The following is a 144,179-nucleotide window of genomic DNA, read 5'->3' on the forward strand; positions in this document are numbered from 1 at the left end:
GTTAGTCACAACCCCTCCCCTCGCCCCACCAAGCGCATGCTCATATTTGATACTATTATGTTCAGTGTTAAAGGGTGGCCAAGGGAAGGAGTAACAAAGTCATGAATGGATTGATACTGTTATTGTGGAAGTGGGCTTTTGGTAAAAGAAAAGGTCCTTCTCCCTGTCCCTACGCTGGGTTTGCTGCTCGCCTCCTTGCCATGATATGACGTAGCAGTTGGATGGCAGAACCTGTTCTTGGACCATCTAGAGCCCTGGTTCCTATTGTTCATTAATGACCCAGCCTGCAGCATTATGTTTCGGAAGCCTAAGACTCAAGAGAGCATCTTGGTTTCAGGCTCAGAAGTAGTGCATGTGAGTGAAAATGTAAAAGGAACACAGAGCGAAGAAACAGATGGTGGTTCGGCAGGCACGTGAGAATCCCCTCCCACCTTTTGTTTTCCATCAGCGTGCTTACAACATTGCTTGTACAATAAACACAGCTATACAAGTTCTCAGTTAAGTGCAAGAGAAGATATATACTGATACTAATAAGGTCTAGGTTACAGGTCCCTTTCTGTTCAGGGTAGCTGGTGTGAGTGCCTAGCTTGCCAAGGTTCCAGGTGGAGAGAGAAAGCCGGGTGATAATCAGTAAACATTTCTGTGTCAGCATTTCCAGCAAATCACTTGTAGGGAGTTTTAGAAGAAAGGGGCCTGATTCTCCAGCACTCCTGTAATTTGTCATGATATAATTTCTCATTCTAAGTAAATATTCAGTTTCATGTCTAATTTTGTATTTGTAATTCTGCATCTTTTTCTTAACGAGGGCTCCTATAATTGGTTCAGCATCGTGTCTCACAACATCTGAAGGTGCCTTTGGTTAGGTGGGTCATGGGAACACCAGCTACGCGCGCAGTGAACTGTAAAGCTAGCACTGGTGACTAGCACTCCTGACTTTTTCTAAGACTCTCTCAATGTGCTGACAAAATGCTGCAGCAGTCAGTGCTGCCTTCTACATCCCCTGATTTCTCTGGCCTTGTGAGTGGCGTGGAAGTCTTAGTCACAAGAAAAACAGCTGGAAATACTGATTTAGAATGTCAGGGTAAGGGAGTGGAGTGAGACCATGTCCGGACACTCTTCCTTTACTCTTGCCTTCACTTGAGAGGTCTTTAGCCTCATCTAAAACCCTCGATGCAGGCAATTCATAGAAAGATTTTCCTTTTCTGAAGAACCAGTCAACTGCCTTTCCTGTTCATCTAAACATCTGGACTTTGTAGAACAAATTTAATCAAATTAGATGATAGTGAAGGAGGAAAGGAGAGAGAAAGGAACATTAGGGTGTTTTATTGGTTTTGTTTTTGACACTCCCTCCCCCCTAATTTCTTGTTGTGCTGGGTGGTGTTGGATTTAACATCAATAATGAAGGGTCTTATTAGCTTTAATATCTAGAATTGCCAGATCTTGCAGCGGAAAAGAGGTTACCAGATAAATTTGGATTTCAGATAAACATAAATAATTTTTAATATATGCATTCCCCAAATTGGAATTGACAAGTCATATTGAAGTGCCACGCATTTTCCTAGGTTGCTCTGTCATTCTTCCAATTTGCAGCAGATGAAACCAAAGGCCAGAGCCTTGGAAGAGGCACAGCTGGTACCCAAGCCCAGGGCTTTGCCTCGTAAGCAGTGTTTTTAAGTGTCCCCCATACGGTATCGTGAGATTGGGTAACTTCTCCCACACCCTTAGATAAACGAGAAATTAATTGTCCCTTACAAGAGACCTTCCCAAGCTTTCAAAACAACAAACCTTTCCCTGGGAGGGTCCCCAGGAAATTGCATCTTAAAAATTTCAACATTGCAGATAGGATTTCTGGGGAAGAAAGCAACAGGGACTCCGCTGGGGCAAACACTGAGAACTTGTGGCATTCTGAGGAAGAAATTAGAGCAGGGCTGAAAGCCTGGAACAGTTGTTTTGCTCCTGGAAAGCAACTTCCGCTGTGGTCTCAATAGCGGGAGGGAAAGGAGGCTGGGGAGTATCCGACCTTCTCACCTGGGTGTCACTCGAGCCGGAGGCCGACTCACATTTCCCGTCACCTCTGAGGCTGCTGATTTACCTTCTCCTCCCATTCTACACGCTGCAGAACTAACTGCCTGCCTAATTGCCAAAACTAATTGCTCTGACGTTCATTGTTCATCTGCTCCCGCCTCTGGCTTGAGCTTGCAGACTGGCTCCCCTGAGGGAAAGGCTAGGATAATTCTTTCCTTGGGGAGAGGGTGCTTCAGAACAAAGGAGCAGGGACTGTTTTTCCGGTGGATGGAGACTAAGGAAGCTTCTTGCTCACTACAGGAAGGACAATAGCTCTCAGCAGGGTGGGGTTGCTTCCTGAGGCAGTTACACAGTATGTAGTTCCCTGGGTGTTTCTTTCTCTCAGTTGAGAGTTTAGCGTGAGAGCTGATGGTTAAAGCACTGAGAACTGGAAAGGTTAATCATTTTCCCAAGTCATAAACCCCCGCATGTCAGGGGTGCTTTTGTGGCTTATCTTTCTCAATTCAAAGTCCAAGATTTCTATTGTTTTAGTCTGTATTTCCATGCAAACACTCATCAAAGCCCTGTTGAGTGACATCTTCTCACTTGTAGTTTGAATGGCACTCATTCATATCTACTGGGTTGTTACGGTTACCAAACCTTTTCTGTGTGTTATGTCACGCCATCTCAAAGGGGTATAAATGAATACTTCAAGTAAGGGGAGGCAAAGGAATTTAACAACTTGCCATGTGTACACCATCATGCTTATGGCTTCTGGATTCTGATTTATGGATAAACCTGTGAAACCATTTAAGTGTTGAAACTGGAGCAGCTCAAAATTAACCAAGCAGATTGCACAATATTATTATAAAGGCAGGATCCATGTGTTGTCATACCTCCATATTGCTGAGATAAATATAAACAATTACAAGACCAACTTGCAATGAACTCGAGATGAAGAATTTCTGTAGTTTCCTGCTTATCGGAAAGCCCAGTGGGTTGGAGGCGTTAGTTAGGTGAATGGCGGGGGTAGGGGGTGGGGGGTGGGGAGTGAGGGGTGGGGGGTGGGGAGGGGAGGTGCTCATGTGCCTCAGTTTCATCAGTTCTGAGTGAAGACAATTAGACTCCGTGGTCTGAAGACCCTGCCGTGCTGTGCTGTTCTCAGATGGAGCTTGCCCAGGGTAAAAGCACACAATGTCAGAGGCTCACAGTAGCCATCAGGATAGCTCCCCAGTGCCTATAAAGGAGAGTCTTATTGTTTGATGAATGCTCTTCTCCCGTTCTGGAGCAAGAATAATAAAAGCAATGACACTATTGGGTAGAATAAGCATTTCCTCATCCAGAGGAAACCTGTGGACTACACAAACAGTAACTGTTTGGAAGCTCCAAAAATAAATTGTATAAATTGGATTTTGAAGGAAAAGAAAGTTAGGCTATGGGACAAAGATAGAGGTTTAAAAGTAAAGAGGAAGAAAAAGGTTGATAATTCCAATGGCTAAAAAAAGGCTCTATTAAAGGTAATTATGTGCAGTAAGAGAGCACGGCATCAAGTGGATTTAAAAGGGAATGTCTGGGCACATTTAGAGGAGTGCGGAGTGTGGGGAGGGTATTTTTTTTCTTTTTCTGAGGGGAGAGTTGTCTTTATGAAAACCAAAGGCTTTACAATAAATATTTTTTTTTGTCACTGATTGTCTTGTTAATTCTTTTGGCTGACTTTACAAATCATTCACAACCTTTTAACTTCCAAATCATTGCACGACCAAAGCAGAGTGATAAGATGTGGATGGCGATTACCCTGGCGTCAGTAGGATAGGCATGCAGCCTACGGTGCTGGAGACTCCAGGATAGGAGGTGGTGATCAAAGGCTGGAGTATTTTTCCTGATCTGTGACCTTCAGCAAGTCAATCCCTTCTCCAGGTCTCAGTGTCTTTCTTCCTATATGAAATTATGGAGCTCAACCCATCTGAAGCCCTAGGCTACGTGTGGGTTTTGAAATTGTAAAATATGATAACAATTTCTGGTTAGAAGCTGTTAGTCATTAAGGTCAAGCCCATGAAATTTTTTCTTTAACTGCAGCAAATGAATGAAAAAAAAAAAAAGAAGATAAATAAAAAAGGAAAAGGAAAGAAACCATGTGTACTGGCTGGTTTTGTGTGCCAACTTGACACAAGCTGGAGTTATCACAGAAAAAGGAGCCTCAGTTGTGGAAATGCCTTCATGAGATCCAGCTGTAAGGCATTTTCTCAACAAGTGATCAAGGCAGGAGGACCCAGCCCATTATGGGCGGTGCTGCCCTTGGCTGGTGGTCTTGGGTTCCATAAGAAAGCAAGCTGAACAAGCCAGGAGAAGCAAGGCAGTAAGTAACATCCCTCCATGGCCTCTGCATCAGCTCCTGCTTCCTGACCTGCTTGAGTTCCAGTCCTGACTTCCTTTGGTGATGAACAGCAATGTGGAAGTGTAAGCTGAATCAACCCTTTCCTCCCCAACTTGCTTCTTGGTCATGATGTTTGCACAGGAATAGGAACCCTGACTAAGACAAATTGGTACCAGCATAGTGGGGTATTCCTGTGACAACTTGACCATGTTTTGGGGAGGACTGTGGAAGGACTTTGGAACTTTGAGCTACAAGAGCTATTGGGATGTTAAGAGTTTCTGTAGGAGCTTTGAAGATAATGTTGAGAACAGTGCAGAAAATGGAGGCCTGGCTCATGAAATTTCAGAGGGAAGATTAAAGACTCTTGTGAGGGCCATGTTATTTTGATTGTGAAGATTCTGTGGTTTTGGTTAGCGGTGGCTGAAGAATCAGCTGTGATTAACAAGAGACCAGAACTACTAAAGTGAACCTTGGAGTTACTGGGACTGTTGATGCTGGTCAGCTGGAGCTAAGAAATTAGTGGCGATTAAGAAGAGACCTGCATCACTGAGGTGAAATCTTCTGGGAAGTGTTTCTGAGAGCACAAAGACTGTGCTCCAGAGATAGCCAAGGTTGTACCTCATGCTGTGGCTGGACTTGGTAATGTGTAAGAGTCACCCAGGTGGTGCTGGTTTTGAAGGCATGAAGGGGTCATGAAGGGCAGCTGAGGCTGGGCACTGTGAGAGGCCATGGAAGGCCATTAGTGAAGGTGCACCCTCAGTTGCAATCGATGGCCCAGGACTGAAGGGGTCATGCAAAGGAGTTGAGGCCTGGCACCATGAAGAGAGCCTGTGAGAGGCTATTGGTGAAGCCTAGCTACAGCAGAAGACAGCAGCGTTTTGGAGACGCCAGTACCATGAGATGACCACCAAGAGCAGCAGCAGCAGTGGAGTACAGGCATGTGGAGCCTAGAAGACAAGGTGGGTGCTACAAAGGGCAGACCTGGAGAAGTGACCCAAGCCCTTGGAGGAGCCTAGAAGATCATGAATGGACTCAGATGCTGGACAGTTAGGTTGATTTCAATTTTGATTGTGACTGTGCCCTGATATTTTTCCCTCTTGAAGTAAGAAAGCATTTTGGTGAAGTCCATAGTTAAGAGGCTTTGAATTTTAAAAAAGACTTTGAATTTTAAAAGATATTCAATATTTTATATGGATTAAACTTTTAATATGTAAATACTATGTGATTCTTAAAGTTATTTAGATCTTGGGGATGAATAAGAAAGTAAGGGTTGAGGCTTAATAGTGATGTGTTTGTGTGTCAACTTGACACAAGCTGGAGTTATCACAGAAAAGGGAGCCTCAGTTGTGGGAATGCCTTCATGAGATCCAGCTGTAAGGCATTTTCTCAATTAGTGATCAAGGCAGGAGGACCCAGCCCATTATGGGTGGTGCTGCCCCTCGGCTGGTGGTCTTGGGTTCTATAAGAAAGCAAGCTGAGCAAGCCAGGGGAAGCAAGCCAGTAAGAAACCTCCCTCCATGGCCTCTGCATCAGCTCCTGCTTCCTGACCTGCTGGAGTTCCAGTCCTGACTTCCTTTGGTGATGAACAGCAATGTGGAAGTGTAAGCTGAATCAACCCTTTCCTCCCCAACTTGCTTCTTGGTCGTGATGTTTGTGCAGGAATAGAAACCCTGACTAAGACACCATGGCATGGCATGCCCTTAGATACAGTGGAGGAGATTTATTATAGACATATGAGAGAGCATAGCCAGAAGGAGGGACCTCTGGGAGAATCCAGAGTAGACATGACCCTGAGCTGGGCAATGGTGGGAGTTGAGAGGAAGTGTGAGGATTAGAGAGGGAAACCAGGTGCAATAGTCAAGAGGTCCAAAGGTACAGAAGGAGCAGGTAACCAAAATGTTTGTACTATATAAAGAAGAGCTGCCCAGTATTCTGGGCTGGAGAGTTCAGGGTAGGCAGCAAGGTGTGCTAGTGAGGAGGATCCTGTAGCAGGGAGGGACTGAGGGGCACAGGGAGAACCTAGCATCCAGGTTCTTTTTGATATGTTAAATAAGTACCTCAACCATTATCCTCAGGTTTGAAACCCAACACTAGGTATAGTGCAAATATCTATATTTCTGTTTGTGTTCTGGAAATTGTGGTACTAGGGCAATTCAATTTTAGACTTTCACCTGGAAGAGAAAGTGACACAACTCTTCCTCTACCTGCTTCCTGCTTTGATCTCGGTAGCAGTTAATTATTTCTCTCAGCACAGAATGCTGACCAGATAAAACCTGGCCCTCTTAGAGCAGTAGGTCATGAATATAACTGTCATTTGAAACTCGGGCTGCTTCGTGTGCAGAGGGACAAACGATTCTGCTCCCCACTCCCACCTCAGAGTCAGATGACACAGCTGCTTACAATCCAGAGGTTACAAAACCAAAATCAGGATGTTAAGAGGGCTGATTTCTTTTGAGTCCTCTCCTTTGAAACTCAAAGATCCCTGTTTCTGTCTTCTCCCTATCCCTTCATGACAAGTTCACTCTTTAGGGGTCTGCTGGTGTGCCCAAATTTTGCCTCTCTTCAAATAATATACCAGTCTTTGTAAAATAAACACTGTTGCCACCTTGCTTAAGAATTGTATTGCATGTTATTGGCTGTGTGTGTGTGTGTGTGTGTGTGTGTGTGTGTGTGTGTGTGTGTGTGTGTGTTGGGGGGAGTGGGTAGAGGGTGAGTGTGCATATCATGGCTTTTAGATGGGGACAAGAAGACAAGTCACAGGAGTCTGTTCTTTATTTGCACCACATAGTCCCAGAAATCAAACTCAGGTCATTAACTTCAGTGGCAGGGTGACTTTACCTGCGTCACCACACAAACATGTAATACTTTTTTTTTTCTTTCCTTTTTTTCCAAGTGCTCTACCACTGAGCTAAATCCCCAACCCCTCAAGTAATACTTTTAAAAAGCGATTTATTTGTTTTATGTATGTGAGTACACTGTAGCTGTCTTCAGACACACCAGGAAAGGGCATCAGATCCCATTGCAGATGGTTATGAGCCACCAGTGTAGTGGCTGGGAATTGAACTCAGGACCTCTGGAAGTTCTCAACTGCTGAGCCATCTCTCCAGCCCCTTTATATATATATTTTTTAAAGGAACTCACTTGACTCTCTAGTCGACTAAGAGTGCTACCTTAATTTTAGAAAGGCCACCTCACTAATCCTACCTCTGTTAAGTCCCTTTCTCCAAAGCTGGTTGCATTCTGAAACCCTGGAGGTCAAGGCTCTAGCATATCATTGGGAAGACACCCAATTTTATCTGTACACCATAACATGACTTACAGGAAAGAGACTTCCTATCTGTTACTCAGAATCTGAGAGCCCTCCTCTTCCTACATGCAATGGGAAGGCCGTTTGTTGCAGGCACTTTGCTAAGGCAGCAGGAAATTGCTGTAGCAAACCACTGGCGAAGCACCTGCATAATTCAGTTGTAACAGTACCTGTATTTTCTCCCGTAACATGATACAGCATGTTTAGGACGGCCACTGTCCGTCAAGCCAGAGCTTCCTCCTTAGGCTGGGCATGACACAGGGATGTGTGTCATTTGGTGGGAGACAGAAACCACCTATCAAAGGGAAACACCTGCCACAGAAGGTTCACTGAAGCCTGAGAAAATAAAGGTCAAAGACTCTGAACTGAGCTACCCCTGTTCTCCACCATTCTTCATAGGGCAGAAGGCAGCTATCAGTTCATAATGCTGTGACAGAAACTAAGAAATGCCAGGGTGGTGAGCACTGTCCTACAGAGATAATAAACCCGTAAGGAGGGCATAGGAGGAGCTGGGAGGGAGGGGAAGCTGGGGCCCATGGCTAAGAGCATAGGAAGGATTTGATATAATGGCCCAGGGCCTTGTGCCACTCTATGTGCATGGCATAAAGCCTGAATGTGTATATGTGAATATATGTTTGTGCTCTTTTGTATGTGTGTGTGTGCGTGAAGCATGTGCATCTGTGTGTGACTGGATAGAACAGGTAAGAGGAAAAGGGGTGGGAGAGAGAAAGTGTTAAAACCATGACAAGTTGCTAAGTACCTGAAATATTTAATTGTCACGAAGTGTTTTGAGGCTTTATTTACAGTCAAATTTCTCATCCTCCAGGGTCTGACACTATAGACAGCCATGAGGTTAGTTTAGTCACACAAGGGACCATTCTTAACTTGGGGACTGTTGATACAGACCCCTTTTCCAAGGCCAACGAAAGGGACTTAGTTTTAATATAATCAATTTTCTTTTGTAGTCCTATGAGTTTTGTTTTATACATTTAAAAACATTCAAAATAGGGAAGCACAGTCTTGATCATAGTGGTTCGAAATGGCAAGCCTACGCATACACCAGAAAGGTTAAACATCTCTAGATCAAAACCAGCATTTTAGTAAGGGTAAGTCGAATAGGTTAAAATGGATTATAAAGAGTGAGTCTTGTATGTAGCAAGGAAAAATGTTCTGTGCAAGTTTTGTTTCAAGAATGCAAATATTTATATGCATATTGTATACATTTATTTATATGAATATATATTTAGTCCTAAGTGCAGAACATGATAAAATGTCGGATAGTCAGTGATCTACAGGCTGCTAGACATTATGACAATGAGAAACATCCCGTGTTTTCAATGATAAATAAGGACTGTGCTGCGTCTTTTATGGTTTGGACTGGAGTAGTCTGTTCAGTGTAGCCACATTCTGGCCACCTTTCTAGAGAATGGGGACCACGGTCAGTAAAAGATGGCCGTTGTCGGTCTCTGCCTTGCTAAAACCCAAGTTAGTCTCAGTGTCTCTGAGATTCAAGTCGGTTCCTGAGGTCACCAGGCTACAGAAAGTGCTAGAATCAGAGGCCCAGTTTCCTGGGTACAGTGTCTTCCTGTTAGTGCTGCCGGAAGTAGAAGCTTTTAGGCATGGACGTCTATGCCGTAAGAAGGTACACCTTCTCAGGAAGGTGACAGCAAGGAAGCAGAGCCAAAGTGAAGCTGAGGTACGATGTAACAAGCATTCAGGCAAGGAGGAGGAGGGCCAGAGGGAAGGAGAAAAATAGCAAGTGGATGAAACAGGTAGCGGGGCCTGCTGAGCTGAGGGTGTAGGAAGAATCCATCACAGGAGGCTGTTAAGCTCCCGCAGGATTCACAGCATCGGGTATAGTGGAATGGAAGGAAAGGCAAGGAAGCCCATTCATCTGGAAAGCTCGACAGATACACATCTTAGAATGAAGCCATGCTACTACCATTAGAGTTGAACAAAGCCAGGACTCAGGCTGTTGGTGACTGGACTATGATTAACCTCCTAGTACATCCCATCCGACTCATGTTTACTTGGTTAATTTAGAAGAGGTAAGCGCCATTAGAGCAGGTTTCTTTCCCTTCTCATTTTTCCCAGTAATCCCGGCACCTTGGAGAGGCCTAAGCACACGTTTGTAGAGGAATTTAAATGGTCTGCTGGGAATTGCTATTAGAAATTCCTGGAAAGAGCTGGGGAGACAGTACAGCTGGCAAAGTACTTGCCACATAAGAACCTAATTTCCATCCCTCACACTCACATTAAAAAGCCAGGCATGATGCTGCTGCTCACTTATAATCCCCAAACTGGAGAACCAGAGACAGGTGGATTCCCATGATTCCCTGCTCAGCCAGTCTAGCAGAATCGGCAAGCCCCAAACCACCAAGAGGTGATCTGCCTCACAAAACAAGATGGATGGCTCCCGGGGAATGACAGTCTAGGTCGACCTCTGACCCTTATACAGTGGCTAACACATTCCCATATGTACATACACTGGTACACACAAGCGCTCTCTCTCTCTCTCTCTCTCTCTGGAAATTACTTAAAATAGTAGCAATATTAATAACTAAATATATGGTGCTTAATAGTTAGAAATCATTTTCATACATATTATCTCCATTAATCCTTACAGAGTTCTATCAAATATCTGCTAACTTTCTTAAAGTCAAGGATGCTGGTTCTGTGCCACTCTACGACATATGTCTATGATTTAATCAATATTCTCTAATATCAATGCTGACTTAGCACTTGGCTTGTGTTTTGCATATTGTACATTTGATATGAAAGCTCTGTATATCTAAGGAGGTGTTTCCATAGTAGGCTGTCTGTTACTGTAACAAAATGCCTGGAAGAATAGGGCACTGTCTCCTCATAAGGAGGAAGCGTGTGTGTGTGTGTGTATATATATATATATATATATATATATATATATATATATATATGCATATATATATATCCCCTGATGCCAAAATGGGGAGTCCACAGAGAACAAAGCTGTCCACATCATGGTGACCAGGAACTGAAGAGAAAGAAAAGACAATCAACATCTCACACTCTCCCTCCAGAACATGCCCCAGTGGTATGAAATTACCCACTTCTTGAAGTTCCACTGCTTTTTAAACAAGAAGGGGCATCAGACGTTATTTTAGAATCAAACTAAAGCAAAAGGTGTGTGTTCCAGTCTGGACTCTACAGAAAGCAGAGACCCTGGTAGACTTAGGAGTGTCTGTGGACACGAGGTTCACTTGTGTGAGCCATGACGGGGAATCAGTCAGACGGACACAGATGTCTACCTATCAATTTCCTGTCAGTTACAGAGAGGTAGAAGGAAGGAGATGTGAGCTAAGAATACCTGGGATTGTGATGCAAATCTAATGAGACATTAGTCAATATAGAGGGAATCCCAGAGGAAAGTTGTCTGTGACTGATTCTCCCACTAGATAGACAGCTTGGGCATAAGTACCTATGGTGAGTCTTCCAGACATCCCATGGCGTTGGTGTGAAAGCTGAGGGGGATTCCCCCTGCACTGTGACAGGTGGCAGCTAGGTGAGGTGTCTTTTTCTCTTCTTTTTGCCTTCCTTCCTTCCTTCCTTCCTTCCTTCCTTCCTTCCTTCCTTCCTCTCTCCTCCCCTCCCTCCCTCCCTTCTTCCTTTCTTCCTCCTTTGCACGCATGCGCACACTCTAACTAGAAGGCAGGTGTTCAAGGGAGCTAAAGGCTTTGGATTCCCCTGGAGCTGGGGTTGCAGGAGGTTGTAAGATTTCCAGTTTGGGTTCTAGGAACTGAACTTGGGTCCTCTGCTTACAGCATGCACTCTTAACTGTGGGACCATCACTCCAGCCCATCTAACTACACTGATTGCAGCTGAATGCCAAATTTTCTTGAAGGGAAGGGCAAGTGGCATGTTCCCACAGCAGCACAGCATGGCATAGCATCTCAAGTCATACCCCTTTCTCTACACTTTCAGCTGAAATGTGTCAGTAGGATATTGTTCTAGATGGCATCTTCTCACTTCCTAGTTTGTGAACTGAAGGTCTCATAGGGACTGAATGGCCCAGTTTGAAGATACTAGACTCCTACCAGAAGGGTTAACAGAGGACAAAGAATTACATCAGGCTGAACAATTAACCTTGAACAGGCTGGCCCAGGTCAACTGTTACAAAACCCAAATACATCACCCCATTTTTCATATCCATGGCAAAGTTGGCCGATTGATCACTACATTCTTCCTTATAAGTTGTGTAGTCTGCCTCAAAATTATTCTCAACACAGTGATCCAGACAGCCACTACCCATCTATCAATGCTGACACCTGAGATGAAACCAATTTATCATCCTAACACTAGGTAAGAGGGGCAAGTATAGGTCTTTGAGCAGGTGTGTGTGTGTGTGTGTGTGTGTGTGTGTGTGTTTGTACACGTGTGTGAGAGTGCTAGCAAAATTTTGAGCTTGCAGGAGATGTAATGAAAATAAACACTTGAATTTGTTGAAAAAAATAGAAGCTAGGTTCCTTTTTAATAAAAAAAGATTATATATCTCTTTGGAGCAGAACAATTTCCCTAGAAATAATGCTATAATAAGGATTAAACACAAAAATCAACCACTAGATTACCTAATTGTCCATACATAGCTATCAGTAAGATGCTTTAAGACCCTAAACACATAAATATTTATTGACCATAATAGACAAGAGCTTATAGGCTCAGGCTTCTAATTATGAATCCTTACGATTCAGTTATTGCTTCTTTTGTAGCTGTAGAATGCTGTCTGTTATTCCAGACTTGCCTCTAGTCCTAGAGAAATCCAGCCTCTTCCCAAGGAGCTTTCACTTAAATCTCATGAACCATTACAGAATCATGTGACTCTCCTTATTTTAAAAAATTAATGCCACTCTTATTTTATTTTCCTGTCTCTGTGGTAAGAGGCTCTTATATAGAGAATGTTAGGAATGGCTTCTGGAAAGTTAACTAGTACACAAAGGCACTTGGGACTAAAAGACAGATGTAATTATATTCTAGAGAAAAAACCACCCCCTGATACTATTTTTTAAAAACAATATTTACTTATTTAGTGTTTTCTTTTTGTGCATTGGTGTTTGGGCTGCCCTTCTATCTGGGTGGGGGTGTTCAATCCTCTGAACTGGAGTTCTAGTTCCAGTTGTGAGCCGCCTTGTGGGTGCTGGGAATTGAGCCCCAGTCAAGTAGAAAAGTGGCCATTCTTCTTCAGCAGCCCTGCGAAAACTTTTGAGCATGGATGGAAAATATTCTCTGTTCATTCTTCTGCTAATCCCTATTTTCTGATAAAAAATGAACTAAATATAAGTACATGTCTCTATGCATTTATTAGACATTGTTGGACAAGGCTAGATTCTAAAGAGAGGGTTTTTTTTACAAAAATAAATATCTATTTTGATTTTCAGTACAGCAATGTTTTAAAATCTAGTCACTGAGTGGTTTTAGGCTGAAAAATTGTTATTGTCTCACTATTCTTCATGTGGCTTACCAGAACAGTGTATCACAAACTAAAAGAGAATTTAAAAATCAAACTAATAATGTGTTCTACTTAAAATAGCAGAAGCTGAAATCTTCATCCCACACTTGACAACACTCAAAATACACAACATATTTACTACAATTTTCAGACATTCTGAATCATTTCCAGGTCTTTAAATGAGTCACATACCAAAATCAGCAGCCTTTTCATGCTACATGATCTTTTTCATGGAATACAAAAGCTAATAGCATGCTCAGTTTAGACACCATGATCTTTAGCCACACGTAATTAAACTACTAGACAGAAGCACTTCATCCTCTGTTCAAAAACTCAAGATATTGTCTCCTAACCTTAGTTCATATAGCTGAAGAGAGATTGTGTGTGTGTGTGTGTGTGTGTATTTATGTTTTGGGTCAATACAGATCATAAATAATCAGGAAGAAAGTGTGGTTTAAATTGAAGTTTCCTTTTACCTCTGACTATTAAGGAAAGCCCGTGAAGCCTTTTGCAGCCAAATTTCCTCATCAGATCAGAATACTAACACTAGAGTCCACTTAAAACTAGCTTTTAAGTGGAGCCGTTTATTGGAGGTTTCCAAATTGCTAAGTTGGTTCCCCTAAATGTATTTCCAGGAGCAGGATCCTGAATAAGTTTTCAAAGCTTTTACTCACGGCCAGTGTTCCTGTTCATATATATTCTGTACCATATATGTCTAGAGGTTAGAGAGTAACATTTAGCATACTGAGGATACGGAAAGTCTATTTCTTTTGAATATGCATAACAACCCCCAAACCATTCTCATTTGTCCGTAATGGAAATTTATGGAGGCAGATGATTGCCTTCCCTAGGGATTAAGCCCTCCTGGAATTAATTTGAAGCTGGTAGCCACTAGGTGTCTAGATACACAACTGTCCAAATGTTTTCCAGTGTCTCCATCATCCTCTGACTGGTACTATCCATTAGCCCAGGAGTGCCAGGCTGGTGTGTCGGATGATTTTTTTTGTCTCTCAGAATCATTCCATGCTCAAATAATTTATTCTACACCCACAGGAAATAACTCTTCTTTCTTACCTCTTTAAACTGTGTGTGTGTACAGGGGCACGGCATGGTAGGAGAGGCCAGAGACTCTTCAGTTTATAAATACCCAGCTAACTGGCTTGCAAGCTTCAGGGGTTTCTCCCGTCTCCACGCCTATTTCATCATTGGTGTGCGAGGATTACAGATCCATGCTATCACCCCTGGCCTTCCGTCGTTCTGAGTACTTGAACTCATGTCCTCATACTTGCACGGCAAGCAAACACACACCCACTGAGCTATCTTGTCAGCTTTTCGTTTTCAGTTTTAAAAACTTCATTTCCATAGTAACCTTGCAGTCAGTGAAGACTTTTAACATCTCACTGCTCTTGGACTTCCTTATTGGCCCTTATGAGGTTAATGATGCTTGGGAAAATTCTCTCAAACAAGGTTTTCGGGTGGTAGGAATGCATCGATGGCGTGAACACTACCAAAAGCAGTAATACGGATTCCAACATCATTGCTGGCCCATGGAATGTTTCTCACAAATGGATTCAGTTGTATTTAAAGACATTGATCCAGAGGGTAAAGTTGGTAAACACAATGACGTGTGTAACCAGTCTTCTTTCTTCACAGGCTTATTGTTGGGCTAAAGTGAATGCTGTCCAAAACGTGAAGCGGTATTGCAGTCTTTCCACAGTTTCACACCGAGGCCCAGTCATACCGATCGTTGTTGCACAGAGCAGAACTGTCAACAATAAGTTGGATTTCCTCGAAGGTGGGAGAGAGTTCTGACTCACAGGTGTGTGGCCTCACTCACAGCAGGAGGCTGAGTCGAAGCAAAATTCCTATTAGGGATAAGATAAATGTGAACACATTTCATTTTGCAGAAAACACCTTCTAGAACTTGCTTAATAGAGGGCACCTTTGTAGTCAATCATTCCACAAGAGTTTCAAATTGGGTCACGAAAGGACACAGGTTAAGATTAGGGTTAGAGGTTGTGTATTACTCTCCAAGTGCCTATATAATTACGCCATGGTGATTTTTAGTTGAAAGCCTGTAGATAATAAGTAGAGGACTCATTTCCTGGTTCTTTTGAAGCATTGTGGGAAGGAGGATACACAGGTGCTGGCACATGCTCCAGTCCAGCAGAGAATAACAGTTTTTTTTATGCCGAGTTTCCAGTTACACAAGTGCTACAATAAGGAAGGGTCCAAGAGACAATGTGAAGGACGTCAGAATGGGAAAATTTCCAGGCAAACTTGTCTTGGCACACAACAGCTGTAGACACTTCGTCAGATTTTAAAAATGCCATTTCCCCCTTACACTTCATTTCCACTATGGAAGCCCAGCTGAGTATTTTCTCTGCTGAGTGGGAGGGTTAGGGAGAGCTCAAGATTAGTGCAGGCTTTAGGCAAAACTGTAACGTAGGTTGCAGCTAACGTAGGTTGCAGCCTGTGTGTTGTTTCAGAGCTTTGACCTGTCTGCACCACCAGGCACATCACCTCTTCAGATAAAACTCCCCCACAGAAATAGCTCCCTGCTCTTTAAACAGAGCCCCCAGCGTCATCTCTCTTTTGGTGCCATCTAAAATGCAATGATTCTAATATTTACTTAACTCAGGACCTCGACTTATGACATTAATGTGTGCTAATGTTTCTAGAGTTCCTATGTTCTAATAGCATTTCTAGAAAATGGTATTTATTTTTTAAAAGATAAATAAACCCAAGATAAGAATATTTGTTCCTCTAGGAAGACTCACAACCCCCCATATATCCTGGGTGAGAGGCTGCCATCAACGCTTGCCTGTGAGAGTCTCTTGTCATGCACTTGCTACCCATCAATGACATCCCTTGGGATATTGTCCCCCTCCTAGTTCAGCTCTGAGCCCTGTGTGCAGCCTCATGAGTATTAATGTACACACACTATTATACTAATTCATGAGGGCCAGCTCTTTGATTAAATGGTGGGAGGATCTTAATAAATACCTTTGAAGAACACATGAACAATGTTAAACATCTCAGGAACTATAGGAATATGATGGGTTAGGGGAAAGTCAGGTAGTATTTAAAGGCCAGATGGCATTTCCTGATGTCTCCTACTTAGTTATTTTATAAGCCTCAAAAGTCCTGCTGATGAACTTCTGAAAATAGTGCTCGAAAATAACAGATTTCAAGAATCCCTTAAGTGCCTTAGAAGCCAATTCAGCATTAGAGGTAAATGGTTAAGGAACATAACCTTGATCTGCTCTAGTCATAAGTACTTTCAACACACAGAAAATATTCCTCAAGTTCTCTGGTGTCTCTGTTTTACCCAGTAACAGGATCTGTGCTTTGTACGTTGAAATAATACTTTTACCAAAAATGGTACATAAAACAGAAAGAGAAATAAAATATCCCCATGGCCCATAACACAAGTCTTCCAGAAGGAAAAGACAGAGAGGCTTTTCAGTGGTTTCTCAGGTATACAAAAAGTTCTGACTCAGTGCACTATAGGCGCTAACATGCCTTTAAGAACAGTGGTGGGGCTCAGAGAGTTAAGTTAACTTGGAGGAAGTGGTTTAGAGTATGAGTGGATTAAAAACTCAACCTCCCAGAGCATGCAGGGAAGGTTCTCTGGGTTAACATAAGAAGGAAAGGAAACCTGTCTCCTACCAAGGAATATGCTATTGACTACTCCCATGGAGTCTTCAGGAATTCCTGGTGAGGAGGTTTGCAGTTTGTAACAACAGGTCAGCAGTGTAAGTGTGGCTAAGGTCTGTGTTTCTAAGTAAATGCCCTTCAGTCACTGCCAGTCCCCACCCTTGTTTTTCTTTCTTTTTATCATTTCCTCCTCTGTCTTTCTATCTCTTTGTCTTCTCTCTTGGCTTCTCCAGTGCTTCAGTTGATAACTACATACGGAAGTAGTATACTACAAATAACACAGTACATAAAACCAGTCGGAAACTCTAGCTGTCGTTCTCTTTCAGTACACGTTTCCCACACACCGTGCTGCCTGCTTTCATGTCAACTTGACACAGCTAGATTCCTCTGAAGGAAGGGAGCCTCAATTGAGAAAAATGTCTCCATAAGATCTGTCTGTAAACAAGACTGGAGGGCATTTTCTTATTTAGTGATTGATAGGAGAGGGTCCAACCCATTGTGTGGATTCCACGCACGGATGGGTGATTTTTGCTGAGGGGATATGAGAGAGCAGGATGAGCAAGCCATGTGGAACAAGCCAGTAAATAGCACTCCTCCATGGCCTCTGCACCAGTTCTTGCCTTCGGGTTCCTGCCCTGCTTGAGTTCCTGCCCCAACTTCCCTTGATGATGGACTGTGATGTGGAAACAAATAAAATTAAAAAATTAATAAAATATCCTAGTAAGAGCACCAGTGGAAGGGGAATCCCTGGGTCCTGCTAAGACTGAACCCCCAGTGAACTAGTCTATGGGGGGAGGGTGGCAATGGGGGGAGGGTTGGGAAGGGAACACCCATAAGGAAGGGGAGGGGGGAGGGGGATGTTTGCCCGGAAACCGGGAAAGGGAATAACACTCGAAATGTATATAAGAAATACTCAAGTTAATAAAAAAAAAAAAAGAAAAAAAATTAATAAAAAGGAAATAAACTCTTTTTTTCAAAGTTGCTTATGTTCATGGCATTTTAACACAATAGACCCCCCCACACACACACGCACACACACGCGCACACACACACAGAGAGAGAGAGAGAGAGAGAGAGAGAGAGAGAGAGATACACAGATCACTTAATTTCCCCCAAGAGTTTTACACTCTAGTAATTTTATGTCCGTGTCATTAGAATTAGTAAACAAATTCAGGTTAATCGATTTGACAGTGAAAAATTACTAGAATACAGAGTATGAATTTTAAGTTACACGGTCTAGTTTCAGAGCCTGTACCCCCTCCCCCCTTTTTTTCTTTTATATCTTGGGAGATAACAGGAACAAATAGGTGAAGAAGGAATTATTTTTGTGGTGCCAGAGAGTGCCAGGTCCTGACACATGCTAGGCAGAAACCCTACTGCTCAGCCTCATGCCCAGCATTCAGAGGTGTATTTATTGTTTGCCTTGGATAATAATGATGCAATGTTTTCATTATGGTGTACACGTCTCTGCTTTGCATGAGAGCATTGTTGTTAAAACTATAAGACACATGGGAACCCTAAGCATGCAAAGATTCCCACAGCAAGCATGTCGTACACTGCTTTGGGCTGTAGACAGAACGCCTGCATTCCTGGCCTGGACAGGTCAGCCCCTGTCAATATTCTTTTTTTTTTTTTTTTTTTTGTTCTTTTTTTTTTTCGGAGCTGGGGATCGAACCCAGGGCCTTGCGCTTCCTAGGCAAGCGCTCTACCACTGAGCTAAATCCCCAACCCCCCCTGTCAATATTCTTGAACTGGAGTCTAGGGTTCCAAGGATTTGGTCTATTCCTCTACCCTGACATACCTCATGGCTTTCCATGGACCACTTTCTTACCACTTCAGATCATTTTTCTTTTACTTCTCCACTTTTGACTTACCCTGTGACCCAGAACAGGAAGAGAACATTGATTAATATTCTTACTTGCAACTCTGAAAATTGATGGGACCAATTGATGCACCAATAATTTAGAATCCACATGCATGAGTCAGGCATGTTGGAACATGCATATAATCTTAGCACTTGGAAGGCTGAGACAGGAGGATTACTACAAATTTGAGCCTAACTTTGACTACATACTATGTAACCAGGATAGCCAGGGTAACCAGGATAGCATGATATTGTATAATAATAATAATAATAATAATAATAATAATAATAATAATAATAATAGTAATAGTAATAATAATAATAGATCAAAAAATAAATAAGATTACATATATGTAAAAACTATGAAGTATTTTGAGGTTCACTAAAAAGGGAGATATACAAGGCATTGCATTGAGAAGTCTTTAGGAGTGGCAAATAGAAAGAAAAAACATTTTGCTTTTAAAAAACTGATCACAAACCCTTCATTCTGTACAGCACATGATTTAACAGGTGTGTGATTTATTCATTTATTCACAGACTCTCTGACTAACCATTCCATCACGGCACTATTGTCTGCAGAGCAAAACACATTTACAGCAGACTGCATCAGCTTCATAGAGAAGATGAATTAGCCAATCTCTAGAAATCCTTTGTTTCCCAAAGAAAAAGAAGGTTCACAACACCAAGACAGCGGCCCTAGAAAAGAATTAAACTTTACTCCAGTAAAGTCTTGCCCATTGAGGAACTCTGGGCCATCCATACATCCCACGATAAGCAGCTCTAGATGTGAAGGAGAAGAAAGTAAAGGCAGGATATCATTTCTATTAAAATGGAAGAGTCCAAATGTAGCCAACATCGTTAGGGCCCTTGTTGGATAAGACGTAGTTGCCTTTCCCAGGTAACTCATCTATTTTCAGGGTGGTGGTGGTGGTGGTGGTGGTGGTGGTGGTGGTGGTGGCGCCATGTTGGATTTAGTTTTGTTATTGGGGTTTTAGAAGTTATACGACCCCAAGTTGCCTGTGGTCAACATCCTCTGTCTCCATCTCTGGAATTAGTTGTTTACTTGTAGGTGGGCCATCAGGCGTGTTTTTAAGGTACATTCGTTGGATGTTGGGGTACAGCCGTAGAAATTGGGTTCAGCTAGTTTTCCTGCATGGCTTAAGTAATAGCCCTGTATTCTCTAGTGAAACTGCACTGCTGACCCTGTGCTCAGACCGCACTGAGTTACCCAATCCTGCCCCAACACAGGAAAGCAGATAGCTGCTAAGTCTTGGTTTTGCCTCTCAGCCCCATGCTGCCAGAAATAAGACCTAGACTGAAATTATATTTACAAACCCCTTGGCCATCCAGCTAGGCTCTACTTGGACTAGATCCTAACTAAAGATACCCATTTATTTTAACCTACGTTTTGCTGACTGGCTGGTTACCATGTGTTCATGGGTCTAGTTTCTTTAGCTCTTTCTGGGCTCCTCCCTCCTTTGTGTCTCAGAATTCTTTTTTCTCCCAATGTCCCGCCTCTATTTCTTGTCTAAGCCATAGGCCATAGGCTTTTTGATTGACAGATGAAGCATCCATACAATACACAAGAGGATCTCTCTACAGATACTTTGCCTTGTTCCCCAGCCTTTTCCTTTGGCCAGGTCCATAACCACAAGGGACATGATGCTTTGGAAGAGTGATTTTTTTTGTCTTGCCCCCAAACCTAAACAGAAGCAAGGATTCCTGGAGAAAAGCAGGGCAGCATAGAGGTTGGGAATGAGGAAGAAGGGATCCTTAATGTGTATACCTGTGAGTGGGTGTGAGAGCTACTCATCAGAAGCTGCCTGACTCTAATACATTAGATTGTCCTGATTAAGAAAATGAAAGAGCTGCATCTGACAGCATTCCCTGTGGCCACAATGTGGTTGGCACAGTGGGAAGCCAGGCAATCAATAAGTAAACAGACAGTGTCAGTCTGAAGACCTTTCAGAAAAGCATTTCTGTTCAGGGGAAAAACAACCTTAGCGGTGCTTTTAGTCTCTTTAGCTATTTCTCAAGATCTTTGTTATATTCCAGGCGATGCTGTTTTTGCCTTTAAACAAGTACCCCATGCCCCACGCTTGCCTTTGGTAATGACCTAAGCTAGAGACCACTCAATATTCAACCTCTGAGTATCTCAGCATCGGGGCCTGACCCAAAGAAATTCACATGCAGTAAAATGAGATTTGCTTACCAAGACAGATTCACTTTTTGCTTCCTTCAGCAATCCATCAATCTAATGGGAAAATAAATGCCTTCGTTATAATGGGAATAGACTTCCAGGAGCATGAACTAGTATCAACACTCTGTTTATTAATATCAATTCAATTGCTGTACGTTTGATGCCAATCCAAATTTGATTTTAATTACATTTTCTTGTCGTTCCCTATTCTCTCTCTCTCTCTCTTTCTTGATATTATATCTTATTGGGCTACTGATGATGATGATAAGTTACTATCAACATCTCAGTAAACCTTTCTAGAATGGTATAGACTCTCTCGACTGGGATTTGGGTCAAGGAAATCTTTCTTATTTGACATAATACAACCTGAAAAAGAATATACACCTTTAAAGATAGCATATTAAAATGAGATATGAGTCTACAAAATTCATATTGCTAGGATAGAATTTTTGTAACATAGGTGTCTTAAAAATACGTTAATGGATACATTGATACAAAATTATTGATAAATTACTAGGTAATGTTTAATGCCCACATACATTATATAATGTTTAAACCATTTTAAACATGTCCATCTTCTCAAACATTTGTATGTGCTTATAGGGAAAACTTTCAAAATCTTCTCCTCTAGCTTTTTGAAACGTACAATATATTATTGTTATCTGTAGTGACTCTGTTGTGTATACTTTGAGCTTCCTGCTTGTAGGTGCAGTTTAGTATACACCAATCCTTCTCCAGCTAACAATGAAACACTGGCTCTCCTCAACACTTGGCCCTGGGTCACTCTTACTGTCTGTTCTCTAAAAGCAGTGATCAGCTCTTATTGAGTGATTGATAAAGTAGTTACCAGGTACACAGAACTGTGCTCCAACTTTTAAACAAATCACACCATTTAGAACTCCCAGTTCCATTAAAGAATAGTAGTGAGTGCTTTGAGATTTCATTTAGGATATTATTCATATAGGATAGTATTCTTTTTTAATCCAGGTTCTCACGGCAAGGAAGTAACAAGGAAGCTGTTGGTGGAAGACTAACTTCCAGGCACCTAGCCACAGACCCACAGTGACACACCTATTCCAACAGGGCCACACCTTCCAACAGTGCCACTCCCTGGGTGGGGCATATGAAAACAAGCAGTAAGGGTTTCTTCAGGACCACCTTGCTGAACTGAATTAACTTGACTTGCAGAGCTGAATTAATAATCAACCAGACCTTGCTTCTTTTTTTTTTTTTTTTTTTTTTTTTTTACCAAGAATGCGTTACCACACTGGCCTCTGGCTCTGCCACTATTCTCCTATTTAAACCTCAAGCTCATGCCAGTACCACAAAGATAGAATTGGGGTCACTAGACCTTTTTTAAAAATCTATATTATCCAATGTGAGGATATAAAATAAATCTCTCCCTGCCTCCCACTACAGCTTGTCTCTTTAATCGATGGGTGGCGGAGCCTAATCTGTTAGGTCTCCCAGAGTGGGGCTTTTGTCTTTGAACACCAGTAACAATATTCAATTTCAAGGAATTTGTAACTTTCTTTTCTAGGTCAAAAAAAATCTAGCTTTTGACCTTTGAAACGTCCTGCAGATATCCCACTGAAGAGTGTCACTCTGAAGGGCTCACACAATCCTTTTTCTCAATGGTCATTAGGACAAGGCAGCAAGAAGCAGCTGGTCCGGGTCAGCATCAACGCATTCCCAGCTTTCCTGCCTTCACATTGGGAACCTACTTGGCTGATGAGGAGATTGTTCAGATTCTCTTCTGGGGTGTGAGTGTGTGTGTGTGTGTGTGTGTGTGTGTGTGTGTGTGTGTGTGTGTGCTAGGTAATTGCTTCATGTGTGAATATCTGGCCTGAAATCCAAGAGGCCTTGAAGAAAGCATGGAGTAATAGCATCACATGGAAGACGTTAGTAGGGCGATCACTTTATAGTATTTTGGAGAAATGAACACAAGCTGCTCCTCTCTGAGACTAGTCTAGAAATCTGTATTTGGATTTAGCCCCATCCCTGTGATACACACGGTCCCTTTATTCCAGTTTAAACTAACATTGACACAGTTACAGATTTTATTCAAAGCAATGTTAACACATATTCTAAAAACAAAACAAAATAAAAAGACGAAACAAAAACTCTCTTCTGTATTTTCCTCCCGACTTCTTTGGCACAGCGTGCACACATGCCCGACACGGGCTGATCCCTAGGATCCTCCCAAGAAGGCGTATTAATGGGCATCATAATGTTTTCTTTCTACGATGCACAGAAGAGCAGTTACCTGTTTTTTCTGTGAATTCCCAGAACACCTGTTGACCAACACCTGCTGTTCTCTATAACAGGTGTATACCAGAGATTGAAAAGATTAAAAAAAAAAATCATATGATCCCATCCCAGACCACAACTTGCTGCCTGTCACTCCTGCCAAATGGGTCAGTTGAGATGGAAACCACACACTGGGCAGATGTCTATTAATAATTTGGGGAAGTGTCACAAATTGAAGTTTACGAAAATAAGGGGGCCAAGAGAAGGGAAGAGACAGTTTAAAGTTACACAGGAACCTCCTTAATTGTCCCATTTTAGACCTCTCATTTTCTCCTTAATCTTCTATTAGTATCAAAAACTTCCAAAGATATGTTGTTTGTTTGTACCCTCCCTTCCTTCCTTCCTCTCTTTCTTCCTTTCTTTCTTTCTTTCTTTCTTTCTTTCTTTCTTTCTTTCTTTCTTTCTTTCTTTCTTTTTTTCTTTCTTTCTTTCTTTTTCCTTCCTTCCTTCCTTTCTCTCCTCTCTCCTCTCTCTCTCTCTCTCTCTCTCTCTCTCTCTCTCTCTCTCTCTCTCTCTCTCTCTCTCTCTCTCTCTGGTCTGAGACAGAGTCTTGCTATGTGTCCCAGGCTGGCTTTGAATTCTTGGCAATCTTCTGTCTCGAGCCTACTGAATGTTAGTATTATAAGCATGGTCCCCAAATTCCAGCTTTCCAAAGCCTATATGAAGATGTTTGAGTGAAGGAATACATATGTTTGAGCAGTAGATACATCAGGAGTTGGAAGAGCCTCAAGTTGTCACACTCTTCGTTATGTGTCTGAAGAAAGAGAGGCTCGGGTAAAGCGAGGAAAAGATTGTGTTATCTATTATTGTGTGTGGGACCCAAAGCGAACCTAGGGTTTAGGTTCCAAGTGTAGTTGGTTATTCTTTCTACTGACCAAAGTCATGTAAAGGGCTCCCGGCTTGAGGCATGTTTAAAGACATTTTCTCTAGTTCAAGTGTGTTTCCTGTGTTGGTTCTACGGTAATCTCAGCATGTGGCATAATGGTAGAGACATTCTGAGCACTTGACAAGTCTCCAGAAGGTCTAGTAGCTTCCACTTTGGTGCTTCTGAAAACCTAGAGGACTTCCACGAATCCATGTAGGTATACTGAGTTGAATGATATTCTTCTCAAATTCCTGACCACCCAGAACATATGCATTATTAGGATATTTTTTGAAAAAAAGCTTAATAAAATTAAAAAGAAGTCTAACTGAGGTAGATGCATCCAAATCCAACGTGTGGCTTCCTTCTCAGAAGGTAGCCTTAAGACATGTGAGGAGGAGGCCTTGTGATGCCACAGACAGATACTGGAAACATCACAACTGTATACAGCCACTAACAGCTAGGAGCCAGGGAGGGATTTTTAGCCAGGGCCTTCAGAAACACATCTTAATTTTTGACTTTCAGGTGTCAGGCCTGTGAGAGTGTAGGCACCCACTGTTTCATGGCCCACAGTTTGTGGTTCCTCAGGAAACTAGAAGAGAAACCTTGAAAAATGTAAAGAAAATGAATAAAGACCATTTTTTTTAAACAGCAACCTTGGGTTAAACTCTCAGATAGATGACTACAGCCCGACTGCTGTCTGACACAGCCACGTGAGAGATTCTAAGTAAACAGGACTGTTGAAGGGTTTCAAGCACACAAGCACCGTGGCACAAGGTGTCTTAGATGGTCTTGCACAGTTGAGCCCCCCACCAGACGATCACCATTGCAGCTGTCATCATGTGGCATAGAACTATCCCACACAGTGCAATCAATATTGTGAAAGGTCAAAAACAAAAATGACTGTTTCGATGAGAACAGTCAAGGTTCCAAATGACGGTTCTGAAAATAGGAAGTGGTTATTTGAAGACCGTTTTGGAGAAAACTTGAAACGGCATGGGGGGGGGGTAGCAACACAGTGGGGGAAAGCAATGAGAACGTAGTGTCAGAGAGCATTGAAGACAATATCAGCCATGTTCACCCTTGTCCCCATCAAGGTCAAAGACCCAGGAGAACTCGAATTACCTTACCATAGGTCAGTCATTGTTGAAGGGCTAGCCTAGAGATGCAGACTCTCCCTTTCTTCTTGCTCTTTGAGTAGCAAGTGCAGAGAGTTGGACCACAGGAAGGAAGCCCTCTGATAAGGGTGTAGGCAACACGTTTGGGGGGTGGATATGTACCCTAGGCAGCATGTGTGGAAGTGGTGAGGGCGGGTGGGCAATATATCCGGGTCTTCTTTACAGTGCTCACATTTAACTCTATAAGTCCTTCATTCTGGAAACCCACAGTCCTGGGCAGATGCAATAGTTGGTCACTATAGGAAACCCTCCCAGGGGATGTGGGTAGAGCTTGATGGTATCATCTATAATGGATGTAGAAATGTCTCCAAACTAGAACGAAACACAAGAATCCTCCAGAGGTGGTATGTGGGCAACCATGCATGCCAGAGGCCAACAGGGAACTGAGTCTACTTTTAATAATAATAGCTTGCCCACCTGTGACTGGCATAGCTGGTTTCTAATAGTTTTGACCACTGTAGAAGGGCAGAAGGTGATAATAAATAAAAGCACAAGTGAGGAAAGGCAAAATGGTACCCCTAAGATCTGGGCTGGAGTACATCGCTTAACAATGGACACATAGACACAACCTCATCCTCAGAGGCAGATGCAACGAGAACAAGACACTGATCAGACAGACACTGGGAGACAGAGGGAGGATGGAGGACAGGAGGAGAGGAAGGACCTGTAAGAATTTGGTATGAGAATGTCTCAGGTTAGAGCGATCGTTGATTGTATGAGTATTTCTAAGAGAAAGACGTTTATGGATAAAATGAAGCTGTGAAATAGTGGGAAGGTGAAGAAGATGGCTGGTGGTTTTAATGGAGGAAGGCAAAGAGTCTGAGTCATCTTTGTTATAAGCAGAAAAACTTATTTAAATTGATTTGTGTAATTTGCATGATGGAAATAAGACATTTGCTATCAGTAATCAAAACTCTTTGGTGACCGGAAGCGAAGGGGAAATTGTCCTAAGCATTAAAGAATAATGCATTGGGTGAGGGCAACAAATAGAATTTGTTGAATTTCAGCCTATTAAATGAAAATGGGCTTTTGAAATCAAAAGGGACATTTCTAGGGGGATAAATAAGAAGAACCTTACTTTATTTAATTCCCACAAGGAAATACAAAGAAAAGGCTATGCTAATAGGGCCTAGCATTTAATGTAAATCCATCAAGAAGATCAACACAGATGGGAAAATTTTATTTACAACTATATGCATACACAGATATACATGTATTATAGGTATTTTTACATAGCTAATTCATAACAATGGTTCCTTTTGACTTTTCCAGACATCCTTAATGTTGTTTTACCCTCGTCTTTCCTTTGTACTTCCTTCCTTCTCTTCCTAGTTAAAGCCCAGTTGTTCCCCATTTCCCTCTCAGATCATGTATATCCTGCTATTCTCTCTACATATGCTGCCCACCCCCAAGGTCCTTTTTCACTTCCCTGGTTTCTGCAGTTATTCCAGGTTACATAATCACACCTGAAGATTTGGAACTAGGAACCTCCGATGATTGAGAACATGTGGTGTTTGTCTTTTTGATTTGTGCGGTCTTTGCCAGTTCCATTCATTCACATGTAAAGCCCACGATCTCATTTTTCTTTACAGCTAAACGACGTTCTTTTGGGTGTATACACCATATTTGCATTGTTCATTCATAGGTTGAAGGACATTTAGTCAGTCCCCTAGCCACTGTGAATAGACTAGCAATGAACATGACTTGAGAAAGTATCAGTGAAGTAGGATTTGGTTCCTTCGGGCATATGCCAGTGACTGGTATAGCTACGTCATATGGTAGATTAATTTTTAGCTTTTCGAGGATTTCCCACACTGGTTTCTAGAGGGGCTACACCAGTTTGCAGTCCCACCAACACGAACGAGCGTTTCTTGTTTGATGCTTTGTTGATCTTTGCCATTTTGACTGGGGTAAGACGAAATCTCAAAACGGTTTTGATTTGCATTTCTCTAATTGCTAGTAAAAACAATATTTTTTGAGATAATTCTTAGTCATTTTAATTTCTTCTTTTGAGAACTCTCTCTTCAGATCCCATGCCCTTCTATTTGAATGGCTTATTTTTATTTTTTGACTCTTTGTCTTTTGAATTCTTTATGTATTCTGGATATTTGTCCTCCCTCAGAGGTATAGCTAGCAAAGATTCTTTCCTGTGGGAGCTGTATTGGATTTGGGCCTGGTTGCTTTGTCACTGTGTGGCACAAGAAGTTTACATTCACAGAATGTTGTCAGCCTGAACAAGACCCTTCTGGGTCTCCAGCAAGGTTTGACCCCTGCTGAGCCCTGCCCTTGCATGTGGAAGCCTTTTGTCCCCAACTGGGAACAGTCTGGCCAGGTACTTCTCACCTGAGTCAGAATTAGGCTGACCTTCCTGGTTATTTCCCTAATTTATTCAGGCCACATAGTCCGTCCTTTGTTACGGAAGTCTCAGCCAGGGTTCCCCACTGTGCTTGGCAGATACCTGCTAAGTGGTGTTCTTTAGATATATAGTTTGGTCAATAAAGAAACGAGAGGGCTCTCTTCCTCTTCTGGCTTTTGACACGAATAACCTGTGTGTGTGTTTCTTTCATCCCACAGGCTTTCGCCTGATTCTCGGTACCGTGTCGGTGCAGGCGCCGACACTTTCCTCGTCATGGGCTTCCCCTTCATCTGCTTCATTGTTTCTTTAGCTATGCAGAATGATCTGTAACCCAGTTCTTGGTTGGGTGGTAGGGAGGATAGGAGGACCCCAGCATCTCATCTACCAGCCAGTCTCACTGAACTGGAGAGCTCCAGGTTCAATAAAAGCCTGTCTCAAACAAAAGGGTTGGGGAATGATCAAGAAAGGCACCTAACATCGACCTTTGACCTCCACACACACATGCACACCCTGACCCTCTTGCTTTTTTTATTTTCCTCTTTGTTTTAGTTTTATGAGGTTCTGCTTATCAGCTGTTGACCTTGATCCTTGTGAAAATGGAGTCCCATTCAAAAAGTTCTTTCCTACACCGGCTTCATGTAGGCTACTGCCTATGTCTTCTAGCAGTTTCAGCATTTCAGGTTTCCCATTATGTCGTTGGTCTTTTGTGCAAGGTAATACAGATGGCCCTGGTTTCATTTCTGTGCATGGGGATCCAGTTTTCTCAGCACCTTTTGTTGAAGATTCTTTCTTTGCTCCCACCTATGTCTCAGCATCTTTGTCAAATATTAGGTATCTGTAGTTATGTGTACTCATGGTTTTCTTCCACTGTTTTCATGTCGATACCATTTTGCTTTGTTACTGTTAATATCATATCTCAACAACAGCAATGTATCTGGAGAAGTGCAATGGTAAGGTCTTTACCATTGTTTTGTTTTTGTTGTTGTTGTTGTTGTTGTTGTTGTTCAGGATTGTTTGGGCTATCTAAATCTTTTGTGGTTCCACATGAATTTTTAGAATACTTTTCTCATTATATGCTATTGCTATTGCCTTGGTTGGCCCTAGAGGTAAAAGTCAAGTTCCTGTTGCTGACTTTGGACAAAGGGCCCAGAGGACTTGAGCTGGAACTGACTTGAAAGCCTCTTCCCTGAGGACTAGGAATGCTGGTTTTGGAAGACACTATGCAAGCTTCCAAAGCATGAAAGCCACCAATAGTTCCACCCAGCTATGGTGTTCATAAACTGCAACAACAATCAACATGACAATAGCACCCTAAGGGATCAATAGTGGGGTCAGTAGTGGTGCACATACCTTTGTGGTAACAAACATCTCTCTAATTGGCCTGATGGCCCACTTAACAAGAAGAAACGTATGCTGGCTACAGGAAACCAGTCAACAACCCAAGGCCAGTAAAGTCATGGAAGAGAATCACTTTACCAAACCAGCACAATCCCTCATTACATCTAAATACTTTTTCTTATATCCATAGATAAGTGTAGTTTCTTGCCCCTCATCAAGAAATCTCTTTGCGACAGAAAGAGATCAGTACGAATAACCAGAACTGGCCAAAATGCAGTTGAGTACATCTACAGTACAACTCACGCATTTAAGGCTCGGGAGACATTGTGAGAGAGGGCAGAAAGACAGTAAGAGCCAGAGGACAGAGGAGTTTGCTGTGAGAATGTACCTTCTAGAAACTTCAGAGAAGCTACAGTTATGAAATCTCAACATGGTCTCTCTACCTGACCTGAACGAGGATGGAGCCAATAGGCATGTTGATGTGCATGGGGAAAGCTCACAAGGCAGCACTCAGCCTCAAAGAACTATAGGCAACCAAGGAACTCTGAGAGTGGGCGAACCGTCTTCTCCAGGAAAGAAGACACCAATTGCTTATCCAATACCAAGTGGCCAACCCTGAAAACCTATACAAATAGGATTATATGAATGGAGCAGGTTGTATTTCTATATTTAGGAACACAAAGTGATACTTGTGTGTGTGTGTATAAGAAAAATTAAAAATAAAAAGGGCGCATGAGTTTCTTCCTTACTACTGTTCCATCCCCATTAGTGGAACAGATCCTCAGATTAAGTAAGTTAATGTGCAGCGATTGAAAATATTCACTCAAACCTTTCACTTAAGTGTAGATGCACGTAACTGTGTTTCTTTATTTGCTACCCTGTATATCCGGGGGATCACTCTTTATTGGTATAAGAAGGTCACATTCACCTTGTTCTTTCGAGCTGACCTAGATTCCGTCACGTGGACGTATATCATTCTACCCAAGCAGCTCTTTATTCATGAACACTTGCTCTGCTTCTAAGTCTTTGCTGTTACAAATGTCACTGCAATGCTTTTGTGATGCTTGGATTAGCGAAGTGAAGTTCTCACAAGCGCAACACTAGTCTTTAGGAAGCCATGCCCTCCTACAAATGTTTCCAGCACTAGGGGTAAGGATTGAACAAACACAGATTTATTGTGCAGGACACTTTTCATAGATTTTCCAGGGATTGATAATGCCAGGTGCCTTTGGCTTGTTAAAAAAAAAAAGCAATACAACAAAACCCAGAAAACTGAGATATTCTTCAGAACGAAAGACTGTGACATGTCGGAATTGCTAAAATTGGTACCAGGACACTCAACATCATGTCCAATGATTACAACAGAAATCAAATCTGAAAGCCCAGCTCCTGGGTGGTCCCTGCTTGAATTACCAAGCTGGCTTTGCACAGTGTGGTTTAGGTTTTAATGCCACTGAATATCTCTGCACCTCTGTGTTTTTAAAATTTCAAAGTCATGTGAGTATTCAGGCCAATACATAATGTTTCTTTAGTCAACCTCTCTTCATCACAGGCTTGTATCTCCATCATAGCTTGGGGCCTGGGGCTTATTATTTTGATCAGACGCCCACTCCAGGGACATCAGGCTGAAACAACAGTCTCCTCTCCATTTTATGTCAGCATTTCCTCTTACAAGGGAAAGCAAAGCAGAATCAGACATGGGTGACACAGTGCTAAACGCAAGCAGGTGTTTTTAAGGCACACACACACACACACACACAGACACACACAGAAACACACACTATGCCTTTTTCTGTACCATGTTTCCAACTGAACTAGGAAGATAGAGACCCACATCCACACCCTTGGAGGGTGTGGTGGGAACTATTAATGACAGATGCACCAAGTGTTATTTGAATTCCTCAGGCCTGAAGTTCTTGATAAACTTGGGCTATAGAATAATTACTAAGATAAAGAAGCACATTTAAGCTGTGACCGTTTTTATTGTAGACTACCTTGACAACTGCTTTAAGTCTCTCACATTCAACACAACATCTATGAACTGTTCAGAAGTTTTGAGTGCATATGCATTTTAATATTCTGGTTTAGTTTCTAACAGATGAACTTCTGGGAACTTCAGAGTTTATTCACGAAGCACACATATTTTCTTTTAAATACTCACTCAAGTCCGGTGGATGCACCAGTCCCAGAAAGAGCCCCAGGAAGGCCTTCTCTGACACCACCTGAAAAACCTGTATGTCCTTGAGCAGGAGCCTCAGTTCTGCCCTCAGAAAATCATGTCAATGACTTCAGCACAAATCCAGACCATGTCTCATGCATCTCATGGCTCAGTGAGTAACTTTATTTTACAAATGTATTCAGCAGAAAGTCAGTTAAAGATTAAGATCATTACTGATGTCTACCCAGAGTATTTTATAAAATTATAAAGAAAATTGAGATGTTGGCAAACAAGGCCTATAAGTTTAGTCCAGAAGTTCCTGCCTTCAATTAAACCATATAAGTGTACAAATCACTATTACACCTACAATTTCTGCTTTGATATATAGCAATCATATGTGCCCATCTAAACACACATACAGTATAATATATATATATATACATATGTATATATATGTATATATATATATATATGCAATATGAATTCAAAACATAAGGATGCCAATATGCCAAGAACAGCAATCAGCAACATCAGAAAATATATTTAGAGCCAGACATGGTGATGCACGCCTTTAATCCCAGCACTGGGGAGGTAGAGGCAGGTGAATCTCTATGAGTTTAGTTTAAGGGAAACCTGATCTACATATAGAGTTCTGGGCTAGCCTGGGCCATGTAGTAAGACACCCCCCCCCCAACTTAAAATAAGCTATATTCAGCTGCTTCACTTGGAACTGAGATAGGAAGGGAGATATTTTTCTCAAACCTGGAAGAGTTATGACAGGCCAAGGGACCAGTGCAAAGCTTAATTCCTACCAGAAGGTGGTCATTTCCTGGGGACAGCCCCCTGGTCTTTGGATGATCTCCGGAACCTGATACTATGTTTCTTGTAAGAGTTCTAGGGAAGCATAATAGGAAAATAATCTACTGGGCTATTTTTTTTTTTTTTTTTTACTTCCGTGGCTGGCTAAGTGGGGTCTGTTGATCTGGTAGCTATGGCAGTGCGGATAGTGAAGTAGGCAAGTGAGAATTCCCTAGATTCCACTTAAACGCCTACAGTACTAGGCAGAGAATACCGGAGAGTAAAGCAGGTAAGACAAGCATTTGTAAGATCCACTTTCACCTTGTTTAGTACTCAGAATCACAACTGCTTCGTTTCCAGGAAACAGTGGGGAGCCCCGAGGACTGAAGCAATGTGTTTGCTCGGTCTGGATTTTAAAGGGAAAATCCTTTTCTGAATGTTAGTGCGTATGTACTAGCGCTTGCACAACCACTATTAATAAGCTGGAGTGGGCTCTTTGGGGACCTATGAGTCCGGTGGTGGTGGAGAGAAGATGACATGGGAAGCCAGTTATCACTGACCACCAGGGTGGCACAAATGTACCCGATGTTGTGACTTATTTCCCTAGCTGCACTTGACCTCCAGAGGCAAAGGGACTTCACTTTCTACAGAGTGGAAGACAATGGGTAGTGTTTCAGAAGGGCTTTAGCTCCTCCAGAGTTTGTCAGTTTTCCTGGATCCCTTGGCCATAAGAGAGCTAGTGTGTGGTGGAAACAGGCTCTGAAGGCCATGCGGGTTTCTAAGACTAAACCATACAAGCTAGTTGATAGGAAAGGTGGGTGTGTGGAGCAGAACTCGTGGTTACCGCTGTCATCACGAGCACCAAGCTGTGTCGAATAAAGGGCATGGCGCAATGGCCATGCTGAAGTAGAACCACAGACCTCTCTTGGGGGATTCTGGGAAACTGGTTTGCTCCACTCTTGGAAGGATAAGTAGCACTAAATGATTCATTGTCTTGCTTCTTTGCCTCCATGAGATGTTCCTGAACACTAAGCAGCAGGAAGGAAACTGAAGAGGGCATTTCAGTTCTCCTGATTGCCTCAATTTTCTCACCCAGGAAAAGGCAGAGGCACAGAACACCTTTCCAATGTCTGGTAATAGCTGATTTGGAAACCAAAGGCTTGACTCTTTCCCCTTTTCCCTCACCTGATGAAATCGTCCACACCCAGTTCACTCAGCCCGGTTTCCGTTTAATGATAAGATCAAAGGCCTAGTAAACCACAATGAGTAAGATGTAGAATAACCCCAGGGAAGGGGCAGCGAGACCCCAGTGTTGGTGGTGGTTCCAAGGAACTTAGGTCCAAGGGACAGCTATTACATTTTCCCATGTCACTCCCTGGGATAGGGCAGCAGGGCTCTTGTTTTACAGTGAAGGGGTTTTCCTTTTGAAGCTCCGTTCCAGTTACAAGGCAAAGCTAAGCATAATGCGATACCTAGGAAACGAGGATGATTTAGGAAGCCATATTGCCCTCACTTCCTTGGATCTAGTCCTCTCCTTCAGAGGAGGGATTCTCCACCCTTGGCCCTGTGCTTTTTAGAGCAGTTTCACTCTCAGCTCAAGATGCAGTTTCCAGGTAGAAGCATCTGCGTCTCCTCACGCTCAGCTATCACCAGCGCTCTCAGATGTGTGGGGCTTAATTGCTCATGGGTAACTGGTGTATGTTGGAGCCAGTCCCAGTGAGCTTTTGTCCCCGCCAGCGGGGACCCAGTTATTCAGGGTCCCGAAGGGGCGCTACCCTTGGGCCTAAATGGGGGGCGAGAGAAGAAGGAGACCAAGCAAGATTCTGTTGTCAAGGTCTCGTTTATTGGGGTGAATGTTACAGCTTTTAAGGCTTTCAGGTAGGGGGAGTGTCCTTTGTGAAACACAGAGGAGGGGGAGGTGCGGATACAGGTAGTGATAGCTGGAGGCAAAGAGGTCAGGCGGTGGAGACACTAGGTGTTGATTCAGGAGGTAACAGGTATCTGCTAAGGGAGCTGAGGCATCCCTTGAATGTTATCTTCCTGTGCCGTAAATTCATGGGAGAGGCTTTCATTCAACAATCTTAAGACTTAATGCAGTCATCTTAGGGTGAGTCTCTGTGGCCAAACAGCCCAGAGTCACCTAGCCACTTTGAGCCATGCAGTCAAAAAGCGGCTAGGCCCAAATCCAATACGTCATGCCCACTCTGGTATTCCGTCTTCCTTCCTGTTTCTCTCCCAGCACTGGGCCGCGGAAGGCCACGTCTCTCACTTTTTCATTCTGTATACTAGCATTACCTCAAACTCAGCACTTTGTACCAGGCCGACTCTGATCCCTGGTTTGTTGTTCGAATTCTGGGACTGTCTCTTCTTGATTCTGGAGTTAATCAGGACATCCCTGAGCAGATGTGTTCTGTGCTCTGTTGGCCTCATCTGAAAAAAGTGGAAGCTTGGTCCAGGTCCTGTATTCCATCTAACTTTGTAGTCAGGTTGTCCTACTGTTTTGTTTTTTTTTTTTTTTTTTTTTTTCATGTTAAATTGCCCCACACAGACTTTTCATGGAAGATATTTTGTTTTTGTTTGCCTCCCCTCCCCCCATATCCCTGCAGAGTCTTCCAATGGACTTCAACAGCATTCACACCGAGTTGGGTCTCTCTCATCACACCAAACACAGTTCCTTTACTGTAGAACTCCCTGTGTTGTGGGTTTATGTGAGAAGAGTCAGTGGTCGTGGGTACACAATGCAAGAGCAGTCATTCCTCTGTTCCAAGAGACCTTGCTTGCTTCTCAGTGGATGCCTCTGGTCTGTCATTCCTCTCTCCCATCCCCACAATCCCTCTGCATTTTCTGTGTGAGAAAATTTTTTGATTTTTCAATTTCTAATTTGTTTTCTGTTAAGACCGTTGTGATGGTTTGAGAAATATATAAAGGTCCCTGTAAAACTACGTTCACTCAATCAAAGGTAATCGTAACTTGTGATATCTTTTGACGATATAAACAATTTTGAGTTATTTGTGTCCTCGTGCATCACACTCAAGACTCGATGGGCTTACATCCTTTGTTTTAGCTACTCTGGATCTCATTTTCATATGTGTGAGTGGAAATCACACCGCTTTAGTTACACAATAAAATGTGATAAGGTAGATGTGTCAGTCAGCTTTTCATAATTGTTAAAAAAAACTGTGAAAAACAACTTACACACAAAAATTGTTTTGCTTAGCTTCAGCGGTCTATGGTTGTTTGGTTCTGTTGCTTTGAGTCTGGGATGTGGCGGGATGCCATGGCGGAGAAGGAATTATATAGATAAAGCCCCACTGTGCCCTTGAAATAGAGAGGAGAGAGAGAGAGAGGAGAAAAGAGAAAGTACAAGAGGCAGAGAGAGACACATACAGAAGGACATGCAGAGACACAGACACACACTCACACATGGGGAGAGAGAGAGGAGGCAGGGGGATAACTTCAACCTTCAGAGGCTTACCACTAACACATATCTTTAGCTAGGTCTCACCTTCCAGAGTTCTAACACCTCCCAACTGAGGTGTCAGGGTCAGACCAAGCTTTCATTAAAGTATATATCTACGTCTATGTCTACGTCTATGTCTACATCTATCTTTGTCTCTGTCTCCATCTCCCCCTCTCTCTTCCTCCCTCCTCCCTCCCCCACCTCTGGTTTATATGTTTGTGTCAGAGGTCAACTTGTGCCACTGTGTGGAGGTCTGAGGAGCTAGCCCTTTCCTTTTACCGTGTGGGTCCTAGGGATTGTACTTACGTTGTCAGGCTTGTCATCAAGCACTGTTACTCCATCAAGTCATCTCGCCAACCCGAGGACCAGGCAGCACGCAGCTTTCCAAAGACATTTAAAATCTAAAGCACAACAGTAACATATTTAGCACAGTGCAGAGAATTCACCAGTTTCTAACCTTGCATCTTCTCTCATCCTGCTTCTATATACTGTTACTTTTTAACCTTTTCAACTTGAAAACTTCTAGAACCTCGGTTCTACAAATCTGTTCAACTGTGTTCTGCTCTGTGCAACTTCATCATTGTTTCATAATTTATTATCTTGCATCTCATTTTTTTGTAGTGTTCTGTCAACATCCACCCATGACCCCATGGTGTCTACCCACACCTTCATAATTTCATTTCTTCCTGTCTGCCAGGCTACTTTCCTTGACCTTGGAATTCTATCATCTTTCAATTCCAATTCTATGACTATTCTTCATTTTCTTAAGCTTAGAACGATTTTCTCACTCCAGTTTCTATTTGTCTATTGTAAAACTTCCTTTTACAAACTCTTACTCTAAAAAACTTACTCTTAACTGTGTGTGTGTGTGTGTGTGTGTGTGTGTGTGTGTGTGTGTATCTTTCCCACTGGACTGTGAGCAGTTGAAGAAAGAGATTATGCCTCATTTGCATTTGTCTCCTTTAATATCTCACACTGTACCAAAACAAGTGGTTATCTGTCAAATGTTTATTGACTCGCACTACATGTGTGTACTGAACAGGAGCTGCCTGAACCAAGAGGCTTCTTAGAAATACCAAAAAAGTAGTTTTTCTAGGTCACCAGAAATCTCTGCGATGCTGGGGGACTGCTGAATGCTTCCCAAGGGCGGAATGAATATGATGGCTTAGATTCATCCCGGTATCCATGTGAAATAAAACGCTCGGTCATGAACATAAACAAAGGCTAACCTTTAATGACTTATAAAATCCAGAAAGGATGCAAGAAATTAGGTCATAGGCAAGACAAGGAGATCCGTAAAAAATAAGAAATATTGAACAAGCCCTGGTTGTGACTTTTTTTTTTTCTGGTCTCCACAGGTAAGATTGAGTCCTTATTTAAATTTATGGTTATGGAAAACTGGCCATTTCCATTTTCAACACAGTTGGGTCGGGACATTTCCTGTTATCAATAGGAAGCTGCTGCACAATTAAATGGATCAATGATGCAGTGAGCTAAATTAGTTTTTTTATAGTCAAATAATTGGACTAGCTGTGCATTCTACATCATTTCAGTGGTACGAGCATGATCTTTGAATCTACCGTGTAGCAAGATGCCTGGCCTGCTTTAGCCTATTGATTTGAGAAGCAGTAAAAGGTAATAGTTAGGAAGGGCTGTGGAGTAGTATCAATAAAATGGTCCAGGGGATCCACATCTGACACACTGAGAGGCTTTATGTAGACTTCATGATTTTTTTTTTTAAAGAACAATTTACAAATCTGGCCTAATTCAACTAGCACTATAATAATGTACCTTAAATATGTACGTTAAAACAGTTGCATAGCTCCTGAATTTAGGTCTGGTATGTAGAACACTATGTTGTTGTTGCCAGTGGTGTGTGAGTAAACCCGGTTTGTCTAAAGGTCTGATCTGTAGTGGTTTTCTATTTCTGTGGTGTAAACACTCACAATGGGCTGGTGGGGAACTATCAACAGTTACCGGACTCTCAAAATTTCTGAAAATGAAGCAACCAGCTTCAGAGACGATAGGAACTAACTCCAGAAGTCTACTACAAGCTAATGCACAAGGTGCCAAGAGATTCACAACCATGTACTTCCACCACTAGAAGCCTTCAGAATATCCCAGCCCTACTGGTGTCTGTCTGAATGCTTTGTGCTTTAACTAGCACATTGGGACTCGGACTCAGAGATAGTGTCCTCTGCAGAAGAATTTACAGAAGGTAAAAGGAAAGTGGCTGGACAAGAGGGAGACAACTCTACTACCTTGTAGGAGGAAACTGAGGATGAACGGTGCCTCAAAGGCCATATAGGAAGTTCTTAGCTGAGAAATTGTGACACGGGAAGGAATAAGTCGTTACAGTCTTTGGCTGTAACGGTTGGCACAGAGTTTCCAAATAGTCTGCAGTTTTCTGGAACGTTTGAGGTTTTCACACCTACATAATGAAACTCCTCAAAAAAAAAAAAAAAAAAAAGAAAAAAAGAAAGAAAGGAAGAAAGAAAACCTAAATGAAGGGGTTCTGAGGCTTCAAGTAGGGGAACACTGGGAAATGCTAAGACATGAGGAGGCCCAGGGGATTCTCTCCCTCTCTGATGCTCTACCAACACCCATAACTGACAAACAATAGAAGCTCTTTGGCTCATGGCTCTGACTGAGAAGCCTAAGAACAGTCATTGTTCTGACCAGGGCCATTAGGCTGAGTCACAAAGTGTCAGAAGGGCAAGGGGACATGTGCGAGACAGAAGAAACTGGCTGTTGGTGTGGACAGCTCCACATATTTAATGCCAGAAATATTGTAAAAAAAATATTCTTTTTTTTCTTTTCTTTTTTTCGGAGCTGGGGACCGAACCCAGGGCATTGCGCTTGCTAGGCAAGCACTCTACCATTGAGCTAAATCCCCAACCCAAAAATATTATTATTATTATTTTTTTCTTACTAACAAGCTTGGAGCTGGAATTTGGTTGGCTGGACTTCTGAGCCAGGGTTCTTCTGAGCATGGGCTTGAGAAGGGGTGTGCTCGGCACAGGGTGAGTGGAAGGAGCTGTGAACCTGATGGACACCAAGCTGAGAGGACTACTTGGTAGCAGTGACGATGGTAACTGTTTCTAAAGGGGCTCCCGATCTTTTAATTTTTCCTTCTGTTCACTTTGTTTCTCTTGAGTTTCTTTTTAACATTGTGTATTAATTTATCTATGGCACTTATTATGTGGGTTGGATATGAAGGCAACCCGTAGGCTACTTTTGGAGAAAAATGAGTTTAGTTCTCTTTAAAAGTTTCTTCGCACTGAAAAATTTAGTTTACTTGTACCTGGGGGGGGGGGAACCCTTAAGATGGGTGATCCTGTAGATGACTAGGTATCATCGACATTAGCTGATTAGCTTCTTTTTAATCCCTGAACACCCTCCCCCAATTAAAAAAAAAAAACACCCATGACTGAGGTAAAAATTGAGGTGACAGTGTTTAGGTATTTTTAAAATACATTTATTATTTCGTTAAGAATTTCATACAAGGTATTTTTTTCTCACAATCACTCCTCCTACCCCAATGCCCTTTAGATCCACCCTCCTTACCCAATTTATTTTCTTTTTAAATCCATTGAGCCCCATTTGTGTTGCCTAAAACCTTTTTGGTGTATGGCCATCTCCTGGAACATGGTAGACCTGTATTTTTTCAAGGGGTCACATCCTTTAAGAAAACTGACTCTCCCCCTCTGTTTTACATTTCTATTTCTGTGAAGAGACAACATACAGAAGACAGAGTTTACTGGGTCTTTAGAGGGTGAGTAGAGCATCATGGCAGGGAGCAGGGCAGCAGGAGACAGGCATGGCGCTGGGGCAGTAGCTGAGGGCTTACAACCAACACAAGATCAAGAGAGCCACCTGGAGTGGTATGGGCTTTTAAAATCTCAAAGCTCACCACCAGTGACAAGCCACCTATGTAAGATCACACCTGCTAGTCCTTCCCAAACTTCTGTACCAACAGGGCCAGGCAGTCAAAAGCTGAGCCATGGAGGCCATTCTCATGCAAACCAGCTTTCCTTCCCAGCAGCTGCCAATTGTCACTGGCTCTGTAGCTTGGTGACTCAGGATGGGGGCACGGAGGTATGTTTATTAAGTTGTCCACTTGATTTTGATGCCCAGGCGATGGGGAGTTTCCAGGTTGTTAGCACAGAGAATACCTTGCAGGGCAGGAGGGTAGCAGCCATGGGGTAACTTCTGAATCGCATGAAAGGGACTATGCACAGGATCTGGAAGCCATCCAAGAATTCAGAGCAACAGTTTGGGCCCATGATGGCTGGAGGATGCAGTCCGATGGCCAGTTTGAAAGTGTTAGTCTCCTACCCACTGCAAGGAGAGATAATAAAGGGGACAGTCTGGGACTGAAACAAGGTTCTAGGGTGGATCAGCAAATCAGATTAGAATTTTGTGCCTGAATTAAAATTACATTATTACAGAACTCTAGTGCTTGAGACATTACTTAGAAATGTTAATATAAGGTGGCCATTGCTCTTCTCTCTTGCATTGTAAACTCTATAAAACAGCTTATAGAAACATGAATTCAAATCATTCTTATTTATTTAAGAGAGCAAATTTCTAATTAAAAAATATAATAAGCAGTTTAAGGTTTGTGGTTTAGTTGTTAGACACATTAAGTTGAAAAAAAAAGAAGTTATAATCATTGTAATTTGACCAAAAATAGGGTGACACCCATTCTACCTTCCAAAATTCTATTGTAATATTGTTTTAAAAATTGAAAGGGGGATGTTGCTAGGGGCTCAGTAGATGACCCATGGAGTGATAATCTTGCATTTTGACACTGAGTCTCAAGACCTTTTTTATTTGTACACACAATTTTAAGAACAGCCTTGTAATTTGAGGATGAGCAGTGGACATCCTACATCTTCGTATTGCGCTTAGGGAGCATGGAACGCCTGCTAATCATCCGTGCTGGGGGCTCTGGGCCACATGCACAGGGGTCTCATCTTCTCACAGGCTCTTGCAACCCCTGAGGGGATGGCACCATAACCAGATTACCTGTGGTTATCACACCTCTTTGCACAGGCGTGTTCTCTGTGAAGCCGTACAAGAGGTTCTGACACTATTAAAAAACAAACAACAATAACAATAAGGGAGGAACGCCCACATATACGTGGAAATTGAACAATGCTCTACTCAACAATAACCTGGTCAAGGAAGAAATAAAGAAATTAAAGACTTCATAGAATTTAATGAAAATGAAGGTACAACATACCCAAACTTATGGGACACAATGAAAGCTGTGCTAAGAGGAAAACTCATAGCTCTGAGTGCCTGCAGAAAGAAATAGGAAAGAGCATATGTCAGCAGCTTGACAGCACACCTAAAAGCTCTAGAGCAAAAAGAAGCAAATACACCCAGGAGGAGTAGAAGGCAGGAAATAATCAAACTCAGAGCTGAAATCAACCAAGTAGAAACAAAAAGGACCATAGAAAGAATCAACAGAACCAAAAGTTGGTTCTTTGAGAAAATCAACAAGATAGATAAACCCTTAGCCAGACTAAGGAGAGGACACAGAGAGTGTGTCCAAATTAACAAAATCAGAAATGAAAAGGGAGACATAACTACAGATTCAGAGGAAATTCAAAAAATTATCAGATCTTACTATAAAAGCCTATATTGAAACTTGAAAATCTGCAGGAAATGGACAATTTCCTAGACAGATACCAGGTACCGAAGTTAAATCAGGAACAGATAAACCAGTTAAACAACCCCATAACTCCTAAGGAAATAGAAGCAGTCATTAAAGGTCGCCCAACCAAAAAGAGCCCAGGTCCAGACGGGTTTAGTGCAGAATTCTATCAAACCTTCATAGAAGACCTCATACCAATATTATCCAAACTATTCCACAAAATTGAAACAGATGGAGTGCTACCGAATTCCTTCTATGAAGCCACAATTACTCTTATACCTAAACCACACAAAGACACAACAAAGAAAGAGAACTTCAGACCAATTTCACTTAAGAATATTGATGCAGGGGGTTGGGGATTTAGCTCAGTGGTAGAGCCCTTGCCTAGGAAGTGTAAGGCCCTGGGTTCAGTCCCCAGCTCGGAAACCCCCCCCCCCAAAAAAAAGAATATTGATGCAAAAATACTCAATAAAATTCTGGCAAACTGAATCCAAGAGCACATCAAAACAATCATCCACCATGATCAAGTAGGCTTCATCCCAGGCATGCACGGAAAACCATCAACGTGATCCATTATATAAACAAACTGAAAGAACAAAACCACATGATCATTTCATTAGATGCTGAGAAAGCATTTGACAAAATTCAACACCCCTTCATGATAAAAGTCCTGGAAAGAATAGGAATTCAAGGCCCATACCTGAACATAGTAAAAGCCATATACAGCAAACCAGTTGCTAACATTAAACTAAATGGAGAGAAACTTGAAGCAATCCCACTAAAATCAGGGACTAGACAAGGCTGCCCACTCTCTCCCTACTTATTCAATATAGTTCTTGAAGTTCTAGCCAGAGCAATCAGACAACAAAAGGAGGTCAAGGGGATACAGATCGGAAAAGAAGAAGTCAAAATATCACTTTTTGCAGATGGTATGATAGTATATTTAAGTGATTCCAAAAGTTCCACCAGAGAACTACTAAAGCTGATAGACAACTTCAGCAAAGTGGCTGGGTATAAAATTAACTCAAATAAATCAGTAGCCTTCCTCTACACAAAAGAGAAACAAGCCAAGAAAGAAATTAGGGAAACGACACCCTTCATAATAGACCCAAATAATATAAAGTACCTCGGTGTGACTTTAACCAAGCAAGTAAAAGATCTGTACAATAAGAACTTCAAGACTCTGAAGAAAGAAATTGAAGAAGACCTCAGAAGATGGAAAGATCTCCCATGCTCGTGGATTGGCAGGATTAATATAGTAAAAATGGCCATTTTACCAAAAGCAATCTACAGATTCAATGCAATCCCCATCAAAATACCAATCCATTTCTTCAAAGAGTTAGACAGAACAATTTGCAAATTCATCTGGAATGACAAAAAACCCAGGATAGCTAAAACTATCCTCAACAATAAAAGGATTTCAGGGGGAATCACTATCCCTGAACTCAAGCAGTATTACAGAGCAATAGTGATAAAAACTGCATGGTATTGGTACAGAGACAGACAGATAGACCAATGGAACAGAATTGAAGACCCAGAAATGAACCCACACACCTATGGGCACTTGATTTTTGACAAAGGAGCCAAAACCATGAAATGGAAAAAAGATAGCATTTTCAACAAATGGTGCTGGTTCAACTGGAGGTCAACATGTTAAGAATGCAGATCGATCCATGCTTATCACCCTGTACAAAGCTTAAGTCCAAGTGGATCAAGGACCTCCACATCAAACCAGATACACTCAAACTAATAGAAGAAAAACTAGGGCAGCATCTGGAACACATGGGCACTGGAAAAAATTTCCTGAACAAAACACCAATGGCTTACGCTCTAAGATCAAGAATCGACAAATGGGATCTCATAAAACTGCAAAGCTTCTGTAAGGCCAAGGACACTGTGGTTAGGACAAAACGGCAACCAACAGATTGGGAAAAGATCTTTACCAATCCTACAACAGATAGAGGCCTTATATCCAAAATATACAAAGAACTCAAGAAGTTAGACCGCAGGGAGACAAATAACCCTATTAAAAATGGGGTTCAGAGCTAAACAAAGAATTCACAGCTGAGGAATGCCGAATGGCTTAGAAACACCTAAAGAAATGTTCAACATCTTTAGTCATAAGGGAAATGCAAATCAAAAGAACCCTGAGATTTCACCTCACACCAGTGAGAATGGCTAAGATCAAAAACTCAGGTGACAGCAGATGCTGGAGAGGATATGGAGAAAGAGGAACACTCCTCCATTGTTGTTGGGATTGCAGACTGGTAAAACCATTCTGGAAATCAGTCTAGAGGTTCCTCAGAAAATTGGACATTGAACTGCCTGAGGATTCAGCTATACCTCTCTTGGGCATATACCCAAAAGATGCCCCAACATATAAAAAAGACCCCTGCTCCACTATGTTCATAGCAGCCTTATTTATAATAGCCAGAAGCTGGAAAGAACCCAGATGCCCTTCAACAGAGGAATGGATACAGAAAATGTGGTACATCTACACAATGGAATATTACTCAGCTATCAAAAACAATGACTTTATGAAATTCGTAGGCAAATGGTTGGAACTGGAAAATATCATCCTGAGTGAGGTAACCCAATCACAGAAAGACATACATGGTATGCACTCATTGATAAGTGGCTATTAGCCCAAATGCTTGAATTACCCTAGATGCCTAGAACAAATGAAACTCAAGACAGATGATCAAAATGTGAATGCTTCACTCCTTCTTTAAAAGGGGAACAAGAATACCCTTGGCAGGGAATAGAGAGGCAAAGATTAAAACAGAGACTGAAGGAACACCCATTCAGAGCCTGCCCCACATGTGGCCCATACATATACAGCCACCCAATTAGACAAGATAGATGAAGCAAAGAAGTGCAGACCAACAGGAGCCGGATGTAGATCGCTCCTGAGAGACACAGCCAGAATACAGCAAATACAGAGGCGAATGCCAGCAGCAAACCACTGAACTGAGAATAGGTCCCCCGTTGAAGGAATCAGAGAAAGAACTGGAAGAGCTTGAAGGAGCTCGAGACCCCTTATGTACAACAATGCCAAGCAACCAGAGCTTCCAGGGACTAAGCCACTACCTAAAGACTATACATGGACTGACCCTGGACTCTGACCTCATAGGTAGCAATGAATATCCTAGTAAGAGCACCAGTGGAAGGGGAAGCCCTGGGTCCTGCTAAGACTCAACGTGATTGTTGGGGGGAGGGCGGCAATGGGGGGAGGATGAGGAGGGGAACACCCATGAAGGGGAGGGGGATGTTGGCCCATAAATCGGGAAAGGGAATAACACTCGAAATGTAAATAAGAAATACTCGAGTTAAAAAAAAAACAAAAACAAACAACAATAGGGAAAACCTAAGCATTGCTTGCAAATTTAAGGAAAAGGGAAATAGGGGAAAAAAAACTTGTTTGGAGTGATTAGGATTTGTTTTATTTGATTAGTGAATACAAGTATAACTTTGTTTTATCAGTGAACTACAGAATCTCAATGGAAGGTCATATTGTTTTAATAAATGGATTGTATATCTGATTGGGAGGAGAGGCTGCCCAGTTGCCTGAATTATATATCACCTGCACAAACTATTATTTAGCTTTGCAGGAAAGCTGAAACAGTCCAACAGGTTTCTACGTAGCCTTTTACCAGATTCTCAAGATGTTAACAATTTATCATAATTCCCATTGTTTTCTAGTGAAGGCTTTTAATGACTAGTTAACAATATTATGTCACAGCGATTCTTTTAAATTTAGCGTAATCTTAGGCACCTGCTGGGAAGAGACTTAGAAACAGCATCCAAAAACCATTCAGGAAAGAAGCATATTTACTGTTAAGTTTTTAAATTAACATTTTAGTTGTACATATTAATGGAACATGTTGTATGTACGCTAGAATCCAATCAAGGAAACCAGGATTGAATTATTATGTCATGATTTATCACTTTCATTTTTCTATTTACAAGCTTACACACACACACACACACACACACACACACACACACACACACACACACACAGAGTCATTCCCTGAACCATTTACCCTGCTGCCATGATGACCCTTTATGACTAAATCATTATATATACTGTTTTACATAAATTCTTTTCAATTACCATAGCACAAACCCAACTTAAGTAATGAAGATGCAATTTTCTAATTTACAGACCTTACTCAACTTTTTCCTTTTATGCTAAAATGTACTTTGTAGCAATAGTCTGCATATTCTTACCGATCTGGGTCTAGAGCAGTGTCGTGTTCAGTTGTCATGCTTCTGCTGTCCCCTGTAGTCAGGGACGGCTCCTTGGTTGTTGTGCCCCATCCTGTTACTTTGGAAGCCCACAGGCTGTTTGTACAAGCCTCTCCACTTGGATTTGGCTGTCATTTGGTTATTAGATTCAGGCTATACATCTCCAGTAGGACCCAAACAACTGTGTGCCCTCTTCAGGTGGTAGATGGTAGTTGCCCAAGGCTGGTGATGTTAACTCTGGTCAACTTAACGTAAGTGGAGTGTACCGGATTTCCCAGTGTACATGGACTGTTTTCTCTCTTTGTGGATTACATTTCCTACGATGACCACGCAGTCACCCCATTTCTCATCGAGCTTCTGCCTAGTTGTTTAAGCATTCACTGAGGATGCTTACTCCAATTAGCTAGCATGGTAGCTGCCAGCTGGTATTTTTCTAAACGCAGTATCCAGGTCACACTTCAGACATCCTACTGTAAGGTCGTCATTCTCGTGTCCCCATCTACCCAATCCTCTAGGCTTATCTGTATGGGCCCGTGCTTATTCTGCAGTTACAATTCATTACCACGATGCTCAACTTGTCTCTGTATCTGGTTGTCTATTGGACATTTCCCCAACATTCTTTGAGTACTTTACGGAGGAGACAGATATTTTTGCTACATATATACTTTCCTTCCCGGTTTGTGAATCTGCTTTCTAAAAGGAATGCTATGATTTCTTTATTCTTTCTTTCTTTTTTATAAATTAAGTAGATAATTTAGATATCAAGGTTTGAATTCTAGGCATTGCACAGACTTGTAGTTGGGTAGTCCCTGCCTCTAGACCAGTGGTTCTCAACCTTACTAGAATCCCTCATGTTGTAGAGACCCCCAACTGTAAGATTATTTTCATTGCTACTTTGTAACCATAATTTTGCTATTGTTATGAAATGTAAATATCCCTGTTTTCCAATGATCCTAGGTGACCCTCACATGGGGCCAGGACGCACAGGCTGAGAACTACAGCTCTAGAGCCTTGCAGAGGATATAATTAGGAACCGGGAAAGGAGATGGTTTGGTAGGTAAACTGCTTGCTGTGCAAGGAAGAAGATCCCCAGCACCTAATACAAAGCCAGTTGTGGTCAAATGTGCTTGTGAACCCAGCACTGGGAGATAGAGGAGGAGACAGGAAGATCCCTGGAAGCTCATGGGCCAATCAAGCTATTGGTGACAACCATATTCAGTAAGAAACCTTATCTCAAAAAAGACACATAATGTTGACCCTTGGCATCTATAGCTAAGACACAACCTAGGCAAAGAAGTTCCCAGGCCAACGGCTCTGTTCTACATTTTCTATCGGGCTTCAGTGAGCACAGTTGAGGTGTTTCACGTTGCCTATCATGCCACTGTGGATTAGTCCCTTTACACATTAAATAACTTGTCTGATTTGCCATTGTATTGAATGTCATTGTCTTGAGTGGCAGATAGACATCAATTTTTCTCTTACCTAAACTTAAGAGTTTTAGTGAGCACAAAAGAGGGGTGTGTGTGTGTGTGTGTGCGTGTGTGTGCATGTGTGAGCATGTGTGTGTATAAATGTGTTATATGTCTAGAAAGTAAGGGCTAAGAAAAATGATTTATGGGAGAAAGGTATTAGGATTAAAAATTAATATTGTTGTTATATTAAAAATTAATTAATGTTGTTCCTAAGTATAAAATAAACATAAGCATTTTTAAGTCAAAATTTACTATGAAGTGCTTTTATTTCTTAAAGCTAATGAAAGGTATCTGTCTATTATCTATCTATCTATCTATCTATCTATCTATCTATCTATCTATCTATCTATCTATCTATTGTGTGTGTGTCTATGTTTGTACACATCTAGGTGTACACACCTGTGGACAAACTTTAGGACCTGGGCATAAAACTCTAGATATCAGGCTTAGTAGCAAGAGCCTTTCCCCACTGAGCCATCGTGCAGGTCCATGAGTTTGAACTTCAGACTCTCCTGCCTCACCATGAGTCTACATTATAGGTGTGCATTACCGACTGGTTTATACAGTGCTGAAGATCAAATCTGCTACACAAGAACTGAGCCATAGCCCAGAAAAGCTACTCTTCAATAATGCTTATGGCTGATTTAGAAATCCTAGTCTAGAAAAACTGCTGAGTAGGGTGCCTAAGAAAAGAATGTCATGCTAGTCGACAACCATGAGACTCATTATGGTGGCTTCTACCTGACTGTGCTTAGCATGGCTGACTTCGTGTGAACGGGTGGGATGCAGATACAGGCTCAGGCATCTTTCCTCATTATAGCAGCTGAACCAAATATGGCTGAACTACTATTTCAATACTAGGTTTCACTTGTTAACATGGATGCTGGACTTTTTATTTTTATAGTTAAGGAGGTAGTAATATCATGTAACTGTAGAGATGAGGCAAGGGAAATTTGGCTTCCGATGAACTCTAACACCTATTCTCAGCTCCTCTAATACGTAAGTACTAGTGGTCATTACAGAATGGCACCAGCTCTGGGCATCACCAGACGTACCAGTCTTCTGTCGGTCGTCCAGAGTGCCATGGGATACACATGACACAAGGGTCATTCTCATAAGGAATGAACCACCAGGCAGCAGTAGGCCATTGGCAATGCCAGTGAAAGCTTCTCTGAACAGGATAATTTTAAGTACTTTATTAAATACTATATTCATTGTAAAGGCTTTAGCCATCATAGTCACCATGATAGAACATGTGCAAAAATACCCACTGGATATGCTTGAAGAAGTATAAACTGTTTGGAAATCCATGCAACATTAAAAAAATCATTTGATATAAAAAACAAATCATCAGACGCAGGAACACCATGTGTTTAATAGAAGCCGATTGCTGACTCTGGGGTGACAGCCGCATGCATGTCTCTGGTCATGTTACACTTCTCCTTGAGCTTTGACTGAAGCAGCGTGTGCTCCACAACCCCGATTCTAATGTCCATCTGAACAGTTTCTTGCTTCAGCTTGGTTAAGCTCTGCTTAATCTTCACCAAAGGAGCTGGAGACGAAAAACAGCATGAAATGAAAATGTTCGTTTGGAGTATCAGTTTGTCAGAGAATTGCCTGACATTTTCCTCAGTTTGTCCTAAGCCAGAAATAGGGTTAAAACACAGCCAATGACTCGCTGACATTCACACAGCTTTGCAGTGGTATTTTAAACACCTGAGAGTTTTAGGATGGGAACCGGTTCAATGTTTGATGTACTGAGGCTGAATTTTCTAACTTTTCTAGGAAAAGAAGTGCTAAGTGGGTACGTAAGGATGTGTTCAACTCAGGGTTGTCTACAGGAACAGAGAATAGACCAGCTAGAGAGGGAAGAAAGATGCATCTGAGATCCAAATGATGAGCCCATGGAAAACACTGCAAGAGAATCCCACATCCCACTCTAGATTCCCAGTCTGGGCACAGAGCATCAGAACCTTAGACAATCTTTCTGAAATACCAGCCAGAGGTGATGACCACTGGCCTGGTCAAACTGAACAGTTTATAATGGAGGATAATTACTGAGAGACGAATTCTGTTTAAGCCCAGCTCAGTCAGAGCTTGCTGCCGGGAGGGAGAAATCTCAAATGTCATCACATCATCGGCCTGGTGTCATTTGGGGTATTCTTAAGGTCTTTTGGTACATAAATGGTGAAAAGAGAATAATCTTGAATTAATAAAATTTAAATTAGAGTAAACATTTATCAGTTGATTTATAATGAACACAATATTCTGATGATCAGACATTATTTTTGTATTACTTATCTGTCTTAAAACAAGTAAAGATAGATTATTAATTTATATATTATCTCTGTGTGTGTGAATATGTAGACATTTGGGGACAGATTTCAGGAGATGGATTTCTCCTTCTGTCATGGATCTGAGATAGAACTGAGGTTGCCGGGCTGAAGTGGCAAGCTCCTCTGCCCACTGAGCCACACTGCCCGCCCACAATGGTCCGCCCAGGCTCTGGAGCCCAGCCCGGAAGTGAAGGAGTACTCACTGCCATCCGTCATGCTGCTGCCCTTCTCTTCCATTTCTTGTTTTACCTTTTCTAATTCTTCTGTCACCTTTCATTGAAAGAAAATCCTATGAATGCTGAATTTTAATGAGCCCTGAAATCTTTTGAATGCTACATTGACAAAAACCAATGTAGATACAAGGAAATAAAACATTAAGAATATTATTGATGTAATTCAAATAAAAGACAACAGATACAGATACACAAAGCATTCTGGTTTTAAGAGCTGCTTATAAAACACCAGCAAATTACTTTCGCATTAACTTTCTCATGCTGCGATATTATAGAATGAAGATCAAGTTGTTTGCAGTACGAAGCCCTCAAACTGTGCAATTATCACTAGCATTTACCACGCCGCTCTCTAACTGTTAGTTATTAGCCAACGATGCTACCAGAACCCTCTCTGGCTTTCTAGGGATCTTTCTTAATAGTAGAGTTATTAGGAGACCGTCCTTTCCTGCCTAGGCCAGCGAGGAAACGTTTACATGTATGGTGAGATATGAAAATGCTCTGCTGTGCCACTCTGAACTCTAAGAGACCTAAGTGCTGACATGAAGATTCCAGACGAATCTGCACTTGACCTCAAGATTAGACTGCGGCAGCCTCTCCTGGAAGAACTCCATGTCAGTAGTGTAATCTCTAAAATGATATGGGGAATATAATCTCTAACATTTGAATGTTTTTTATATAATCTAGGGCTGTGCTGTAATTACTGTAACTTATAGGCTTTAGTTCTGTCGTGCTGGTGAGTAAAACCTTCCCAGGGAATAAAGTGCTCATCAAGGCAAAGCAAATTAATTTCTTGCAGGCACCTGAAACATCACAACTGGGGACAACAGCTACTCCAGAGGACTAAGTGGTCCCCGGACGCCCTTCAAATGCTCATTTACCCCACATTAGTGAGCATTTCCTTCTGAGGAATGCTTTATCTGCCTAGCAACACTGTAGGGCTAGAGCCTAAATACTTATAATGCTATATTATAAAATAAATATTTCTGAAATACTTGTTATAAGAGAAACTTAATTTCTTACTGTCCAAATGGTAAAGCTTGTGAAAATTGTACTGTTTTCTAACTATAGATAGTCTTAGATCTTAGTCTCATAAATAAAGAAATGACAACATATATCAGGTCTTTCTTCTGTATGAGCATGGGAACAAACGCAGTGACACGCAAATGCTTTAGAAGTTCCCGACTGAACAGGTTGCGAGTTGTCTCGATTGTGGACAGAGCCCACGCTCCGGATCACACACACTATTAACAGCAATCGCAGACAACAGCTTTATCTCCTCAGGACTCACATTACAATTGGCTGCAGACTCCTCAGGTGGTGCTTTACCTGCTCTTCTATTACTAATTACTATTTTAAACAGAGATTAGGAAGGTTATCAATGTGCTGATAATAACAGCAAGTTGTATGGTTAATTTAATCCTGCAGCCTCAGGCGTCTTAAGGAAACAAGAGAAGGATAATGGGTTCACTCGTTAGGGAACTTCTAAAGTGAACGTTGGGAGGGACACTCAATGAACTCGGCAGCTTTCAGGCAGTGGCTGGCTCGGCCAGGCTGGGCCCAGCTGTCAGGTGAGCGGTAGCGTGCTGGTATGTACCTCAGACAGGAGTCTGGTCCGTTCAGTTACTCCGCCATTGCCCTGCTGGTAGCGTTCCCTTGCCTGAGGAAGAAAACACCATGTTTAAGAACAAATCTTCACCAGGAAGATTACTTAAATATGACCTCTGTGTGTGTGTGCAATTTCTGCCCAGCATTTTATGACACCCTCTTATTTGTGAATATATTTATGAAAGTGACATTTAACTGTAGCTATTTCATGTCCTTATTAATAGGCTCCATGCATTTAAGTGAAGCACTATAAAATGATGAACTACTACAGCCTTCCCATGGCAGCTGTGTAACTCGCATGGGCAAAGTTGACAATAAAAACTGTCCTCCGCCCTCTCTAAACACTCTGGGAGGGTGACTCTCAATCAATCTAATTTGTGTGCTATGCAAGAGAAAATCAGTTCTAAAATGAAAAAAAAGATCAATCAGAGTAGAGTCTGAAGCTCAGCAATTAATAAGGATTAATAAAGTGGATGACAGTGCAGCCAACTAGAATATGTTCTCGGAAACTAATCTGGCAATCAATTATTCAATATTAACGTTAGATACACAGTGGCTCTAACCAGAGGGCATTTTTACAGTAAAAAATGTTCAGGAATTCATGTATATATGAGGGAATAATGATTTCAAAGTGACTATAATAAAAAGTGAAAATTATTTTCAACTTGGTCTTTCAGAACTTCTAAAAATATGAGTCATCTCAAACTTATTTTCATTTCATTTCTATAAGTATGCTTTAAAATTATGACTCACCGACAATTTCGTAGATGCACACAATGCATTCTGGTCTTTTTACCCTCATTGCCTTCTCCCAGCTCCCCTTCTGCCGGACCCCCTAATTTGAATGCATTTTACCTAACATCAGGGCAAAAAGTGTCCCCTTATCCATTCCCAAGGACAGCTATGGGATCCCAATAGGTGTTTTCAGAAGCCAGGGATTTTATTTTCTGATCAAAATTCTAAAATGTTGAAAGAATGAAAAATGGTTTTCATTAACTTAAATTGTTTGTCTCTGAGTTCACGCTGCGTCCCTCTTCCTTGGTAGGAAGCTGTAAGCCACTATGGCAGGCTGCTTTCCCAAGTCACACAGACATGCGTGTGAGTCTTTCTCCAACTTCAACAGTGACTAAGGAACAGACATGGAAGTGAGACACAGCATCCTGACTCTCTCCTCCTGCTCTAAGTCATGACTGCCAACAGCAAACCTGTGTTTACCTAAATAAAATGATTCTCCTGGGGGAGAATCATTTTTATCTCATATAAAATGGAGGTTCTCTTGCCCTCCCTCAGTTTCAAGTGGGCAGAGAATGTTGATGAACATTCTTAGATACTATATATCCTTTGCCCATTTCACACAGAGATCCATTTAGATCCTATCCACCGCAGACCCTCCCCTCTCTGCACTGTACAATTCATAAACAAAGTGTATTGTGGCATTTTAGGGATTAGCATCATGAGTTGGAATAAATCCCTGGAAAGCATTTTTAAATTACCTCACTTAGCTGGGCCTGGGCCCCACGATATTCTTGAACCAAGTGCTCAAGTTGATTGTTAATGTACTTTTCCCGGCTGCCGATCTTTTCCAGAGTCCTGCTAATTTCATTATGGAGCTTGTCCAAGAACCCCTAGAAATCCATGGGATTTAAGAAGATAAAAGAATAAAAAGGTTTTTCAAGACTGGTAAAAATAAGTTAAATATTCTTCAACCCAATCCGCAAGTGCGTGCAAAAGAAGACAGTTTGAAACTTCAACACCAAACAAACTTTATGATGAGAAACATTTCAGTCACATCATAATTTTTTTTGAAGAGGTCAGATGTGATGGTTCAGTCCTGTAATCCAAGGACCATGGAAGTTGAAGCAAGGGAGCCGCCCCTGGGTTGCCCATGGACCCTGTGTTCAGAAAAGAGGAGCTTGGTGGTGCGAGTGACTTTCTGTTCTCATGCATAACGGAGCAATTAAGCTTTCTGTCACTGCACTAATTTGTATATAATGTTCAAAATCAAAGTAGCTAAGGAATAATATGACGATCTGGAGCTGGTCTAGCCTGGGACCCACAGCTTTGCATTCAAGCTTGCTTCTTTATGGCATTCTTTAAAGATCCCACTTCTACCGTAGCAACAAGGCGCGGGGAGCTGCAAGTCCCAGCCATTATCAGCCTGGAGTTCATACAACATTGGTAATCAAGAGAAAGATTGATATGAATCTAAAACATCTGTTAGATATGTATGTGTAATGTGTGGTGGCCATGTTCATATTTAAAATACAAATGGACTGCAGGCGCATTCTACCATGTCTGACTGAGTAGCTTTGGTTTAACTAGTCTGCTTTACTTTACTTGGTGTAAGCACTGGGGCTGTGAAGATGTTCTGTAGTATATCCAATTAATCACATCCTGAGAGATAAGGATTATATCTGCTCCCCTTCCAGGCTCTGTCACAATAGTCCTACATGAGTAAAGGCATTTTTTTGTTTTTGTTTTTTTGTTGTTGTTTTTGTCTAAAGTCATTCACATACCTTGGTCTCCTTTAGAGCAGATTCAATTCCACTTTTGTGCTGGTGCATTTGGTCAACGTGGATTCTCCAATCCTAGTGGTATAAGCACACACAGGAATGAAGCAGAAAATACCACATTTTCTAATACCTTTTGCCTGTCTGTTCTGTCCTTTACCTTGATTACTTGGTAGCTGTCCTATTTTGGGTGGCAGAGTCCTATATATAGCTTGCAATCAGAATGTAAAGAGAGCATAGGGCACTTTAGGATAAAAGTTCTAAGTAAATGTAAATTATTTTATGTGTTCATGGAGTGATATCTGGTAATTTGAATACAAATTATTCTTGCTCTGCTGGTGGTTAATATTTATGACTACCCATCAAAATGAAAAAAATCTAATTATTGCAAAGAAATACTTGCTTAAGCAGTAACGATTTGTTTGCCAGAAGCAACTCTCAACTCTTTACTCAAATATCATGTATCAAAGATTAGTTGGTCTCTTGGAAATGAAAATGGGCTTTCATTCAGAAGTCTTCAGCAAGAATTCTGAATTTCTCCCTTAATAAAGGCAGCCTATACTGATTACTAGAGCCTACTGCTACTGAAAGCCTTTTAAATTGATGTCAACTGTGTAACCCCCTAAAGATACCTTCAAATTATTTTAGTTTATATCATTATAAGTCAAAACGTTAAATGACTTCAGCAACATCCATCATGAGAGGTAAACTGAGGACAGTGGTGGGACGTAGGCTCAGCGTCACTGTCTGTGAGCATAAACTGACAGGCTTGCTTGCTGTGGCTACGCAATCTTCCAAAAAAATGTGAATAGTTTACTCTACTCATGTCTGTGCTCTGAAACATGCCCGTGGCAACAGGTTATAAAAATGTCCTGGTGCTCAAACAGAGCAAATATCAAGTTATAACATATTTAAGCTGTAGAGAGCCTCAAGAAGCACATAATCTCATACCTATGAGAGCACAGACCTGGTTACAGGACAGTTACATAGCAGTCTAAGTCCCTGACTGACGCTGTAGCCATGGCAGGGGTCAGGAGAGGACAACTCGCCACCTGACACTAGTAAGAACAGCGAAACACAGACGGAACAAGCACTTCCAGTTCCCGGGTCTCTCTGCATCCTGAACGTAACATCTCAAGCTGTAAAAGCTGGAAAGGAACTTAGGGACTGTCTTCTCACCAGTAACAGTTAGGTAGCACAACCTTTTGAGCATTTGAGGTTGAAGGTAATATAAACAAGGAAAACACAGGAACATATCAGGTAGGTTGGCTCAGGTGTAAAACACAGAATCATGGAGTGAGAGGTAGACGGGCTTGATCGTGGCGAAATAAAACCAAAGGAGGAGGTATAAGGGCTTTGTTTCTAGCATCCAAGGAGTATGGCTTCTACCATGTGCACAAGGGTATGCTATTATAGGTTTTGGGTTGAATCTTCAAGCCAAGTCTGTGTTTTGAAAAAGTGATATGTTACTGGACCCAATAGAAAGATCAAGATTCTGAAGACTGGTGGGAGACCAGTCAAAAGGCCGTGTAGTGGTCCAGCTCATGCAGAGTTGAATGAAAGAGAGGGATACATCCAACTGCCATTGCAGAGACGAGGCAGGTAGGGCATTCTCAGCAGGGGACTTGGGAGTCACGTGGTTGGTGGAGGTGGGAAGTAGAGGGTGGCCAGTGAGGGCCCCAGACTGACAAAGGAATGGAATACCACGTCACGCAACACATAACAAGGGCAGGAAAGACTAAGGAACTTGGTATTAGACTTGTTAAATTTCTCTAATTTTTATAGGCAATTAAATACAAAGCTAGTCATGACTTGGAATTATCTGCCAGAAAAATCTAAATATGTATCTTATTAAAATCTCCATGGACATATTTCCTGATGAAAACCGATTTTTAAAAAAAGCAAACAAGTATTTAAAATATTCTTATCTTTTAATCCAACAGTTTTAACTCTGAAAAATATCCCCACCCTTAACTGAAAACAGATTCATGCCCAGAAAAACACCAGAAAATATATTGCCTATATTGTATTAATGCTACTATTAAAAAGAATACATATAGTATGAAGGTATTTTTATAAGTCTCAAAGCCGAGAACTCAGCAATACACTGTTGAGAGAGAGACAGGTTACCCAGAAACACAGGGAGCAACTACGGAGAGTCCACAGGCTTGAGGATGGTAGGTACCATGACAGGGGAGGGAAGAGGATGGTAGGTACCATGACAGGGGAGGGAAGAGGATGGTAGGTACCATGACTGACAGGGGAGGGAAGAGGATGGTAGGTACCATGACAGGGGAGGGAAGAGGATGGTAGGTACCATGACTGACAGGGGAGGGAAGAGGATGGTAGGTACCATGACAGGGGAGGGAAGAGGATGGTAGGTACCATGACTGACAGGGGAGGGAAGAGGATGGTAGGTACCATGACTGACAGGGGAGGGAAGAGGATGGTAGGTACCATGACTGACAGGGGAGGGAAGAGGATGGTAGGTACCATGACAGGGGAGGGAAGAGGATGGTAGGTACCATGACTGACAGGGGAGGGAAGAGGATGGTAGGTACCATGACTGACAGGGGAGGGAAGAGGATGGTAGGTACCATGACAGGGGAGGGAAGAGGATGGTAGGTACCATGACAGGGAAGGGAAGATATACAGCGGAACACATTAGGTAATGTCAGGGTTCTTAAAACCCAAGTCAGAAAAAAGGTTGGTTTTATTTTTGAGATTTAAAACTCTGTATTTTGCATTGTATAAACATTAACGTATGTTAAATGCTAAGTTCCTGTTCTTTTAATGATAGCAAAAATGTATGCTTAATAGCATACAGATAATAGAAAAATACAGTCTCAAAAACTAGATATTTAAAGTCAGGATTATATATGTTGTACTTTACATTAAAGCATGAGTTTGAATATAGAACAACTTAAGTTCCATTTTTTATTCTTTAAAATTTGCTAAGCTTTCTAGAAAATTTTATCACATTAATTATCTGAAGAAAAAGGGAGGAAAAAGAAAAACCTCATAGCTGTCCAAGAAGCTCCTGAACAGGTTTTAACATAGTTATAGTGGGATGTGACTTTGACTATAACTAACATTTTGAAAACATGAATATAAAAGGGGGAGGCATATATTTGAGAACCAACAACTGAGATGGTTGAAAGCTTTACAAAGGTTTTTGTGGTAAGAATGGAGAAGTGATGGGTTTTAATGATATGTAAGGACTTGAAGCCTACCTGCATTCTAGTAATAAGTAACATTAAAAGCAACTATTCGACGATGCTAGCAATTCGAACATTGGTGGAGAATGCATTAAGTTGCAGCCACTTTAATGTAATTTTACATATTTAAGACGTAAAGGTTTGGAGAGATAAGTAGACATTGTCATCCCTTCTGATCCATTTCTCCCTTCCCTATAGTGCAATGGTTCTCAACCTTCCTAATGCTGAGATGGTTTTAAATAGCTCCCAACCATAAAATAATCTCATTGCTACAGTAAGAATTGTAATGTGAATATTTGATATGCAAGCTTTGTGAAAGGGTCATCCAGACCCCCCCACCCCCCTCCCCCCACAGGGTCAGGACCCACAGGTTGAGAACCACTGCTGTGGAGTATTATGAGACTTGCTGCTTGGTAACTGGAGAAATGTATCTCCTGGGTCCACTGATGCTGGTCTAGGCTGGGTGGGTCTTTTCAGTGGAATGGTGGACTGTATAGAAGTTGGGAGAGGTATCCATCCTAAACAGTGTCCATGTCCTGTCAGTCAAAGTAAGGAGGCTGCCTTACTCAGGAGTTTCTGAGCCAGAGCTTGGGTCTGAGCATTAATGCAGCTGACCATGCATCAGTTGCCCGGTCTGAGGATGATGCGCTTCTGTCAGTGTAAGCCACTGTGGTTTGGAGCAGGTTTTGTTGCAGAGCAGACCATTACTTATTATATTACATTTTTTTTTGTTTGTTTGTTTCTGTTTTGAGACAGGGTTTTTCTGTGTAGCCCTGGTGTCCTGGAATTCCCTCTGTACACCAGATTGGCCTCAAACTCAGAAGATCCGCCTGCCTTTGCCTCCTGAGTGCTGGGATTAAAGGCATGTGTTGCCAACCACCCAGCAGCATAGACACTTTTGATAGTGAAGAGAAGTACATTAGTTAGGCTAGTTAGGCTACAGGAACTTTCCAGTGTTTGTTCTGTCAGGAAGGTGCACTTCCACACCTATGACTTTCGTACGTCATGTAATGATTTTCTATGTGACAAAACAGACTGCCAAGAGTGTATAAAGTTAAACTAAGACCTCTGTCTGTCATGTACTCGCTGAGGACTGTGTGGCCCTGAAGGCCACGGGCCACCTATCGCTAAGTGCTCTGAAGCACGTTCTTGGGTTCTTTAAGCATCTTTCCAGTCTGTTGAGATCTGTCTCACCTATTATAAAAGTTCTCTCTCAATGGAATGGAGAACAGCAGTGATCCAGCGTACCACTTCCTTAGGCTCTCTTTCTCTTTGCTGTGCTCATGACTGAACCCTAGGCCTCGAGCATGCTGGGTCCTTGACCATCTGTTTTTATTCCCAGGTCTTCAGGGTTGTTATTCAGGTTATTCTTCAAAATCCCTTCATACAAAGTATCATAATTTTATCATTGGTGAGGGGTAAATGACAAGCACAATCCCTTTCCTCACTGTAAATTCTTCAGCACTAAATTATATTCTGAATCGCCCCCTTTCAGAAATTGGGAAAAAGGACCTACAGCTGGTGATTCACAGCACAGCACACAGTCAGAATGGGTGGGATCTGACTGCAGCTGTTAGGTGACTGTGGAGGCTCCATGGTCTCTGAGTCGCACTTCAGAACACCATCTGACTGGTCTCTTTGCATATGTAGATTTTGTTTAATTTCTTTTTGGGGGGGGTGTTGGGAGGGGTTTCTAACTCAATGACTAAAAGCTTTTCTCTGAACCTTTTGGGAACAGAGGCAAAGATTAGATAAGCTAGGGTTGGTTGTATATCCATATGTAAGTTTCATTAACATATAACTTGTAAATTGTCAGGCTCTCCCGTCTTAAATCCAGTTTGGGCTTCCTTGCTCATAGACAGACACAGTGCTAAAAAACAAAACATAACAGAACTCGTCACACGAAAGCCAAGGCAGGATCCTTCTGTGTGCTGGGAAGTATTCTTCTAGGTGGACGAGAAATCCATGGCACAACCCGGAAGAATCACCCGGCTCACAGGGTCTACTGGAAGCACTTGCTTCCTCAAAGCAGGAGCAGGGCCCAAGGCGAGGCTGTGGCTAGAATCACTCCTTCCCAAGGACAACAATGGTTCCTCTGTTCTGCCATCTGCCTTCCTTTCTCTTCTGTCCTGCAGTCTCTGTCCCAGCCCCACTATGGATAATCACCAGTGACATCTCAATGCACCGCGCCTGCAGTTGCATTCTAATAAATATAAAGGTTTGCATTAGAGCTCTTATTTCACACAGTTAATCTCTTTTTCACATTAAGGCTTGGTTTCAATTCAGAATTTCTCTGGAAGTTTTCGTGGTTACTGTAGTGTGTAAGGAATGAAATCCTGTCCTCCAGCTCACAGGCTGGGAAACAAACTGAGGTTGTTTGACTTTCTCAGTTTATTGTCAATTGAAAAGGAAACCAAATGTCCTTTCCTGTCTCAGATAGATTCTCTTTACATCAAGAAGTCGCTTTCATTTTCTTACCCTGTCCCCCGACTTCAATAAGAGAAACAGAGATCCTGAGGACTCCCTATTCAAACATGCACACCGAATGGAATCATTTTCCTGTTGTTCTGCTAAAGTACAGACATCAGGGAATCTTGTTGCTTCTAGTCTGCTCCAAATGAGCAACCCTATTAGGACGATCTCTAAAACAAAAGTACAATTTATCCAGACAGATTATGGGGCTTTTCTACAGAGAAATGAGCTTCAGTAGATATGTGTGTCTATATACATGTATATAAATACATACACACATATATAATACACACTCATATATGTATGTACCTAATGTATGCATACACATACATATAAACATTATAGATAGATACATATAGAATACAATATACTCATTACATATGTTCATGATACATGCATATATAGTATACAATACAGATACATGCATGCATAATACATGTATACACACATATATGCACAGAGATTGGCTAGTCAGAAGCCTTTCTGCTTCTCTGCTTTAGGGTAGAATAGGATTTCAACAGTCACATGAATCCTATGGTTTCTTTAAATCTAATGAATAAAACTACAATGTTAACAGCATAACATTTAATATATGTAAGCATTATGCTAACAGCTATTGGAATATCAGGACATATAGTTTGCGTAGAGAGTCTACTAAGATGCAGAAGCTAAGATTTAGTTTCTTTTAGGTGGAAGCCTGAGTCACACAGGTAAATATCCATTGTCAGGCACAAATCTACACAGGACTATCAAAACACAGATCCCCAGTAAGGACGAGGACAAGGGGAAAGGATGACTTTAATCTGACTTGTAGTAAAATTCGGATTTTCATAGCTTCTAAACTTTAGAGTCTAAAAGTTTCAAGCCATAGGCCTTGATTTCTAGGAGACATTAGGAAAGGAAAGAAACTTTCAGTGGGGCCTAGTGAGAGATATTTGGACCGCTGTGCACAGGCTCGTGAGAAGGGCAGGAGGATCCCAGCCTGTTCTGTTTCCTCGCTCCTACAATGAGGTGAGCTGTTTACCACAAGAACAAAAGTAAGACGTAAAATGCTGCCTCCTAACAGCATCGGGCCAACTGAAAGCTCCTGCACTCTTCCCCAAACGAGCCTTCTCTACAGAGGCTGGCTACCACACTTCTGCTACTACTGTAAGACAAACAACACAGGGCTTCCTATCTGAAACAGTTCAAGAGCTTATCGACATATTAACAGCTAGAGAAATGAATTGAAAATGTTCACAGGATCAGCAAATACAATTAAAAACATTCTCATTAGGAAATATCCAGACTCAGACGGCTTGATCAGTGAGTTGTCTCAAACATTTAATTAAATAGGAAATAACAATCTTGTGCAAGTCTACTGCCGAGTAGAAAGAAGGGGGGTGGAAAGGGGGAAGAGGGGTAAGGAGGGGAGGTGGACCAAGGGGGCAAGGGGGAGAAAGCATCAATGTGTTTCATGCGGTCCATACAGCGCTACATCAAAACTTGACAAAGGTTCCTAAAGCCAAAACCACCAAACAACAAATCATACATTAATACCTTTCATACCTTTATATAAAAGAATTAAAAATTTACTAAAATATTAGCAAATCAAATGTAGTGATGAAAAAGATAAAAAGATAATAATTTCTCTTTAAATTTATTTCAAAATGCAAAGTTGGTTTCACACTAAAAAAATACTTAAAAGAAAGGTGACATCAGCAAGTAAGTTAATGAAGGAGTTTGACATACGTTCCTCAAAAAAAAAAAAAAAAAAAAAAAAAAAGTCTGCTCTTCTACAAGAATGTGTGAGGAACACTGAAGTCCAGTAGGGATGTGGCAGAGACACAGTGTTAGAAAGGAAGGAGCAAAGTATATATCTTATTCCCCTAGTTTAATTTAGATCCTGAATCAAGAGGGACTTCATTTGGCAGCAACTGGGTTAACAGGAGGTCAATATAATTTCCTACGAATTCCATGAATTCTTGAAACATTTGTTACTTGAGAACCTTGCATCCATCCCTCAGAGGTCGGAGGACAGTCTAAGGAGTGCTTGGAGACACAAGCTCCTTCAACAGCCTAGAGAAAGAGTTTAGCCTTTGCTATGTCTTCTCAGGCCCGTTCCACACAGACGCATGCCGAGGCGTCAGCACCTTTGACACTAGAAGACAGCTAGAGAGCTAGGACTCAGTGAGACACTGAGAATCCAGCCTAACTCTACCAAGCCAACCACAGTCTTTGCAGCAGCATGCCTATAACCCTGGATAAACAGAGTTTAAGCCACTGGTGTGGTCCAGACCAAGGGGTCATCAAACACCAATAAACAACTTGTTCCCGTTGTCAGGAACACCGTATCTGCCAAGGACCACCAGAATGGCCTGATCATCCATTCAGCATGCATACATTAATATTATAGGTGCCCCATGTTTGGTATTGAACCTACTACATCATGCCCACCTGAACCTGTCTGTGCCACCCTTTCTCCCTGCGGCCTTCAGAAAGTCATGGAGATCCTGGCTTCACTGCTGCTTACCATTCTGAGACCACTAGTGACCTACCACCATTCAAGGCGGTACATCTTAGCTGGAAAGGCAATACCACATACTCCAGCAGTGGAGTACATAGATACATACAGGCATCACCAATACCGATTACACCTGAAGGATATATTCAGTGAGTGTACGACTGTGCTCACATTAGACATAAGTCAACACCACTGACATCTAAGGACATGCTGCCAGGAGAAAAAGCCTTTTGCTACAACAGCCCTCTAATGAGCTGACAAAGCCAACAGAGCTGATGCACAAAGAGCATATATACAGCATGACAGAGAAAATCATGCCTCCTATGGAACACAGCAAGTCTCTAGCCATGATCATAAAACCTTTGTGCAGGTCTAAGCAGTGAACACATCCAGATGACTTGTTTGAAAAAATGATTCCGAATGATGACTTTAAAGGCTTAATGGAATATAATTAAATTGGAATGTTCAATAAAATAAGGAAAAGAACATTAATCTGAACACGAAATTTACCAAATATAAACAGGTCACAGTCAGATATAAAGTATAATAGGCCGGGGAGATGACTGAGCAGGGAAGTACTTGCTCTCAAGCTTGAGGATCTAAGCTAGGAGCCTCAGCCAGTGCTGAGCATGTAGGCGCTGACTTGTGACAGCAGTGTTGGGCTGGGCTGTGAGTGGAGACAGGTAGATCCTAGCACACACACACACACACACACACACACACACACACACACACACAACACACACACCACACACACCACACACAAACACACACCACACACACACACACCACACACAAACACACACCACACACACACACACACCACACACACACCACACACACACCACACACACCACACACAAACACACACCACACACACACACACCACACACACACACAAACACACACACACACACCACACACACACACCACACACACACACCACACACACACACCACACACAAACACACACCACACACACACACCACACACACACCACACACACACACCACACACACCACACACACACACCACACACACACACCACACACACACACACCACACACACACACCACACACACAGCACACACACACCACACACACCACACACCACAAACACACACCACACACATACACCACACACACACCACACACACACACCACACACACACACCACACACACCACACACACACCACACCACACACACACACCACACACACACACACCACACATACACACCACACACACACCACACACACACACCACACACACACACACCACACACACACACACACACACCACACACACACACACCACACACCACACACACCACACACACATAACACCACACACACACACCACACACACACACACACACAACACACACACACACACCACACACACCACACACCACAAACACACACCACACACATACACCACACAGACACCACACCCACACACCACACACACACCACACACACACACACCACACATACACACCACACACACACACACCACACACACACACCACACACACACACACCACACACACACACACCACACACACAGCACACACACACCACACACACCACACACCACAAACACACACCACACACATACACCACACACACACCACACACACACACCACACACACACCACACACACACCACACACACACACCACACACACACCACACACACCACACACACACCACACACACACACACACCACACCACACACACACACCACACACACACACACACCACACATACACACCACACAGACACACACACACCACACACACACACACACACCACACACACACACACCACACACACACACACCACACACACACACCACACACACACACCACACACCACACACACCACACACACACAACACCACACACACACACCACACACCACACACACCACACACACACACACCACACCACACACACCACACACAAACACACCACACACACACCACACACACACACCACACACACACACACCACACACACCACACCACACACACACCACACACACACCACACACACCACACCACACACACACCACACACACCACACACACACACCACACACACACACCACACACACTGGGTAAATGTTCTTGTGCAAGCGAGCCTGATGACTAGTGGTTAGAGCTGTGGAATTCACGTCATGGTGGGTGGAGAAAAGCAACCCTATGAGCTTTCACCTCCCAAATGACATTGTGCCACGTACGTTCCATGTACTGTGGACACACATGGCAGCAGTGGTTCCTAAACAGTATCTGCACACAATCAAGTCAGGTAGAATCCTGGCATGAATGTGGAGGGCAAGGAAGCCTCTACAGTAGGTACTGACAGCTGATGGCTTCTGGGGGAAGAAGAGTCAGTTTTCTTTGGGGGTGTGCTATAAGCCGGTATTAGTTGGATTCAGTGAGTTCTTAAAAAGTAAAAAGAGCATGAAGTTGAAAGGGGCACATGGTGGGGAATACAGAAATGGGAGCAATGCATAAACACAATGTGCATAACTCCACAGACTGTTTTATAGCATTAACAAGAACAGGGATTTAGCATCTGCAGTAACATTGATGGAATAGAGGACATTATGTTAAATGGAATAAGCTATTGCATTAGTCAGCGTCTCATCAATTTGACAAATGACTTAAAGAAAAATCAACTTAAGAGAAAGTTTTCTAAGTGCCAGGGTCGGGGGATACCCAAGGGGCCCCCACCCACTCAGAAGAGAAGGGGAGGAGATCTGTGGGAGGGTGAATGGGGGCAGATGAGCAGGATATATAGTGAATAGGTAAAGAACAAATAAAATTAAATTTAATAAAAGGAAAGTTTTCTTTTGACTTCTGGTTTTAATCCATAGTTTGATGTTTTCACTGGTTTCAGACTCGTGGCAAGGCACAAGTGTCCGCTAGCAACCTTTGAACACATACTCTGTGGGTGAGGAGGCAATGGTTATACATACGTGGAATGCATATTGTAGTCGATTTGCTTTGTGGGGTGTGGGGATAATCACCATTAGTAAAGACGTTTCCTTTGAGAAATTTCTCTTTTGTAGATATTCTTTACATTGCAGAGAAACATCCAGCCATGCACACAGCCTCACACCTCCCTATAACTGAATTCAGACTAGAGATCCAGAGTGGCTAAAGGTGATAACTTGTTAAACAATCACACTCTAACTGTGCACAGAGGTTATCACTACTGACTACCATGCGCTTCTAAGGAGCTTTCCCATGTTAACTAAGACCTGTTACTATGCCTATCCCAGAATATTCCTGTTTTATGACTACATGGGCATTGTTGAAGTCTCATAGGCTTGAGAAAGACAAGTCTAGAGAAGAGATCTCACAAGGCAAGTACTTACAGATCAAGTCAGAAATGAGTATTTCATGAGATACTGAGAAACTACTGTGAAAACCTGATGAGTACACTTGACACTTGTTCTGGTATGCTTGCCTGCTGTGATAAATGTCATAGCCAAAAGCATCTTAGAGAAGGAGAGGGTACATTTTGTCCTATACTTCTAGGTCACAGTTCATCACAGATAGAAGTCAGGGCAGGGAATCATGCAAGAACTAAAGCAGAAATCATGGAAGAAGGCTTGAGTTCAGACAGCGTTCTTCCACGACCACTAACCACATTCCCCAGAGTCCCACTGCCCACAGTGGCCTGGGCCCTCTCACATCAATCAACAATCAAAGCAATCCTTCAAACACATGGCCACAGACCAATATAATGTGGGCAAGCCATTGAGACTCTTCGCTTCCCAGGTGACTCTTGTTTTTGTGTCAAGGTTCCAACAACAGTTGCACCTAAGTTTAAGAATCTGATGATCAAAACTTCGATCTCAGACTGACATTCAACATCCTTCCAGCAAACAAACAAAAATTGGTTATCTTTTACATTTTTAAAGAACCAAGAAACATATGTCATTTCTTTGGTATAAAGAAACAGGCAAAAATAATGGAACGAAAGCCATGGGGATAAAACTTTGTTCAAATACTAAGAAATTTCAAATAAAACACAGTAATGGTGAGAATGACTCTAACATTGGATTGGAAAAAATGAGTCAAGCCAACAAAAACTACATTTTCCATGAAGGTCCATGTGACAAATGGTTTCTGCTCCAATTCATATTTTATATTAAGCAATTCAAGGGAAACATTAAATCATACTTTACAATAATGAAATATTTAGGCAGTCTAGACATTTTAATTATAATCAATATATATTAATTCACCACTCTCAATCACAGGTGTCTGTTTGAGGTCTGCGGGCAGTGAGGCATTGGTTTCTTGCCTTTGCAGTATTAACAAAGCATGCAGTTTCCAGGTTCTTTCCTTGTAGTCAGCCACCATAGTTGGTGCTCTTCAGTTACAGCTAATGGTAATGACTAAGTCAAAAGATTCTTTCATCTATTTTAATTTGTGCTGTATGGGCCCTTTACTAGGTCTAGTTTAAACATTAATCACTCTCAGGGTAAACGGAGAGGAAGGCATCATCAGCCACACTTAAACCATGGTCAGAGCCCTTCGGAAAGGACAATGACAGAAGTAACTGAAGATCTTGTTGTTGATTACGGAGACTGACTTTGTCTCCAGTCGTTTGTTGTATTATTCAGTATAATTTTAAGCACAATAACCTTTCCCACCATCTGGTAGCTATTCACAATCCACATGCAACAAAGCAAATACAAAAGCAAAAGCAAAAGCAAAAGCAAACAGCTGACCTTGCAAATACAACTTCCAGTCCACAAAATAACATCTTGTTTGAAATAATACAACCGTCCCAAAGAATAGCTGCGTTGTGCACTCTCTTTTGAAGAATGCTAGCTGTAAAAGTCCATCAGTGAGTATTTTCCCTCATTCTGAGATAATGTGGCAGTTGAGTAATCATGCAGGCTGTTCTAAAAATGTATGTGTGTCTAGTTAATTCAGGCAGTTTATTTTGATAGCATTCACCTCTTTTTGATTATAGCAGGTGTTTCAAGGATAAATTTACTGAAAATTGTATTTTGTTTAAACAACAGCAGCATGTACATTTATGGCCCTGTTATATTAAAAAGCATTTATTGTCTGGCAGCAATAGATACAATTACAAACATTTGTGACAGTAATTGGAGCTATTACTCCTGCATGGAGCCTCATGGAGATCAACTTATTGCCACCTGTATTTACATTTGTTGCTATAATTGTAAAAGCTGACTTTTAAAATTGGGTGTCTTATTTTTCTTTAAATTACATGAATATTTTTAATAGAAGGTCTACCAGAAAATCTCTAAGAATTATAAACGTAGTTTCTCCATTATGCAAATAACAGGCAGAATTCCATTTTAATAAATGATCATGTACATAAAATTCATTCCTGTCTTCCAGCACACAGAATTCATTATATCTCTTGGCTTGTGAATACAAGAATATTATTAATATTTCCTACTCCCAAACTAGAGAATGTCTTAAGAAATGTTATTCCCAAACTATAACAATACATAAATATTTAGAAATGTTAACTTTTGCTAACACCCTCTCATGCTGTATCCAAATGCAGTGACAGGGATAGGGCAAAGCAAGCTAGTCTCTCTACTGCTTGGGAATGGGAGAAGTGCTCTCCATTGCTCCCAGGTACAGATTTGTCTGCAATAATAAAAAGAGAAAGCCTACCCCTGTAACTTCTGCAGGACTTGGCTTCCAATCTAAAGAGACTGAGATTCAATATAGTAATTCTGTGGTCCCTCCAGGTTCATTTAAATGGGATTCTACCTGCTGATTAATGAAGGCTCCTCTTTTCCCTCTTAGGTTTTAGCTATCACCGTGACTGAGAAGCCCAAAGGCTCAAAACTATTGTGGTGATTTTATCCTAAGCACAATGACTCTTCCCAAAAGGTCTCCTGCTGTAAGTCACCCAAGGCAACACCTGAGTGCTTTATTTACTTTCACACAAAATTCAATTGCTTGGAGTTGAAGTTTAAAGTTTCAGGTTCTGTTTTACAATGGCAGTTTGAGATTCTGTAGAACAGGGAGGAATGTAGAAAGCAGTTCAGTGACTCAAAGGTTTGAAATAATTAGAAATATATGTTGCAAAGCCTTTAAAATAATCACTTTATCTAAATTCCTTGTAATGAATTTAAAGATTTACGTAATTACTAGAAACACTTTGGCAAAATGAAGGCAGTACCTACCCAGCCATCTCTTTGAAAAGCAAAGCAGGAAACATTTAATTATAATTTGGAAAAAAATCTACTTAAGAAATTAATCAAATTTTTAATTACTATATCCATAGGGCATTGAGGCATATTAGAACATTTGTTCATTCTATTAAATACCTAATATTAAATCATTGTCATGTACAATCTTTTAGAAATAAGCACCAAATTACTGAAAAAAAAAACAGTCTATGGCAAAATTTAGTTAAAAACTGATTTCACAGTTCCTATTTTTCCATGTTTTTGAGGAATAAAAATATTACTATTTATTTGGTTTCTATTATAAAACAAACAGAACACCATTAACTTGAAATAAAAAGAAATTCTTCTAATAGAGGCTAATAAGATTGATGATTTTAAGAAGTCATTTACCTTAGGTCACCAAATATCCAAATGGACAATGGCAATACCAGGAAACACACAACGCCAAAAGCCCAGCTCCTGTACACGCTACCCACACTTTTCCCGTCTGATTCCAACCGGCTGAGCTTGGACACACCAGCTCTTCCACCTGGAAGTCAGTTGGGTATTGATGGGAAGTGCAAGGACTGCCAATGGCCATGATACCATTCATTCCTATTTCAAAATAATGTGTGGGATACATATAATGCAATGCAATGGGATATACGTGTGTGTGTGTGTGTGTGTGTGTGTGTGTGTGTGTGTGTGTGTATGTGTGTGTGTGATTTTTTCTTTTCTTTCTTCCTTTCTTTCTTCTCTTTCTTTCTTCCTTCCTTCTCTCTCTCTCTCTCTCTCTTTCTCTCTCTCTCTCTCTTTCTTTTCTTTCTTGAAACAGGGTTTCTTTGTGTAATAGCCCTGACATTCTTGGAAGGCTCTTTGTAGAGCAGGCTGGCCTGAAACTCATATAGATCGACTAGTCTCTGCCTCCCGAGTGCTGGATTAAAGCCCTGCACCACCATGCCTGGCTGCAATATTTTTGAAAAGCAGTATAGTGTCAGTTGCAGGAATAAAAACATACAGAATAGTGGTCAGCATGGTGTGGTTCCTCTGATGCATCCTATGTGCTTTAGATGGGCTCCTTCACTAAGTCTTTTAGTAACTCCTTAAGGGAGGCATTACAACAAATTCCACTTTTCCAGATGAGGAAACTAATGTACGGGGTGGTAGGGTACTATGATTTGGTGTCAAGTGACCTAGGTTTACTGACAACTTCTACCTTTAATCACATGTTACACTCTCATTCACATACTATTTTCATCACTTCCATAGCAACTGATTTCTCTGTTCACAGTCCCTCATTTGAGGTAAGAGGTACTTGCATTTCTGAGTGGTGGGGAAGGGTTCAGTGAGAAATGCACATTCAGTGGCTGGCAGGGTCAGCTCCCGGCACACAGTAAATGGTAACACCCACGTGCTGCAATGACGTTTCATAGTGTGCACAGTTACGGGGGGTGACTGGAAAGACTTAGCAAAGGATAACCATGCGAGCCCGGTTAGACTCCTGAAGAACATACTGCGGGTGCTTTGACATATTCCTTAGATGACAACAGAAGCAGTACTGCACACACTCTGTAAATTTTCCTGAGCACTGATTCGGCACTCACAGAAGAAGAACATAATGGTAGTAGTAGAAATCATCATCATAATATACTGACTACATATTGTCATACATTTAATTTGGGGCTCACAGTTCCAAAGGGTGTGTGTCCATGACTGTTATGGCAAGGGGGTTGGAAGCAGGCAGAGGCCATGGTGCCAGAGCAGTAGCTGACAGCGTATATCTGATCCACAAACATGAGGCAGAGAGAAGGAGGGAGCTAACTGGGAATGGTGTGGGCTTTGAAACCCCAAAAGCCACCCCCCAGTGACACATCTCCTCCAACAAGCCCACAATTCCTGATCCTTCCCAAAGAGTTCCACCAACTGGGGACCAAGGATTCTACTATGTGACCATAGAGGGGCTGTTCTCATCCAAACTACCATGTCCTCTCTCTGGTCCTCATAGGTTTGGGGCCACATCATAACTAAAAATGAATTTAATCCAACTTCAAATGTCCTCCATTGTCTTTCACAGTCTCAATAAAGTTTAAAAGTTTAAACTCCCTTCTGAGATTCAGGGTAATTTCTTAATTGAAACCCCTGTAAATTAAACAGCAAATTACATACTTCTAACATACAGTGGCATAGACTATACATTTCCATTCCAAGAGGATAGAATTGGGGCATAGTGAGAACATTTGGGACCAAAGACAGAATCCAGCAGGGCAATCTCAAAATCCCGTAGCTCCATTTCCAACATCAAAAGGCTTGATGCCTCTGACATTTGGACTTTGTTGACCGCATCACACTTCTCTCTCTCTCTCTTCGGTCTGTCTCTTTCCACTCCCTGTCTGCATCTCTCTTTGACAGATATCCTATGGGTTGTGGGTCTCACAATCCAGGCTTTACTTTAACAGCTTACACATGGCCTTTACTGGGCTTCCACTCCCACAAGCCTGGTCTCAGCAGCTTTCTTTAACCTCAGAGAATGATTCTACACCTTTACTGTATCCTTGCGGACTCTAAAGCTAGAACCATGTGATCAATGCTGCCAAGTTTGGCTGTCTGCTGGGGATGGAACTGGTCTCTCCTTGAATTACATTTGCATAGACTTTGATTTGTTCTTGCTCTATTGTAAACAGTAACTCTTTTCTTTTCCCAAGTTACAGAGTTAGCCAGGTAAGGTCTCACTCCAAGGGTGCCACTCTCCTTACTCCCTCTCTCCCTGTGTCTTTCAGCACAAGCTATGGCTTCAACATTACACTTCTTGTTCTTCTCAAAATGAATACTTTTATTTATTTATTTGCCTGACTTGCTCTTTCTTATTGTAGATTTGAATAGAGTGATTACTAATATCCACATGACACAGTCAATAGATGGCCGTCTTAAAATTTCCTCTGCCACTGAAATTAGTACAAAACCTTCCAGTTTAGCTTCAGGCAGATTCTTAAGACAAGGGCAAACTGTAAAAGAAAGGTCCCTGGCCCACACACTACTATTACTCCCCTCTAATGACTCTTGAGCTGGGCCTCTGTAGTCCACGATACTCTCAGCATTCTTGTCTTCCGGGTTCCTACTGGGATGCTCTTCATACAGCCTCCACTGCTATCCCAGTCCAAAGTCTCAAAGTTTCCACATTACGGTAAAAAGTAGCATGGTCAGGCTTGTCACACACAGCCTGGTAGCAACTTTTTTACTCTTCTGTGAAGGGACCCTTGTCAACTTGTATAAACCAGTTTCGAAGTGGAGCTGCTCCTAATGAGCTGAGCTGCCTCATCGGTGTTAAGAAACTGCCCTACAGATGTGCCAGGCCCATCTTAGGAAATCAGTTTTCCAATTAAGATTCCCTCTTCCAAGACATGTCCAGGTTGTGTCAGGTGGACAGAAATCAACTAGAAAATGAATATGCTTTGGATCTAATCACAGCACACTTCTGGCTTGTTCTTCTTTGAAACATTACTTGCATATTTCTCTCATAATTAAAAACAAAATTGAATTTAAACTACTGTTGTATATTCATTATACACAATGATGGCTTTCATAAAGACATTTTTATCAGAGTACATCATGTTCTTTTCTGACCATCTCGACTCCTCCTTCATATCCTCATCTGTCTTGCCCCTCCCTCCCCTGCTAATTTCCTTACTTCCCTCAGACAATCTCTCTGCAACTCCGTGTGTGTGTGTGTGTGTGTGTGTATGTATACATATATATACATATGTATATATATGTGTATGTGTGTGTATATACATACATATTTGTGTTTATACACACATATATTTGTGTGTGTGTATATATATATACACACACACATATATATTTGTGTTTGTATGTGTGTATACATACATATATATGTATATTTGTGTGTCTCTGTGTGTATATACATATATTTGTGTTATATATACATATACATTTGTGTGTGTGTGTTTGTGTGTGTGTGTGTGTGTGTTTTGGGGTTTTGGGGGAGAAAAAGGTTTATTTTGCTTATGCTTCCATATCACTATTCATCATTAAAGGCTAGGACATAAACTCAAACAGGCAGAAAACTAGAGGTAGGAACTGATTCAGAGGCCATGGAGGGGTGCTACTTACTGGCTTGTTCCTCATGGCTTACTCAACCTGCTTCTTATAGAATTTAGGTCCACTAGCGCAGGGGTGGCCCCACTCAATCACTAATGAAGAAAATGCCCTACAGGCTTACCTGCAGCCAGATAGTACGGAAGCAATTTGTCAATTAAGGTTCTCTCCTCTCAGATGACTCTGGCTGGTACTAAGTTGACATACTACCAGCCAGCACAATATGATTTTATGTATTATGTCACACCATGCAATATTTGTCTGAGTTATTTTCTATTTTCCATAATTTGATGATCTCCAGGAGCATCCATTTTCCTGCCAATGACACATTTTATTAACGACTGAATAAAACTCTAGGATGCACAGACACCAAGTATATATACTCGTTTGCTAAGGAGCACCTAGGCTGCTTCCCTAACCTGTTAAGTAAAAGCCCCGCAGTGCACAGGAATGTAGAATGTACGAGTGTCTCTGTGGCATGTTGACTTAGCGTTCTCCAGGATTAGGCCCAGGAGCTGCACAGCAGGGGCACGTAATCCTCTTCATAGCCTTTTGTTTGTTTGAGGAACCTTCATGCTGAGTTTTAGAACGTTGCATCTGTTTATATTTCTAGCAGCAGTGAGTACGGGTCCTTACCAGGCCCCAGTCTTGCTAGCCTTTGTTATCATTTTTTCACGATAGCCATTCTCACTGCCATGAGATAGAATTTTAATGCAGTGTTAATCTGCATTTCTCTGATTACTGAATATTGATTTTTTCATGTTTGTTGGTCATTTGTACTTCACCTCTGGGGAACGGTCTGTTCTCATTAGTCTGTTTGTTGGTAGGGGGTTTTCTTTGGCAGGTTTTTGAGCTCTTTACGGATACCAGATAATAATTCTGTTAGATGTGTAGTTTGCAGAGATATTTTTCCAATTCTATAGGTTGTTTCTTTAATTGCTTATTTCCTTTGCAGTCTGAGCTTTTTAATTGTATTCAGTTAGCATCTAATGAGACCTTTGTCTTCAGCTGAGAGGCACATTATTTATATTTTTGGCACATATTCTTTTTCCTAATTCTATTTTGTTTATGCTAATATTAGGATTAATTTCTATTCTTTGGAAAGAGGCAACAGTAGCAAGTAGCACCGTATAATAGATAAAAGCTACCTTAGCAAAAGGAACCTGATAGCACCATTGTGGAAAGGCTTCCCAAGGGAAGACTCATATACAGTGAAACCTGGTGGGCACAAATGGAACATGTAAAGAACACATTCCCAACTAAAGGATTATTTTGTATTTTTTAAAATTACCTGCAAGGAACCATAGAAATAATAAACTTAGCTTGAGAGGAAAAATGAAAAAAAAAAACCCTTATCCCGTGGCAAATATGAAACTTATTTACTAATATAAAGTCACTTAAAATAAATTTATAATGAGTTTAAATAATGAGATCCTTTATTATGTGTCTCCCACAATCTCTAAGGTACTCAAATATTAATACATGATAACCAGTAAAACACACTGACTCTCCAAATATTTAATTTCTTTTTTCTCCCTCCAATCAGAAGGGCCTCTAAATGTCCCGCGTAGCCTGTCACTGTGTTGGCCAAACAAAGGCGGTGACTGGACAGGGTCAGGAATCAAGGCAAAGGAGGAGGTGCCCTGGACCTGCAGCAGTGCTCAGGGACACGGGGTCTGAGAAGAAAACTCCCATGCAGCCTGCGTACTGTTTTCTCTTTTTAATTTCTGAGAAACGAGAATCCGTTTTCTGTTCTTGATGTTTTTGAGTCACAGTATAAGTTTAGTTTCCTTAAGCTAAATGAACATCGATCCTAATGCTGCGCTTCCCCTCTGGTCCATCTGAAAGGCTCAGGGGAAAAAGATGCGTGAAACACTGGCCATAAGTACCAAATGACTCAGAGGAGAATTCTGACAAAGCAATAAAGTATGGTTTCCGTCAGGATGCTTAAATGTAAGAGGGGGAAAAGGGGGAGACAGGATCAGGTATGGGAGGAGACAGGGGAGAAGTACAGAGGGTGAGGAAATTGAACGGAGGTGTGTAGCAGTGGGGGATGGAGAACTGGGTGTAGCCATCAGAGAGTCCCAGATGCCAGGACCCAACGGGGTTGGCATTAGCCAAAATACCCAAGAAAGGGGAGTAGAGATCACATCCAGTGGCTAGGCATGGCCGCTGGTTGAGGGATGGGGCCACCCAGCCATCTTAAAAACATTAATCCAGAATTGCTCCTGTCTAAAGGAAATGCAGGGACAAAGAGTGGAGCAGAGACTGAAGGAAAGGCCATCCAGAGACTGCCCCACCTAGGGGTCCATCCCAGACCCTGTTGCTGATGCCAAGAAGCACTTGCTGACAGAAGCCTGGTATGGCTGTCCCCCTGAGAGGCTCTAATAGAGCCTGACCAATACGGATGTGGATACTCACAGCCAACCATCAGACTGAGCACGGGACTCCCAATGAAGGAGGTAGGGGAAGGAATGAAAGAGCTGAAGGGATTTGCAAGCCCATAGGAAGAACAACAAAACCAACCAACCAGACCCCTTAGAGCTCTCAGGGACTAAAACACCAAGCAAAGAGTACACATGGGGGACCCATGGCTCCAGCCCCATATGTAGCAGAGGATGGCCTTATCTGGTATCAATGGGGGGAGGTCCTTGATCCTGTGAGGTTTGATGCCCCAGAGTCAGGGGATGCTAAGGTGGTGAGATGGGTTGGGGAGAACCCTTATAGAAGCAGGGGGGATAGCATGGGGGTTTTGCAGAGGGGAAGTTGGGAAGGGGGATAACATTTGAAATGTAAATAAAATAACTAATAAAAAATAAAGTTGGGAAATTTTATGTAAAAAAAATCAAAATTCAAAATAATATCCACATGTCCTAAGAAACACTGAGAAATCAAACATCTGCTCTTGGGGACGTTACTCACGTACTTGATTGTATAAATAATTTGGCACAGTCCATTCTCATGAGACTAAGCTGGCAGCATGTGGTGGGAGTCAGCATCCAATTTTAAATTAGTTAATTATTTCCCTAGTCAGAAGGACAATTCTGATTGTCCTGATTCTTCACAACCCGAGATTCTGAGTTGGTCCACTGTAGAATCTAACCTGCGGTTTGTTCTGCGAAGCAGTCAGTGTTAGCAGTACCCATGATTACACTTTCCTTCTTGGCTCACTCTAGTATGTGGACATAGCTAAGACACACTCAAAACCCATTAAGTTCTCAGGGAGATGTCTCCTTCTTGGAGTTTACTTAGCATAAAAGTAAACAACTTAAATTTGCTTTCTTCTAGGATTAAACTGTTCGCAACTACACAATCATTTTAACATGTTATTATATCTAGAATCACAACAATAGTGATTTTTATTTTATAAAGAGAATTTGTTCTGACAAAAATTAAAGAACTGGAAATGGCATTTTCTATTAAAAAAAAAAGAAGAAGAAGCACACTACTCCTTTTTGAAAATTTTGATTTCTAGCAGAGATCTAATCAGTTAAGAAATTCTTATTAATAGCTAATTTACACATGATATGCAAACAAGGCATTCACCTCTAATATGATTGATCACATACAACTCAGTAGGCAACTTGGACCAGCTGCAGGATTCTTCCACTGATTTTGATAGACTTGTCTCTCATTTAGACTCATCCTGTTCTCGGATGCCACAGGAGTCTAGGCTACCTCTTAAGAGTTGTGGGACACATCTAAAGGACGAATATGCTGACCCCTCTGGTTGAATTAGGGAAAAGCTGGAGGAAGCTGAGGAGGAGGGTAACCCTGTAGGAGGACCAGCAGTGTCATTTAACCTGGACCCCTGAGATCTCTCAGAGACTGGACCACCAGCCAGGCAGCACACGCCAACTGATATGGGGCCCCCAACACATATACAACAGAGGACTCCGGGTCTGGGTTCAGGCAGAGAAATTCACATAAGCCTCAGGAGACTGGAGGCCCCAGGGAGGTTAGAGGTTTGGTAGGGGTGGGGAGCATCCTCATAGAGACATGGGGGCAGGGAGGAGATATGGGATGTGGAACAGTTAGAGAGTGGACCAGGAGGGGAATAAAATCTGGAGTGTAAAAAATGAATGAATGAATGAATGAATGAATGAATTTAAAAAAGAATCTTGAAAAATAGCAATATTTGTAGAGATCCTGCTTTGAAGATAGAGACAGAGCCATGGTTTTCAGTAATGATCTTCTGTAGAACTTTGTGAGTTTATGTTTAACTCCGTAAGGATGAAAATTTCCTTCAGCTCCATTACCTCAATGTCTCTTTAGCCCTTTATGAAGGGATTATTAGTAATGTTAGTGAAAACAGAATCACTGGCTTCATGGTTACCCCAAAGTAATTTTTTACAATGCCACAGGCCAAAACCAGAAAATGAAACAGCAGTACCTTGATTGGAAGCACCTCATTTCCTCAATGACCAATCCTTCCTCGTCTTACTATATGTTTCTTGACTTCTTAATATTTACCTGGAATCCCTGATCCTCTGACCTCAGCCACCTGAGCGCTGGGGAAGCCCCTGGCCTCTAGTCATGTGTAGTGCAAAGCAGCAAGTTCTAAAACATCTTTTAACTCCAATCATCTGGTGTCATCATTCCAGTTCAACTCAAGAGAATATGATTCTCAATAAATTACATGAAAGTTATTGAGAAAAAAACCCTCAACCCAAGTGTAACAGCATATGTATGTTCCAAACCCTTTTGCAGATTTTTTCTCTTCAGACTGTATTACAGTATTCATTCAATAACTTGTTAAATTTTATTACAATAGAGCACAGATCAGGTAAGGTAGCTTATACCTGTAATTTCCACATTGGAGTTGCGGAGGCAGGAAAATCACAGACCAGTTTGCTGGACACTGAACCCTCCCACCCTTCCCCCATTATTAAAATCTTGGGCCTTCACAACCTTGAAGCACTTTCTAAGGTAGTTTCTTTGAGCAAACATGCTCTCTCTTTGATACCTTGTTGTCAGTCCTGATCGTGACTTTCAGCTGGGGTAGTACACGTTCCACTTCTAGACTCCATTCCGCAGCATCTGTCGTAGATTCCAAAATATCTTCTTGTTTGGCAGACTCGTTTGTGTCCTAAGAAAGGAAAGATTTCACAAGATTTGGAGTTTATAAAAAGAACTTGAAAAAATCTTGAGGCATTTAAGCAGTACTGCACAATTTAAATTGAGGATAGTAGTGTTAAAATTACAGTGCAGTAGAAATTCCTGTCTGTCCTCCTACCTAGGTTGCAAGACAATTTGGTAAAATAACAAAATAAGCATTAGAAATTATACATAATATATATATAATGTATATAAATATATATGGTTTACAAAGGACAGTGATTTGAAAATATCAGATTGAATGCAATGATTGTATGAAATAGACACACCATTTATTAATTCAAGCTGGTATTAGCAAAGAAATACAAATAATTATGTTTGAATTTATGATACAGAAACATAAATCCAAACTGTGAAAGAACAAAGATACATCTGCAGACATAAAGTGTTCATTGACAAGCTATGTATTTATTTTGGCTAGGTCAAAGAATAGAGCCCTTTAAAATTTGACGTAACACAGGCATGCTTGCTCTCCAAAGAATAAGCACCTCTGGGTACCAAAATTAATTCATGGTTATTTAATCACAGGAAGAAAATCTTCCCTATCTCTGCTTTTCTCATATTTTAGCATTAAATATCATGAATCTAAAAATGTAGAAAATATATAAACTAATTATTTAAAAATAAAGCTCAAAGCATTAATTTTAGAAGCATTTTTCTCTTTGAATTCCCCTGATCAATTATAAGTGATTCCAAAGAAAAATATAAATATTTATATATAAGAAATACAAGAAGCGTAAATAGCTAAATACATGAGCCCAATGTGAACTGTAATTAAAAATGTGTAACATATTTTTAAATTTTAATTTTAAAAATGTTTATTGTACTCAAGTATCATACATGTGCATATGCAATGTGTGTATGTGTGTGTGCATGGGTGCGTATTCGTGTGTGTGTGTGTGTGTGTGTGTGTGTGTGTGTGTGTGTGTGTATGAAGAGGCCAGGGGTTGGCGTGAGGGTCTTATTCTATTGTTTTCTACTTATTTTCTGATTTTTGAGATACATATTTGATGAACCTGGAGCTCGCCATTTGCTTCTAGCAACTATGTTTCCACCCTCCGACGCTATGGTTCTAGATGTTTACCACCATGCCTAATATTTACTTGCATGTTGAAGATTCACCTTAGTTCCTAATCTTTGAATAGCAAGAACCTTACCCTGTGAGGCCAGCATCCCCTTGTGAAATGCTATTTGAGGTTGTTATATGTATGTATTATTACATGCTGTATATGAGTTCATGTGCTCGTGTGCATGCAAGAATTCATGTATATGTGGATGTACACTGTATGACTTTTAGCATCATTCACAATTCACAATACTACCTTTGAGACTGTCTCTTACTGCCTGGAGACACCAACTGGACTAGGGTGGCTGGTGGGCAAGTTCCAGGGATTAGTGCCTCTCTATTCCTCACTCCTGGGGTTAAAACACCGCACCTAGCTTTATGTTGGGTGTTGGGAATCTCAACTCAGTTCTTCATGTGTGCATGGAAAGTGCTTTAATGATTGAGTCATGCTGCCATCCTCATTAAGTGATAGGGTTGAGTTAGTCAAGGCATCAGGAATTGCTGGATATTAATTAGGATATTACTAATTCTAGAGGTAAATCTTAGTATTTCATTAATATTAAAAAACCCTCATAAGCTAGAAATATATGCCAAGTGTTTACAGATGAGTTAAATAATGTCTGAAATCTACCTTAAAATATTTTTGGACAAAAAAAGTAAGCTTAGTTAAAACATGACTGAGGAAGTATTAATAACTTACAGCAGGCAATGGTACATAAGGGGCATTATCTACCTTTGTTATGATTGAAATGCTCTGTAATATGAAATTCAACAATAAACACAATGGAAACATAAAACCTTAAAAACTATATAAACATCACAGTAAAATTATACGCTCAATGTGAATTTTATGCGCTGAAAGACTTTCCTTAAATGTCTAACTCTAAGCGGATTGCCTTAAGTGTTTTGCATTTTTGTGGCAGCCCAGGGTCTCTAGTTATTGAGCTCACTCATGAGACCAGCCCTTCTGACAGAGCTATGTGTCTCCCACCTATTAGCGTCCAGACAGACGCAGAACCGTAAGCGGAGTGGATATTGCTTTTATACTTCTATCTCTATTATCTGGGGACGAATACTTTATTATGCACATTCGGCATTGATTCAGCAGCATTCCATTTAGAAGGGCTCAAAGTACCCTTAAAAAATATATAAGTATTCATCAAAGCAAAATGCGGACATCTAAGTGAAAATAGCCAAGACTGAATGTCAGATACCACAGTGTCCATTTACATATTGGAACCTTTGTTTTGAGCACTTAGGAGAATGCTGTATGGTGTATAAACTAAATGCAGGGCAGCATAGAAGCATTGAGCATCAGTGCTGGCTAGGGGAGGGGGTGGCAATGTTCACTAGGCAGACACCTGTGAAGTCTACAGGAGCATGCAGGTCAAGGAGAGCGGTTTTCCCACTGCAAGGCTGGAAAAGATTCTGTCATTTGATTTGTACCGGCACTCATAATGCACATACTCTTGGAAGTGCAACATATGATCACTCACTTGCTCGCTCACTCGCTCACTCGCTCGTTTGCTCACATATCTGGCTACTTGGACTGGCTCTCCCAGGCCCAAACTCTGACCGGTTCACTAGCACCAAACAGGTTAGAGTAGCAGGCTTGGCTGACATGCGTCTGCTTGCCGTGTGTAATATAAGCGTTACAATGTGAAGCTTTGTGCGACACACAGGCTGCTTTTGCCAAGGTTATGGGCCCATGTCACAATTCTATAAAGCCAGACCAAAAAAGAGGTCTCAGTAGCATGCTGTGGTCACTGATACAAAGACGCTTGGATTGTGGAGCCATCATTTGGTTTAACGGAAGCCACATATGCTAGATTAAATCCAGAGCTGATGCTGCCCAGCCTCGTCTCCTCATTTCTGCCTCTTCTCTTGCCAGGTTTTCAAAAAGACAGATCTAGAATGACCCAGCCTGTTAACAAGAACATCTCTCCTGTTGCACTCTCTTCAGCCTGGACATAGGATTTCCAAGGGTAAATAATATATTCAGCAATTTCCCTTCCCTTCCCTATTTTCCTCCCCTTTCCCCTTCCCCTCTCTTCCCTTCCTTTCCTTCTTTCTTTTTCTCTTTCTTCCTCAAGCCTTGTATGACTATGACCCAGACTCTGCCTTTGCAGGATGAAGACCAAACACTGTTTTAGGACACTCAAGTACTTTAACATTGGCCCTTTAAAAAAAGTTGTGTTTACCATTACTGGCTTATTTAGTTCTCTTTGGACTAATTTGCTAACTCTCAGTGTCCTGAGGTAATTTATTTCAGAAGTACAAGCATTTTCACTCATTCAGGCTGTATTTTTCCATTGCGGAAACAGCCCAGTGGCTAAGAAAAGGCAACCAGAGCACCATAGGCATGGGCTTGGGCGAGTACGGCCAACCACTCAGCTTCTACTTGAACATCTGCACTTTTACTTCATAACCTTGTTCCTCATTCACCATCTCCTAACATCTGGCAACTGCACACACTATCAAAGATACATCATGTAAAAGTTCTGTACTGTGCCTTAGTTAGAACACTTGGAAAAAACATTTCTTTTCATCTAACAAATGGAATTTTACATGTGGTTATTAGTAAAAGACAAAGTTCCTGTTTTGATATGATCAAAATGCTGTGTTCCCTTCTGAATTGACATCAACTAAGATGCTGGCTCTCAGGACCTGCATTCTCTTTTACTCCAGTGGAACAACAGTTAAAAGCCTGGGAGCCATAGACTATCTAGTGTTTTTCCTCATAATTAATTAGCCCAACCAACACTTCACTGTTAAATTCTGAGAACATTCAAGGCAAGATTCCAGGTACTATATATACATGGTTTGGAAAGATAAAAGACTTTAATTCCTGCCTGCAAGGGGTTTACAGAGTCTTAGGGAGAATCTGAGGTCAGTTAATGGGAGTGAAATTTGGTCTCAGGTAAAAGGACTGATGGATGAAGTGAGAAGTGATTCTCACTGTGAGAGATAGAATTGAGGATAATAGTCCAACCCATCCCACAAAGTAACCACGGGCTCAAATAGTGAGGGGCAAGATCAAAGTCAGTTCAAAGATCAAACATGCAGCGTTAATAGCTTCTACAGAGCTTTGTGCCAGCAAGTAGTCTCTTTCTCCCAGGTAATATTAAAAAGACAGGATGGTTAAACATCTAGAGAAAAACTAGTGTGTGTGTGTATGTGTGTGTGTGTGTGTGTGTGTTCTCCAAATATAAATGTACATTACATATAATATAAATATTATACACATAAATGCACAACCACCTTATGGATAAATTTTAATTTATCTAAAGGGTTCAATACCAAGATAAACTTCAAGTGGATTTATCTGCCAAGATTAAATAGTCCTAGTCAGGTGTGGTACACATGTCTGCAATTCCAACACTCAGGCTGGCTAACAAAATGGGATTATGGGTCTAAGACCAGCCTGAGCTACAGAGCAAGTTCCAGACCAGCCTGGTCTCTATGGGTCTTTGTCCAAAATACAAAAAGAGAAATTAAATAGTCCTGAGACTCCACATAGGAAACCAGGCCATCTTGAGAGTCATAAATGTACATTGTACATGATAAAGTGGCAGATCTCAAATCCCACCTCCTATTGCTTGAGTTTTAACTTTTTGCTGACCCCTCCCCACTGCTCCTTAATATACAGTTGGGATTTTTGGCATTTAAATTTCTTAGTATTTTATTTTATGCTTTGATATTTTCATATTATGTATTATCATGTATCACTATATCTACGGGGTTTACACTTTTGTTCTTTTCCTTCCACCTGATCCATGTGGAGTATACACAGGCCTATGAAATGAGAAGAATTGATCTTTTTCTCCACATCAGTAGTTCATTATATCACCACCATTTAACCTGAGAAGTCAACGTTTGTCACTGACTGACATCCTTTCACACGTTAATACTGCCACATATTTAGACAATTTCATGGATGCTAAACCAGTCCACTGTTCTGTTTCTATGCCAGCCATACTCACCCCAACTTACATAAAAAGCACAAACAATTCTAGGTATCCTTCACCCAGATCCTGAAATAGCAGACTCTTACATAAACTAAGGGCAGTGGGAAATAGAGGGTGGGGTGTTTATATCTGGGTGCTGTATTCAGAGATATTTTCACACCCCCCTGTACTTATTTGTGTTTTAATTTACAGGAAACATTTGTTTTTTTAAATAATAAAACATGAATACATGTACATAGATTGTGGCAACAATAAAGTTAGGCTTCAATTTGCAATTTTTGGCAACTGATCATGTATACAGCTAACGTTGTTCTTATCGCCCCCACCACCACCCTGCCATCCCTTTTAATGCAAGGTATAGCAATTCCTTCCTCAGCTTTCAAATGAGGAGACTACATTAATCTCTCTCTCTGTCTCTGTCTCTTTCTCTGTCTCTTTCTCTCTCTGTGTGTCTCTGTTTCTCTCTGTGTGTCTCTGTCTCTCTCTGTGTGTCTCTGTCTCGCTCTGTCTCTGTCTGTCTCTCTCTCTCTTTCTCTCCGAGCCCACACCTGTGTGTGCCTGTGTTGGAGCAGGGGTAAAATATGTTGGCGTTTAAAAAAGATGAAATTTAGGTGGGGCAGGCTTTAGTGTTTAAAAGAGAGGAGGGCCTGTGTTTGGCAACAGTGAAATTCAAATGTATCCTTATGAAAGTGTATGGAATGTCTGAGCAGCAGAGGAGAGACAAAGTCAGGTGTTTACAATGACAAAAATAGCATGAGCCAGAATACTGAAATAGGAATGAACACAGCTTGGAAAAATCACAATGAGAAGGTGAGCAGGGACTTAGACAGGAGAACACTGTCTGAAAATCTAGGTCACAAAATGTGACTTTTGTCCTTTGGGCTAGGGAAGAGGCAGAAGTATGAATAAGGTCTGCTGACTTCATTCACTGAGCAGATAAATATTTACTTGATGCCTACTATTGCCACATACTGTGCTAGTCCTGGGAACAGTGAAGCGAACAGAAACCTCCCTGCACAAGTACTCTACTTCTGCTTCATAAAGATCTATGTGTTGTAGGGTTGAATAGGGTGGAGCTCAATGAGAAGTGTCACTGAGGAGGGATGAGCTGACTTTTATCAGGTAGAGATAATGACTTTAAGTAAAAGACTAAGTCAAAAGGGTCCCATAAAGGGCAGGGGTGATGGTTTAGTCTATAAAGTGCTTGCCTTGCAAGCTCAGGACCTATGTTTAACTCCCCAGGTACCAGATAACAAAGGACAAAGCATGGTGGCACATGCTTTGGTCTCAGCACCAAGGAGGAGGGAGAGATGAAGTCACTCCACAGCCGACCTAGCTTGCCTGTGAGTCAACAACAGCAGATCTTATTGTAAAAACCAATACATACAGCATGTGAAGAATGACAGCCTAGGTTATCCTCTGCAGACATGGGCAAACACATGCAACTCGTACACACACACACACATACACACACACACACACACACACACACGCATATACATATAACACCCATACACACATACACATACACACACACCCAAACACATACACACCCATACACACATACACATACACACACACACATAAACGCACACACAGACACACACACACACATACACATACATATACACACCCAAGCATACACACACATACACGTAAGCACACACATACACATACACACACCCAAACACACACACATACACACCACACACACACACACACACACACACACACACACACACACACACACGGTGGAAGACAGAGAAGAAGCAAAGAGAAATATATAAAGAACACACACACACACACACACACACACACACACACACACACACACAAACACACCCCAAGACAGAGACAGAGACAGAGGGAGAGGGAGAGGGAAAGGGAGGGAGAGGGAGAGACAGAGTTGTACAAATTGGAAAACCAAGGAAAGAGTTGGTTTACCTTGAATCATAACAGTTTGAGAAGGAAGCACAAGGTTAGGTGCATGAACTGCAGCTACTAAACTGCAGACTGAAGCCTCCTCAAAACCTTAGTGCTGCACAATCTATGTACATAAACTTGCAGGCAGGAAAAAAGTCTCCAAGTTATTGAAACCAGAATAATCTTGTACAAGTCATGCACTGGTATTCAAACACAGGGGCTGGTGGACAATATTTTGGAAGAGGGCAGGGGTGGGACTGGAGATAAGTGTGGAAGACCACTGAAGTCCGCTTTACGGTTCAGACAGGTTCTAGAGAACATGGCTTTACGGCTGAAAGGAGGAAAATGAAACACATAGACCCCACATGTCACAGTGACACACTGGTGTCTCAGGGGAAAATGAATCAGTCAGATATTCAATACACCAGTATTTTCTCAGCATCAGTCATGAAGAGGGGCTGCAGGCAGTGGGCAGAAGACTAAAACCACATTTATTTTATGGGTGCCCATTTAATACACTCAATCATATAATAAATATTTACTCCTAGTGTTGATCCAGGAAACACAGCCTGCTCATTTATATATGGACAGTTTGAAAACGATACCTGAAAACACCTTGCTTTTCATTAAATTATCGTGTGTCAATTCTGCTGGAGAGATGAGATTATGAAAGTAAAGCTATGGTGTAACCAGGTTTCCCAGTTTACTCTGAAATGCAAGCTTACTGAATAGACTTCTTATCAAGATGACAGCAATCTTAGGAGCTGTGTGTATCTACGCCATTTTAGTTTTACTGCTGGGAACACAAATGCAGCAACTGATTCCAGTCTTTAGGAAAGGTGAACATTTCTACAAAAAGAGAAATACAGCAAGCACATGGTCTATGCTAGCTAGTACCATGCCAGGTACAGACTGTTCACAAGTTAGGTTATATTAATCTCAAAAGAAGCCTGGGAGGAATTGTGTCTCCACATTAGAGATAAGAAAGCAGCATCAAGGAGAGGTTAATTAACTTGGTAGGGTCCTGTGGCTAGAACATACACAGTCAGGACTTTCATCAAAGGCCATTTTCTGCATTGCATCTACCTTTAAGGCCTGGGCTTGGAGCTGAGCAGGGACCTTGGAAAGTCCTTGTTCCATCTCCTTGCTACATCTGCAAGGGCCAAGATGGAAATAAGGGTGTCTATTCAAGTGTGGATTCAAAGGCTAACTAAAGATCAAGGGAACAGTCTTTCACACCCAGCAAGAACTGCCGTTTGAGCCTTCTCTGAGAGAGGGAAGCTCATCTTTCTTCTCTAGCCTACATTCCCTATTCTCCCGTGGATGTAAACCGATGGGGTGGTACAGGTTAGCTGCCAGAGAAAGAAAAACATTTACTAAGTCCTAATGTCCCACTGCAGTCAAATGTGAGGCATTTTAATCCTTGCTTTGGCGCAATACCAACCACAGACTTCGCTTACAACACAGACAGCCTTACCACGCAAACCAGTGGCTTGGGAAAGGGAAGAAATGGCTCGTTAAGGCTGGAATCAGATCAAAGGTAGGCTATGATACTGCTCAGAAAGGACATTTTGTTGAGAAGGAAGGTATAAGGTGAAGTAAAATAAAGAAATTCAAATCACTTATGGCGGTTAGCAGGCAAACCGCCCCTATTCTTGTTTTGATGACGACACAGCAGACCTGCCTGGATGACAGTCTAAAGTGAAGTTAGGATTCTAAGGCCTCAGTTTCACCTCCGTTCAGCTTTCACTTTTTAAGCAAAAAAGTTGCTTATTCTTGGTATAATGAGGATCTTTCTTTCTTTCTTTCTTTTTTTTTCTTTTTCTTTTTTTTTTTTTTTGCTAAGTAATTAAAAACCAATTGTGTTTAAGGCTTTTGAGAGACTTGGTTTTATGCTGCTTAACTCGGGATTGAGTTTCTAAAACCTCAAATTTAGCAACTCAAGGAAGAATAGTATCTATGGCATGTTTGAAAAAATGTTTTGAAATGAAGTGATGGGCAGTTAAAAATAGAACTGAGCAGAGCGCAGCTCCCGCCTATATCCCTGTCACTGGGTGGGAGAGCGCATGCATCTGCATTATGCAGGCAGGACACTGGCTTCACAATGAAGGGAGTGCCAGCAAAGCCACTGTGGGTGCACTGGCAGCTTTCCCCAATGACAAATGTGACAAGGAAACAGAATGACCAGAAAACCTCCCTGACACCTTCCACAAGAACCTGTTCTCCTTACGCCTGCACACTCTCATCTTTGGACGAGATGCTGCAGGTCCTTTACCTTCCACACCAACACCGTCAACAGGTCCTGCCCAGCTCCGGAACTTTAACAGAGCACTGAAGTCTCTATTAGGAGAGTTTAGCTAAATCTCAGTCTCGAGGAGTCTGAAATTGGAGAATGTGGAAGTTTGTGGTCCAGCCTTAAGGCCAATACCACTCATAAGGTTCTCCCTTTAAGAAAAGGTATCCCAAAATTCAGATAATTAATCTACAGATGAAATTTTGGAAAATCAGACATCCATCACTAATTGTGGCTGTTACCTGAAAAGTATGCTTGGCAAGTTTGTAATTGGGGATAAGGAAGCTGTATGGGAAACTCCGACAGTAAGAATGGCCTTAAAGACACTTAAATCTCAGAGCGGAGGGTGGGGTCCGAGCAGCACACTTCCTCCCAAACAAATCACCTGTCAGCATTAACCACTGGGAGAGCCTTGCTTCCTCAGGATTTGGAACTACCTGTGGTGCTGTGATTTGCTTAGGCAGTCCTTTACAAGTTAAGCCCACGGAGGATCGGAGGATCGTAATTCCATACATATTCTTCTAGTTAGCAGGTGCAGCCTTCCATATATTGTGGTATTAAAGAAGATGGGTCACAGGGCCTCTCTCAGGGAAGGGCTTACCAAGCTGCAGGGAATGTGAGAAGCAGATGGCTGGCTGCTGTCGGCGTCTCAGGCTCTCACCCTGGAGCAAGGCCTTCCAGGGCAGCCTGCCTCCTGCGGCTGAGCCAGGTGGAGCTTGTTCCAGGGCTCCTCCCCAGGATGTCTGCCGCGTACCACAACCAGACTCCTTTCTCTGCCCCTTCCTTTCATCACCTTCAATCTAATCGAATGAGCATCTCCTCTGTCCTCACTTCTTGAGAACATGACCCCTGACATGTCCTTCCCATTGGCCTTTCTTTTTGCTTCATCTTACCAAAGCCCGGGAAAACATTGGCAGGTTTCCAAATCCTGGAATTGTGCTACCTAGTGAGCCCTTTAGGGTCTAGGCTTCATTTTACTTAGTGAAAGGAACACACACGCACACACACACACACACACACACACACACACACACACACACCCCTCTCTGTATTTCATACATAGTACACAGGAGCAACAACTGCTATTGAAAAGATCTTTTCTCTATGAAGATTACACCTTGCCTACAAAATTATATATACATATATATAATTATAAAATAAAATATATATATGTATGTATCATACACTCAGCACGTGTTCGTTCAGCATTATTTATTATTTAGTAGCTTCCACACACCAGGCACAGGTTTTTAAAAGGCGGTTATGAGCTCCTGCTATAGAGGAGTATGCATTCTAAAGATGGGATGGACAGTAAACAGGTCAGTAATTACTAAAATAGGACACTGGGTCCCTTAAGCAAGGCAGTGTGAGAAGACAAAGAATAATGTGGGAAGCATCCACTGTTTTAAAGTCACGAGTAAAGACGGCTAGCCGTCCCCCACACCTTCCCAGGTTTGCAGTCACACACGTTTGGGGCATTGGCTTTGTTGCTGGGATGCTGACCATCAAGTGCACTGAAAGGGTATCTCTGTGTCATGAGCCCACCTGCTGCATTGAACATAAGATCTTAAATCTATATTACTAACCTACACAGCAATTCTGCCTTGGGGGAAGGACAGCCCGAGTCATTAGAAGCCGGAGTCAGTCACAGCTGTCCCAGGCAGATGGCTGTAGTGGGCAATATGATAAGCCTGCCAGGTTTCTCAAAATATGAAAGGGTTTCTGTCTCATTAGTACTTCATGGTTGACCATCCACAAACACCTGGTGCTTAGACTCCTTCCTCCCATGAAAATGTCACATAGTTTTAATTCCAAAGAATATGTATTATGCAATCTTTGCCAAATGAGCTAATATTTCAATAATTGACAAACTTACACATAGAAGGAGGAAAATCCTTCTTCATATGTCCTAATTTCAGTGACAAAATAAATTAGTGGCAGAGGCAAATTTAAGATACCTTTGTCCTTCTCTATATCTGTTCAAAGGGAAGTTCCACCTTCACAGACACAAACAACACAGATCAATGCCTCAGAATAACTGAGTTCATCTCTGCTTTGTTTTCCTTATTTAATAATCAAGTGTCCTCATCATCTCCAATACAGACACCAACTGAACAAGTACCACAATGTACGTGCTCCAGGTAAGAATCACACCATATTTAAACTTTGTTAAACTTGTTATGACGTAGAAGGGGCCAAAGACTTGGGCTTTGAAGGCACATTTTATACTTAGGTAGTATATTTTTTAACTTTTAAAATTTAAGTACCTTGAGGTCATAAATTTTAATGGTTACATTTATGAAAATAAGATAACAACTACATAAATAGCTCAAAAGAGTAGAAAGTATCTTAAATAATTTGAATGCTAAAAATGATCTAAAATATAAGGTATAAACAAATGATAGGGATTTATTTATTTGGATGTAACATTATCTTATATATAGACTTTTAATTGATCAATAAAAATAGCCTTATTAAGAGGGAAATGGGAAAACTGGAGGCTTTAATTAGGGAAGCGGAGGGAAACCAAAACAGAAGGCGAGAAAGTAAGGAGGGAATATAAGACTAAGAATGTTTGTTTACTGCCAAAAGAGGAAAGAAACCAATTGTTCTATGCAGCTCTGGAGACTGTGAGCCACAACAATGACCAACATGGCAAGATGTCCCTAAAAATGTAAGAGTGGCAGTCATACTCTGGCAGTAACCTACAGCCCTCCAATTGGACTTAAGGTTCACCTAACAGGAAAGAAATCATGCCTGATACTGGGAACCTAGCAAACTATCTGGGGCTAGTGAAGTCATTGATTTTAGGAGAACTTACTACCCGCACTTGACTAAAACAGAGCAAATTCTAACTGCATTCTAAGTACTTAGCCTTATACCACGATCACTGTAGTTCTCAACCCTCAGTAAAGAAGCTTTTCTTTACAACAGACAGAGACCATTACAGAAAATCACAACCAAAGTGTAGAGAACAACTGATCAGAGTACCAGCCCTGTGGATACGTCTACCACAGAACTTCTGCACCTAAGGCAGAGGTAGCATTGCAGAACAGGAAACACAGAAACTGTAAGAGCTAGAGGACCAGGAAATCTGTTGTGAAATGTTTTCTAGAAATGACGGGAGCATCAGCCTAACACTTCAATATGGCTACCCAAATGAGACCCAAACAAGGACAACAGTCATAGATGTGGTAAAGTGGGAGGGGAAATCTCGCAGGCTTTCACCCCTAGACAAAGAGTTACAGGGAACTAAGGGATGCTGAGACTAGAAAGAGTCTTTTCCCAAGGAGAAGCTCGATTATTGGCTATGCAATAGTAAGTGGCTATTCCTAAAGTATTTTATATACAAGCAACACTTAAGGGACTCAAGGTCAAAAGGTTGTATTTAAAGGTGTGTGTGCCTGTGTGTGTGTGTGTGTGTGTGTGTGTGTAAAAATAACAAAGAAAGAAGAGGCCAAATATTTGAGAGGGAGCTAGAGGAGAGGCACAGGAAGAGCTGGAGGAAGAAAAGTAAATGGAGGTAAATAATATAATTATTTTTTAATTTTAAAAATTAAAAATAAGAGAGAGCCCTTGGGCAGCACCCCGCGAGCAAACTTGAGCATCGGGACCACAGGTAAGACCAACTTGTCTGCTGCAAGAGAGCTGCCTGGTGAGATCGGGACACACAGAGGCAGAGTTCATCTAGGAACGGGCACGTCCTGTGTTTGCCGGAGGTCCCACGCCCTCGGATCCCGGGCCCGCAGCAGCTCTCTGCTCCCAGACCCTGTGGGAAAGAGACCTCACCGCCTGATCAGGTGGGCACTCCTGAGGCTGCAGAGCGGAAGAGACCACCAACACTGCCCACCCCTGCCCACATCCCTGGCCCAAGAGGAAACTGTATAAGGCCTCTGGGCTCCCGTGGGGGAGGGCCCAGGAGCGGCAGGACCCCTGCCTGAGACACCGCCGGAACCTGAGGGAAACAGACCGGATAAACAGTTCTCTGCACCCAAATCCCGTGGGAGGGAGAGCTGAACCTTCAGAGAGGCAGACAAGCCTGGGAAACCAGAAGAGACTGCTCTCTGTACATACATCTCGGACGCCAGAGGAAAACACCAAGGGCCATCTGGAACCCTGGTGCACTGAAGCTCCCGGAAGGGGCGGCACAGATCTTCCTGGTTGCTGCCGCTGCAGAGCCCTTGGGCAGCACCCCGCGAGCAAACTTGAGCCTCGGGACCACAGGTAAGACCAACTTGTCTGCTGCAAGAAAGCTGCCTGGTGAACTCAAGACACAGGCCCACAGGAACAGCTGAAGACCTGTAGAGAGGAAAAACTACACGCCCGAAAGCAGAACACTCTGTCCCCATAACTGACTGAAAGAGAGGAAAACAGGTCTACAGCACTCCTGACACACAGGCTTATAGGACAGTCTAGCCACTGTCAGAAATAGCGGAACAAAGTAACACTAGAGATAATCTGATGGCGAGAGGCAAGCGCAGGAACCCAAGCCACAGAAACCAAGACTACATGCCATCATCGGAGCCCAATTCTCCCACCAAAACAAACATGGAATATCCAAACACACCAGAAAAGCAAGATCTAGTTTCAAAATCATATTTGATCATGATGCTGGAGGACTTCAAGAAAGACATGAACACACTTAGGGAAACACAGGAAAACATTAATAAACAAGTAGAAGCCTACAGAGAGGAATCGCAAAAATCCCTGAAAGAATTCCAGGAAAACACAAGCAAACAGTTGAAGGAATTAAAAATGGAAATAGAAGCAATCAAGAAAGAACACATGGAAACAACCCTGGATATAGAAAACCAAAAGAAGAGACAAGGAGCTGTAGATACAAGCCTCACCAACAGAATTCAAGAGATGGAAGAGAGAATCTCAGGAGCAGAAGATTCCATAGAAATCATTGACTCAACTGTCAAAGATAATGTAAAGCGGAAAAAGCTACTGGTCCAAAACATACAGGAAATCCAGGACTCAATGAGAAGATCAAACCTAAGGATAATAGGTATAGAAGAGAGTGAAGACTCCCAGCTCAAAGGACCAGTAAATATCTTCAACAAAATCATAGAAGAAAACTCCCCTAACCTAAAAAAAGAGATACCCATAGACATACAAGATGCCTACAGAACTCCAAATAGATTGGACCAGAAAAGAAACACCTCCCGTCAGATAATAGTCAAAACACCAAATGCACAAAATAAAGAAAGAATATTAAAAGCAGTAAGGGAAAAAGGTCAAGTAACATATAAAGGCAGACCTATCAGAATCACACCAGACTTCTCGCCAGAAACTATGAAGGCCAGAAGATCCTGGACTGATGTCATACAGACCCTAAGAGAACACAAATGCCAGCCCAGGTTACTGTATCCTGCAAAACTCTCAATTAACATAGATGGAGAAACCAAGATATTCCATGACAAAACCAAATTTACACAATATCTTTCTACAAATCCAGCACTACAAAGGATAATAAATGGTAAAGCCCAACATAAGGAGGCAAGCTATACCCTAGAAGAAGCAAGAAACTAATCGTCTTGGCAACAAAACAAAGAGAATGAAAGCACACAAACATAACCTCACATCCAAATATGAATATAACGGGAAGCAATAACCACTATTCCTTAATATCTCTCAACATCAATGGCCTCAACTCCCCAATAAAAAGAAATAGATTAACAAACTGGATACGCAACGAGGACCCTGCATTCTGCTGCCTACAGGAAACACACCTCAGAGACAAAGACAGACACTACCTCAGAGTGAAAGGCTGGAAAACAACTTTCCAAGCAAATGGTCAGAAGAAGCAAGCTGGAGTAGCCATTCTAATATCAAATAAAATCAATTTTCAACTAAAAGTCATCAAAAAAGATAAGGAAGGACACTTCATATTCATCAAAGGAAAAATCCACCAAGATGAACTCTCAATCCTAAATATCTATGCCCCAAATACAAGGGCACCTACATATGTAAAAGAAACCTTACTAAAGCTCAAAACACACATTGGACCTCACACAATAATAGTGGGAGATTTCAACACCCCACTCTCATCAATGGACAGATCATGGAAACAGAAATTAAACAGAGATGTCGACAGACTAAGAGAAGTCATGAGCCAAATGGACTTAACGGATATTTATAGAACATTCTATCCTAAAGCAAAAGGATATACCTTCTTCTCAGCTCCTCATGGTACTTTCTCCAAAATTGACCATATAATTGGTCAAAAAACGGGCCTCAACAGGTACAGAAAGATAGAAATAATCCCATGCGTGCTATCGGACCACCACGGCCTAAAACTGGTCTTCAATAACAATCAAGGAAGAATGTCCACATATACTTGGAAATTGAACAATGCTCTACTCAATGATAACCTGGTCAAGGAAGAAATAAAGAAAGAAATTAAAAACTTTTTAGAATTTAATGAAAATGAAGGTACAACATACCCAAACTTATGGGACACAATGAAAGCTGTGCTAAGAGGAAAACTCATAGCGCTGAGTGCCTGCAGAAAGAAACAGGAAAGAGCATATGTCAGCAGCTTGACAGCACACCTAAAAGCTCTAGAACAAAAAGAAGCAAATACACCCAGGAGGAGTAGAAGGCAGGAAATAATCAAACTCAGAGCTGAAATCAACCAAGTAGAAACAAAAAGGACCATAGAAAGAATCAACAGAACCAAAAGTTGGTTCTTTGAGAAAATCAACAAGATAGATAAACCCTTAGCCAGACTAACGAGAGGACACAGAGAGTGCGTCCAAATTAACAAAATCAGAAATGAAAAGGGAGACATAACAACAGATTCAGAGGAAATTCAAAAAATCATCAGATCTTACTACAAAAACCTATATTCAACAAAACTTGAAAATCTTCAGGAAATGGACAATTTCCTAGACAGATACCAGGTACCGAAGTTAAATCAGGAACAGATAAACCAGTTAAACAACCCCATAACTCCTAAGGAAATAGAAGCAGTCATTAAAGGTCTCCCAACCAAAAAGAGCCCAGGTCCAGACGGGTTTAGTGCAGAATTCTATCAAACCTTCATAGAAGACCTCATACCAATATTATCCAAACTATTCCACAAAATTGAAACAGATGGATCACTACCGAATACCTTCTACGAAGCCACAATTACTCTTATACCTAAACCACACAAAGACACAACAAAGAAAGAGAACTTCAGACCAATTTCCCTTATGAATATCGACGCAAAAATACTCAACAAAATTCTGGCAAACCGAATCCAAGAGCACATCAAAACAATCATCCACCATGATCAAGTAGGCTTCATCCCAGGCATGCAGGGATGGTTTAATATACGGAAAACCATCAACGTGATCCATTATATAAACAAACTGAAAGAACAAAACCACATGATCATTTCATTAGATGCTGAGAAAGCATTTGACAAAATTCAACACCCCTTCATGATAAAAGTCCTGGAAAGAATAGGAATTCAAGGCCCATACCTGAACATGGTAAAAGCCACATACAGCAAACCAGTTGCTAACATTAAACTAAATGGAGAGAAACTTGAAGCAATCCCACTAAAATCAGGGACTAGACAAGGCTGCCCACTCTCTCCCTACTTATTCAATATAGTTCTTGAAGTTCTAGCCAGAGCAATCAGACAACAAAAGGAGGTCAAGGGGATACAGATCGGAAAAGAAGAAGTCAAAATATCACTATTTGCAGATGACATGATAGTATATTTAAGTGATCCCAAAAGTTCCACCAGAGAACTACTAAAGCTGATAAACAACTTCAGCATAGTGGCTGGGTATAAAATTAACTCAAATAAATCAGTTGCCTTCCTCTATAAAAAAGAGAAACAAGCCGAGAAAGAAATTAGGGAAACGACACCCTTCATAATAGACCCAAATAATATAAAGTACCTCGGAGTGACTTTAACAAAGCAAGTAAAAGATCTGTACAATAAGAACTTCAAGACACTGAAGAAGGAAATTGAAGAAGACCTCAGAAGATGGAAAGATCTCCCATGCTCATGGATTGGCAGGATTAATATAGTAAAAATGGCCATTTTACCAAAAGCGATCTACAGATTCAATGCAATCCCCATCAAAATACCAATCCAATTCTTCAAAGAGTTAGACAGAACAATTTGCAAATTCATCTGGAATAACAAAAAACCCAGGATAGCTAAAGCTATCCTCAACAATGAAAGGACTTCAGGGGGAATCACTATCCCTGAACTCAAGCAGTATTACAGAGCAATAGTGATAAAAACTGCATGGTATTGGTACAGAGACAGACAGATAGACCAATGGAATAGAATTGAAGACCCAGAAATGAACCCACACACCTATGGTCACTTGATTTTTGACAAAGGAGCCAAAACCATGAAATGGAAAAAAGATAGCATTTTCAGCAAATGGTGCTGGTTCAACTGGAGGTCAACATGCAGAAGAATGCAGATCGATCCATGCTTATCACCCTGTACAAAGCTTAAGTCCAAGTGGATCAAGGACCTCCACATCAAACCAGACACACTCAAACTAATAGAAGAAAAACTAGGGAAGCATCTGGAACACATGGGCACTGGAAAAAAATTTCCTGAACAAAACACCAATGGCTTATGCTCTAAGATCAAGAATTGACAAATGGGATCTCATAAAACTGCAAAGCTTCTGTAAGGCAAAGGACACTGTGGTTAGGACAAAACGGCAATCAACAGATTGGGAAAAGATCTTTACCAATCCTACAACAGATAGAGGCCTTATATCCAAAATATACAAAGAACTCAAGAAGTTAGACCACAGGGAAACAAATAACCCTATTAAAAAGGGGGCTCAGAGCTAAACAAAGAATTCACAGCTGAGGAATGCCGAATGGCGGAGAAACACCTAAAGAAATGTTCAACATCTTTAGTCATAAGGGAAATGCAAATCAAAACAACCCTGAGATTTCACCTCACACCAGTGAGAATGGCTAAGATGAAAAACTCAGGGGACAACAGATGCTGGCGAGGATGTGGAGAAAGAGAAACACTCCTCCATTGTTGGTGGGATTGCAAACTGGTACAACCATTCTGGAAATCAGTCTGGAGGATCCTCAGAAAATTGGACATTGAACTGCCTGAGGATCCAGCTATACCTCTCTTGGGCATATACCCAAAAGATGCCCCAACATATAAAAAAGACACGTGCCCCACTATGTTCATCGCAGCCTTATTTATAATAGCCAGAAGCTGGAAAGAACCCAGATGCCCTTCAACAGAGGAATGGATATAGAAAATGTGGTACATCTACACAATGGAATATTACTCAGCTATCAAAAACAACGACTTTATGAAATTCGTAGGCAAATGGCTGGAACTGGAAAATATCATCCTGAGTGAGCTAACCCAAACACAGAAAGACATACATGGTATGCACTCACTGATAAGTGGCTATTAGCCCAAATGCTTGAATTACCCAATGCCTAGAACAAATGAAACTCAAGACAGATGATCAAAATGTGAATGGTTCACTCCTTCTTTAAAAGGGGAACAAGAATACCCTTGGCAGGGAAGACAGAGGCAAAGATTAAAACAGAGACTGAAGGAACACCCATTCAGAGTCTGCCCCACATGTGGCCCATGCATATACAGCCATCCAATTAGACAAGATGGATGAAGCAAAGAAGTGCAGACCGACAGGAGCCGGATGTAGATCGCTCCTGAGAGACACAGCCAGAATACAGCAAATACAGAGGCGAATACCAGCAGCAAACCACTGAACTGAGAATAGGACCCCCGTTGAAGGAATCAGAGAAAGAACTGGAAGAGCTTGAAGGGGCTCGAGACCCCATATGTACAACAATGCCAAGCAACCAGAGCTTCCAGGGACTAAGCCACTACCTAAAGACTATACATGGACTGACCCTGGACTCTGACCTCATAGGTAGCAATGAATATCCTAGTAAGAGCACCAGTGGAAGGGGAAGCCCTGGGTCCTGCTCAGACTGAACCTCCAGTGAACTAGACTGTTGGGGGGAGGGGGACAATGGGGGGAGGGTGGGGAGGGGAACACCGATAAGAAAGGGGAGGGGGGAGGGGGATGTTTGCCCGGAAACTGGGAAAGGGAATAACACTCGAAATGTATATAAGAAATACTCAAGTTAATAATAAAAAAAAAATTAAAAATAAGTTTATAGTATATTTATTTATTAAAGAAGTATCTATTCAATCCTTTGTGTTTTATACTATGACAAATGTAAAAATAAAGACAATTATCCCTGCCAAGGGGGAACTTACAAATCAGAGCTGCAAAGGAAACATGGGGATAACTAATAATGCTTTTAGTCAGCATATAGTAAACATTTTCTACGTGATAGATGCTATTTTTATACTGCTTTGCATCTAACTTTTAATCATAGCAATCTTATAAACAGGTTCATATTTCCCAAGAAGCTTGGAAATTTGCCCAAGTTTAGAATCCTAGTAAAGGACAGAGCTTAAGCCATACACTTGGCACAGTAGTACATTCCATTTCAAGTTGGGACACATACACATATGTGCATACACATGCATGTACACACACGCACACAGGGATTATAACTATTGGAAAATCAGCATCAATAAAGCAGTAAATAATGTATATTGTGGTAGCTCAAGGAAGTTTTCAAATGAAACAAAACCTAGATCTAAATTGGCTTTGAGGATTCAGACATGAAAATAGAGGACCAATAAGAATATATTGCAGGTATATTTTTTTCCAGAGTGCCTAGGTATATACATTATTGAAATATGATACACATATAAAACGTGAAGTGCCACGACATTCATTTAAAATTGCTCGTTGACAGTAAATATACTATTATAGACTAGATTTATTTTGTAATCACAACAGAGAGAAACTTTCATAAAGCAATGCCTGACAATGGAACAGAATTTATTTTATTTCATAGAAATATAACTTAAGTATTTTCCTACAAAGTCATCCATTCCTAGTCTACTTCAATGGGTAACAACCTGAAACAGAACAATGTGTAGCTTTCCATAATTAAAAATGCCATCCAGCAAACACATTTTCAGTTTGCCCTAGAGGCACTGTGTGGGCTTTCACAGGCAGGAGGCGCCTCACTCACCCTTCTGGGTTTGCGTTTGTTATACTTGTAACATTGATATATAGGAAGACGATTTTCATAGCTAGTTTGCAAGGGGCACACAATAACGTCTGGCAAGTGGGCGGCTTTCCAGCAGAACAGTTTGGGGATTGTTTGGCCATGACACTTACCAAGCGATAGGTCTGGGCCTTTAAAACGTTGAGATCAATAAAGTTTTCTTCATTATCTGTCTCCTCTTCCTTTGAAAAATAAAAAAATATTTCATATTAAAAAAGCTATAATTTAGATATAGATTTTTAAATACATAATATCCTAAGCTATGCTGAGCTTAATCTGACTGACTCAGTAAAGCATATTTAAAAGTCTAATAAATATGCAGAAAGTAGGGCTCGCAATTATTAACAGCTCATATGTTCTTTGAAGTTTTGATGGTGCCATTTAAAAAACCTGCTTCTGTAGACACTGAAAAAAGGAGGGAGAAAGAGGGAGGGAGGGAGTAATTGCTACAGTTCATTGATGAACATAAAAATAGACAAATAGGCCCAAGTGGCATGTATGAAATAGTGCAAGCTTATGGAATTCTGGGCAACGAGACTGAAATGAAAAAACAATGAATGCTGAGACACAAGTCACTTCCTTTGTTCCAGGGACAAGTGCATGTACTTAAAGCAATGTTGACTTACGTGTTTGTATCTGTATGTATGTGTGCTCGTGCATGCCACATGTGTTCCAGGGCTTACAGGAGGCAGAAAATTGGATGCCAGGTCTTTGGAAAGAGCAGCAAGGTTTTAGCCACAGAGCCATTTCTCAGCACTGAAGATGCATTTTCACACTGTGTGTGGAAAGCACACTAGGTGGTCAAGCTTGTTAAGGTAATGAGTAATAGTGATGCGTGGTGTACAGCCCTCACATCCATTTAGAAGGACGGCCCAAATGGATTCCAAACTGGTCCTCACCTGAGTGCAGTTGGCTGTGGGGTGTGGGTAGGAAATGACCCTTTGAGATTAAATCTGCTCTATACACAGAAAATAAGCCGGAAGTTCTGTCAGCATGGAAGAGAAATGCCATTGTGGTGACATGGCAGGTAAAAGTGATCTAAGAAGAGCAGCAGTCACATGAGCAGTGGGCATCAGAATGATGCTAACAAAACCTTGAGTCATATGATCTTGTAAACAGAAACAGAAACCAGGCAAAACGTGTTACATAGCAAACAGTTCCATAAGCAGGAACGTTCAGAGTTGCAGGAGGAGATTTACAGTTCACCCTTACCTTCGGATTTGAGGAATGTAAACCAGTGGTCTTGAAACGTGATTCTGAGACCAGTAACATTAGTATCACCGGGAACGTGTCAGAATGAAAATTCTAAGGCCCTACCCGACCGAGATCTATTCCACTAAGGTAAGACTTGAGCACTATGCCTCTAAGCCTTGAATACACAAGACAGCATAGATATACTCTATACACTCGGGTACGATTTGTTTTTCTTAAGGTGGGAATAATGGGGGCACAGAGTACACAGCTGACTTATTTATGAATCAAGTAAATATTGATACTTCTGCAAAGTGACTTGGTGTATTCTGTGTTTGTACTACGTAACAACCAGAGTAATTCATTAAAATGCCACTGACTCATTGCTGTTTGAAGAAACAAGGTTACAGTAAAATTACCATGATCTCATTGGTCCTGTTCACACAGGCGACCAGCCAATACTTGTACTTTACTGAACACTGAGAGGACAGAGCCTTAATACCAGACCCTAGTATGAGCCAACATCAGTATATGGTGCTATTTCTGTCATAGCCTGAATTCACAGGTTCAGGAATTAAGGGCTGCAAACATTAGTGACGTCACTAGTTCTAATTAGCCATTAGCAAAATCTTTGCTACTTCTGGCCTATGATTTTATTATTCTGTTAGTCTACAGGTCATCGTTCCAAGTGGAAGAACGCGTCCACTAGGAGACAGAGCGATGACTACTGAGCGGCATGCGTGAACACTATTGGATACTGTGGGTTCCTCACACTCCTGAGTTATAGGCAAGAGAAGAGCGCCTGTGTTGGCTGCAATGACTGATCCTGTCCCAAGGGGAAATGACGCTACCACTACAACAGAGGTGTGACTGAGCATGTCTTGAATACAGACAACCCTTCAGTGTATCCTTTAGTCCTGCCACTCACTGTGATTACACTCAATGGAGAACTACAATGGTCTAAAGCACACAAGACTTCTGATGACCCAGACCCTTAGGAATGAAGGGTGGCTAACTCCCCAGGTAAATACCCACTGTCAGCTGAGGTGCTGAAGGCAAAGGGAATACAGAATGTGTGGTGAATGAAGGGAGTTATAAATAGTAGTTTATAACTACATAACTTCTTTTCCATCTTCTTTTCCTCCATTGGACATTCCTTCATTTACATTTCAAATGTTATCCCCTTTCCCCAGTTCCCTGTCCATAAACCTGCTATCCCATTCCCCCTCCCCCTTCCTCTATGAGGGTGTTCCTCCTCCCATCCACTCACCCCTTCCCACCTCCATGCCCTCTGACATCCCCTACACTGGGGGTGGGGGAGGTCCAGCCTTGGCAGGACCAAGGGCTTCTCCTTCCACTGGTGCCCAACAAGGTCATCCTCTGCTACATATGCAGTTGGAGCCGTGGGTCTGTCCATGTGTACTCTTTGGCATAACTTCTTACAGAAATAAGAATTTCTTCCATATTTGTTTGCAAATGTATTTTTCCTTTTTATCACCTTTTTCATAAATATAAGATACTTTCACTGTGTCATACAGTTAATCAGAGTTATGATCCTGTTATTGCCTTTATTTGGAAGTTAAATGTGATTTAAAGGATGCCAAGCTGACTAGGGATGGAAGTAGGATGGTTAATTCTATGTATCAATTTGATGGAGCATGGGATGCTGAAATAATTTTTTAAATGTTATTCATGTATCTTTGAGGGTATTTCTTGGTGAAGTACGTATTTGAACCAACAGAGGTGAGTAAAGTGGACTGTGTCTGCCTCCAAGGTGGGTGTGTCTGTCTCCAAGGTGGGTGTGTCTGTCTCCAAGGTGGGTGTGTCTGTCTCCAAGGTGAGTGTGTCTGTCTCCAAGGTGGGTGTGTCTGTCTCCAAGGTGAGTGTGTCTGTCTCCAAGGTGGGTGTGTCTGTCTCTAAGGTGGGTGTGTCTGTCTCCAAGGTGGGTGTGTCTGTCTCCAAGGTGGGTGTGTCTCATCCACCTGAAAAGCCTGAGAGGGATGAGCTCACCAACAGATGTTCCTGCCTGTCCCCACTTTGAAACCAGAACATCAGTCTTGTCTTGCCTGTGGTATGAAACTCAGACAGGAACCTGAAGCACTGCTCTCCTGTGGTCTTCACCTTCACGTGAGAACAACGCCATCAGTTATCCTGTTGTCTACCTTGTCAGGAGCAGACCATGGGACTTCTCAGCCCCTATAGCCTCATGACTCAGTTCCATGTAAAAACTTTCTCTCAGCAAAGCTTGTAGTGCAGACCCGAGATTCTCTTTAGACCAGTAAGCTGAGGTGGGATATCAAAAGCTTAAGGCCTGCCTAGACTCCATGTGTTCAAGGTCAGCTTAACTCTGGGTAACTTGGAAAGAGCCCATGTCACAAAGGCACTGTAGCTCAGAGAATTACTCACATGGTATGCGTGAGGCCTGGATTCCAATCCAATCCCCAATGCTCCAGAAAAGGTGTGTGTGTGTGTGTGTGTGTGTGTCTGTCCTACTGGTCCTGCTTCTTTAAAAATCTAGACTAGCACGTAGAAAAAGAACATCACTTACTAAAGTATGACCAGAACACTTAAAGGGAATTCAAGCATAAACTTAGAAGAAGATGCCCTAAAACAAGTTAGGATTCTCAATGATTTATCTCCATAATTCAGAAAGCACGATTTCCTACCATCTCCTTGCTTAATTGGTACTAATTCCCTTCCTGCTTGTTACTAAAGATATGATCGTATAAATAAAGCAAGAAGACTGCATCAATGCCAATTTTAAAAACTAATTGTCAATGTGATTTGTTTTGATTTGGCACTTTCTAGCTGAAGGTCCCTGGTTTCTATTAAAGCAGAAGTTTGTCACAAATGATCTTTACCATCCTTGCCCTACCAAAACAGCTCTGAAGCACGACCAATCAGTGGGTTCCTTGTGAGGCTTTGTAGGCACCAACCCAGCTTTCCTGAGCACCAATGGCAGGGGAAAGAAGAGAGGGGTGCTCAGCGGAGGATGAGGAGGTGGAAGAGAAGAGAGGACATGTCAAGGAACTTGACAAAAGCAAACAGGTTCCAGAGGCACCTGCTCTGGTCTTTACTCCCTGGTTTGCATGAACAGTATAAAAAGGCTGCTGTCTAGTTTATTTCCCTAATTTTATAAACAACAATTCTGCTTTGAACTTTAATAAAAGACCCAATGAAAAAAATAGCTAAGATTTTGAAAAGTTACACATTATCCTGAAAGATTCTATGTCAAATACTGAAAACCTGACACATACCAAATGAAACCCAGTAAGCTGAGGCCATGACTGACAGCAAGGTGAGACAGCATCCGCTTAGCTTACCCTCCTGATGAATAGTCTTTCCTTTCCTTTGACTACCTTTGAGTGACAATTTTGAAGTTAAATATTGGTATACTAGGACCAAGTATAGACTCATGCACTATTAGTTATTAAAAAGACAATGGAAATAACTAATTAAACGAGAAAATAACTAAATAATGAGAAGGTATGAGGATATTCTTTCTGGTCCTGAGTGAAAAGTCAATTGAATAATAAAGTCTAAACCTCTTTAAATGCCCAAATTATCTCTCCTGTTTCTTTGAAGCGACATCTGACAACTCCAGAAACTCTGATTTCTCCAAGTTCCTGGTGACACACAGCACCTTCTTGCTTTCAGGTTCTAGAACAGGAGCTCCTCCGCCTCCTGTAACAAAGCTTCATAGCTGCATGCAGAACTGATGACAGCACTGTTTACCTCGACTTTCAAACTTTATCATATTGAAAGCATGTGTTTTAAACTAATTTTATGGTGGTCTAGGTTGAGAACCAGAGCCAGACTTGACAGTGGCTACACCGTTGAGTGTCTAGGCTAGCCTGGCATAGTGAAATTCAGCATTGGGGCTAAAAAAATTAGCAAAGTCATGAAGAATCATGTATTTTAATATGGTTAAAAGTATCCTTTATACTTCTAATAAAATATACATTAAAACACTAAGAAATATTAAACAGAGACTACCATAATTATTCTGTTTATAACAAATATTAATATACTGATACTATTACACATTTCACAGTTACAGCCGTGATGACAGCTAATTTTGTAAAACAAAGCACAAATCGTCATTCTCATGTCATTATTGTCCGTAAATAAGTCATATTAGCTACATAAGATTCTGTTTGGATGTAATCCAATTTATTTAATGATTATTTATTAACTTATTAAGATAATTCAGCAACTACCAAATTTATAGCTTACACTAGCTTATTCTGAAATATGGAGTGGATTATCTACTGATTAAAAAAAAAAACCCATGAAATCTTTATTTAGTTTGCAACGGAAAATACGACATAAGTTCTTTGCCCCATCATGTGTCCCGTTCAGATTATGTGGATAGATCTAAAGTACTCAGCCCAACTCTGGCAAAAATCTGGGATCGCAGGTATGCACGGCCACATTTGGCCAAGTAGGAACTGAGTGCTATTTTTCTTTAATTTTTTGCAAGTTATGGCTTTTTAAGATCAAACATGTTGATAGCTGGTGATACACCTGCACGCGCGCGCGCACACACACACACACACACACACACACACACACACACACTTAGAACCTCTTCGGAAATTGACTCAGGACCATAAATAACAACTTAAACAGAGGCCTAAGGACTGAGAATGGCACTGCACTGAGAAACAAAACACATTCCAGAAAACCAAAGTAGGAGAGTTAGCCAAGGGAAAGCAAGCCACAGGCAAGGCTGTAGGCAGCTCGGCTGCACACTTACCACAAACTCTTCATCCACTTTACTTAATGTTAACTCCGCATCATCTTCCGGAACAGTTTCTTCTTCTAACTCTTCCACTGGGTATGATGGCCTGAAAGAACAAGATTTACTGAATGCTTAGAAGTTCTTAGTGAGATAAAACATGCCTTACGAGGAATGGTGAAGGCGCTTCCGTATGGGACCGCTCTCTTTGTTAACTTCAGTAAATCGATTGCTTCTGCCCCAAAATTTCAATGTTGAGAAAAGCAAAGATATCTGCCACTAGCTGTAAAAGGCACATTAACAAAAATAATTGATGCTGTATATACCGTATCTAACATGCTCACTCATATACGCACACAAAACAATATATGCATTACACTCCACTGAGCAGCAGTTCTACCATTAAACGCTCATCCTGTGACTAAAACATAGGGTCATTTCTATTGTTTGATATATAATACTTTAAAGATCATATTTGTAAATTTACTACCAGGCAGATCTTTTAAGATAAATTTGTCCATGTGAAATGGCTACATCGACAAGTTTGTACGTTGTTTGTGGTTTAACGAACTGTCAAAATTGGCTTCCAAAATGCTATCCTAATTTATACTCCCAAGGATGGTGAGGAATGGCATCTATGTTTCAAATTTTCTTCTAATATGCATAAAATAAAGTGTGCCAATAAAACAAATGAAAAAGTATCATTGTTTCTTTAAATTTCTTAATCATAGACGTGATTGAGCAACTTTATATATTTTAATTGATGATTCATTTTTAGTGAAACTCTCATTTATACTCTAACTTTTATAAATTAAGAAAATTAATGTTTTTTCTAGTTTCCTCCACCCCGTCTTTCAATTGTGTTTTATTCAATATCATTTAAATTTATATACTAAATTTTACATGTATATATATTTTGCAGCAAATATTTCCTTTTTATTTTTTGTTTTTATTGGATATTTTATGTCTTTACATTTCAAACATTAACCCCTTTCCCTCCTCTTCCATCCCTCATCGTCCTCCCGCTGCTTCTCTGAAGATGCTCCCACTTCTACCTCAACACCTTGGCATTCCGCTACACTGTGGAAAAGAGCCATCACAGGACCAAGGGCTTCTCCTGAGAGGCTCTGCCAGAGCCTTACTGATACAGATGAGGATGCTAGCAGCTAACCATAGGACTGAGCACAGGGACCCCGATAGAGGACTTAGAGAAAGGACTGAAAGAGCTGAAGGGGTTTGCGACCCCATATGGGGAACAACAATAGCAACAACCAGATCCCCCGCCCCGAGCTCTGGGGACTAAACCACCAACCAAAGAATACACATGGAGGGACCCATGGCTCCAGCCCCATATGTGCAGAGGAGGGTATTGTCTGGCATCAATAGGGGAAGAAAATTGTTTACCTAATCTAATCTGCTCCCTAGTTTTACTACTTAGAATCATGAATAATGAAGACTGTTATAATTCTTCCTAGATAGATTTGGCAACGTTTTCCTGTCCAGACCTTTGATTTAATATTACAGAATTAAAGCATTCCCTTGAGTCACACCTGCCTACATCTCTCTGATCTTTTACTATGTTTATAGTTTTAATTTTCAATTCACATTGATCTCAAATATGCTGTTTATTTTTCTAGAGATAGCAAGCTTGATTCTTATTTCTGAAGTCCAATTAGTGGTTCTAACACTAAAGTGTTGGACAACAATTTCTCTTAAGATCTACTTATTTTCACATTAAAAATTATCCAGACATATTTGCATTAATTGTGACAACTAATTCTAAACATATACATCTCAAATATTTTTAAAAAAATATACAGATCAACATGTAGTAGGAAAAAAAGTATTATGAACCAAATCAATCTTGTATAATAAATTTCCCAATTTTCATGACTTAGAATTAGATAATTATATCAAAAACAATGTTCTTCTAAAAATCGTTTGACATAGTTAGGAATAAGAATAACCGTCTATAAATAAGAAAGTTCTATGTAACACAAGTGATAGTTTCCAACATTCATTACTTTTCAAATGTTTTCCTTTCCTTTTCCATGTATATACAGTTCCTACAAATTATCCACGTCACAACCCATATTATATAACCAAATATTATACTAGAAACAAAGGAAGTGTGAATTGAATAGTGGTTGACACAGTAATAGCCTGCAATGCAACAATGACACACTGAGCTATGGATTTAGTAACTAACAAACTCGGGCAGCACATCATGTAATTCATCTTTTCTTGAAATCTAACCAACACAATTAGGGACTGCAGAGTCATTCTTTACAATGAACTGAATGGAAATGTTTGGGTTGAAGCAAAGGAAACTGCCATGTTTTACCTTGAAACTAAATGGATATCAGTTATTGAATATACTTATATCCAAAGACAGCTTAAATCATGGAAGTTTTAATAATTTTTGAGATTTTATCAATCCCCTTCTCTCTTCCATCCAAACTCTCCCATATATCAACTTCCTTATTCTCTTTAAGATTCAGTCCTCCTTTTTCTTCCATTGTTGTTACATACATAAGTGTATAACTGGGGTTGAGGATTTAGCTCAGTGGTAGAGCGCTTGCCTAGCAAGCGCAAGGCCCTGGGTTCGGTCCCCAGCTCCGAAAAAAAGAAAAAAGAAAAAAATAAGTGTATAACTATTCCTAAATATATTTCTTGTACTGTACACACACACATACACACACACACACACACACACAACTTTCAGAATTTTTAGAAATACTTATTAAAAGGAAGTAGATTTCCACAGACCATATGAAGCTCAAGAAGGGGGAAGACCCAAATGTGGATGTTTCAATCCTTCTTAGAAGAGGAAACAAAATACTCACAGGAGGTAGAGGGCAGAAGGGACTTGGGAGGAAGAGAAGGAGAGGGAGGGGGAGGGGGAGGGGGCAGGATCAGGTATGAGAGAAGATGGGGATGATATTCAGAGGGTCAGGAATTTGAACAGAGGTGTATAGCAATGGGGGATGGGAAACTGGGGTAGCCACCAGAAAATTCCAGATGCCAGGAAAGCAAGAGGCTCCTTGGACCCAACGGGGATGACATTAGCTGAAATGCCCAACAAAGGGGAGAGAGAACCTACAGAGACCATATCCAGAGGTTAGGACCCTGGTTGGGAGGATGGAGCCATTCACCCTTCTCAAAAATTTAAGCCAGAATTGCTCCTATCTAGAGGAAATACAGGGACAAAGAGTGGAGAAGAGACTGAAGGAAAGGCCATCCAAAGACTGCCCTACCTGGGGATCCATCCCATATGTAGCCACCAAACCCAGTCACTATTGCTGATGCCAAGAAGTGCTTGCTGACAAGAGCCTGATATGAATGTCTCCTGAGAGGTTCTGCTAGAGCCTTACTGATACAGATGAGGATGGTTGCAGCTAACCATTGGACTGAGCACAGGGACCCCAATGGAGGAGTTGAGAAAAGACTGAAGGAGCAGAAGGGGTTTGCAACCTCATAGCAAGAACAACAATATCAACCAACCAGACCCCCAGAGCTCCCAGGGACTAAACCACCAACCAAAAGTGCACATGGAGCGACTCGTGGCTCCAATTGCATGTATAGCAGAGGAATGCATTGTCTGGCATCAATAGGAGGAGAGGCCCTTGGTCCTGTGAAGGCTCGTTTCCCCAATGTAGGGGAATGCCTGAGAAGTGAGGTGGGAGTGGGTCCACAGGAGGGGAAGCATCCTCACAGAAGCGGGGGGGGGGGGGGGGAAGAGGGATGAAAGAGGGGGGTTCTGGAGGGGAAACCGGGAAAAGGGATAGATAACATTTGAAATGTAAATACATAAAATATCCAATAAAAAAAGAAAAAATTATAAAGTAGATTTTTTTACATAAATGTAATTGTGCATGTATTAATATATTAACATGGAATATTATATACCACTTTCTAGCTGCAGGAGTTTGTTGAAATCTAAAAAACAATGCATACTTTATTTTTATCATGTTCTACCGTCTAACCTATGAATTAAATAATATCTAATAATCAGTAAATAAAATCTAACCTATCAGCTTTCAAAGATGAAATGTATATATTTTAATCATACCATAGAAAACCAATAGTTTCTGATTTTATTTATTCATCAATATTTACTAAACATATATGATGAACTAAGTACAATGCTAATTACCAAAGATTGTATATGATGAAGGATTGGTAAGAGTTGTACCTACAAAGCTATATCTGTAAACAAATTATTAAAATATCGTAAAAAATACACAATGTGCTTTCAGAAACCAACCAAAAGGATGGCAAGTGGCTTCTTCAGCGTTATTCTTGCCATTGAGCAAGGCAAAAAGAAAGTTCCCCACTCAGTGCTATTTTAATTTCCTATTCTACATAAATATGAGGTTTTCGGTTACCTCGACAAGCACACACAATAGTTGTGGGTATAAATACGAGCACAGAGAGAACTTAGAAAGGTTTTCCAAATTGGCAAGGATTACAATAACAACAAACAGGAGATGCACCGGATTGATGAAATCATTTCAGAGTGGATTTGGAAAGCATTCTGGTTGTGTCTATCTTTAATCTTTGGTGCACTGTCAGTTTAGATCAGTCAGCCCTTGTCAGTTTAATTAAACAGCTCTGTACTCCAGAAACAATCAAGACAAACAATAACAACAGCAAAACCCATTAATTCTGTAATAGCAATATTGTCTGTGAGGTAATAGTTACCTTTTCCAAGTGAAACCAATATATTTTAATGCTTCTTCAGCTAAACAATCAAGAACATAGCATACATGTTCTCCATAACCAGACTTTAATTTTGAAGGAGGAAAATCTGCAGTTCTCCCCTGAAAAGATAAAGATGTTATTTGTTGGCTGTATTCCAGAGGCCAAGATTGTTTCAGCAAAGAACTACTGAGCACATGTATATTTTGAACTCTTCAAATGACAAGATAAAGGTAATTCTCTTAGGCATTCATTCCTTAAGTCTTTTTAGTCCACTGATACATTTACACAAGTACAGATATTTTATGCTCAAAGTACCAAATTAAAAGGCACTTACATCCTCACCATACAAGCTTTCCAGACCTCTCAGGTCCACACCCTCAGCCCACCCTTATTATCACCTTAGGCTCAGCTTCGTTAAGAACTAGGATTTACTTAACTAGCTAGACTGCTGACTGTGCAGAATGGGACATGTAAGCTCAACACTGCTGTTCTGTGTTCCCCATCACACCTGAGAAAAATCCAGAGGCAGACTTGAGGGGTGACCTCTGTAACTGTGTTCAATCTAGAATTGTCATTTTTTAATATCTTAACTTATTGTTTCTGCTTCAAAGAATGTACTGTAGCCTACATACAGGACAAAAGACCTAACTTTCTGTAATTTCAAAAATATAAATGAATAAAGGCAGTTTCATCATAGCAGGGAAACAAATCAGTACTGAAAAATTGTCAGCAAAACTACTGGCATGGTAAAATGCATTTTAAAAAAAGGATACAGTGATTCACTTATTAGAAATTAATAAGTGTCAAAAATGTCTTACTGCCTTTCCCCTGGAGAAGCCAGAAATGAAAGTACAAATGAGAAATCCTAACAAAACCCAAATCCTTCCAAAGTCAGTTGTTTGCTTCATACTCTGAATCATCCCTCCAGGGGAAGAGCTGACCACCTACCTAAGAATCTATTTTTGAGGCTTACAAAAATTAAGAAAATTATTATTAATCTGGTCTATGTAACGTTTTTAGAAGTGGAATTCATGTTCCATATAATATCAACCATTCTGGGAAGCTCTTATTTTAAAATAAATTGGAAAATCACTCCTATCAGTCAACTATCGGTCTGTCTGTCTACTCTTCCAGAAGAGTCAAATAAAAGGCTCGCACCTGTTACTGAACTGCTACTACGGAAACCTGCAGTTTGAGAACATGGAGAAGAGAGCGCGTCACTTACAAAAGAGCGGAGCTCAGACAGGATGTTAGATATAGTTGCATTGGGATCGTCATATTCCTGAGGCTGCTCAAAGGCACGGCCAGTCTTGTTGATCAGCCAGGCAGCAAGAGTGCAAAACATGTAGAACTGCTCACCGGGATTGGTAGGCAGAGCAAAGTAGTGTCTGTTTCAAAGGGAGGATTGGTTGGTGAGATAAAGCAAATCAACAGTGAGTAAGTCACACAGACAAGTCTGAAGTTGCTAATTTTCCCCTCAAGCAGCCTTCATCAATACTATTGAGCTATCTAGTGAGTTATGGCACTCAAGAAGTTTTGACCCAGTATCAAGGGACAATCACTACACTACCCAAAATATTTGATCGACACCCCTACCCCAACCAGGGATGGAAGGCAGTAATTTTGGAGGATGACCTGAAGCTTTGGTCACAATCAATTAACTGGTCATCAGTCAGTCCCCCTACAAGTGGCGACTGTGGATTATGAGGCTCTTGGACTTTAAGAGACTAATAACTTACCATGGTTTTCACTGTCTGTGGCCTATCAGCTACGCCAGGCAGGTGCTTCCTTTTAGCTGCAGATTCAGATCAACTCCTTAAAATACTGCCAGCAGCAGTCCCCAGGCCTGCACAGCCATAACTTATGGGATGGAACCCAGCACAGGTACATTTCAGAGCTTCCCAGCTTAGATGGTCCAGGGTGGCAGAAAGGACCAAGGACCCCTGTCATGTCCCCCTGCATCACCACTGCTAACTTTTGCTAATTCCATTACTGTACTAGATACATTGCCATGAGGATATGATTTATACAAAGCGAGGGAGGACATAAAGGTACAAGTAGCATCATTCAAAAGTTAAATCAGAGATCTGATATGTTTTATGTAGCTACCACTATTACTAATACACGCACACACATATATATATATGAATTTAAGAAACTAATGACTTATGTTTTTACTATATCCATATATACAGTATACACACATGTGTACATATATATATACACACATATATATATGACATAAGAATCAGTGGTCTATACTTCTATTTTCTAAACTTTTTCCATCCAGAAAGTATAAAAGTTCTGGAAGAAAATATAAAGCTAGGAAATTTTTCATGAACTCCTTTCAGGCATAGGTTTACAAGGAATTTATCTACCAATAACTGTTTATTCCTTATTACCTGACTCTCCTCTAGGACAGAAGAAGGCACACTGACAGATGCTGTGGGCCTGAGATGAGGATTCTCAAGCATGAAGGTCCATCAGAATCACCCAGAGGGATTGAAAACTCAGATAGTTTGCCTCCAGAAGTTCTGAAAAGGCAGATCTGGACAAGAGCCTTGGAAACTTCTGTCTGTATTCCCAGGTGATGCTGACTTTTTGGTCTGATAGTGACACTTTGAACTCCTGGTTAGAATGTCTCCACACAAATGCATGGTACAAAGTATCTTGCTCAAGCTTAGAGTTTCAGTACAGCAAGGTATTAATAGAAGTGTAAGGCTATTTTCCCTTTGTTCGACAAATACATTTGAAAAACAACATTTTTATCAACACCGAAAATGTTGGCCATCTATGCTATTATGACCAACTCATTTTTAAATAATAATCCCAATCCTAAAACTTCTATTGTAGATCAGGATCAAGATGGTAATTTTTCTCCCTTACAGACTAATTTGGCATTGTGGACAGTTTGTATAAAAGCCCAAGAATCCTTCCAAATGTGTCTGGAAGAGGGTAAGAGCTCAAAACTGCCAAGAGAAATTATATGAGCCTACCCAGAGATGGTAAAAGAAAGTATGTTAGTTCTTTTTTATTTCTTCTTTCAGAATAAAACAAATACAAGTTTTAAAGTGAAGGAAAAGCAATAAAACAGTTATCACTAAGCTACCATGATTACCTGTGGGAGTTTTGTCTATCACTCTTGGCAACTAATGGCACTGCCTTCAGGATATTTCAAACTTTTCCCACCACGGCAAGCACGAAACTTTAGGCCCTATAATGAGGGCCATTCCAACACTTATTGTTTCTTTTGCCTTCTCCACTCTCCGGTTTCTAAGAGTATTATTGCAAAAGTATTAAGTCCTTTGAACCATAGTAATTAGCCCACAAGTTTACGTACTACATAAAAAGTGCTCCTCAACACGGTCCTAAGTAATCACAGTTGTCAGTTTAGGAAGTCTAGCGAAGGAAAACAAAAACTAGAAAGAGATGTAAATGATAAGGCCACTCATCTCTAGAGATCGTTTTTTTTTTTTCCCTTTCAACTGTGGGTATTTTATTACACTTAAAACAAGATTTGTGCTTGGTAGACGGTGCGTGTCTGTTTCAAAGAATAAACAGGCTATCTTCCCCAGGCCTCCCTGCCATTTCAAAACTTGTTTACTTTCTCCACAAAATGATCAGGTCTGAAAAACTCCACCTTCCTCGGTGCAGAAGTTCCCTTCCAGAGCAAAGAAGACAGAGGACTGGACGTGCGGATCCCCGCGTGGGGTCTGCGCCTCACGTAGGAGGGGGCGTCCCCCTGGGGCCCAGCCAGCACCCGGCGCTGGGGCACAGCACGCACCTGGACGGGGGCTTCAGATTGCTCTTTCGGAGTAGCTCCTCCTCGTAGCGGAGCAGCTTCAGCTTCTCCACTAAGTCTTCCATCACCACGAACATGTGGTAGGCCGCTCCCGGCCCGCGCTCCACCACCGCCTCCCCAGCGCCTTCCCCGCGAGCCCGAGACACCCCATCGTCCAAGCCCGACGGCGGGATCACCGCGGCCGCGGCAGCCATCGCTGCTCAGATCCACAGGGCCGGGCTGGACCCGGGCTAGGATCTCTGCGGCCACCGCCGCCCGCACCCCGCAGACCGCCCTGTCGCCAACGTTACCAGGCGACCGCAGGGCTGCCGGTCACCATGGCAACTAGACCCCGCCCCCTTTAGGTTCAGCCGGCCTCTCTAAATTCTCGCCAACCAAAGCTGGGTTTCGCCACGACGTCACGCCATGCCGGTCCCTGGCCTAGGAAGTAGCTCCGCCCTGTAGGCGTGGCGTTTATTCCCCCGCCCCTTCGGGGGACTTTCACGCGAGTCTTAAAGGCCCAGGCTCTTTAATTCTGCGTGCTCAGTACAGCCAAGAGGAGCGGAGGATCTGGTATTCTGCTCAGGGCTGCTGATTGAACCGACATCTGATCTTCTAGGTAGCAATTCAAAGGACTGAAACGAAGCGGAACAGAGTATTGGAGGCTATGCTTGCTCAGTGATTCTTGTTTTATGTTTTTCAAAGTGGGAAGTTATCGTAGTTGTGGTGAACTCAGGTTCATTTTCCCTCAGAAATACCACCCACAAGACTGCTTGTTTATTTCTTAACTTAATTGTTTATTAGATAATGCTAGGCTTACTAGTATATTCTAAATAAGACTTGATACAAGGGTAAGTAATCACTCCAGTTTTAGGAAAATGGTTGCTTGGAAGAGGGTGGCTTGGGAAAGGATTTATACTACACGCTCATCGCCCTCATAATCTGTTCCAAGCCCATGCAGATGTAAATTCTTGAGTACTAATGAAATCTGACAAAATATAGTATCTGGAAAGGAAGTTCTGCTTTGCAGCACTTACATTAGATAAGAAAATTTTTTCTATTACAGCTGCAGGTACTGACCTAGAAAACACATGGAGACATAACTGACCACGGATATGACTTATCCTTATAGTGCTAAGAAAAGTGCTGTATCAGGCAGTTTTCCTAACAGTTAAAAGTAAGAAGTGAAGCGAAGAGTAGTGCCAGGCACTTTTTTTTTTTTTTTAATCTTTTTTTTTCCGGAGCTGAGGACCGAACCCAGGGCCTTGGGCTTGCTAGGCAAGCGCTCTACCATTGAACTAAATCCCCAACCCCATACCAGCTACTTCTTAAGATGACTCTGAAGCAAGAGGTCAAACATTTGTCGGATTAGCCCTGTGCCTGTCAAGGGATCATCAACATGTTGTATCACACCCTAAAAACTGTAGAAGAATCATATTTTTGACATAGCTAAAGTCTGAAACATATTTGTAAAACCCTTGTGATAAGATGAAGAGTTTATCTTCCTCATCAGCCTTGTTTCTGATACTAATAAAGGTATCCGAATGAAGAACAACACTATTCATCAAATAAAAGACACACATAAAACTACTGATTGATGTAGAACATAAAGTAAGGGGAGATAGTCTGAGCATAAGTGGATTTCTTTTGAATTTCTCTCTCTCTCTCTCTCTCTCTCTCTCTCTCTCTCTCTCTCGTGTGTGTGTATGTGTGTGCATGTGTGTGCAATGAATAATGCATGATCATATGTGAGTGGGGGTATGTTCATGGAATGGTTCACACATGGAGGTCAGAGGACAACCTTCTGTATTAGTCCCCAACTACTTCTTTGAAACAGACAGCTTTTCTGTAAACTCCTAAGGCAGCAGTTCTCAACCTCGTGGGTCACGAGGTTGCTTTTGGGTTGGGAGGGGCTACATCAGACATCCTTCATATCAGATATTTATTTTATGATTCACAACAGTAGCAGAATTACAGATATGAAGTAGCAGTAAAAACAATTTCATGGCTCATCCCTACAACATGAAGAACTATATTAAAGGGTCATAGAAAGGATCATAGCATTACAAGAGCCACTGGTCTAGGGATTCTCCCATGTCTGCCTTTTATATTTCTGTAGGATTGTAAACCCACACTATAGTCCTCATCTTCATATAGGTTCTGGAGAACTGAACTGAAGTTTACACACCTGTAGCATAATGTTTACCCACTGAGCTTTATCTATAACCCAAGAATTGCTTTTTAAATACCATTGGTTTGTAAGTCATGGGCTAGTGACTATTAATAAGGACAAATGGGAAAATTGGGCTTGCTTCCAGCCCCTGTCAGATTAGTCTTTAATTTTCTTAGCTATTCTACAATAGTGATTACTCCCAGACATGACCGTATCCAATGACCACATATGGAAGTTGAGAACATTACAAGATGAAGACGAAGCCTTTTAGAAATACAATAAGAGTCACAAATATTTATATAAACAACAAGCATGTCGTGGCTTTTTAAATGATTCTTGAAAGGCTCTGGGGTAGTAGGGTGAATGTTCACTCGGGGCATGCTGCTTACACAAGATGTCCTGACACTCTTAGAAGGTCATGTAACACAGTAGGAAATAGTCAATCACTGCTTTCTGGGTGAATTTCCATAATGTATGTGTTTTGACTTGGGGGGAAAATAATACTTTTTCCAGAATCCAGCCATTTCCTTCCATGACTTGGCTTGGTTTGCAAGCAGGTAAAGAATTAGTTTTCCATTGAAAATATGAAGAAAGTAAAAAAGGAAGGAAAGGAAGGAAGGAAGGAGAAAAGAGGGCAGGAGGGAGAGAGGAAGGAAGGACAGAAGAAAAGAAGGAGAGAAAGGAGGAAGGAATGAGGGACTAAAGTATAAACTATCCCCAATAATTCTGGCACATAGACAATGAAAAGAGAAAATCCAATTCTTCACCACATTATGGTTTCCCACAGAGGGAAAATAAGAAAGAACACAGAAGTATCATTCAACTTTAATAAGGCCAGATGTTTTCACATTTCTTTATTTGTCTGGAAGAGCTGCCAACAGCCAACCGCCCTTTTCTTGGTAGAAGTAGTTCCCTTCACGAGAATATCCACTCATAACCTCTTCGAGTTATCTCAGCCACGCGGAAGCTCCATACTGTATTTTTAATAGCTTTTTCCCCCCTGCAAGACTAACGCTTTGACGAAGGAGTTAGATAGAGCTTAAAGAGTTTGGAATGTGGCGGTAAGAGCAGACTTATCCTCTCAGTCCTCTTGACCACTATTTGTGGTCAGGCTTCAGATCATTTCATTTCTTACACACCGTCTATGACATAGTTGGAAGTAGTTTGTAAGACTTTGAAAAAAAAAAAAAGCCTTTCTATGCGTGTATGCAAGCTAATCTCGGAGAACTCAACAGAATCCCTGCCAAAGCTGGTTTAAGCTAAATGGATTTCCGTGAAAGGTGCTTAGCAAAGCTGATAGCAAAACGGAGACGTTGAGAGATGGAGGTAGACTGTCTTGGGGAGCCTCCCAATTCAGGCAGTGCGTCCTGCAAGATTGGGCAGGCTTAAAAAAAAAACCCAACTCTTTCTTTGTTAAGCCAGCCTAGTGGGAGGGTTTTGGGTCCTGAAGAAAGAGCTCTCCTGACTGTAATAATGGTCTTAACAGAGGTATAGATTAGCTATAGTGGCAAGTTAATCCATTCTCTCTCCTGCACATGCTCTGTTTGACTTCTGCCTTCTGCCATGAGTTGGCGAAACCAGAAGCCATCGCAAGGAGCTGCTTAAACAGGTATGCCATCCTCTTGGGCATCCCAGAAACCACAATCAATCTTTATAAGTTTCTTAATCTCAGCTGCTCTGTTAGATCAACAGGGACCAACTAAACTAAAATACCATTTTTTTTTCTCCCGAAAACGCTCAGTACCACCCATAGGAAATGCGAAAATGTCAGAAAAATCACCAGTTAAATAAAAATGTCTTTGCAATTGAAACTATAAGGCTGAAAACTTTAATTCCTTTGATTTTTTTTTTTTTTTTGGTCCCTCTTGGGTTATGTGACTAGGCCTAGGCTGGAGAATTAAATTACACACTGATAGCTTGACAGAAGAAAAAGCACGTACATTTTATTTAATAGCTTCCTATGCATATGGAATCCTGCTTAAAAAGAAGCAGTTAAGATCAAAAGCATATATACTCTGCTTTTTTATTAATACAAATGTGAATGATACATATATAGTGAAATTGTAAGACAAAGGGAAATAGATTCAAGCCTCTAAGGGTGATAAATTATTATGTGTATTTAAAACTAATAAAAGATAAATGTTTTATATGTTTATCTATACACATTTATTTAAGCAGCAACTTCTAATGTCCAGCAATAAAAGCCTGATTCTCTTAGGATAGAGAAGAATCTGTCTCCTGGGAAACCAGATCTGCTCTTAAGCGGCAACTGAGGTCAGAGAGAGTGCCTGTGTCTGATATTTTGCAAGTGCCACACAGTCAAACCAATCAATATTCAACATCAGTATCTAGGCAGAAAGTTTTAAATTCCTTCAGACTGGTAGGTGCTGTGAAAATCCTCGAAAGGGAAAAGGTCATATTCAAATGTGAATGTCGGAATGGATCCCCTAAGTGGAATGAAAGCAAATAGCCAATGCTCTGTGTTCTAAACCAGACCCGTGGGTAACGTGAGCAAAGGAACCCAAAGAATTTAGAAAGGAGCTACAGGGAGAGCTCAGAGTTTCCCACTTTTCATAGACAAACTAAGGAACATTTACTGCAGGTGGAGTAACAAACCAAAAAAAAAGTAAACTCCAAAAGAAGTGTCTAAGTCGGGAAATAAATCTATTATTTTTATGGGGGAAAAGTGCTTAAGCCTTACTGAAATCTAAGTGTGTAATAGAGTTTTTATGAATGAGAAGATCAGAGGCATTGCCAAGCTTGTAAACTCCACGTCACTCAAAGAACTCGAATCAGTGCTTTACACGTGAAAATACACTTTAGAGAAATACACGGAAGGAATTAGCTGCCTAATTACAGTGAGACTTTTTATCACAGGAGTAAGTAGGAGATGGTCTAGAAATAGACAAGGCTTTCTCTGGAAAGTTAGTACACTGTCGAGGAGGGGAAAGGTGAACTTGGTCACACCATGGGCCATCCACATAGAAACAATCACATTTTATTTCTAAATCCCATCGTTTAAATTCCCCTTGTATTAAAGACACCATTTTAAAGTACATTCATTCTATGAGAGAAAGACAGATAATTGTTTACTTCAGTGATGGATTTTATAAAAATAAAAAAAGGTATATAAAAACTTAGAAGGCAAGCTCATAATTTAGCACCAAAGGTATGAAAATAGGAATAGGTAATAATCAAAGAAGAAAGATGTTTGTGATGCATATAGAAAGAAGATGCCCATGGGTTGGTCTCTAAAGCACATAAAGTGACCGTTACAAATCCACGTTAGGGACCCTTATGTGATCTTCATTTGAGCTTCATGAACTTGATAGCATGAACATTTTAGACTGATTGTTTCTTGTTTTGTGTACCTGTGTGGGAATTGCTCTTTGGACTGTGTGGACTTTTGAAAATATACCTGGCTACTACCCGTTAGACTTCAGTAACACCCACATTTGTTTTGATGACCAAAAATGTCTTTAGAAATTGTCAAATGCCCTTTAATGGTGTGTGTTTAGTGGGGTTGGGAGGGGGTGGTCACTTCTGGTTGAGCACCACTGTCCAAAACTTTTGACATTGCAAAAACTTTGACATTGCAAATGGCTTTTAAAGAGAGGCTAACCAAAGGTTAAATGAATGCCTTGTACGCACAGAATATTGGAAATAGAAAATTCACCTTCTCAAAGACAGGGCATTTTTGTTATGCAAGAATTTGTTTTGCCACAAGCATTGATTTTGTAACGATTTGAACATTGTACATTGGTGTGAGTCCCAGTGCTTAAGGATGACCTTTATGCACGGAAGCTATGTCTGGGGCTTCTTACTGTTAAAGAGACTTGATTTAGTAATGTATTAAAGTTCAAATTTGAACAGTGTTATTCTGAAGTTTTTAGTTTGCTATTCAAATCGTAGTCAGCTTACACATGTAGATTTGTTACCGCCAAACATAAGGGGTGATTACAACTTATATATAGATTTTTAAACCACTGACGAATCTGCTGAGCTTGTTTTAACGGCGTTTGGCAGACAGATCCAGATATTGATAACTCTTCTCAGTCTGAAAGTAAAGGGAAAGAAAAGTGATAGATTCTAGTAAGTATTCTAACACAAAAACATGGATGCAAAGCTAATTTTTTAAGTTATTCACTTATAGCTATGGTTGGAGTATGTACCCCAGAAATCGTGTTTCAGACTTGGTCCTTGGTGCAGCACTATTGGGTGGTAGAGTCACATGGGAGCTGTTTAGATGAGGGGAGGGCAGCCTTCCAGTCTCACGAATGAATCAATGTCTAATATAATGTACTTGCACTTCCATTTTCTGCTATAGGCTGGTTCCCCCGAGTGACCTTTCCCCTAATCTTGGACTTCCCAGCCTATAGAACTGAAAGATTTATTTTAACTACCTAATCTCAGGCGTCTGTTATAGCAGCAAGGATAGATTAGGTTAATACATAGAATAAACTTAACTCACAAGTTAGTTTGTTTTTCTAATATTACCAGATCCTATTTATTAGATATTTTGATATCAAATATGCACAGGTAATTTTTAGCATAATCCTCACTGCTACGTGTTTGCTTTTTATTATTATGGTACTTAGTGTCACAACTTTCAATGAATGACATATGCTCAATCTTGAAAATAAATTGTCATCTTAAACTTCCAGAGAGTGCAGAGAGTCCTGGGGTCGAATGGAGAAGAGATTCTTGTCCAAAAGTACCAAGCCCTAACATGCTCTGCTTCCCTGAGTTAGGAGGAGAAATGATTCTACAACCCTTTCCCTTGGGCTTACCTCATTCTGCAGGCAGTTGTTTTCTACTAATGGAATTCTTCTAACCCCATTAAGATTACACTTAACTGTGTCAACTAATTTTAACTCTCAAGGTGGGTAAATATCACCCAGTGGCATTATATTCTTCAACGCTTTGATGGGCTCAGTGATTTAATTTTCTTACGGGAAAATGAACTATACGTGTGAAGTACTGAGTAAGTAACATCTGTATAGGTTATGGCAATGATTGTTTAAGGAATTCAAGAGTGCTGTCTCTCTCTCTCTCTCTCTCTCTCTCTCTCTCTCTCTCTGTGTGTGTGTGTGTGTGTGTGTGTGTGTGTTAGGGAGAGGGGCTTAAGGTAGATGACTTCTTTTCAGATTTTTTTCCTTCTATTGAAAATAATTTTTTTCCCTATATAATGCATGGTGGTTTGAATAAGAATGACCACCACAGGGTCACAGATTTGAGTGCTTGGCCATAAGGGAGTGGCTCCACTTGACATGGATTAGGAGGTGTGCCCTTCTTAGAGTACACATGGCTTTGTTGGAGCAAATGTATCATTAGAGGTTTCAAATATTCAAACGGGCCTTCCCCAACCCCCTCTGTCTGCAGATCAAGATGTGGAATTCTCAGCTACTCTCCAGCACTGGGTCCACCTGCATTCTGCCATGTTTCTTGCCACGATGACAATGGGCTAAACTCTGAACTGTAAGCCAGGCCTGACTAAATACTTTTCCTTATAAGAGTTAACATGGTCATGTTTTCTCTTCAAAGCAATAAAACATTGACTAAGCATAGTATATGTCTTAGTCATATTTCAGTTTCCCCTCCCTCTAACCTCTCCCAGTTCTTCCTCACCTCATGGCTCATAAAGATTCACTTCCTCTCTGTCTTTATTAGAAAGCAAAACAGATTTCTAAAGGATAATAATAAGATATAATAAGCTAAACAAAACCATTGGAATCAAACAAAATAAACAGATGAAAAAAACAGCCCAAGTAAAGGCAAAAGAGTCAAAGACCCACTCACTCATTTGACCACTGAGGAAGGCAGATGACTTTGCAGTGTGAATTTTAGTGATGGGCAATGGTACATAAAAGGAAGTATAGAACAATGACAATTGATTCCAAAGATAATTTTCATAGTTAGGGTAAATATATTCTTAAACTGGGATAAGTGGCAACTAGAATTGTGAGAAGGGTGACAGTTAGCCAATATTAGGAGAAAGAACTTTTTATCTGGTATATATACTAAGACATAGGCAGCCCTACAGAGCTTCCCCATATGGGAGAAGAATGCTAATTTTTATGGCTTTGTCCCCCTGGATGCATTGAGCTTTCCCAAGCACCTATGAGTAAGGTGACTCATTGACAAAAAAGATGCAGCTATGGGCACATCATGCAATGCTCTTAATAGCTGGGGAATGGCAGCATGACCCTAGGGAAAGAAGCTGATATCAAATTTTAAGATAGCAGGTGGCATTGAAGATTTAGGTCAGTGTTTTTGTTATGTGCATATGTGTATGTCTGTATGTGGGAACGTGTACATCTGAGCGCCGATGCCTACACTGTCCAGAAGAAGGCATCTTAGCCCATGCATCCTGGGAAATGAACTTGGGTCCTCTGCAAGAAGAGAACATATTCTTATATATTTGGTTGTGAGCCTAGCCTTTAACGGCTGAGCCATCTCTCCAGCTCCAATAGTTGACAACATATTCCTATTACTCAAAATGGAGAGGCAGGAGAAGAGCTTGAGAATTCAAGGTCAGCCTGGTTCATATATCGTATTCCAGGCCAGCCAGAGGTACACAGTGAGAATCTGGCTCAAGTCAGGAAGGAAGGAAGAAGGAAGGAATGGAGGGAGGGAGGATATATGCCCACCAAAGTAGATATTCTTATATGTATAGAGAAAAAAAAAGATAAGTTATAAACTGTCAGACAGAAATAGCACATCAAATAACTCTCCAAATATTCAAATATTCATTCTAAATCCCCAATGAGGCTTCCAGTCCACCACAAATGATAGTAACACTTTGATTTGATATATATTGGGTACTAACAAGGATTCATCTGATTTGTCAGAGTATTGAAGGTTAAATAGGAACCCATTTATTTTTCAAGAGCTAGATTTAAAAGACCCAATTACTTTATAGCCAGGGACAGTGGTTTGTCTCTGGGAAAAATTAATTTAAACTGAAGAGTAAATAATAAATGCCATAGTAGAAACCTCTCTTAATGAGGCTCCCTAGAGCCTAATAAAAATGTCTGCTAGATGCTGCCTCGCATGGAGTTACACACCTGCGTAGTCCAAGCCTACACTTCAGCGCTCAGTATACAGGCCTTCCTGACTGCCTGTTTTACAAATAGTTGTTGACATCTTGTCTTGGCTTAGGGTCTGTTTCCAAACTATCACATTGTAACAAAATGTTGAATTTAAATGCTTAATACTGTTCCTTTATCCTTAGCGGATATTGCTGTGCTCTATACTTAAAACAGTTTATGAATAAAAAAAAATGCTCTCCAATTTTGAGGATGCAGTATTAGAGCCCAAACTCATACATACATTGCCACTCAGTTGCTTTGTAACATCGACAGAGAGTGCGTTTTTAGCGTGGTTGTATTTCACAGCAAACATTTGGAGACAGATAATGTGCTAGGCCACTGGGAGTGAACCATACAAAGACTCATCTGCCTGATCTCTGTGCCCAATAGTCATGTTTTATTGGGGAAACCTATCTTGCTGGAAATTGCATTTGTAGTAATGTGTGGAGGAATAAGCCTAATTTGTGAATATTTTGTCTTAGCTCGCCACAAAAGAGTTGGCTGTTTTTCCATTCTACTCTCATGTCTTGGGATATGACCTCCATTAATAATCTCAATATTTCTTCTTATTTCCAAAGGATGAGAACAGTTAGAGGGAGTCCACAGAGTCAAACTTCAGAGCTGAGTTCCTGGATTCACCATTATGTGCTAATGAAGAGGAGAGGTGATGTCCTCCGGCCCCTGGCATAGGCGTGCAGGGCCACGAGCTGACTTCTGTTTGTGTGCAGCTGCAAATGTCAGTAAACACTGCAGCATGTTCAGCCAGGTATTTCTGTGACAGGAATCGCTGACCCAGCCCCTGAGAGTTCAAATGGAAATGTGTTTAAGTATATTCTAAAGAAAATTCTCCATAATAGCCACAAATCAGAATCATAAACATCTCTTCTTCATAACAACACTTGTCCTTTTCGCTCAGTTTTTCTTTGGCATGTTCTGTATGCCATGCGTTCACTTGGAAGAACTATAATGCAAACTTCAGGGCCATACCCATAACCTCTGCCTATGATGTCCCTTCTCCATGATGCCCCAAGTAGAAATACTTGGGGAAGAAGAGTTAACAGTTAGTTGTATGTAGATTGTGTGGCTTAACTAAGCCTCCAGGAAGACAGGAGAGCTTTCCCACCATGGAGCAATAAATGGCTTTTCCTTCACTCCATAGTGCTGAAAAATAGCTAAACCTCTACCAGCTCGTCCCTTTATTTTGAAACAAATGTGGAATGTTTATGCTTACTTGGTCCATTTGCAGAGTTCAAATTTCTAGTTAACTTCAGTGAATTTCTTGGCTGAGGTCTGTAAAACTGTCTTTTGTTTTGTTTTTGATTTTTGGGTTTCTTCTTTTTTTTGGTGTGTGTGGAACAGTGGTTATGCTTTGTGACTTTAAATCAAGATTAAATGTCCGGTAGAAAATCCACCTCTTCAGTGCTCTGTCTTCTTGATAGTCAACATTTATTCATCCTGAAGAAGCCACATTAATGAACGTTAGAAGATGTGGGGTAAATATACGTTTAAAGAAATTGAATTTACCACCGAGAATGCATAATATAAACTAGCTATCTCTCAATTGAAGTCGGTGAGTAGCCACTGAAAATTTGCCTATTTCCTAATTTTAAACTGACAGTTCATTTTAAGACAGACACTCACTATTTCCTTTAAGGTAGCTGTGTTGAGTCTGAAAACCTCACACTTTACTTTTGGAAGGCAAAGGCTGACTGTCAGAGTCTTTGCTCAGATTCTTTGAGGAAGTATAACACTCCCTAAATATGGCTGAGGGAGGAGTGCTTTTGCGAGTCATATTAGAAATCCCCCAGAGGAGTAGTCTGGCTCAAAGGAAACACCGGCTCCCTTTGTCGAATCAAAAGCAAAAGAGTCTTTATTCTGACTTGAAATACAATGATGACTTCCTCATACTTTCCCCTCCAGATCTGATCCTCTTTTAGCCTTTTGTCTTCATTGTCCCCAAAGTAATCTTCCTGCAAATGCAAATATGGACTTGCTACTCTCATTTCATGGTCCCTCTACTCAGGACAGCGGCCAAACTTCTTAGCTTATTATAGAAGCCTCCGGGGACAAATTCAGGCTTTGTGAGGCCCGAAGCTCATACAGCTGAGGGTAGGAATCAGAAGAAGAAATACAAAATTTTGAATTCTAATTCAGCTTCTGGGTTTTAGAAAAGGCCGTTTTTCTAAGGCTGAGCCTCCCCAAGGCATTGATTCCACTAGTCTCCTGGTATATCTTCTCTATTAAGGGAATCTCTTAATTATCTCAAATGAGCTGAGGTTACGGGATCAATAAATAATGAGCAGAATGGAGGAATAATGTAGTCTAGGGTGACTGACAAGCTGAACTTCCTGATAGCCCAGTTATTGCTAACTAAAATCAAGTCTCGTGATTGCTGAGTTCGGCCAGGGATTTTTCTCCCTATCATGAAAGAAAAGCACTGCATCTTTCTTACAGTTACCTTGAGAGAGGAGCTATTGGGCCCATCCTTTTCCAACTCCATTGATTTCAAATAGATTTGACCCCTGGCTTGCTTGAATATAATTAAGTTAATTACGACTCTATGACAAAACATGCAACTCTGGTAGTTACTAACTTCCTTCACTAACCCTCTGCTCTCTGGATGAAATATTCTCATAGTTTTCCTGTTCTAATGAGCCACATTCTTGGTAAAACTTCAATGGTGGTTGATTGGATTTGATATCTCTTAGAGTAGTTTCTGGCTACGTAGTTAACGCAACCAACATCATGCCTACAGGGTCTCTGGTTAAGTGTCTCATACCGAAGGGTCTAGTTTTCTGCCACTTGAGGCAGGAGAGTATTTAATGACAGGACTTGCTAGAACTATTTTGTCATCATCTTTCTTCCTCTATATAACCATCCATTCTTCATTCGCTGACTCCGGGTCCCCTGTTTGTTTTTCTCTGCAGACTCTGTTTTAAAATAAGCAGTGAATTCCTTATTTCTGTGGTGACTTTTCTCTAAAGTATTTATGCTAGCTTGGGTCCTCCAAGAAGCAGAGGCCAAAAATGGGATTAGACACATAAGAATTTTATTAGGCTGTATGCCTGAGATAGGAAATGGGAACGGAGTTGGCAAAGACTAGGAGAGCAGTCAGACCCTGGTACAACAGGAATGCCAAGAGAGGAATAAAAAGAGGAAGTTTGGAGAGAATAGATTCTACGGTGCCAGGTGGTTTAATGACCTCATTTAGAGCTGGAAGCCTTACATGTTATCTTGTGTGCCCACCAAATTAATATACCTGAGTTTGGAATGTTGTCTTCTTTCTTTGTTTGTGTAGGAGATATAAGATACAGAAAATTGTATTTTGCAGAGGTTGGGGAGATGGCTCAGTGGAAAACTGCATGTCTTACTAGCGTGAGAACGGGTGTTCCAATCCCTAGTATTCACACAGATGCAAGGTAGGTGGGTTTGGTAGCTTTTCTGTAACCCCAGCAATGAGAGCAGAGACAGGGCATCCTTGGGGCAAGCTGGCTAGCTGGAACAACAGGACTCATGAATTCTAAATTCAGACACCATCACACACACTCATGCGCACACACACACACACACACACACACACACACACACACACACACATACAATGAGAGAGAGAGAGGGAGAGAAAGAGCCTCAGTAAACAAGGCAGAGGGCAATGGAGGCAAACACATCATAGTAACCTCTGATCTCTACATTTACATACATGCACCCACACACATGCTAGCATACATATACAGGGAAAACAAATAAATAACTCACCTTTTTCTTGGGGAGGGGGTTGTATCAGCATGTTCTAAATCACTTGATCCTTAACACTCTATTAATGTAACCAGTACACATTTTCATAGTTCAGTCTCTCTCCCTCCCCTTTGCATGCGTCTTAGCATGTCTCCAGTCTAATGGCAACCTCTTACTCCCTTTCCATCAGCATTACGTCATGGATGTGACAGATCACCTAGAATTCTCCGGAATGTCCTGGGGTTTAACATCCTTTGTTCTCTCTCTGTGTGGCTTGGCCACTTAAAATGCGTAAAGGAAACACTTTAAATGAAGACTGATGTCCATCCCTGTGAGTGTAGGCTTTTTTTCTTTCTTTCTGACTTTCTTGGTTGAGATTAGATAGGATGCATTCCCCAGACATGCAGCTGCCTGTTGTGTGTCTGAGGTCACATCAGTTTATTCTATCAACCATACTGCTCATAGCATAGAAGCTACAATCTGTGATACTTCTTGGCTACATTTGTGATCATCTGCAATAACGTTCCAGATCAATTTGGTTTGTGAAGAGACTGAGGTAGCATATTAAATGATCACTTGAACTACCACAGGAACCACACTACCTGTATCCCCCAACTATGTAGTCCAGATGCACCTTTTATTAATTTATTTTGCCACACCCCTCCATGAGACAATGTCTTATTTTTAGTTTGGGATTTTAGAGCTCTTTCTGAGGTTCCATTTGGCCCTCCCCACCATGAGAGCTCTCCACCATCTCAGAACATGGTGACAGGACGACTCCACCTGTTAATGGTCAAAATTGGCATGAATGCTTTTCGGGACACTGCAGTCTTTCCTCCTTAGCCCCAGCTCTTTGTTTAGTCAGTGGTTACAGATGTGAAAGCACGTCATGGTCTGAGAACTAAGCAGGCATTTATGGCTGTGTTAGGCAATCCCTCTCAGCACCCCTCATCCGTTCTTGTCTTCTGGCTGTAGTTTTAAACAGCATGCTTGTTATCCGTCAGTCTGTTATGTAGACATCCACGCTGAATTAACCATTTCTACTGCTCCGTGTAGGCCAAAGCTTTGCCAGTTATTGTGATAACTGCAAGCACCTGGAATACACAGGATAAATGCTGACATCAGGCTTGCAATACTTGAAAACCTCATCATCTGCATGGATGTTAATCAGTCTTACATGGCTGCTTCTGGGCTGAGAGTCTCTGGCTTGTCCAAGGAGCATCACAGAATTCTGTGTTATCACATTCTTGATAGTCTTGGTAAAGGGCCTGCTCTCAGGGTCTCTCTGAGGAACATAATGTTACAGGTCTTCTGGCCTTTTGTCATATATATGCTCCACGTATCAGCTTTCCTTAGCCTTTTCATTCCTTTACATACCTTCTGCTAGGACACCTTAGGTATTTCTACATGGTTGAGTATTGGTCTAGGAACTATACAGCTGTAAGGTTAGCATTCTAGAGTCCTTCCTTGAGTTTTAAATCACAAGTCTTAAGAATCAATCCCCAGGTCAGTGAGTCCTTACTGAGTTATATGTTCTGGGTGCCTTGACCAAGCACTTTCAGGATTCAGTTCTGAGGGTAACTCCCTGACTCCTGCTTGTGTAATGCTGGCTTGTATGCATGTAGACATTCCATCAGACGAAGAGGGCCTTTGTTGCTTACTCTCTGCCATCAGCATCCTGGATTTACACTTATGATGATTAACACTCTTTAGCTGGTACTTTTCATTTACTTTTGTTTCTCTCTTCCTTGTTTTGCTTCATCTGTTTCCGAGGTGTTTAAGAGGCATCCCGCCATCTGGTTTTCCTACTAATTTACATATGATTATATACAATTTAGGACAATAAAATTAAAAGTTGATGTGGTTCAGCGAGTACCATAAGAGTTAACTTTCCTTTCTTCTCTCATTTCTATTAAATACGGGTTGAGGAGAAGCAAGAATTACCCCCAAAACAAATCACGGGAGCTGTTTCTGGATTCTTTTCTTCCCTCTGAGATGGTTGATTAACATTTCAACTCTAGGCTGACATATAATTCCAAAATAATAAAAGCCAAATTTGCCTTCTAAAATGGCCTTTTCGAAATGGGAACTGGGGAGCTGCATTCCGATCCAAAAGCAATTAAATGGCCTTCAACAGGTAACTCAGTTTCAAGATAGCTTCCTTGGTGTATTACAGAGCAATGCACTAAGCCTGAATGAGAAAGGGAAGAGACGATAGCATTCTGTCCTGAAGGACACTAATTGTAGTTAGCCTTGCTGTTGTCTTATACTCCTTTAGACATCTTACACACATATAAATGGGTATGAGATAATGACATAGATTAAAGTATTTAATTCCTGCCTGCTTGGGTGTTAAAACGCAATGTATCAGAAGAAACAAAGGGAGATGAATGATAAGAACCCAAAATACACCTTGTGACTGTGCACCAAATCAGCCTTCGATTTGCTTAATCTTCATGTCATTTATACTTGAAGAGCTGGCTAATTTGCGGTATTGTTTAGAGAACTCAGAGGTATCAGAGTAGAGCCAGTTTTTCCAAAGTAAAATTAGTTGGGAAGATAAGAAAATCCACCACTTAAAATAAATTGGCTCAGGGACTCGCTAAAACTCAGGACGGAGCTATATCATAAATTAAATCCTTATTGGAAACTTAGCTTTGACTTATCAGTAAAGATAAAATCCGCATCTTAGTGGGAAAGCAAAAGATATGAGTTACTTACAATGTTGATTTTCTGGCGACAATTGGCACCGTTTGGTGATTGAAGAAATGCACGGAATTTTAAAGAGAAAGATGCATTGAAGTTAGGAAAAAAACAATTTTCATACCAACCCATGCTTTTTTGTCATTGATTTAATAGTCTAGTAGGTTTACCTTAATGTATACAGAATCTAATATTTGAGTTCTGGCCTCTCTTTCTTGAGATCTTGGGATCACTGATGGGATCAGGAGTTATCTGCTTCATGCTTGTCCTCTTTTCATAGTTAGACCTGAATAAGATGAAGCGACCCACATTCTCCACCCCTCCACCTCACTTCAAGCAGGCCTAGTCAAAGAGAAAACACCACATGGGGACGGAACATGGATTCCATTCCTTTAGCATAAACACTACTGAAGCAACAACTTAAAAATCGTAGTGCACAGTGCAGTGACTCCAGAACGATCCTGTTGGGTAGAAACACCTTGATTAGAGATGATTCTAAGCTATGAAGGGAGAGGAAGCCGGGCAGCTACATCTGACTTTGATGTAGTTTACGAGAAAAAAAGAGAAGAGTTGAGACTTTGGGAAGCCCTCAAGTTATTTGACACAAGATAGCACAGTCATGTTGTGTATTAGATGTGTATGAATCTGTTGATTCGTATATATGACTGATTTAGTCAACAGAATTTCTGGCAAGAGTTGTTGGTGTATGTATCCGTTACTATTGTGAGACTGTGAACAAAACTACCTAGACGTAAGCTGAATGGAGGAATGATTTGTTTGGGTTTGGGTTTAGTGAGATTTTTATCAGGCTAGAGAAGGTATACAGGTGGGACAGCTCCATCTGTGTGAAACCCGTGGGAGCCTGTCAAATGCTGACAACTCGGGAAACAGTGTCTGGAATCAGTGTACAGTAGTCACCTTCAATTCAGAGGTCTGCTTCTAGGAATGTACTTCTACTAGGGAGGCCCTACCTTCTAATGGTCCAACATCGCCCACAAAAAGGCTACCAGCCAGGAAGCTAGTGCTCAAATCATGAGTGTATGGGATACATATCAGATCTTAACTGTAGAAGTATAATTAGCTGAGAAGCTTTTTAGGGTGCTCCTGGGTGTTCCTTTTTAATCATCTTTTTCTTCCTTTAAATTTTCTTTTTAAATTTATTTATTCACTTTGCTTCCCGATCGCTGCCCCCGTCCTTGTCACCCCTTCCCACAATCCCTTCCTCATCTACCCCATTCCCTTTTCCTCTAAGAGTGTGAAGGCCCCCTCTGTGTATCCCCCAACCCTGGAACATCAAGTCTTGGCGGGGCTGCAGGCATCCTGCTCCACTGAGGCCAGACAAGGCAGCCCAGCTAAAAGAACATATCCCAAGATGGGCAACAGCTTTTGGGATTGCCCCCATTGTTCAGGACCCACATGTAGAGTGAGCTGTGGATCTGCTACGTGTGTGTGTGTGAGGGGGTGGGGATGGGGTGGAGGGGTAGGTTTAGCCTCCGTATTTTCTTTGATTGGTGGTTCAGTCTCTGAAAGCCCCAAGGTTTGTTCTGTCTTCTAAAGCATGCAGGCTGTGTTTGGTTGCTACGGAAATGTCCGATCCCTTCAATCTGTAAGGATATTCTAACTTACAATGTTTGGATGGAGTTTGTATGAATGCATGTTTAAAGTTTCTACAGCTGAGTCGCACAGGCAGCTAGGAGTTATATCATCCTCCCAAGAATGTTACTGCCTCTCCCTAGCATCTCACTGTTATGGATAAGAAATCATAACTACCGTCCTGTTGAGGAATGCGGCTTATTTGTTTACCCGGCCCTGTGATGCGCAAGATGTAGATTTTCTTCCCTTAGTGATCAGTTTGCTCCATCAATCTTGAACTTTCCACCTTACAGTAAAACAATTTTTCCTTATGAAGAAAGAACTCAAAACAAAATTAAGTGATTCTGCCTTCTTTCACTCGATGGCTTTTTTAAAACAGCTTATTCTTGGAGCAATGGGATCTGTCTTGTCTTTATTGCTATTTTCTGCAAGTCTAATTTTAACTTCCTGAAGCAGCCCTTTATTAGTTTTAGTAATAGCTAGTTCCCCGAAACCACATCTGCATTGTTTGTTTAGTCTGTCTTTATGCTTCTCTTCCTTAGCTTTCGAGGCGTAGTTGAACCTCCCACCAGTCCCAACTGTCTCTCACTGTAGTGGAATATCTGGCATTGAAATACACTGTTTTGAAATAAGCCTCCTTGATACCTTGGTACATTTTATGGTGTTCTTGACATTCGCTTTCTTTCTTTCTTTCTTTCTTTCTTTCTTTCTTTCTTTCTTTCTTTCTTTCTTTCTCTCTCTCTCTCTCTCTCTCTCTCTCTCTCTCTCTCTCTTTCTTTTTTCTTTCTTTCTTTCTTCCTTCCCTCCTTCCTTCCTTCCTTTTTATTATTTTGGTTGTAATAGATTTGGTTGTCTTTTCTTTCCTTGCTTTTCCCCAGAGTTTCTATTCTCTCTCAAATTCAATAATTTGTGGACAAAGTGAATTTAATTCTGGGAGAAAAGGCACTTTTTCTTTTTTTTTAAAAAGGAAGCTTCTTTAAAAAAAATCCTGTTTCTTTTTTTTCTCAGAAGAATTCATCAGGCAAATCAGGAACTTAGTGTATATCTTTTCCCTCCAACACTCCCTCTGCATAAAACATTGCTACATCAAAGTCAACGCAATTTTATGTAAATAGAATTTTTTCTATTAGTCTGTACAATAGAAAAATAATTGGAACCAAACAGCATGTCCAGTGGTACATAGTTAATATTCCATTGAATATATGGTCCTTACTTAGACAATATTGGAAGAGACACGTTGGGATACTTAATGACAAGGAAAAATGCTCATGCAGTCACAACGAGTGTTTCAAGAGTATGTAAAGAACAATGTTAGTCTAGAAATATAACAAGGTGAGTTGTGTTAGCAACAGTATTACCATCAGATTATTTTGGTATTTGTACTTTTCCATTTTCTAAATAGTTTATAACTATCCAGTATTTTAAATATAAGAAAACTATGGTTGGTCATTTTTATTGTAGACACATATATCTTTGGTTGTCTTCCTGGTTAGATTTCTCTTCTATTTTTATACCTGGTTCTAAAGCCCATTCAAGTCTCTACTACCAAAGATAATGAAAAGGACGGAGGAGACGATTGCTTCCTAAGTAATTCTTGTGATTCCCTGCTAGCTAGCGTTAGAATCTAATGGTTTGTTAGACATAGCACTCCGGGGTAGGGGTAAGAGTACTCAGTTCTTTATGATCAAACTAGGCATGATCTCACACTAAACTTAGGAGGTGTTTAGTATTCTGTAAATGAAGACTGTAGGTGCATGTTGTCCAAAGGCACAGGTTGGTATGCCATAGGTTGCTAGCCAACACCTCCAATGACAAACCATAATCTTCCCACTGTAAACCAAACTAAAATAATGAAGCGGCCTCCAACGACATGATTATTTTACATACAACAAGAGTCTCTGTTCCCTTGCCCTTTGATGAGGCATTTTTCAATTGAATTTTACTTTCTATTTTGAGGTTGGTATAGATACACATGCACTTGTAAAAAAAAAATAGTAAGAATTCGGTATCTCTTTACCCACTATACCCCACAGTAACTAATAGCATACAAACCTGGTAGAAGATCATCCCTAAGATGCCAACATTGATATGGCCAAGATACAGAGCATAGCCATCAGCACAGGGACCCTTCGGCTTGACCTGTTCTAGCTATGTCCACTTCCCTCTTAATCCCCGGGGACCACTGACTTGATCCAGTCATACAGTATTATAGTGGTGAATGCACCTGAATATAATCACACGGTATGAAACCTTTGGCAATCCCTGAACACTCATGTATACTGTTGCCTATAGTGGCTGTTGGTTCATTTTTATTACTGAGTTGTATTCCCCTAAAGGATTATCCACATCGTTCACAGGTTTGGACTATGATCATTGAAGCCTCTATCCTATCATTGTATACGTTTTTGTATAACTGTCAGTTTAAGATAAAATTTTAGGGGTAATTATTGAGTTGTATGACAGTTGTATGTTTGTTTTAAAGAAATTAGCAACTGTTTTTAGACATCTTTAACAGTATTGTACAAATGACCCAGTTTTGCACTATCTTTGCCCCATAGATTTGACATTTGTTTTTATAATATTCATTTTGCTTGGTGTTTGGCGACAGCTCATGCGTCCAATAATGTTGAGGATTTTTCATACAAATTTTCTTACATCCTTTTTAAGAAATGTCTCTTCATGCATTTTGCCCACTGTCTTATTGTGTTCATTGCTTTTATTGTTGAAAGGTGATATTCCAGATGCAAGTCCTTCACCAGATAAAGGGCCTACAGAGAAATACTTTTTCTTTGTCTCCCAATACAGTCTTTCTCTGACTGAAGGTTTTACATTTGAACAAAGCCAAAATCACAATATTTATCTCTTCTGGATCATAATTTCAGTGTTCAAACTGAGAAATGTTTATCTATGATACTAAAGATTTCTCTCAAATTCTTCACACTGAAAGTGTTACAATTTGTGAAATTGTAAAATACATTTTTGTAAAATTATGCCTCATTATGATGGGGCTACATATTTGGGAAAAGTGTTATTAGGAAATTTCATCATCGTGAAAACATCAGAAAGTATATAGAAGCCGGGATGGTACAGCTTCTGGTGCATGCCTGAACCATCCAGTTTAGCCTCCTGCTTTGACATACATCCGTACAACATCCTACTGCCCTGGACGCGGCAGGTGATGGTAAATATTTGTGTGCCTAGGGAAAGAGAGTAGAGAAAATATATGGTAGAGGGATTTTTAAAACTACTATATGTGCCAGGGCAGTTATGAAGAATGGACTTTCCATGACTAGAAATCATCGTGAGTGTAGGAGTACGTGAATGTAGGTGAGCTGGGAAACCGAGGACAGTACTGTGCACCATGTGTAGAGTTTATTCACGCTGTACATTGGGGCTCTACCAGTTTTATAAACAAGCGTTCCTTCAGTAGTAAACTCGCTTTGGCTTACTCTATATTTTGCCTTTATAAACATTTATATTTCAACTGTCTGACACCTAATAGCCATTTAAAACACAAACACAATATACAGGATGCAAAATTTATTCTAATCCACAAACCTTTTTTTTCTACTTCAATATTTTAATGGTTATTTTTAGCATATTTTTTTATTTTTATTTTTTTTAGGATATTTTTTAAAGCTAACACAAAACTCGTTATCTTTAGGCTGTCACAGGATCAGGGCCATGGGTCACTGATGTCCTTTGTTCTTTCTCCACATCTTGTCCTGGTGGAAAGTCTGCTGCAGGAGTAACAGTCGAGGAGATGTCCACGTCATCTCCTATGACAAAAGCTCCTTCTAGAATGTCTCCCAACAGACTTGGTCTGGACCATGTGAACATTTCCTGTACTTAGGAGCGGTAGAACCTCAAGATTAAAAGAATAAAACAGTCAATACAAAATCTGATAACATAATTGTTTATTATTATCATTAGCAAATACTGTGCAGTGGCTGCCATGATGTGGGCTCTGCTTTTACAGGATTGACAGCACAGTAGGCCTCTCTGTACCAGAATTACTAAAGCAGGAGTGATACAATAAGATGGCATCACTGGCCAAAAGGGGTAGTTCAGATCTACTGAAATATTATAGCATCTCATAATACGTGACCTATCACTGACTCAAATGCCTTTTTGCAGTGTGTGACTGTTTCTAAGTCATCACGTCTTGGGCTATTTTAGCCTCAATGCTCAAATCAGTCATTTCTCAAAAGAACTGTGGTTATTTTTAAAGTGGTTTTGAAACAGAGACATGGCTTCTAGATTGCTGCTGTCTTTGCTCCTAGGTTCTCTCAGTCAACGTGATAAATAGATCTGTGTTATATCTATCCTTGAACTAACTTTTGCACACATGGGACTACACATACTTTCATATGTGAGCTGATTAATGTAGCTGAATTAATCTAAGTGAGTTCATTAAGATATATCAAACTATGGTCCGGTCTGTTACCACACAGATCATTCTAGTCTTTTAACTGTGCATGCGTATTTTCAATGAAGAGACCTGGTTCCTGTTCTTACCTCTACTGCGTGGGAATGAGCTTTATGAACAAGAGTGCTAGGTGTTGGTTCGTCTGTTTGTGTGTATGGTTTGCATTAGCAGCAGTCTGCTCATGTCCTGAGTTACCGCCCACTGTCTTCCGTGAGGTTGTTCTATACATTAACAATAAATCGTAGGCTCTCTACACAGTCTTCATTCCATACAGAGACGACTGGACCTTGTAAATATTTGTATTTGTGTATACATGTTTATACTATAAATTTCTGTGAGTTTTACCAATGTAATGATATGCACCTATAATCAAAATTATGCAGTATCGGTGCCTAGGGGAAAAAAACCCTGTTCTATATTTCACCGGTGTAACCTTCTGCCTTTGCCTGGTAACCATAGTTCTCTTTATAGAGATCATTTGGGTCTTATCACTCGCATCATACTAATTAATTGCTGGTATTGATTGAAAATTGCTGTAGCCACTATGGAAATCAGTGTAAGAGTCCTCAAAAAGCTGAAAATTGATCTGTCTCAAAATCTAGCTCTTCCACGATTGGACATATACCCAGAGGACTCTCTATCCCTCCATGGAAATACTTGCTCATTTATATCCTTGCTCCATCATTCTTTACAGCCAGAAATCGGAAACAGACTGGATGGCCATCAAAAATCATGTAGCTTTTCAGGCTGGCTTCTTCTAGGTTTTAGTGATCATGTAAGACGCATCCATGACTTTCTGTGGTGAGTGATAGGTCAGTTCTTTTCATCCCTGATTGGTAGCGCACTGTCACACGTCATGGTGGTTTATGTAACAACCTTTTGAGGAATGGCTTGGTTTCTTCCAGCTTCTTTGTAACTGTGACTAAAGCCGCATTAGACACCGACGGGTAGACTGTTGTATAAACATGAATATGCAAATCACTTGGGTAAGCATCTATAAGCGTGATTGCTCGGTTATATGGTCAAGCTATATTTAGCTTTGTTAGAGGATGTCAAACTGTTTTCCATAAGGACTGTACTTTCCTGCATTCCCACCATCCACGAGTGAGTGTTTGTTTTCTTCTATGTCTTCAGCGGTGGTTACTATTGTTAGGATATTTTTTGCCATTGTAATTGATGTGTAGCTCTTACATTTTAATTGTTAAAAATCAACTGGAAGACAGCTGCTGCTGTAGGCAATTCAGGAGGATGGAAAATAAAAATGGACTGTTTAGCTACTTATAGTCAGGTGTTGGGCCTCATAGAATGATGATTACCCTCGACGCTAAGGAATGTCTTCATTCCCATGTTTCCAGTGCTCCATTACCACTGTTTGTATATCAAATGAAGTTCATAATGTGCCTGGGTTTATGAGTTTTAAATAACAATACAATGTTTTATTACATTAAAGAAAAGATTTAAATATTAGAATTAATCCAATCTGGCTATGTGAGTATATCCAGTTCTAATGACATTAAAGACAATAGAGTGGTCAGATATTAATACTTTAGTCTTGACCAAGAAATTAAGAATGGACAACATTACTCCATGCAAGATAAGGATGTTGAAGCTATGTCACCTCAGTCTGTTGTCACCAATGAGTGGCTTAAACAAACATCCACTTTCCCTATTCCCAAAGGCTTGAAGTTTCAGGTGAGAATGATAGTCAGTACCGTTGAGCACTAAGGGATTCCATTTAAGTTAAAGAATAAAATTCCTCATTGTAGGCTCACGTGCTGAAAGAGGGCCAGAGGGTCCCTGTGTTCCCTTTTTATGAGGCCATTAATACTGTTAATGAGGATTATACTTTCTTCTCTTAAATTATTTCCCAAAGGTGCACACCAGTGCATCGTATTGGGAATTAGGGTTTTGACAGACATTTCTGAGAAAGCCTTCACAATCAGGATGGGTAGATACAAGAATAAATGTGCTCATCTTGTGATCTTGTACAGGAGCAAAAGAGGTTAGGTTTTTTGGGTTTTTTTTATGCTAAGGGATGGCATTGCCTCAGCAGAAGTAGATGTAACATGCCAAGCTAAATGTTTCTGAGATGGAATCAACGAGAAGTTAAGGTTCTTAAAAATGAGAGCAGTGTGCATATGATGCCCATTTATTTTTTATACTGCAATACATGAATATGATGGTGACAAGCTGTCAAGTTTCCTGTTTTGAAATTTTATCCATGTTGGGGCACACATTCAGCCCCATATACCAAGTCAAGAGAAGGCCATATTCATCTGGAAGCCACTGGGATTATCGAGTGAATTAAAATAAGAAACATAAACTATTGGGTGTTAAATGGTTGGAAATAGTGTTGAAGTAATTGCTGAAAAATAAACAAGTCCAAAAAAAATTGTATTGTTATTTTCACAGCATAAAGTTTTATCCTTGTACTAAACAAAAACAATGTAAGATGGCTAAGGATATAAAATTTTAATACACTTTTTGTAGTGAAGTGCAGTAAGCTTTCCATATGTTCCTCTAATTTGATAATATTTGGCATGTAGTCGCTTAAAGGGAGTCCCAAATCTATGATACATTTGCAATCTGCCTGTAGTTTTTGCAGTAATTGCACATCTGTACTTTTAACGAATATGTGCTTGGAAGTGCTATGCTACATTGAGTAGGTAGAAACCAGAAAGTAAGTCAATTATCCAATAGTTTAAAAATAATGTCTTTATCCCACTTAAGCTTTCCTCTGTGCAATAGCCCTTTCACTTACATTGACTTTTTGTGTGAGTATATGTAAATTTACAGCATTCTATTTAATAAAGAATTGATTTATCTTTGTAGTAGATTTGACACACTAGGGAACACACACACACACACACACACACACACACACACACACACACACGCATATACCATACACATACCTCCGAGGGGGAAAACACATACAAGAGTATTTCCTGAGTTGAGGTTTTCTTTTTCTTAATTAATCATTTTATTCATTTACATTTCAAATGATATTCCCCTTTCCAGTTAGCCCTTCACCAACCTCCCCATCCCATCTCTCCTCTCTCCCTTCTCTTTTGCCTCTATAAGGGTGCTCCTCCACCCACTCACCCATTCCCACCTCACCGCTCTAGCATTCCCCTATGCTGGGGCATGGAGCCTTCACAGCACCCAGGGCCTCCCTCCCATTGATGTCAGATAAAGCCATCCTCTGCTACATATACAGCGGGAGCCACAGCTCACTCCATGGTTGGTGGTTTCCTCTCTGGGAACTCTGGGTGGTCTGGTTTGTTGATAGGGTTCTTTCTATTGGTTGCAATCCCCTTCAGCTCCTTCAGTCCTTCTCCTCAATCTTCTACTGGGGTCCCCAGGCTCAGTCCAATGGTTGGCTGTGAGTATCTGCATCTCTGTTGGTTAGGTGCTGGTAGCTCCTCTTAGGGAACATCCATACCCGGCTTCTTCTTGATATACCAGGCAAGCACTTCTTAACATCAGCAATGGTGTGCAAGTTTGGCGTCTGCAGATGGGATGGATCCTTAGGTGGGGTGGTCTCTGGATGGCCTTTCCTTCAGTCTCTGTTTCATTTTTTGTCCCTGTCTTTCCTTTGAACAGGAAAATTTCTAGGTTAAAAATTTAGAGATGTGTGGGTGTCCCCATTGCTCAACTCGGGGCCATGTCTATCTACTGGAGTTAGTCTCTTTACACTCCATTTCCCCACTATTAGGTATTTCAGCTAATGTCATCCCCATTGGGTTCTGGGAGCTTCTCAAATCCCTGGAGTCTGGGACTTTCTAGGGCCTACCCCCAGTTCCTCATCGCCCACTGCTATATGTTTTTATTCAATTTCCTGACCCTCTGTACTTCTCTCCTATCCTGTCCAATACCTGATCCTGCCTCCCTTTCCACCCTCTTCTCTCCCCATCCCAGATCCCTGTACTTCCTGTGATTATTTTGTTCCCCATTCTATGTAGGATCGAAGCATATAACTTTGGTCTTCCTTCTTCTTAAGCTCCATACAGTTTGTGAGTTGTATCCTGTGTATTCTGAACTTTTGGACTAAAATCCACTTATCACTGAATACATACCATGTGTGTTCTTTTGTTTCTGGGTTACTTCACTCAGGATAATAGTTTTCAAACTTTTTAAAATGTATTTATTTTTACAGTTCAGATTTTATTCCCTTCCTGGTCCATCCCTCCAACAGTTCCACATCCTATACCTCCTACATCCCCCCCTGTGTCTCCCCAAGGATGTCCCCACCGCACCCACGCCACCAGATCTCTACACTTCCTGGAGCCTCTAGTCTTTTGAGGGTTAGGTACATCATCTCTGACTGAACCCAGACCCGGGAGTCCTCTGCTGTATATATGTTGGAGGCCTCATCTCAGCTGGTGTATGCTGCCTGGTTGGTGATCCATTGTCTCTGAGAGATCTCCTGGTTCCAAGTTAATTGAGACTGCTGGTTTTCCTACAGGGTTGCCCTCCTCCGTAGTTTCCTCCAGTTTTTTCCTAATTCAACCAAAGGGGTCAGCAGCTTTTGTTCATTGGATAGGTGCACATATCTGCAACTGACTCTTATAGCTGCTCATTGGGCCTTTTGGAGGACAGTCATGAAAGGTCCTTTTCTGTGAATACTCCATAACCTCAGTAATGGTGTCAGGTTTTGGGGCCTCCCCTTGAGCTGGATTCGACTTTGGGCCTGTTGCTGGACCTTCTTTTCCTCAGGCTTTTCTCCATTTCCATCCCTGCATTTTTTTTCAGACAGGAAGATTTTGGGTGAGAGCTTTGGCTGTGGGATAGCAACCCCATCCCTCACTTGATGCCCTGTCTTTCTGCTGGGGGTGGGTTCAATAAATTCCCTCTCTCCACTGTAGGGCATTTCATCTAGGGTCCCCTCTTTGAGTCCTGAGAGTCTCTTACTTTCCAGGTCTCTGGTACACTCTGGAAGGTCCTCCCAACCTCCTTCCTCTGGAGGTCACCTGTTTCCATTCTTTCTGCTGGCCCTCAGGGCTTCAGTCTTTTTCCCCCACCCAATACCAGCTCATGTTCCCCTCTCCCTGACCCCATTCCCTTTCCCTGCCCCTTTTCTCCCTCCCTCTCCCCTTGTGGTTGCTTTCCTCTCCCTTCCAAGTGGGACTGAGGTATCTTCCCTTGGGCCCTTCAATTTGTTGACCTTTTTGTGTTCTGTGAACTGTACCTTGAGTATTCTAGACTTTGAGATTTTCTTGTAGGTCTTAGAATACCTGAAGTAAATGCCACCAAATGCCTGAGTTTCCATGTCTTTACCAGTAATTGTCAGAAGACAGGTGATGCTCCTAAGATACCAAGATGTTCCCTAATTTACAAAGCCCGACTGGCTGATGATCCCACAATTCAAACCCATCTACCTTCCCTTTCCTGGGGAGTATTGTGAGTTTGGCTGTTGAGTCTGTTAACACTGCATATGCATGTTCCTGATAACTTTCTGGTGGCAGCAGGAGAGGTGATAAAAATTATAATGGGTGGTGAGATAAAGGTCCTTGAGGAGTATGCTAATTATTCACAAATATTATGTCAGCTAAGTAAGAAATTAACCCAGATCTTATATTACTCTTGTATTACTGGGGTTTTGTTGTTGTAACCTTGTTTATAATGAGAAAACCGAGAAAAAAAGAAAGTACAGTGTAAAGCATGTAGTCTTCATAAAAGGTCTCAGAAGAGTTTATTGTCCTCGTGTGGTAACCACTTAGTAGAAGAAGAGACTGTTGGAAAACAAATCTGTCTCAAAAGAACAAAGAGAAAAATTAGATATTGGAGAGCTTGTGGAATTGCTTGTGGTCATGAATATTGGGAATAATGCTCAGCGGTGAGCATTATTGATACTTTTTTGTGTGTTTGTCTTTTTGAAAATTCAAGGCTTTTGTGAGATGCTAAGTACAGGCATTCTGTCTCCTCACCTTGTTACAGGTCCCTGTCCAACTTGCAGGAATATTCAACTGTTCAGTCTTGTTTCTTGCTTCTAGGAACAAATATACCACTCAAGGCTCAGGATTTGTGACTCGTCTGCAGCTGTCACTTGGCCTCCATTTAATAAAGAGATTTACACACATGCAACAATTAAATGTTTCAACTTGAAAAATGGAAGAAGGTCCCCTTAGCTCAGATTAAAGATTTGGCGCAAGTGAAATAAAGTGCTTTCTGAGAGCTTGTGTACAGAAAAACGTCTAAGTGTTTGTTTTATGCAACCCCCTTGCATGATCTGTGTTTAAATCAGCTGGCCTGGTGCTTTGACTCGGGAGCTCCAATGGTAGCATGTGGGAACACACTCCTAGGAGCTCAGCAAAGTCCACTCTGTAATTTTAAGAGCTTTGCCATCTGTTAATACAATGATTGATAGTGTAAAATCAGCCAGGACAAGAATAGTTATACCACAGAAATCAGCAAATCCTGCAAACAGAACCCACACTCCCTCATCCAGATGTGATTGTTAAATATTTATCAGTAGACTAGGGTTTAAAGATGGATTCATTCCGTTGTGGCCACTAGGATTTATTTACTTATATGCTTAAGGGATCTTGAATTTATTAGGATTTCTTTCAGAGATTTAAAATACTTGGCCTTATGACAATTATGATATTAAGGTGGGGGGGGCACATTGCTTCTTTTCAGGGAGATTTCAAGGGCAGAGGGCAGTGTCCATCACCCTGTGCCTCACTGTTTTAAGTCTTTCATTATTTTAGTGGCTCCTCCTTCTTTACTGCTATTGCCTTCTCCTGACATTGATTTGATGCTAACATTTTGTATGTATCTTTATAAAATAATGTACAACTCCACGCATATCTGTTCACTTACAGAAATGGTTTGGTTTACTCTGTTTCATATCTCTCTTACCCAAAATTAGTTTTAACTATTCTCAACCTGATTATTACTGGTGACCGATCGTCTCCTGGGAAGATTGGGCCAGTCAGGTTTGCCATCATCCATTCCCAGCAGCAAAAAGATTCCCATTTCTCACAATCTTACCAACCTTTAATAATTAATTTTGCTTTCCATTTCCAGGATAATGGGTGTAAAGTGATATCTTTTCCTAATTTACATTTCTCTGGTTATTAATGAGCTCAGGGATCATTTTATACTCTTGCTAGCCTTTGGGTTTTCTTCCATAAATTGCCTGTCAGTATATAGTTTTATTTCTCCCTTGGAGTTCCTGTCTCTTTATTATACATTTTAGATATTAATCTCTTATCAATATCTCCTACTGCAAGTACCATAGAGAAAATAAATTAAAGGTCTTTGTTATCTAGCCATGTATCTGAAAACAATAATTTCATAAATTCAACGTGCTCAATTCTTTCCTTGCTATGATCCTCAGCTGCCCCTGTTATCAGTCAAGATTGATTAGACTATGTTGCAGCAGCAAGCATTTCCCAGATTTTTATGGCTTTGAACTGGTTGCACACTTGGGTGAGAAATGAGCACGTCAGCTATGGATCAACACAGGGTTTCTGCCTGTCATGGCCACTCAGGGCCTGATGGAGAAGCTATTAATGTAAGCACTGCAGAGACAAAGGGACGAGGGCGTTGAAGGTAACTGGTGTAAAAATTAAATGGTTGGCCTGGAAGTGATAGGTTTTGCCAGGAACTTTCTGTCCAAGAGGTGTCCATGATGCATTAGAGAATTTCTAAAAGGGGCAGGAAGTAAAATCCCACCATTTTGAAAATGGTTGCAAAAAAGCACTAATATTAACCCCCTGGGGTACCTACACAGGACATTATCTTTTTTCTTGCAAATGAGAAATTGTTGCCATTTCTTGAGGAAATAGCATCTGAAAACCAATTCAAATCAGTTTATCAAAGTCAAAGTTCTTGCATCTCTGAATGAAAATTATTACCTGGAGTGTCATGGGCAATGGTGACTAATTACCAACTGCTCACATGACCAGTACACCTTGAAGAATCAGGAAAAAGTGGCTTTAGTAAGAAACTGCTCAGGTGGGAAAGGGTGGAACTTAGTGTAGAGTAATTCACAATCCTAATATCAACAAGGGAATTCAAAGGGTCCTGAACATGGAGGTGGCCGTTTCTAATTGGGACTCAGTGACATATCCTGGGGGGTAGGGAGCCCTGCTCTGCTGCCCTCAGCTTCACTATTGGGAAGTTTCTTCTTTGTTCTTGTCATCCTAGGCCACATCTGAGGAGACAGTTGGAGATTATGTCCCCATTTTACAGTTGAAAGCTTCCTCAAACTTTGTTTTAAGGACCAAGTACGCCGTTCAGTTTCAAGTAGCCACCAGTTCTTGATCTAGTCTTGTGGTTCTCTGGATCATACCCACTACAGTAACTGGGTTCTCATTTGTTTGAGTCCAAGAAGCATCCTGTGCAGATAGACATGTGCACAATCATTCTCAAAGCTGGGCTGCCCTCAGCTAAGTGCTTGGCTTGAATGTGGGTTTAGGTGTCAGAATCTAAGCCATCGTGTCTTTTCACTGAAAACGACCTCTGTTCTGAACTAATTGACCACAGATTTGGTTCTTCTGTGACAGGAAATTCTAAGAAGCCCCCACTTCTGTCTCTACTGTTTACCAACTGGAGATAAACAGTGACTCCCGGCCCTACAGCTCCCAGACTCCCTGAGTTCTCCCTTCCTTTTATCACTTTGACACAACAGTCAATGCTCTCTCAAGTTATTGATTCCTTATGCATTAACAAATGCAGACAATGGTAAGCACTATTTTATTTTCAACCTTTTCCTGACAGATGCAATCTTATCAAGCACCTACATCGTGTGAAAGCATCCATGATGTCAGAAGTGAGAATTTTAGGGAGGGTCTCACTACACCACAGTATGAACTGTTACTTTGCCATGTTCCAAAATTTATTGTCTTGTCACTTAGCTACTGGGCCAATAACAAACATTTTGAAATTTTAGTTCACTTTTATTTTTGAGAATATATTTAAAGCATGATCCAACCTAACCATAATTAACCTAGGATGGATGCCGAGTGTAGGAGTTAATTATAAAGTGTCCCTGAGCACAGTAGGATTTTTCTCTGAATCTGAGTTAGATAGATAGATAGATAGATAGATAGATAGATAGATAGATAGAACTTATGGATGGTTTTCACTTAAAACCATGAATGGATAAAAGGTATCATATCAAACTATTATTAGATGACTATCAAGATTGAAATCATTAGTATTTAAAACCAAGGATTGTAGCAAGTTGAGAAACTCCTTAATATGATGTTCATATCATTTTCTTCATACTTGCATAAAGAATGGGTAACTTAATCATATCTGACTTTTGTCAAATATACTTGGATGATCAGAAGTTTTCATGGAGTTGCACTGAGACCGCAGCAGGCCTAGCTTTACATTTCTTTTATTTTTGAGAAATCCTTGAGTAACTCTGACAGTAATGCACTCGAATACAGCCTATGAGGGTAAGAGAAATGGATGATGCTCTTTCCCTCTAGGGGTTACAAGAGATGATGGATTCTTCCTTAGGGCACGTGGGCTCTAGAGCTAGTGTCATGCCTAGAGCTTATTAAGCAGTCAGATCTAATGCAGCTCTTTTGGGCAAAGAAGGCAGACAGAAATGGTAAAGAAGTCTAGGTTAATAGAGAGGGCCTAATTTAACTCTAGTTAATACAGCAATGAGCTTGGCATCCAGAAGACTCAAAATCTCTAATAATTCAGGTGGTTAACACTAATAATCAGGTACTACAATACCAGTTCCACAGAAGGGAACCCGAGAGACACTGATCCCATCGAAGGCGAAGAGCCCCTCAGAGACAACATTTTAAATTCTTCAGGTTTTGCAGATGTATAGATGTATGGCTTCTTTGTTTCTCACTGTGTATTTTTTTTAATTCTCAATTGCTTAAACATATGAAGTCAGGTTATAGATCATACTTGGCCATGAGTTACCTATCCCTGATAGGTTTTTATTTGTCACTGTGACACAGTACCCTATATAAAAGATTCTGAAAGAGAAGAAGTTGGTTTTAGGCCATCTTTTTTGGAAAGTCTAGTATAAGATTGAGTGGCCCCATTATTTCCAGCCATGTACAAACTGGACCAAAAGCACGTGACAGCAAACGCTGTTCACCTCATGGCCAGGGAGCAAAAGAGATTAAGATGGGGTTTGGTCTCAGGGTCTCTAAGGACCTTTTACTTGGTCTTATCTCTTAAAAGTCTTACCACCTCACAACAGAGCCACGGTATGGCTCAATCATTAACACATAGGCCTTTGGGGTGTAGTCAAGATCCAAGTTAATTCAGCCAGGTCTTCATAGGACAGTGGAAAGTGGGAGGCTAAAAGGAAGGAAAGGGGTAGCACTGGCAAAAACTCACTCTACGTGATAGAATGCCTACTAGAAGACCTAGCCTTAGACTCCATCAGCTATGCAGAGATGGCCAGAAAACACATGCTTTCTTCCCCCCTCTTTCGCCCCATAGCTAAGTGACATCATTTCTGAGAAACTCAAGAATGAGGAAAAGCCCTTCAAATTGGATCTTTAAACAGGAATGCAATTAGGTGATTTTGAAGTTGGCTGGAAATAATTACTGAATTGGATGACTTTTTTTTTCCTGTATCCGGGCAGCCGTGGGGATCCAGTACCAAGATGAAACTGGTTATAGAA

The 144,179-nt window shown here is 41.1% G+C and overlaps 1 protein-coding gene across 1 annotated transcript; it reads right to left on the bottom strand.

Moving 5' to 3' along the window:
• Positions 1 to 46,898: 46,898 nt before the first annotated feature.
• Ift57 (intraflagellar transport 57) lies at positions 46,899 to 112,095 on the bottom strand. Its single transcript, NM_001107093.1, has 11 exons — positions 111,840 to 112,095; positions 109,281 to 109,443; positions 108,056 to 108,174; positions 103,370 to 103,460; positions 97,533 to 97,601; positions 76,888 to 77,010; positions 53,430 to 53,501; positions 52,407 to 52,538; positions 50,903 to 50,965; positions 49,279 to 49,345; positions 46,899 to 48,291 (listed from the first exon to the last, which is right to left on the bottom strand). Exons 1-11 carry the CDS (start codon positions 112,049 to 112,051, stop codon positions 48,113 to 48,115), a joined length of 1,290 nt encoding a protein of 429 aa, NP_001100563.1. The 5' UTR covers positions 112,052 to 112,095; the 3' UTR covers positions 46,899 to 48,112.
• Positions 112,096 to 144,179: the final 32,084 nt, after the last annotated feature.

Source organism: Rattus norvegicus, chromosome 11, assembly GCF_036323735.1.
Source record: "Rattus norvegicus strain BN/NHsdMcwi chromosome 11, GRCr8, whole genome shotgun sequence".
Taxonomy (NCBI): domain Eukaryota; kingdom Metazoa; phylum Chordata; class Mammalia; order Rodentia; family Muridae; genus Rattus; species Rattus norvegicus.

Coding starts and splice junctions, on each gene's coding strand:
- Ift57 (NM_001107093.1), bottom strand. CDS start 112,051: ATGGCTGCCGCGGCCGCGGTGATCCCGCCGTCGGGCTTGGACGATGGG. Junction 77,011..97,532: donor AGGCCCAGACCTATCGCTTG/GTAAGTGTCATG, acceptor TTCCTTTCTTAG/GACACAAACGAGTCTGCCAA. Junction 52,539..53,429: donor CTGCTCTAAAGGAGACCAAG/GTATGTGAATGA, acceptor ATGGATTTCTAG/GGGTTCTTGGACAAGCTCCA.